Source organism: Neoarius graeffei, chromosome 19, assembly GCF_027579695.1.
Source record: "Neoarius graeffei isolate fNeoGra1 chromosome 19, fNeoGra1.pri, whole genome shotgun sequence".
NCBI lineage: Eukaryota > Metazoa > Chordata > Actinopteri > Siluriformes > Ariidae > Neoarius > Neoarius graeffei.
In genome coordinates this window covers 23,905,432-24,049,610 of record NC_083587.1, presented here as the reverse complement: position 1 = coordinate 24,049,610, position 144,179 = coordinate 23,905,432, and the positions used below count along the sequence as shown (strand labels likewise).

The 144,179-nt window shown below is 41.5% G+C and overlaps 3 protein-coding genes across 8 annotated transcripts; 2 read left to right on the top strand and 1 right to left on the bottom strand.

Moving 5' to 3' along the window:
• Positions 1–24,330: 24,330 nt before the first annotated feature.
• Positions 24,331–43,136, bottom strand: sec22c (SEC22 homolog C, vesicle trafficking protein). Of its 2 annotated transcripts, none has more exons than XM_060899908.1 (8): positions 42,945–43,136; positions 35,181–35,395; positions 34,872–35,035; positions 34,280–34,459; positions 32,667–32,785; positions 29,581–29,646; positions 29,236–29,491; positions 24,331–26,096 (listed from the first exon to the last, which is right to left on the bottom strand). In XM_060899908.1, the coding sequence occupies exons 2-7, from the start codon at positions 35,360–35,362 to the stop codon at positions 29,291–29,293; spliced, it is 912 nt and encodes a 303-aa protein (XP_060755891.1). In that variant the 5' UTR covers positions 35,363–35,395; positions 42,945–43,136; the 3' UTR covers positions 24,331–26,096; positions 29,236–29,290. The 2 variants fall into 2 exon arrangements, with proteins under 2 accessions (XP_060755891.1, XP_060755890.1); XM_060899907.1 differs by having other exon boundaries at positions 29,295–29,491.
• Positions 43,137–47,345: 4,209 nt separating this feature from the next.
• Positions 47,346–96,144, top strand: nktr (natural killer cell triggering receptor). Of its 3 annotated transcripts, none has more exons than XM_060899902.1 (17): positions 47,346–47,390; positions 58,977–59,063; positions 60,982–61,056; positions 63,291–63,398; positions 64,319–64,363; positions 66,950–67,037; positions 68,196–68,225; positions 68,328–68,473; positions 69,982–70,198; positions 70,358–70,516; positions 71,793–71,880; positions 72,139–72,287; positions 73,695–76,484; positions 76,702–76,785; positions 85,458–85,514; positions 93,829–93,921; positions 94,041–96,144. In XM_060899902.1, the coding sequence occupies exons 2-17, from the start codon at positions 59,006–59,008 to the stop codon at positions 94,102–94,104; spliced, it is 4,251 nt and encodes a 1,416-aa protein (XP_060755885.1). In that variant the 5' UTR covers positions 47,346–47,390; positions 58,977–59,005; the 3' UTR covers positions 94,105–96,144. The 3 variants fall into 3 exon arrangements, with proteins under 3 accessions (XP_060755885.1, XP_060755884.1, XP_060755886.1); XM_060899901.1 differs by having other exon boundaries at positions 47,350–47,390; positions 58,980–59,063; XM_060899903.1 differs by lacking the exons at positions 47,346–47,390; positions 58,977–59,063; positions 60,982–61,056; positions 63,291–63,398 and adding an exon at positions 64,706–64,733.
• Positions 96,145–100,187: 4,043 nt separating this feature from the next.
• Positions 100,188–142,756, top strand: zbtb47b (zinc finger and BTB domain containing 47b). 3 transcript variants are annotated; one of them, XM_060899905.1, is made up of 7 exons: positions 100,188–100,270; positions 100,610–100,825; positions 129,538–130,496; positions 136,087–136,234; positions 137,094–137,209; positions 140,060–140,204; positions 140,404–142,756. In XM_060899905.1, exons 3-7 carry the CDS (start codon positions 129,744–129,746, stop codon positions 140,727–140,729), a joined length of 1,488 nt encoding a protein of 495 aa, XP_060755888.1. In that variant the 5' UTR covers positions 100,188–100,270; positions 100,610–100,825; positions 129,538–129,743; the 3' UTR covers positions 140,730–142,756. The 3 variants fall into 3 exon arrangements, with proteins under 3 accessions (XP_060755888.1, XP_060755887.1, XP_060755889.1); XM_060899904.1 differs by lacking the exon at positions 100,610–100,825 and having other exon boundaries at positions 100,189–100,270; XM_060899906.1 differs by lacking the exons at positions 100,188–100,270; positions 100,610–100,825 and adding an exon at positions 113,613–113,670.
• Positions 142,757–144,179: the final 1,423 nt, after the last annotated feature.

The following is a 144,179-nucleotide window of genomic DNA, read 5'->3' as shown; positions in this document are numbered from 1 at the left end:
CCACTGATATGAATACTTTTTTTCTTAACATACTTCTGAATAGAGAAGTAGCACCTTCCTTTTTTCTCACTATTCCATTCGTTCTGCCATTCATTATCAGTTAGTTCTTTGACAATTTTGCAATACTCCGTTCTGCCAAGTAAAATACTTAACTCCTCTTCTGGTCTTGTTAGTGTAGATTTTGCCATTTTATCCACCATCTCATTGCCTTTTACCCTAACGTGTGCTGGCACCCATAGCAGACCCACTTTGCAACCTATTTTCTGTATCCTATATAGACATATTAATGCTTCAGGCCATGTTTCCGATGTCCCATGCTTCAAGGCCGTCAGAGCATATTACCACGTTTTCTGGTCTCACTTCCTCTATCCACCATAGAGCCCAAATTAGAGCTATTAACTCTGTTGTGAAGACAGATATCCTATTTGAGATCCGCTTTCCTTGCTGGACCTGAAGCATAGGCACATAGAACCAGAGGTGGAAAAACCCGGGTGCAGAAAGTAAAAACCCTGCCACATTTTTGCTCCAGCCAATTCAGTGAACCAGCTGATCCTAATTACCACATCCCCTAAGCCAGGTTGATGAGCTAATTGGTGAAATCACCTGTGTTGAGAGCACAGGCAGAAGGAAAACCTAAGCAGGACTTTTACTTTGTCAATCCAGTTTTTCCACCTCTGCATAGAACTCAAACCCAGCTCTTCCACTTTCAGGATCCTTGGATCCATCTGTGAAAACCTGCAGGTGTGAGTTCCATACCTGCTCAATATAGTTTTCTGCACCTTGGCTCACCTCCTCAATATTCCCCTCCCTCATTTTAAATTGTAAATTAAAATCAATTTCTGGCTCAGGGAGTAACCATAATGGCAGAGCTGACCAACATGGATGGGTCACCGTTTTTGATTCATCAATACCCACTTTTCCAGCCCATTCTTTTACCGTATGCAGGTAATTTCCTTTCTTTTCTTTGCCAGAAAATACACAAATGTCCCTCAGTAACCGTTTAGAGGAAAAGTTAGGTGGATATGCACAGAGCTTACACCAAAAGTGTAGGCCTAACTTAATTCTCCTCAATCTCAGAGGTATTTCTCCTGTTTCAACCAACAGCGCCGGTGTTGGAGTTGATCAGAAGGCACCACTGCATATTCTTAGAGTTTTTGTCTGTACTACATCTAGCTTACGTAAGATTGATGCGACTGTAGCCCCAAATACCATGCTACCGTAGTCTAAGACTGATCTGATCATAGCTTGATAAGTCATTATCATGGTCTGTCTTTCTGCTCCCCAGTCACTTCCAGCCAGGCAGCGAAGGATGTTAATGACTTTTTCACACTTATTGACCACTTTCTCTATGTGGACCCTCCAAGTAAGTTTTTCATCAAACCAAAGCCCCAAAAACTTAAATTCTTTAGCTCTTTCTAGCAAGGATCCATACATTTTTAATCCTATATCAGGGACCTTTCTTTTAAATCCAAATATCATGTATTTAGTTTTTGCTGCTGATATTTTAAAACCCCACCTTCCTGCCCTAAATTGAAAACCTTTGCCTATAGCCTTTATGTAAGTAGCATTGCTGATGATTATTAATGAGAGACAGCTGAAGTTAATAAGACAGAGGGGTGCTGTGAACCTTGGGCGTTGTAGTCTTCAGAAGTCATGTTTGTAGTTTGCTTTGCATTCTGACTCACAATGCCATTACTAACAGAACCCCCCCCCCAAAAGGAGCTCCCTCTGGGAGCTATATTCTTCTTGGAATGCCCTCTCCCTTTAGGTGCAGGTTTGTCAGGGTGCTGAGTGTGAAATTCTTGAGTTAGCAGGGGGTCGAGGATGTCCTTAGCCATTACCCAGCTCTGTTCCTCTGGTCCATAACCCTCCCATTCTACTAGGTACTCCACTTGACCTCTTCTTCTGGAGTTGAGAATTCTGTTTACCTGGTAGATAGGTTCTCCCTCGAGACTTAGGGGATGTTGTTCTGGGACGAGAGTATTTTCTGCCAGAGGACCTTGAATTGCTGGTTTCAGACATGACACACGGAAGGTCAGGGAAATGCAGCAGTGAGGTGGAAGCTCCAGTCTGTACCAGCCTCATTGATGTGACGTAAGATTTTGTACAGGCCGATGTAATGTGCCTGGAGTTTCTTGCAAGAATTAGTTTCCCTTAATCCACATGTGGAGACCCACACCCTGTTGCCAGGTGAAAACTCAGGGTTTTTTCCATGGTGCTTGTCTGCATATTCTTTATACTTGCCATTTACTACTTCAATTCTTTAATGAACCTCTTCCCATATTGCTTGGCTCCTAGAAAACTAGTCCTTGACCAACTGTCCCCGTGCTGGAGTGTCATCCCATGGGAACAGGGGTGGCTGGTAGCTGAGGTATGCACTGGAACAGTGTTAACTGGGTAGCTGAGTGCTTGAGTGAGTTTTGTGCATACTTGGCCCATGGCATGAAATGTGACCAGTCCCCCTGATTCCTCATGCAAAAGGAAACAGCCGATCTCCTGGTTGGCCCACTCCACCTGGCCGTTGGACTGAGGGTGATAACCTGATGTGAGGCTTACTGAGACACCCAGATGCTCCATAAAACAAGTCCATAACCGTGAAATGAACTGTGGACCACAGTCGCTGACAATATCCTCCAGGATACCAAAGTACCTAAACACATACTGGAACAGGAGTTCTGCTGTCTGAAATGCAGTGGGAATGCCTGGTAAGGGAATCAGCCTCAAAGCCTTGGAGAATCGGTCTACAGTCACCATGATGGTTGTGCTACCCTGGGATGGTGGTAAGTCAGTTATGAAGTCTATGGCCAGGTGGGACCAAGGTCTCTGAGGTATAGGGAGGGGACATAGCTTACCAGAGGGAGGGATTCATGGAACCTTTGCTTGGGCACATTCAGAGCAAGAGGCAATAAAGTGATTGATCTTGGTTCTCATGTTTTCCCACCAGTACTTACTTCTCAACATCTGATAAGTCCTTTGACTACTAGGATATTCCATAGCAGGAGATGCATGTGCCCATGTGATGAGTTTACCGCGAATGGGTTTTGGGGACATATAGCAGGTCTAGTGGACAGTCCTCTGGGTGCCTTCGGGGTTGAGAGTTTCTGATCTCTTTATCTAGGTCCCAAGTGATAGACTGCACAAAGTATTCTGGTGCAAGAACAGGATGTGGTTCAGTGTTGTGAGGAGCAGAACTAGAGGTTCGAGAGAGCATCAGTCTTTGTGTTCCTAGACCCCAGACAAAAAGAGATCGTGAAGTTGAATCCAGTGAAAAATAGGGCCCATCGGGCCTGAAGTGGGTTCAACCTCTTTGCTTTCTTTAGGTATTCTAAGTTCTTGTGCTCCGTCAAAATCACAAAGGGGTGTGTAGCTCCCTCTAGCCAGTGCCTCCATTCCTCAAGGGCAAGCTTAATGTCTAGAAACTCACGATTCCTGACATCATAGTTCCTCTCCACAGATGAGAGCTTCTTTGAGAAAAATGCGACTGGGTGAAGCTTTAGTTTCTTCCCAAAACATTGAGATAGCACCCCTCCAACTCCTGTTTCTGAGATATCCACCTCAACAGTGAATGGTTTGGTGGGGTCAGGATGTTGCAGGATTGGGGCTGACGTGAATGCAGTCTTAAGTTGGCTGAAGGCTTCCTCCACTGCTGGGTTCCAGAGGAGTTGTTTTGTACCTTTTTTAAGCAGGATGGTTAATGGAGCAGCAACGGTATTGAAACCTCTGATAAATCGTCTGTAGACATTTGCAAAACCTAGAAAGCATTGAAGTTCCTTAACGGATGTAGGTACAGGCCAAGATGTGACAGCAGATACTTTGGAGGATTCCATGCTGACTCCCTCTGCGCTGATGATGTAACCCAGGAAAGAGATCTGATGTAAATGGAACTCACATTCCTCAGCTTTGACATAGAGATGATTCTTGAGTAGGCATTTTAGCATGGATTGGACGTGTTCCAGGTGGCTTGATTCATTTGGGGAGTAGATCAGAATATTGTCAATGTAGGCGATAACAAACCAGCATGTCCTGGAGCACATCATTGATCAGGCACTGGAAGACGCTTGGAGCCAAAGAAAGCCCATAAGGCATGACCCAGTACTCAAAATGGCCGGCGGTGGTGCTAAACACTGTCTTCTATTCGTCACCTTCTCGAATTCTGATCAGGTTGTATGCACTGCGCAAGTCAAGTTTTGAGAATATCTTTGCTGAACATAGTTGTTCTAACACTGAAGGGACAAGTGGAAGTGGATATGGATATTTTACAGAGATCTGATTAAGTCCTCTAAAATCTATGCATGGACAAAGACCCCCTCCTTTCTCCTCCACAAAGAAGAAGGCTGTGGAAGCAGGTGATTTGGAGGGACTAATATAACCTTGCTTGAGAACCTCCTGAATGCACTCCTCCATTGCCACTTGTTCTTTCTGGGAAAGTGGGTAAATGCGGCTGTGAGGAGGTGATGTACCTGAGAAGGTCAATGGCACAATCGTAAGGGTGATGTGGAGGTAGGCCACAGGCCTTGCCCTTACTGAAGACCTCCTTCAGATCAGAATAGCACTCCAGCACATTGTCTAGGGAGTCAGGTTGAGGACTTTCTACTGAGGTCGAGGAGATGCATAGTTGAGGACGTAACAAACAGTTCTGGAAGCATGTGGGGGACTATTGGAGGATTTCTTTGTGTTGCCATGAAATCAGAGGGTCATGGAGCTGTAACCAGAGATAACCCAGGATGATGTCATAATTGACTGTAGAAGTCACAAACAGTAAAACGAGTTCAGAATGCAGAGCTCCTACTTGGATGCAAACTGGAGTGGTCCGAGTTGTGATGAGACCATGTCCTATGGGTCCTCCATCAATGGTCCTGAATGCTGAGTGGACTTTACAGAGGGGTTGTGGACAGGTTGAACTCCTGGATGATGGAGTTGTCAATGAAGTTCCCCTCCACCCCTGAGTCAACAAATGCAGACAGTACATGGGTCGAAGCTGGCAGTTTCAACAAGACAGGTACTTTGAATGTTTGTGAGTTAAATTTCCTTGTAGAACTCACCGCATCAGAAACAGGTTCAGGGTTATTGCAATTTCTAGTGGGACGGATGGGACACTGTGAAATGTGATGGTTGGAGTTCCCATAGTAAAAGCATAGACCCTCATGTCATCTTCTCTCTCATTCAGAGTGCCTCAGTCTGGTTTGGGAAACCTCCATGGGTGAGGACACATCCATAGACTGAGCTGGTCTGGTGTCCTCGTTGAGAGAGGGACGGCTGGAGAGTATGTGATCCAGGCAATTCACAAGATATATGAGGGAGTCCAATGTGAGATGTTCATCTCTGCAAGCCATTTCACTCTGAATCTCGGGACGTAAACGTTGACGGAACACTGCTTTCAGTGCTGGCTCATTCCATCTGCCAGCAGCTGCAAGAGTTCTGAAGTTGAGCACATATTCAGCTACTCTTCTTGCTCCTTGTGTGATGGTGAGCAGGCTCTCACCGACTTTGATCCCCTCAGGTTCATGATCGAATACTCACTTGAACAATTCTAGAAAATGTTCATATGAAGTGATGTGCTCCTCGCCACTCTTCCATACCGCACTAGCCCACTGTAGCACCTTACCAGTGAGAAAGGAGATAAATTTTGCAATTTTGCTTTCATCAGAAAGATTTGGCATACTAGCAAAGTACATGGAGCATTGAAGCAGAAAACCCTTGTAGTTGTGGGTATCCCCGGCATATTTTTCAGGAGTTGGGAGAAGTTGCACGGGAGTAGAGCTAGCTTCAGAGCATGTTAGGAGGGCCTGCAACATTACAGCAGTTAACTGTGCCATCCTGGTGTTGAGGTCGGCAAGCATCTGCTGATGTTCTCCTAAGAGGCATCCCTGAGCATTCAGAGCTGTTTGCTTCACCTCCTCTGCTACATCCATAATGAGGCAAAGTATCCTGTCAGATTGCAGGCACTCATGGATCTATGTGCAGGGGAGAGCAGGAATGCAAACAAGTGTAGTCAAATCGGTGAGCAAACTTGTAGTCAAAGCCAGGCAAGGGTCAGTCGATTGGCAAACAGAATGAGAAAGAGGACAGAGGCAGATAACGGGAAACTGTAGCAAAAATTCAATAACAGGAAAGCAGGTAGACTAGAAAGGCTTGGTACAACTGGAAAGACACAAACTGATACTTCACACTGAAGGAGAGTGAGGGGGAGGCTTAAGTAGCATTGCTGATGATTGTTAATGAGAGACAGCTGAAGTTAATAAGATGGAGACAGGAGGTGCTGTGAACCTTGGGCGTTGTAGGCTTGGGAAGTCATGTTTGTAGTTTGCTTTGTGTTCTGACTCACAGCGCCATTACTGACACTCCCTCTCAGCTGAATCCATTTTTCCACTATTTTTCTGCTCAGTTCAATACCAATGATTCATGAGATGTATGATAGCAGGATTTGTTTTTGACTTGCCCTCAGAGTTGGCCAGGTCTGGATTAGTTTGTGGCTATGGGGTGATATGTTCTGTGCACTGTTCTGGAGTCGATGTGATTGTTTTACACCTCCTATGGACAAGACTACCTTGTTGTTGCTCTAATGCACTTGGTTACAGTATTTCTATAATGTACGATGGCATATTAGGGCTATGGTATGTAAAAATAAAATTTTAAAAAATACAGAGCTGAGGGAGGGATTAATATTCTGTGAAAAATCTCAGATATTCTCTGAGATTATAAAGTCATAATTTTGCAAGACAAAAATCGGAAATTCTGAGAATAAAAAGTCACAAATTTATGAGAAAGAACTCAGAAATTGTCAAGAACTTGATATTGTCAAATTGTATGTGTGTGTGCTTATTGCTCACTTGTGTGTGTGCATGCATGTGTTCAATGCTTCAGGTGAATTAAATGCAGAGGACAAATTTCACTGTGCTTAAGTGTGCATGTGAAAAATAAAGGCTTCTTCTTCTTTTCTTCTAGAATTGTCAAGATTGCTTCAGATTGCAAGGGTGGATCAACGTCATCACACTATAGACACCATGGCTAAGCTGAGAGTTATAAGAAATGTAGTGTTTCCTCCTCGAATGTGCAATATAAAAGAATAGAGATTTTCAACTACATTTCCCAGCATGCATTGCAGCCTACAAGCTGGGAAGTATATGATTGTTGCACTTCCTGGATGCAACAGGATATGAAATGTCCAACCCACACATGATTGTGTACCTGTGTCCTTTTTTTTTTTTGTCTTAGCTGTTGATTTAATGTATAATTATTGTGCAGGAGCAGTTTCCTGTTACTTTCAGTACAAAGGTTCTTTGCATTTGCCCAAACCTCTGGTACTTTGAAACGGCTGGGCCAAGAGTTATAAGAAATTGAGACTTTCTTCCTCGATTGTGCAATATAAAAGAATAAAATGCTAAGAGATTTTCAACTCCACTTCCCAGAATGCACTGCAGGCACGAAGCATGTGATTGTTGTCTCAGACAATGTCTGGGGTTTTTTTTTCTTTTCTTGTATATTCGTGACTTTTGTGACCATACAGATCAGGAAGTTCCCCAACCAAAAGCCCTGGGTAAACAGTCAGGTACAACATATGCTGCATGCTCACTCTCTTGCATTTAGATCAGGAAATGAGATGGAGTACAAAGTGGCGAAATATGGACTGAGGAAAGCCATTACAGCAGCCAAGAGGCAGTACAGAGAGAAGCTGGATGGCTTCTATTCTACTCCTGACCCCGGGTGGATGTGGCAAGGCCTGCAGCACATTACAGACTACAGGACCACCACCAGCACCATCAGCTCCACAGACAGCCTGCTGGATGACCTCAACACTTTCTACACCCACTTTGAAACCTCCAGCTACAGCACAGAGAGGAGGCACACACACACACCTGGACCACCCTACCCCCCTCCCCAACAGTCTCATCAGGCCAGGTACACAAAGCTCTGAGGAAGATCAACCCCAGGAAGGCAGCAGGACCAGACAACATCCCTGGGCGGACCTTCAGAGTATGTGCCAATGAGCTGGCTGATGTTTTCACTGCTATCTTCAACCTTTCCCTCAGCCAGAGCACCGTTCCTTCCTGCTTCAAGACCACAACCATCGTCCCTCTTCCCAAGAAGAGCCCACCCACCTGCCTGAATGATTACAGGCCGATAGCACTCACTCCAATCATCTCAAAGTGCTTTGAGAGAGTGGTACTGGCCCACATTCAGAGCAGTATACCGGAAACCCTGGACCCCCTGCAGTATGCCTACAGGCCCAACAGGTCCATCTCAGATACCATCGCTGCTGCCCTCCATTATGCCCTCTCCCACCTGGAAAACAAAGAATCTTACATCAGGATGCTCTTTGTTGACTACAGCTCTGCCTTCAACATGGTCATCCCCCACAAACTCACCCATAAACTGTCCAAACTTGGTTTGCACCCCACTCTCTGTGACTGGCTCCTCGACTTCCTGACTGGCAGGCCCAGACTGGCAGGATTGGTAATAGGACTTCAACTAGCATCATCACAAACATTGGCACCCCACAGGGATGCGTCCTCAGCCCCATCCTCTACACCCTGTTCACCCATGACTGTGTCGCCTCCCACAAGGACAACATCATCCTGAAGTTTGCAGACGACACCGCAGTGATAGGACGTATCACTGGCGGAGACGAAACGGCCTACAGGAGGGAGGTGGCCAGTCTGGTGTCATGGTGTGAAGACAACAACCTCACCCTCAACACAGACAAGATGAAGGAGATGATAGTGGACATGAGGAAGGAGAGGAGACCTCATCGGCCACTGTTCATCCGGGAGCTTGAGGTGGAGAGGGTGAGCAGCTTCAAATACTTGAGTGTTCACATCAGTGAGGACCTCACATTGACACTTAACACCACACAGCTGGTTAGGAAGGCTCAACAGCAACTGTACTTTCTGAGGAGGCTGAGGAAGTTTGGTATGTCGCCCAAGATCCTCAGCAACTTCTACAGCTGCGTGATTGAGAGCGTCCTGACCAACTGCATCACTGTGTGGTATGGCAGCGCTATAGCTATGGACTGCAAACTCATGCAGAGGGTGGTGAAGACTGCTGAGAGGATCACCAAAACTCCACTGCCCTCTCTGCAGAGCATCTACCACCACAGAGTCCACAGGAGAGCTGCCTCCATCCTCAAAGACCCCACCCACCCCCAGCACAGACTGTTCACACTTCTACCCTCAGGCCGGAGGTACAGATGTGTGAAATGTAAGACTGTCAGACTAAAGAACTCTTTCTTTCCCTCCATCATCAGACTCCTGAACAGCTGACAGGAGTCTATAACCATGGACTACCTCCCTGTAAACTGTCCCTGACTGTTTACATCTGTTTACATTTGTTTGCACATGTTTGCACATTACTGCCCTTTTTGCTGCTGTTTCCTTGACTGTTTATATCTGGTTACATTGTTTGCACATTACTGCCCTTTTTGCCGCTACGTCCGATGATTGCCTTATTTTTGTTTTACACTACCTATTTTGAGCTACATTTACCTTTATTTTGTACTATACTGGGTGGTTTTTTGCTTTTTTTTGCTTTTATTTTGCACTATATTGCATTTACTTTGTATTATTTCTTCCACCTATTTATTTATTTGTAATTGGCATTCATGGTGGACAGCAAACTAAGAATTTCATTGTGCAAGAAGACATTTCCTTACTGAGTGTTCCCTAGAGTGTTTTGGTAAACTGGGATGTATGGATGCTGTCAGTCCCCACTCGCTTGCTCACTCGAGTTTGTTGACGGTGTAGTGGCTGGCTGCTTTATGTCCCAGGGCTCCCTCATGCCTGTGTTACCTTCTGGCTCTCCCCTTTTAGTTATGCTGTCATAGTTAGTTGCCGGAGTCCCTGCTTGTACTCAGTGCAATATGTATACTGTTCCTACTTATTCAGGTGACATTGGGCATACCTAACAACCTGTGTTTTCTCTCTCTTCCCCCCCCCATCTGTCCCTCTGAGTTACATGTCAGTCCTGGGATTGAGATGCTGGCCTCTTCTGCTCGTCAAATCCTGGTGCCCTGTGTCTGGTTGGAGTCTCATCGCATCGCTCCTGTGAAGGGAAGCCCCATGTGGACAGTTGGGGGTCGCGCCTGGAGGACGCTCTGGACACTTGCAGTGGTGTTTTTGTGGCTGGGGACTGCAGTTGACTTGCTGACTTTGGGACTGCGGTTGTCGTGAACGGTTTTGCACTCGGGTTTCTGTTGGTGGGGAGTTTATAGCATCAACGAAGCTGACTTTGTTAGGACTGTTAATGTTATAGTCATGTTGTCTGTTGTTGCCCAGATGGGGATGGGTTCCCTTTTGAGTCTGGTTCCTCTCAAGGTTTCTTCCTTGTGTCGTCTGAGGGAGTTTTTCCTTGCCACTGTCGCCACAGGCGTGCTCATTGGGGATAGATTGGGGATAAAATTAGCTCATATTTTAAGTCGTTCAAATTCTGTAAAGCTGCTTTGCGACAATGTTTATTGTTAAAAGCACTATACAAATAAACTTGACTTGACTTGGCTTGACTACTGTGCATATGACAATAAACACTTCGAACTTTTGAACTTTTAACTTTTTAACATCAGCATTTCTGAATTTTCTCTTCTCGCAAATTTATGGCTTTTCTTGGAATATTACCCTGTCCCTCAGCTCCATTTTTTATTTTCATTCATTCATTCATTCATTCATTCATTTATTTTACCTACAAAGGCCCTAATATGATGCCATAATGAGGAATATTATTGGTCAAGAACAACTTGAGAAATTTAAGAAACTGTAATTGCTTTGTTACTGTACAATTTTCAAGCATCTGTTCACTTCAAACCTCTCTAATTTCTGTTCACTACATTTCAAAACTCTATATAGTCAACTAAAGGTGGCACAGTAAGTAAGTAAGTAGCACTGCCAAATAACAAACGCATTTACGGAAGTCATAAGCTGACTTTTTTGCATCAGATAGCTTCAAGCAATTGAGTAAAATACTTTTAACAGAGGCGATAAAAATATGAAGAAAATGTATTATTACTCCAACTATAGTTTTTTTAAACATAAACCAGCATGGGTTCCAAGCCCATGCATCTATGTAAATTATTTATCTAAAGACAGCTCATCAGACCAGAGACTAGCTACAGGGCTAGAGACATTAGATCAGAAAGGGGAAGGATTTCAATGACTTTTGTTTATTTCTTTTCTTTTTTTTATTATCCCCTGTTCTATCTATAACTCTTAACTTTATAAGACTAGTGTTTGTAGCTCTCTTGAGCACTAACCTCAGAGCCTGGACAGCTTGAAATAACTGATGGCCCATTACATTATAGAATGTTATCTGTTTATATTTCAGACTCCAAAGAGGTTTGGTCATTCGTCGTGGCAATAATCGAAAATAAAACAGAGGAACATTTGTAATTTAGGATGTTCATGTCAGAATCTTCACCTCCATCTCATTGAATTGCTGAAGCTGGCAGTTCAAGCAAAACATCCTAAAATATATGAGCTTAAACTGTTTTGTGCATATACAGTAAGTGGGGCAAATAGGGCACACATACTTTTCCCATCAAATGACTTAAATTTGTTCAATAAAAAAAAGTGGCACTGGAAAATGTAATATTGCTAAGTATTAGATTATAGTTCATTTCCTGTTATGATTAGCATGAAGATCAGATCAAATTTTATAAGCAATTTATGCAGTAATCCAGATCTGTAATGTCTTTCTGCTACTGGCTATTTTAATCAGTTTCTTATGAATTCCATGTTTGATTAGTTTTAGTGAAGGCAATGCTCAAAACCTATTAAATTAGCTTTCATCATGTAAGAAAATGTTTCCATTTAAATTCAATCTGTTCAGACCAAAACCAGAACTGCTGCTTGGTTTAGTGCTTCACTGTGACAAATTTTGAAAAATTGCACTTCCCTACATGCAACTTTGATTCTAACTTATTTCACCTCTCCAAATTTAGAAATAAGGAAGTCACGCATACTCAATGATGGGGAGCGGCTTTACATTTCAACCAATCTACATATTTGGCACATTTTTTATTCAGCAGTGTGCAATGATGATAAATGGAGAAGGCTTCACAGCACAAATCCATCAAGGAAAGAACTCTGAATAAAGGAAGAAGCCTTCAACTCAGACTGCAAAATGCTAAAACAACAAACACCAAGAATTTTTAATTTCTGGAAAACAGAATAGAAATATTCTCTGAAGTTGTGTGATTAAAAATGGTAATAATTACAAGAAACAGTTTTCTTTACACTTTTCTTTTCTTTGCAGTTGTCAGTTTTTGGTAAATTAGCTACTAGATTGACTCTGGAGCCAATACACCTTGGAAGGGACACCAGTCCACTGCTGGACATCCAAAAATGTTCAATTTTATGCTAATGATACAATTATTCCACTCACAGTAAACCAGACTATTATGTCTCTCCAGCTCATTTTCACTTTTAAAACATGAAGTAGTGTTCAATTCTGGCAAAACTAAATTTATGATTTTTTTCCCCTGGGTTCAATTGTAGAGGCAAAGGCTGGTCCCACCAAATATAATAATAATAATAATAATAATAATAATAATAATAATAATAATAATAATAATAATAATAATTCTTCAGAGTGCATGCATTCATTCCTGACATCACACTTTATTTGAAGTTGAGTTCGGTTTCTTATCAGGATTATAAATTCTTTCCAAATGGTAACAGGTGAAGGAGTTGTTTGTAGCCTTGCCTATACTGAACCACTGATTCACCTATTATGAATTAATTAGCATAATCAATTCAGGAAAGATTAAAGACATCACTGTAGCGAGCAGACTAACACTTCTTCTCGGGCTTCAGGGCTTTTTGCATTCTGAGTTCTGCAGCTCCATCTCAGACAAGTCAATCTTCATTATACAGCACTAATCTATTGCCAGTTTGTACAGCCAGTAGTCTCTCTTCATTTATTTGTATAAAGCCTTATTTTCTGCTGTTGCTTCCTTAATCCAGTCCCACATTGTTGTTTTATCATGTAATTATTTTTCTGATTCTTTGTTTGCCTGTGGATTCACCTGGAATTACTTGACTGGTACTTAAATAGAAATTAGGCTCTGCATTTTTCCTGTCGACACCAATACAGTTAACATAGTTTTACCTTAAAATTGCTTAAACCATCAAGAAAATCTATGTACAATAATTATTATTTGAATTGTTTAATATGATTCTATTCTAAAATGGTCTCGGACCACTTTAACACTGCACCTTTATTTCATACTAGCAGGTTATCCGGTGTTGCCCGGGTTTTGCAAACTTCTGCATTGCCCCCAGACTTCCATATCAAATTTGTTGAAGATCCATTGAGAAATGGTGACGTTAACCCAAGACAAACAAAAATCCAAACATCCACCACCCAGGGGCCCACTGGGGACCCCCTGGAGCCCAAATATGGAATTTCTGAGTTCTGCCAAGTTGTGGTTATCTCCTGTACCTACGTGCCAAGTTTAGTGAAGACCTGTCGAGAGTTTGTGTTGATAAATGTAACGTGAAAGGCACTGAGGGAGGGGGTGGGTGGATGTTGTGCCCCCCAGGGACCTCCCTGGGCCCGTACATTAATTTTGCTTATATCTGCAAAATTCCGGGTCATCCCCGGACTTTCTTGCCAAATTTGGTGAAAATCTGTCGAGAAACGGCGACGTTAGCTCAAGACAAACAAACAAAAAAAACTTTGTCGCTTATTATATAGATACAATACATGAATGTGCTCTTTAAATATGTATAAATATGTTCATTTTAAACAACCCCATGTCCTCATGGCCAGTATAAAAAAATCATAAATGGCCATGTTGATTAACCTTTCTACAAAAAATGTAGCAGTCTGTCGAAATATGAGATTAAGTCACACATGCACAAAATAAATTATTCACTGTAGAATTTTCCATCCTGATTGGATTAGAAGTTGTTTAATGTTCTAAGGATTTTGTATATTATTGCACTAGGTCTAGTACACTGACATTTCTGTCCTAACAGTTCATTCACAGGGACTTGTGTAGCAGATGCCCTACATTACCTGTACTGAATAAAGAACTAATTTAAAAATGTGCTATTTAACAAAGAAAAACATGAAATCATTGAATATTACAAGAGCATTCACTTTGAAGAAAGTAGCTATGTTTCAGTCAAATTCAGTTATATAATATTTGTTTATGGAACATGAACTTAATTCAGTGAACCACTGAATTCATTAACAAAGCAATTAAAAATAGATTTGAAATGTCACTGGAGCAAGCAACTAGAGCATTACAGTCACAGAGGGTTTTGCTGCTTCATTCTGTCAGTCTTCACTGTACTCATCTTTAATCTGTGCTCTCATTACCGTCTCTTAGATTTTAGTCTTTCCAAAGCATCGTTTGTACTTGAGCATCATTGAGCCGTTGGGTTCTGTGCTCTCACTTGTTGTTCTTTGTTTCGTAGTCGTTGTGTCTGCTGGTACATGGAGTTTTCCTCCATGTTGTCAAAACGCCTGGGTGAACAATTTTAAAATCACTTTAGCATCCATTCAATTATCTCAGCTCAGTTAGCAGCCACAGGATAATGTCCACACTAGAGGTCTGCGCGGGTTGGATTTTTCAGTCCCGCTCCCGCCCGCGCCCGCATTGTGCAGTCCCACTCCCGCCCGCACCCGCAAAGAATTATGATTTTTCAGTCCCGCTCCCGCCCGCACCCACAAAAAATTATGATTTTCAGTCCCGCTCCCGCCCGCAAATCCCGCATGATGCAAACGTTCGCGTTATTTCTCAGGAAAGTTCTTGTCTTGACACAGCGTGATGGTGCCCCGCCCCCTACTGTGAGTGGATTTGAGCATAAATATCTACAGCTCACGTTCACATTTGTTATTATTTACCTTGTTTCTGAATTCAGCATGTAGTGTCTTTAATAATAATAATTAGTGCTGTCAAACGATTAAAATATTTAATCGCGAATCACACATTTTTGTCACGTGAGAAACCATTGTAATTCTCTGATCAGCATAAAAAAGTGAATGGGCTTGCTTTTACCATGAGTGAAGTGATTTACTGCTTGAGTTAGTCTACAACTCTAATCAGAGAGACAGGTTACACAGTGACGGTAGGCTTGACTCAATGCTATCCCAGAAATCCTTCCTGTAATATGCAAATTTGGACTCCACACCAAGAGAAGAAGAAGAAGAAACCTTTATTCATCACATGCACACTTCAAGCACAGTGAAATTCATCCTTTGCATTTAACCCATCTGAAGCAGTGAACACACACACACACACACACACCCAGAGCAGTGGGCAGCCACACCAGAGCGCCCGGGGATCAGTCAGGGGTTCAGTACCTTGCTCAACAGACGTCCTGATTCATTTTCCTGCATCTACAGTCATCCACTGTTGCATGTAATAAATCCTCGTGACTCCAATAATATTACAATTTTTAGATTGCTAATTTTGAGCTGTGAAGCTGAAAAGCTTGGCTTAGTCGACCTTGTCTCGACACTAATACCTTCTGTATTAGTGTTGAGACATACACATTGCAATTATTCAACTATCGTTTATGTTAAAATAACACCACCAGTCCAAATGTTAGTCAAGTCGTTATGACTCTGAGCTATAGTCTCTTTATTGTTCTGAAACTACACTGCACCAGAACAACTGCTTCCACCAGACTAAAGACTGAAGCTTCTAGAAAAATCATATCCAAAGAAGAGAAACTCTGTGGTGAGGAGTGGAAATGTTTTTAATGGGTTTATGTGCTGGATTTTTTCCAAGGTGGAGAATTTCACCCAGCTGAAGATCAAACACATGGGAAGCATATCGGTGATGGACTTTACCGCCACACTCATTAGGGAAGCATTCATCTTTCTCCCTGTACATATGATTGTAAAAAATTGCTTTTGCTTTGCAGGACATCTGGCTGTCTGCTAATCCTGATAGCATCCGCTAAAAGAATCTGACTGATGACAGGCCTGTGCTGTAAAACTTTAACTTGTCTGTTTTTCTCACGGTGCATCGAGCCTGCCTTGAGCTGAGCACTAGGGATAAATGATGTGCTTGGAATTCAGCTCAGCATAGCATTGGCATGAGCTGTGAACCAAAGCAAGAGATTAAATGCATAACCAGTGCATGACAGGTCCAGAGAGAGTCACTTTGATTAAATTGGGTGAATCACTTCGCCATATTAAACTTCCAGCAACACTACTCTTCAGAGGGGTATTTCCAGTACAATGATGACTGAAGATGGTTCTGTAATGTTAGGGCCAATATACTCAAATTACACTCATTCCACACACAGTCTTTCTGTAGTGAGAGGCCATTTTGGTGTCAGCGTGTGCCGATAAATGGTTATAGATATATTGCATTGGTTGTGCTCCTAAGATAAAATCTGTCCCAGTTTAAAAGGCAACAGTTATTTTGGACAAACTACAATAAAAAGCCAGCATTGCTTCGGTCTCTCTCAGCCAAAATAATTTTAGGTTACCAGAACATTTTCACAACATTACAGTCTATTTTTACACCAATATTTATCCCAATTTGAGTGATTGCTTTTCTGTTTCTGTGATTTTGCAAAGCACTGACACTCGAGACTCCTTTCGTAAAAGTTGAAATCTTCACCACATCAACAGTTACACACATTCCCTTGACTATTAGCCTTTGATTATATAAAGCATTCTCCATACAAATTCCCGTGTAAGTTGTTACAATAGAAAAGATAACTAATTCGAATAGGCGAATTAATTATTAATATAAACCAATGATTCAGAGCTGCTATTATAGAAAATTTACCACCTTCTGAAAAATCAGATTCAAGAATTCAAGAGTATTCATCTCATCTCATCTCATTATCTCAAGCCGCTTTATCCTTCTACAGGGTCGCAGGCAAGCTGGAGCCTATCCCAGCTGACTACGGGCGAAAGGCGGGGTACACCCTGGACAAGTCGCCAGGTCATCACAGGGCTGACACATAGACACAGACAACCATTCACATTCACACCTACGCTCAATTTAGAGTCACCAGTTAACCTAACCTGCATGTCTTTGGACTGTGGGGGAAACCGGAGCACTCAGAGGAAACCCACGCGGACACGGGGAGAACATGCAAACTCCACACAGAAAGGCCTTCACCGGCCACGGGGCTCGAACCCGGACCTTCTTGCTGTGAGGCGACAGCGCTAACCACTACACCACCGTGCCACCCCAAATAATAATTATAAACTTGAATTACAAACATTCTATTAACATTCTCTGATATCTGCGTTCTCAGTAAAGGGCTAATGTCCCATAAACCTGTTAATATGTCTCGAATGCTGGTCAAAATGACTTTTTCTTCAAAAATGATGTCTGGGTGTCTTTCTGCAATTATTGTGATGTGAACTGAACGGCACATGACTAGTGTCAAGAGGTCAGTATGAGGAAAAAGTGCTTTCCAGACAGGGCACTCACTGATCAAGTGTAATGAGAAATTTGATATAAAATGAGCAGTTCAGTGAACATCTCTTAAGAGGAAGTGAAGTGCTTACCAAAAGCCTCCCGTGAGAATCCACAATGAGAGAAGACCTATAAAGATTTGATTTGAATTATTTAGAGAAGTTATTCATAGCCACAAGATGACATTTCAGAAATAGAGCTGGTGTATACTGAGCACTGAGGTGGGGTGGGGTGAAGTGCATGAAGGGATAATTTAATATGAGAAGGAATAATCTTCCTTAGAAGCAGTTCACAAAACAGATCATTGACAAGAATACCCAAGGGCTCGTAAAAGCTAATCAGTATGGGACTGATGTTTGCATATGCTTTGAGTGTAATCCACATTTTCTGATTATAAAAGACCATTAAACATGATGCGCAGATGATGAAGTCAATAATGGTGTCATCGTAAATTTGCAAAATAATATCAGGTCTAAATATATATATATATATATATATATATATATATATATATATATATATATAAAATCACATCACTGACCTGTCTGATCCATCTTTCCTGATACCCTACATTTGGTTTAAGTTCTCATGAATCCTGAGATACCAATGACCCCTTCAGTTCTCTGGATCTACCTGATCCATCCTGATGCCCTACTTCTAGTTGGAGTTCTCATCACCTCGTTCCTGCTGAGGATGGCCCCATATGGACAGCCTTAGTTCAAGATCCACTTAGAAACCATGAAGATGGCTTTGGACTGCAATTGATAGCCTACAAGCAGTTTTGCTACGACAACTTAAGACTATGATTGCCATGATAACTTTAAGACTGCAATTGCAATTGTCTTGCACTTAAGTCTCCGTCAGTGAACAGTTGATAATGTCATCAAAATAGACTTCATGTTAAAACTATAATGAATTTCTTGGCTACACAATTGCACTTTTTGACGATATTAGACACAGTTACAGAAGCGAGTTATTTACACTACTGTTCAAAAGTTTGGGGTCACTTTGAAATGTCCTTATTTTTCAAAGAAAAGCACTGTTCTTTTCAATGATCACTTTAAACTAATCAGAAATCCACTCTATACATTGCTAATGTGGTAAATGACTATTCTAGCTGCAAATGTGTGGTTTTTGGTGCAATATCTCCATAGGTGTATAGAGGCCCATTTCCAGCAACTCTCACTCCAGTGTTCTAATGGTACAATGTGTTTGCTCATTGCCTCAGAAGGCTAACGGATGATTAGAAAACCCTTGTACAATCATGTTAGCACAGCTGAAAACAGTTGAGCTCTTTAGAGAAGCTATAAAACTGACCTTCCTTTGAGCAGATTGAGTTTCTGGAGCATCACATTTGTGGGGTCGATTAAATACTCAAAATGGCCAGAAAAATGTCTTGACTATATTTTCTATTCATTTTACAACTTATGGTGGGAAATAAAAGTGTGACTTTTCATGGAAAACACAAAATTGTCTGGGTGACCCCAAACTTTTGAACAGTAGTGTATAATCATGCTATCTGGTAGAGTTGTAGTACCTGAGATCGGTCTTGGTCTCAAAACCACCTTTTGAAGGTCTCATCTCAGAATCAACCGCATTTTTTACTTGGTCTTGTCTCCGTCTCGGACATAGAGGACTTGGGATTTTATTTCAAGACCGGTCAAGACCACAACTGTGGGGATTTCACTAAATTGCCTGCGCATTGTCTGATTTACACTACCATTCAAAAGTTTGGGGTCACCCAGACAATTTTGTGTTTTCCATGAAAAGTCACACTTTTATTTATCACCATAAGTTGTAAAATGAATAGAAAATATAGTCAAGACATTTTTCTGGCCATTTTGAGCATTTAATCGATATGCACCAAAAACCAGATATTGCACCAAAAACCAGACATTTAGTATAATTTAGCTAGAATAGTCATTTACCACATTAGCAATGTATAGAGTGGATTTCTGATTAGTTTAAAGTGATCTTCACTGAAAAGAACAGTGCTTTTCTTTCAAAAATAAGGAAATTTCAAAGTGACCCCAAACTTTTGAACGGTAGTGTATTTATTAACATCGTTACTGTGATTGGATGTAAAACTTCCTGCTTCAAATGCAAGAAATAATGTGACTCATTTTTAATTCAAAATTTTTCTTTCTGTTAACAGCCGTCACCTCTCCCTGCCCCCCTTCACACACACTGGTCTGGTTCTGGTCTTGACTCAGCCTCATCCTGCCTTGGTCTTGACTTGATCTCAAACCCTCAAAGTCTTGGTCTTGATACACTCTGGTCTTGGTCATAACTTGGTTTCAGTTTAGGTGGACTTGACTACAACACTACTATCCGATGTCACCCAGATGAAGATGGGTTCCCTTTTGAGTCTGGTTCCTCTCAAGGTTTCTTCTTTATGTTGTCTCAGGGAGCTTTTCCTTCCCATCGTCACCTTCTGGTTTGCTCATCCAGTCATTAGCTCATCCAGAATTTCTATATTTCTGTAAAGCTGTTTTGTGACAATATCAATTGTTAAAAGCACTATACAAATAAAATTCACTTGATTGGAATTGAATCGATATTAACAGACACATAAGGGAATTAATATAAAAAAATACACTTTGGGACAAAATGATCCATGCCTCACAATGAAGAAGAATACCGTCACAATGAGGGCATTTATCAATGGAAATAATTTTTTAAAGTGAATAACAGGCCACTATTTTAACTATTTAATATTATGTTATGGACAGAATAACATCTGCAAGACAAGCTAGTTTCTGCTGTCAGTAATATTATAGCAGGTATAAACAGCAGTTCCCTCACCCACCTCTTTTTCCCCTCTGTCTTGAAGTTAATAAGACAATAAAACACATCTTGTCATGTTGCTGAGAAACCAGAAAGTGCAAACATTCTAACTGTTAACTGACTGTTACAAAGCACGGACATTGGAGACTCCTTACATAAATGTTACCTAACTGTCTCCTCACAGAAAACTTCACCCTATATCAATGATTAAACCTTCTGACCAGTCAGAATCGAGAATTCAGTCGTGTTATAGTATAATTAGCATTACACTTTTCACCTTTGAGCCTTAATGAAAAATTATTAGTGCATAACATAACTAAGCGCTGTCTCATAAATAAAAACTGCCGTGTAGACGTGAATACAGTCCAGCAGGTTGTGTGTAAAGGCCCTGAACTACATGGATTAATCATCGCTTGCAGTCATTTTGCTACGTTTAATCCCACACTCTTCTAAATGCTGCTCTAAAATTAGCTGTTGGTCGTCAGAGTGTGTTTAGACTAGCCTCAGGACACGCTGTCTGACGTTAGCCAGTTGCACACTCCAGATTTAAAGGAAAGGTTTATGTCTTGGGTTGTTTCTTCTATGAGACCCTAATCATAGAGGTGAGGATTTATAAGATCATTCCAGCTCACAACGGGAGTTTAACGAGAGTTTATGAGGATGCAGCATGACTCAGTGTTGTGGACTTCTCACTTATGGGAATATCAAATGATCCACTGAGGTAGAATACAATTCAGTACAAAACTTTGTATCCCTTTTGGTTACAAACTGAGTTAGAAGTTCTCTTTATTAGCAAGTTCGTGTTTGAATACAATTTATTTAATTTACCTGAATATCCCCCACCAAAGTGTCTAATGACTTACAGCACTCGGCACACGTTTTCTTAAGTCCAAACTGGTTTGAAATATCCATCAGTTCACTGTGAACACTCGAGTTAAGAGTGACTGGGATCAGAAAACAGCTCTCATAAGACCTAAAACAGAAAATATTGACCTTTCAGACAGCTGGAGAAGACAATAAGACCATATAAAAGTGTTTAGGGAGACCGTTGGTGACAATGAAAGCCATCATTCAGAAACCAAAGGAAACACAAGACATTAAAAAAAAATGTCCAAAGATTTGTGGGGGGACAAAGAAAGAGACAGACTCAGGAATATCTTTAGTGTCAAGTGGAATAAAGGAATAGAAGTTCACATTTATGTACATCACTTGCAGAAACATTTTAGTGCCGTTGAATTCCAATTTGGGTAATTTTTAGTTTTTAGAAAAAAGTGTACAATCATTCACATACTGAAGCTTTTTATTGGGTTGGGTTCTTCATTTTAAGGCAAGTGAACAAAAATATTTATACTGTAATTATAACTTTAATTTTCAATTACACTGAATCAGGTTTATTCCCATTTAGAGCTGAGCAGTTGAAAGATCCAGTTGCCTATAAAGATCCAAAATCTATGAATATATAAATTGGAAACATCTCCAAATCTACACATAACAATTTCCTAGTAATCAGGTGTAATAACAAAACACATTTGCATACTGGTATATGAGTGGCTCTTATAATTTGTAATGCAGTAACATAGACAGTACCCAGATTTTAAGAAAACATGAATAAAACCTGATCTCACAGCTCGCATCACTGATGAAGAAATGCGTTTCGATTGTCATGGGGTATATTTCGACAGATAATTGGTTAATGTCAATGTTAAACTTCAGTGTTGTAAGACGTAAAGCTGTAAAGATGTTCTTAGCTGTAGAGATGTTTCAAAGGTTCTTTCAGGAAAGGTTTCCCGACTGTATAATGATCCAAAGTCCATGTTGTAGAAATACCTCACAACAATCCTATCTCTCTGACCACCAGAGTCCATCTTTTTCTCAGAGTAAGAGCAGAATGACCTGCAAGAGGTGAGAACTTCTGTATGACCTTCTCTTCTTCATCCCCAGAGTAATGCTCTGGTGTCTGCCTGACTTCTCTACTCCAAAACTTCTTCAACAAGCAGCACTGAGGGTTCAGCATGCTGAGGAGGTAAAGGCGGCTTGCAGTTATAGCATCAATCCCACCCACTAATCCCACCTCATCCCAGTGATAAAAGCATGCCTGTCCTAATCCTCATTCTGGATTAGACCAAGTGAGAGCTAAGTGTCAGAGGCTGGGTGTTTTAATCACACAGCATCATCTGAGTGGTTCCAGGTGGCAGGATGGAACACATCAAAATACCAAACTGTCAAATCAGCTACAAAGTGCATTTTTGTTTAAAAAAAAAAAATGCAAACTATATTTCGTGAAAGGAACCAGAACTCAGATTTGCATTAGTGTTAGTTTACATGATGTCGCCATGCCAAAATTGTTTCTGCATATCAAAATAAAAAAAAAAAAAGCTAAAATCACTAAAATGCTCGAGCATCAAGTACAAATTTCAAATAGATGAATAATACAAATATACAAATATAAATAATGAAAAGCAGACGTGCCCATACCTTGTTTAACTTAAAACAATAACAAATTGTGTGCTTTCATGCACTGGTGAATGCAGCTTTCTTCGATAATGCTCATCTAATTAGGTTTTATGTTGTGTGTGTGTGAGTGAGCGAGAGAGAGAGATTTTGCTTGGGTAAAAAGACCAAGGCAATTTTTTTTTTACAATCTTCAGCTGTCCAGTTTGGGGGAGTCTGTACCCATGATAGCTTTAGTAGTTCTTGGTTCACAGGAGTGGCACCCTGTATGGCGGCACGGTGGTGGAGCGGTTAGCACGGTCGCCTCACAGCAAGAAGGTTCTGGGTTTGTGGCCAGCGAAGGCCTTTCTGTGTGGAGTTTGCATGTTCTCCACATGTCACCGTGGGTTTCCTCCACAGTCCAAAGACATGCAGTTAGGTTAACATGGGGCGGCCTTGGGCTGAAGTGGCCTTGAGCAAAGTACTTAACCCCTGACTGCTCCCCGGGCGCTGTAGTATGGCTGCCCACTGCTCTGGGTGTGTGTGTGTGTGTGTGTGTGTGTGTGTGTGTGTGTGTGTGTGTGTGTTCAGTGCTTCAGATGGGTTAAATGCAGAGGATGAATCTCACTGTGCTTGAAGTGTGCATGTGACAAATAAAGGTTTCTTCTCAATGTGATTTTCTGCTGTTGTAGCCCATCCATCTGGTTTGACGTATTTTGTATTCTGAGATGCTTTTCTGCTCACCACAGTTGTAAAGAGTGGTGATCTGAGTTGTAGCCTCCCCGTCAGCTCAAACCAGCCGCTCACTGGATGTTTTTGGCACACTTGTGCGTGAAAACCCCAGGAGATCAGCAGTTTCTGAAATACTCAAACCAGTCCATCTGGCACGAACACCCATGCCACAGTGACAGTCACAGAGATCACAATTTTTCCAGTTCTGATGTGAACATTAAAGTTCTTAATCTGTATTTGCATGATTGTGCAGTTGCCACATGACTGGCTGGAGGGGGGAGAAGAAGAAGAAATACTAACACAGGCTCAGGCAGTGTTGCAGATCGAAACTGTGTGTTCAAGGCGCCCCCTAGCGTTCAAATGCAAATATTCCAGCTCAAATCTCCAAATCAATTGAAATTCACTTCAAGTTTACTACAATAGAGCTTGTCACAAAGCAGCTGTACGGAAACCCGAATGAGGATCTCAGTCCCTAATGAACAGTGGCAAGCAAAAACTCCCTGACACGGAACAAATCTTATTCAATTGGCGAGAGTAAAAGCTATTTTTATTCATTTATTTTTAAAAAATTATAAAACTACTGGGCAGCATGGTGGTGTAGTGGTTAGCGCTGTCGCCTCACAGCAAGAAGGTCCGGGTTCGAGCCCCGGGGCCGGCGAGGGCCTTTCTGTGTGGAGTTTGCATGTTCTCCCCGTGTCCGCGTGGGTTTCCTCCGGGTGCTCCGGTTTCCCCCACAGTCCAAAGACATGCAGGTTAGGTTAACTGGTGACTCTAAATTGACCGTAGGTGTGAATGTGAGTGTGAATGGTTGTCTGTGTCTATGTGTCAGCCCTGTGATGACCTGGCGACTTGTCCAGGGTGTACCCCGCCTTTCGCCCGTAGTCAGCTGGGATAGGCTCCAGCTTGCCTGCGACCCTGTAGAAGGATAAAACAGCTAGAGATAATGAGATGAGAATGAGATGAGACATGAAAGAAAGATACTGTGACACTTAACATTTAAAAAAACAAAAATTTATTCACAACCCATGATAAAGTCACTCACATAAACAAATCTTTCCTATATGCAAGCCTGTTCTTAGCTAATAGTAAAAATTGACAATGCAGTTATGGCAGCGAAAACAAACCATCGTTCATTTGGTCAGTATCGATCATGGACAAGTAGAAGAAGCACATTTCTTTAAGAACAAATCTGAGACGTAGAAATCATACTGAGAGCTACACATACAGGTACAAGCTGTATAACGGGAAAAGAGTGGAACAACCTTATTACTGCAGGTTTGTCCAGCACTCAACAGTACCATGGACCCTCATTTTCTGACTTTTGTATTATTGTGTCTGTAAAAGACATTTCCAATCATACAGTATTTTCCAACCAAAATCAAATGTTAGATATTTTTGTCTTGTAAAGAAAGTAAGACATCACCTAAGACTTTCCCACAGCACTGTAAATCATGTATTTAAACTTACACACATGGTTAAACACTCAAGAGCTGTAGTTACCGTGTATATGTTACCTACTGTACAATCCTAGAATTACTTCTGCCATACACCTTTTTCCTAACATGTTTTACAGAAATGTTCCTTTTCTTTATGTAGCTCAGTTCAGAGGATTTGAACTCACAACCTTTAAGTTTCCAACACAGAACCTACCACCAGCTAGAGAGTGAATCCATGTTTAATCCAGTGTGATCTACTGAACTCTATGAGCATCTATTTTATTTGGTTTCTCCAAATTCAAATATACGTACACTACCGTTCAAAAGTTTGGGGTCACCCAGACAATTTTGTGTTTTCCATGAAAAGTCACACTTTTATTTCCCACCATAAGTTGTAAAATGAATCGAAAATATAGTCAAGACATTTTTCTGGCCATTTTGAGCATTTAATCGACCCCACAAATGTGATGCTCCAGAAACTCAATCTGCTCAAAGGAAGGTCAGTTTTATAGCTTCTCTAAAGAGCTCAACTGTTTTCAGCTGCGCTAACATGATTGTACAAGGGTTTTCTAATCATCCATTAGCCTTCTGAGGCAATGAGCAAACACATTGTACCATTAGAACACTGGAGTGAGAGTTGCTGGAAATGGGCCTCTATACACCTATGGAGATATTGCACCAAAAACCACACATTTGCAGCTAGAATAGTCATTTACCACATTAGCAATGTATAGAGTGGATTTCTGATTAGTTTAAAGTGATCTTCATTGAAAAGAACAGTGCTTTTCTTTCAAAAATAAGGACATTTCAAAGCGACCCCAAACTTTTGAACAGTAGTGTACGGCATAAGAGCTCACAGGCGAGTTATAACCACGGGTACAATCTCATACAGTACAATCTCAGCTCTTTTTCAAACAAACCTTCATTCAAAAAATGTACATTAATTAAAATAATAAATAACTGATTTTGTACTTCATGTAAACCTGCAGGAATTTTTCTACATTTGCTGTCTACAAATCTGGGGGCGGAGGGGGGGACCTGATCAAAACGTTTGCAACAAACATTTGCTTCAAATATATTAATACGGGTAAACCTTCTACACTATACACTTCATCTCTAAACATTACAAATGTAAAAATATAAAAATAGGTTTTATTATTCCAACGTACACAGTAGTTTAAGAATTACAAACTTCGAGCGTGAGGATATGTGCATTTGTAACAATCACTGGCGCCTCAGTCTTCAGGCTGTTTATGAGCTTAACGTCAAAGCAAGACGACGATCAGCTCAGGATGATCAGGATAATCAGGATCTGTAGCTTTATGCTGAAAGATTTTTCATCGGTCAGTTTGTCAATAAAAATGGAGCCCTTGAAAATGTAGAGTTTATAAGCCTGCCATATACCGTAACAAGATGTTCAATCATTTTAAAATATATTGCATCATAAGTAATCACTACAAAATGGAACTCGTTATAGAAACACATGCCATGTGAAATATTGAAGCATGTAGCATTTAAATGCTAGTTATTACCACAACACATGGTCTCATCTCATCTCATTATCTGTAGCCGCTTTATCCTGTCCTACAGGGTCGCAGGCAAGCTGGAGCCTATCCCAGCTGACTACAGGCGAAAGGCGGGGTACACCCTGGACAAGTCGCCAGGTCATCACAGGGCTGACACATAGACACAGACAACCATTCACACTCACATTCACACCTACGCTCAATTTAGAGTCACCAGTTAACCTAACCTGCATGTCTTTGGACTGTGGGGGAAACCGGAGCACCCGGAGGAAACCCACGCGGACACGGGGAGAACATGCAAACTCCACACAGAAAGGCCCTCGCCGGTCACGGGGCTCGAACCCGGACCTTCTTGCTGTGAGGCGACAGCGCTAACCACTACACCACCATGCCGCCCGATGGTTTTCATATGCATGAAATATAGGCTTATTAGTTTCAAATTAATTCTGATAAATTAAGACTAAAACGAAGTAACTGGAAAGTGTTTGGCCTGGCAGACATGACAGTGGATGTAATATGTAATGTAATGTAATTAGCTTGCTAGTCTTATTTAGCTAGCCATGTTTGTTGGCTGGCACAGTGGTGTAGTGGTTAGTGCTGTCGCCTCACAGCAAGGTCTGGGTTCGAGCCCCGTGGCCAGCGAGAGCCTTTCTGTGCGGAGTTTGCATGTTCTCCTCGTGTCCGCGTGGGTTTCCTCCGGGTGCTCCGGTTTCCCCCACAGTCCAAAGACATGCAGGTTAGGTTAACTGGTGGCTCTAAATTGACCGTAGGTGTGAATGTGAGTGTGAATGGTTGTCTGTGTCTATGTGTCAGTCCTGTGATGACCTGGCGACTTGTCCAGGGTGTACCCCGCCTTTCGCCCGTAGTCAGCTGGGATAGGCTCCAGCTTGCCTGCGACCCTGTAGGACAGGATAAAGCGGCTAGAGATAATGAGATGAGACGAGATGTTTGTCGGCTTGGTCTATGCTACGACAGCTAACTGTGTAAAAACTTTACTTATGTTAGCTGAACAACTACCGAAAAAAATGTTCACACAGTTCTCCAATGAGAGCAAACGTAAAACATAAAAGCTGAACTGTGATTAAGAAAAAGTACTTGGACAACGTAACATCGTTATGTCGGCGCATGGCTAATTCTTCTTACTCCAAGAATACTCCATCAGTATTCTTCACAATGTTAACGTTACTGAGAAAATAAATAAATAAAAGACTGGCTGTTAATATTGTACCGTATTATCTGGAATGTAAATTCAGTTCATTGAAAAGAAAACATAAATGTCATTTCACTATAGTCATGAGTGTGTTCAATAAAAATGTCTGGTCCATACAAACGTACAACCAGTGTAGTTTTGAAAAAGTCCAGTATTTCATCTGGCTCAGGGGGCGTAGGCTTCGGCTGGCATCAGACTCCATGACAGTTTTGACTTTCACGATGGTTACAATGTCAGATTAGGCGAGCAAAGTGCGATAAATTCTTACTGTGTCTTGGTTGGGAGACTGGCAACACTACAGTACAACCCTGACATATCATCGTTTACGTCTTTGCGTGTCATCGGGGAGGAGGAGGGTCAAGAAACTGTCAATCATGGCTACAGAAGGAATGTCAAGGAACATGGCATAGGAGTCAAACTAGGCGAGAAACTGCAAAAAATTCTGACATGCTAGATTTTTCGTTGGGGTGTCATGGGGTTTCCAGACGCCAAATCGCTGGTCTTTGATTATGTCACACTACAAAGCCTGTTCATCATTCCTGATGTTCATATTCAGGATCAGATCAGATCCAGCTCCACCCCTTGGAGTTTGGTTCTGCAGCAAGGACTAGCATAATAATAATAATGCTATTGCCGGGCGGCACGGTGGTGTAGTGGTTAGCGCTGTCGCCTCACAGCAAGAAGGTCCGGGTTCGAGCCCCGTGGCCGGCGAGGGCCTTTCTGTGCGGAGTTTGCATGTTCTCCCCGTGTCCGCGTGGGTTTCCTCCGGGTGCTCCGGTTTCCCCCACAGTCCAAAGACATGCAGGTTAGGTTAACTGGTGACTCTAAATTGACCGTAGGTGTGAATGTGAGTGTGAATGGTTAGCTGTGTCTATGTGTCAGCCCTGTGATGACCTGGCGACTTGTCCAGGATGTACCCCCCCTTTCGCCCGTAGTCAGCTGGGATAGGCTCCAGCTTGCCTGCGACCCTGTAGAACAGGATAAAGCGGCTAGAGATAATGAGATGAGATGAATCCTATTGCCAGGATTATAGTGGTTTATACCTGTTTTAGGGACAGGATAGAAAAAAAAAAAAAAACTTGCCATAAACTCCAGAAAATACGGTACTCATCATCTATTAAACATACCAGATAATTCTGCCAGCTACAAAATGAGCATAGTTCTAAGCATAACACCTAGAAAATGACATTATTCAAATTTATTTGTAAACAATTAATTAGTGCAAATCATTTTTTTGACAAATATGCGAGCAAACCGTAATACATTACTGGGAATTTGTATACTGTGTGCTGACAGGGCTACTTAACGCAGCTCTTTAACAGAAATCAGAACTCAGAACTATGCAAATAAAAAAGGACAAATCTCCTGACGCAAAAGTAGATAAATACCTGATACAAAAATGACCATTTTTTGTGAAAATCGACTCTGATTATTTACCACAAACCCAACAACTTATTCAGGATTGTCCCTAAAGTCCCTTTATTAATCTCTCAACCTTATTACATTCAGAACGTGTCTTATAAAAGCATTACGATTCATGAAGAAAATTTTTAATGGCCTATTTGTTCGTGAGTTTAAAAAAAAAATACAATCGATGAATAGTATTATGCTCAAATAAACCACTCAAATATATAAAAATTCAGAACTTCAGTCCCACTGTTTGTTCTGTTCAGTTCTGGAATTTGGTCTTCTGTTGCTAGCCTGAGACCGTCATGTGTCGCGTCCTACCTTGTGTGTTTTCAGACGCAGCACCAGCAGACACCGCCAGAATGTGTGTATAAACTCACACTCCACAGTCCGAGCTCCTGTCCAGTAGTTTGCGGTTGAGGATTAGGAGGGTGGAGAGGAAGGCCACGGACATGTGGAAGGCCAGCTGCCAGACGTTCCTCAGGCCGAACAGGAAACCGTTACAGAGGACGATCACGGTGAGGAGTGTGAAGGACTTGATTTTCTTCCGGGCTGAGTGGAATAAATAAAGCTGGCACTGTGTGGTAGATAGAAAGAGTGTCAGAGTACAGAATCTGATGTGATGTTTAATTTTTTTTTTTTACAGAGAAATTGAAAGCGAGTTACCTGGCAAACACAGCACATGAACGCCACAAGAAATGCCACGACATTCCATAATCCATCATAATCATCCTGTTTAAAACAAACAAACAAACAAAAAAAAAACATCCAACATTTAGGGAAATGTGTTTTTATGTGAAGAGAGAGAAAATATGTCAATAATATACAGTATGTGTTTGCGCTCCAAAAAATGCAAGTGAAAATATATATTCTTGAATATAGTCATTGATCTGGTATTTCCGAGATAATTTAGATTAGTAAACCTAAAGGATTTGTTCTAATTTCAAGATTAAAATAGTCTTTTCTATTTTCCATTGCGGGCGGCACGGTGGTGTAGTGGTTAGCGCTGTCGCCTCACAGCAAGAAGGTCCGGGTTCGAGCCCCGTGGCTGGCGAGGGCCTTTCTGTGCGGAGTTTGCATGTTCTCCCCGTGTCCGCGTGGGTTTCCTCCGGGTGCTCCGGTTTCCCCCACAGTCCAAAGACATGCAGGTTAGGTTAACTGGTGACTCTAAATTGACCGTAGGTGTGAATGTGAGTGTGAATGGTTGTCTGTGTCTATGTGTCAGCCCTGTGATGACCTGGCGACTTGTCCAGGGTGTACCCTGCCTTTCGCCCGTAGTCAGCTGGGATAGGCTCCAGCTTGCCTGCGACCCTGTAGAACAGGATAAAGCGGCTACAGATAATGAGATGAGATGAGATGAGATTTTCCATTGCCTCATTTTAAGCATTTATTTCTACAAAGAAACAAAATCATCTTCCTTCTTGCTGGAGTTCAAAGCTTGAAATGAGCTACAACTATGAACTATATCTATATTTGGTTTATTTTAATATTATAACAGGAAATACTGCATAACTCTAACTATATTCAAGATACTTTCACTTGCTGTCGAGTCATAATTATTTGCAGCGTGGAGTTTTTGTACTGGAGCTACAGTGTTAACGGAGCTAACAGGTAATGAAGTTTATCTTACCTGAAACATTTATACATATTTTATACTTGCTTCAAACAGCATAATTAATCTATATAATTCTTATAATTAATTTTCATGGGATAAAACAACATGCACTCATCAGCCACTTTATTGGAAACACCTATGGTTTGATGCAGTTCTCTAATCAGCCGATCCCTTGACAGCAGCACAGTGCATCAAATCATGCAGATACAAATCAAGAGCTTCAGTTCATGTTCACTTCAAACATCAGAACGGGAAAAATTACTGTGATCTCAAAGTGCGACTTTCTTTCACTGTGGCATGAGCCAGATGGACTGGTTTGAGTATTTCAGAAACTGCTGATCTCCTGGGATTTTCACACACAACAGTCTCTAGAGTTTACACAGAATGGTGCGAAAAACAAAAAACACTGAGTGAGCGACAGTTCTGTGGGTGGAAACAAACGCCTTGTTGATAAGAGAGGTCAGAGGAAAATGGCCAGATTGGTTCGAGCTGCCAGGAGGGATATAGTAACTCATAGCAACTCTTTACAACCGTGGTGAGCAGAAAAGCATCTCGGCATAAAATAGCAGAAGAGTGCATTAGGTTCCACTCCTGCAGCCAAGAACAGGACTCTTAGGGCGTATTCACACCTACGTTGTTTGGTCCGGACCAAACGACCAAACGAACCAAATTTCCCTTGGTCCGGACCTTTTGGGTTGGTCTGAATACAAACCACCGAACTCTGGTCCGGACCAAACAAGCGGACCGAGACCGAGCTGCAAGGTCAGACTCAGTCCGGACCAAAGGAACCCTGGTGTGGATCTTTTGGAAGTGTGAAAGCAGACCGGACCTAATCCGACAGTTTTGCTTTTTTGTACCTCGGGAGCTTCCGTCATTTGTCGAGCATTATGGGAAACCGAGTCTTGACACTCCACCGCAAAGTGCAAACACTGTTTCGGTTGTCAAGGGAACCTTACAACAGTCGTTCAGTCATTCAGACCAGTGGTAGGCTAGACTACAGAGTACAAAAAATGAGTAGGGGGCAAACGTGGGCCGAGGAAGAAACGCGTACCCTTGTGGATATATGGGCAGATGTCCACATATCTGAGCTTCTGGAGAGAACACACAAAAATGCCGCCGTGTTTGCTGTATTCAGTGAGAAAATGAAGGAGAAGGGGTTCACGCGCTCCCCAGAACAATGTCGGCTAAAAGTGAAGAAACTCCGTCAGACCTACATTAAAATCAGGGACATTCTTTCAAAAAGTGGCGGTACTAGCAACGCAAAAAAGAAATTCATCTATTACGATGGATAAGGCGAATATCCCGACACATACCTCCTCCGTCTTGCGTGAAGAGCCAGAACTGTCACAACATGATGTGCGCTCATCAGCGCTATCCTCCGTAGCCGCCTTGCCCTTTGTCGTCGTCGTTGATAAATTACTTGTACAACAGCATAGTAATCGCACAATTGTGAAAACAGTAAAAACTGGAAAAAACATATAGCTTTGATGACATTAAAAAGAATAACAGCACGGAAAGCCTCCATGACTACTTTTGAACTTAACGCTTTGTGCGCGTGTCGTCTCTGACCAATAGCTGAACGACCTCAGGGCGCGTGGCTTTGTTGACAGATTTTGGTCCGCTTACTAAAATGTACAGTGTGAAAGCGAACCGCACCAAAATGAAAAAATAAAAAAAACATTTGGTTCGGACCAAAGCAAGTGAACTATCGAACTATCCTGGTCTGAATACACCCTTAGAATCAAGAACAAGTTCCTATTAAAGTGGCCGCTGAGTGTATGTATGTTACAGCTGACACTACCTCAAGTGTAAAACAAATCGACAGTAGCTTAGCTTTACATTAACCAAAGTTTCATCTAACAAATACACTCTTGCTTTTAATAAAGCTCTCATTTCAAGCCTTATTACAGTCTGAGAGTGGATGATGATGATGATGATGATGATGGTATTAAATGCAAAAGATTTCGAGATTCACTGGAACATTAACACATTCAATTTACTTCTTATTTGTTTGCTAACTGTAATGCAACCTGTTTAAAATCTTTTCACTGTCAGTGTATAAAATAAAATAAATAATTATTAAATCTAGTATTGAAAGCTCAATAAATTTAAAAAGTTGAACAGGTAAAAATGTTACCTGGAAGGTGTACTCGATGAGGTGGACGCCCCGGATCAGATTGAGAGCAGCACACATGATGTTGAGGATAAGCGACAGGATTCCAGGAGCGGATACGGGCTCCAGCCTCTGAGTCGGACCTACGGTGAAGTTATTACATTTCAAGCATGACGTAAAACGTTTGATTTAATTTCATTTACACCACAGTGCTACTGAATTCTTGTTGTTATATGATATCATTTCTGTAGTAACAGCTCATTCAGAGGGACTTGTACAGCAGACGTGCCACATAAACAGCTTTTAAAAACGTGTAACTGTCGATAGTATCCAGTGTCAGAGCTCTGTAACAGTCAGAAGTAAAACTGTAACTTTAAAGTGCATATCACGGGTAAATTCAGGAGCAAGATCAATGTAATTCTCCTATTTTATATTAAACTTTGGTCAAATATCTGTAACATTCTGCATTCTCTGCAATTTTTTTATCTTGCGCAATACCAGAAAAATTCAGTTGAAATCAAGCCATTTGAGGCAAATTGGTCCGCCTATGAAAAAACTTGGCATTTGGATTTCCCGGCAAACATTGATTTTCGTGACGTCGCGTGCGGGACGCCTCCCTCTGAATCCTACGTCAGCGCTGGTTTGTTTATGAGAAAACGACCTGGTGGTTTTCTGCAAATTTCTTCAACGTTATCGCGTAATTATTAAAATGGTTAACAGATGTATCGTAGGAGGGTGTACTCGTAGCAACACCAATCTTGATGGGATTAGTACTCATCGTTTCCCAAAAGACCGGACAATGAGAGAGAAATGGGAGCGCTTGGTCTACACAGGCTGTGCACTGAAACCGTGCAAAGCTCGCAGCCTGCTGGCGCTTCCGCAGGTGACGTCACGAATCTGCCTCCAGACTCCCTTGGGATTTTTCCAGACGCATTTTGTTATTTTATTTCTTTCTGCTGTAGACAGATGGCCTTGTGCAAAATTACCCTTCTGGATGAGTGTGTAAACGGACATACTTTCATATAAAAAAAACGAAATTGGTCCAGAATATGCCCTTTAATTTGTTTTCCAACATCTTTGGGACAAAAGGAGTTTACGCTGCTCCTTTTTTTGTGTGGTTTCTCAGGTACGAACATTCCGTGTAACCTATACACACACACAAATACATGTCTGTCCTTAATTAACAAAAATGGTCATCATTATTTTCCTATAGGGGCGGCACGGTGGTGTAGTGGTTAGCGCAGTCACCTCACAGCAAGAAGGTCCGGGTTCGAGCCCCGTGGCCGGCGAGGGCCTTTCTGTGCGGAGTTTGCATGTTCTCCCCATGTCCGCGTGGGTTTCCTCCGGGTGCTCCGGTTTCCCCCACAGTCCAAAGACATGCAGGTTAGGTTAACTGGTGACTCTAAATTGAGCGTAGGTGTGAATGTGAGTGTGAATGGTTGTCTGTGTCTATGTGTCGGCCCTGTGATGACCTGGTGACTTGTCCAGGGTGTACCCCGCCTTTCGCCCGTAGTCAGCTGGGATAGGCTCCAGCTTGCCTGCGACCCTGTAGAACAGGATAAAGCGGCTACAGATAATGAGATGAGATGAGATTATTTTCCTATAATTTCATTACTCCTTAGAACAGCAGGACAAACCTGACGAGGCCGTGTGCTCGGCGTGGCCGTTTGCGACTCCGTTACTGAGCTGAATCTCCTCCATGGTGAGGACGTGAGGAGGACTGAGGCTGAGCTCCTCCTGCACTGTGCTCAGAGTGACTCCAAGAGCAGGACCTCCGCTCTGGTTATAATGCTGCTGCAGTTTCCGGATCACGCCGTCTGAATAAGGAAAAAAACAAAACATTGCACTTTTACACAAACCTGAGCTACAGAGAGATTTAGGATATTCTACAGCAGGTTTAGGATGTGCAGCTAATAACAAGATATGAGGTAAGACTTGATCATGTAACATGCGACCCTATTTATTGTGTTTACAGCTTGAAACTGCAAATTTCATCCAGTACTGTGTTCAATAATAGATGCATGTGTTCTTGCTTTACAATACTATAATAATGCCTTTTTTTTCTTTTCAAAAAAAGATGTCTCTCTCTGTTTCTTTGACCAGTGAACAGAATTGTTATTACCTTCTGTGAGAGTTATGGTAATACTTTAAACTTTGCCTGAATGAGGGAACCTTAAACAACTTCAGATGGGACAGACTTTATCTCATAAGCGCACTCTGTACACTAACCGAAATCCAGGAACGGGTACGGCCGGCACGCCTGGGCCACCGCTGAGCTGTCAAAGCTGGCTGTGAACTCCCAGCGAAGATCTTCCAGGAAGCTGAAGGCCACGGCAGCAGACATACCGCACACACACACACTCAGGTAGGCCACGCCATCAGACGTGAAGAAACTACAACACACACGGACACAGTTTGAACACAAAGTCCAAGTGGATTTTTTTTTAGTCTCCCTAGCTTTAATTACTGTGCTTTTATTCTATTTTTTAAATATGTTTTATTATATATTCTACTAAAACTAGTGTGTTTTAAACTCACTAGATATTGAGCTCATGGCCCATGATGATCCCTCTCTCAGGAAGCGAGTTCAGTGATTTTGAAATGCTGCGGATCTGCTGCTTCCTCTTCTGCAGCTCTCGGCTGTGTTGGAAGTCAGTGGAGGCGGACAGAGGGAGTCCATCCCTGAGCCGAGCCACCAACACAAACACGATCAGCGACATGCTTGTTCACACACACCTGCAGCAAGACTCATCCTGAGAAAGCGAGACAGAGATAATGAGAAAAACATGACTATCACCAATTAGTGATATCATCAGACTTTTCTAAACATGTTGCAGTCAGCACTCTGTGCTATTATAGGGAAATAAGAGTTACTATTACCACTCGGAAGCAAATTATTTTCCTATAACAGCACATCCTGTAGTGCTTTATTCTGCTTACAGGGCTCAGCGTAAATGAGTGCACCCCCTTTGAAAAGTAACATTTTAAACAATATCTCAGTGAACACAAACAATTTCCAAAATGTTGACAAGACAAAGTTTAATATAACATCTGTTTAACTTACAACCCCGATTCCAAAAAAGTTGGGACGGGGCAATAAGAGGCTGGAAAAGTTAAAGGTGCAAAAAAAGGAATGGCTGGAGGACCAAACTGCAACTCATTAGGTCAATAGAGATCTTGCAGTCACGTGACCAGAAAGTACACAACCGCCATCTTGTCGGTCAAAAACACCGCTGAATACTGCTGCACTTGTGTACAGAATGGATCAATTTCAACCGACGGACTACACGGCTCATTTTTCTAATGAACCGATAACTAGATATATGTCTAAAATAAACGATCTACAGATTAGTGACCCTTATGGCTTACCGGACGGAGTTTTCACGACCAGATTTTGAACTGCCAGCGGAATACCCGGACGTGTATAATTACCTCATTAACTTTCCCTCGCTGTTCAGTGGTGAAGCACTGCATGCTTATAAATCTCTGGACAGTTATCTTTACAGAAATTCAGGATTTGTCAGCGACTCAGATATGGCATCTTGTAAACAAGAATCCTCATTGGATGGGTAAGTCACTTAAGTATTACTAGTACTGATACTAGATGCACTGACCAGCCGATTATAGAATAGAATAAGGTAATTCCAAATCGTCCGTGTTGTTTACATGGATCTGGCGTTGGAGAGATAGAGGCTTAGCAGTGGAGGTTTGAGTGGCTGTTTTCTGAGCTTAGTCAACAGGCCGGCTCTGCAGCCTCGCTTTTGCTTCCGCTCCCGGCGCCGCCTCCTTCGCTTTGCTTCCGATAACAATCCACGGAGACCCCGCTGGTCTCGCTATCTCATCCGGAATGTTTTTTTTTTCTCGTCCGGAATGTTGTGCATGCGATGGAAATCGCTACAAACCGTCATTTTCTGCTGGAAACCAATGTCCAGTAAGTCCATACGGTTGTAGTGGATATTGAAGTCCGGTACAGACGAACAACACGCAAAAATACACACAAAAAACATAAAAAACGTGCACAGGTAGGGAGAGCTTGTAGCCGCAGCCGTTGTAGTAGAATTGTATATAGTAGGGTTTTCCAGAAGAAAAGGTAGAAGTAAAAGCAGAAGTAGAACCAGAAGTAGAAGCAGAAGGCGGAATATGGCGTTTGACCGACAAGATGGCGTCTGTCACAATCTGGATCGGCTGTGAAGTCACATGCAAGTGCTCCATCAGCAATAGGTCATTAACATGACTGGGTATAAACAGAGCATCTTGGAGTGGCAGCGGCTCTCAGAAGTAAAGGTGGGAAGAGGATCACCAATCCCCCTAATTCTGTGCCGACAAATAGTGGAGCAATATCAGAAAGGAGTTCGACAGTGTAAAATTGCAAAGAGTTTGAGCATATCATCATCTACAGTGCATAATATCATCAAAAGATTCAGAGAATCTGGAAGAATCTCTGTGCGTAAGGGTCAAGGCCGGAAAACCATACTGGGTGCCCGTGATCTTCGGGCCCTTAGACGGCACTGCATCACATACAGGCATGCTTCTGTATTGGAAATCACAAAATGGGCTCAGGAATATTTCCAGAGGACATTATCTGTGAACACAATTCACCATGCCATCTGCCGCTGCCAGCTAAAACTCTATAGTTCAAAGAAGAAGCCGTATCTAAACATGATCCAGAAGCACAGACGTCTTCTCTGGGCCAAGGCTCATTTAAAATGGACTGTGGCAAAGTGGAAAACTGTTCTGTGGTCAGACGAATCAAAATTTGAAGTTCTTTATGGAAATCAGGGACGCCGTGTCATTCAGACTAAAGAGGAGAAGGACGACCCAAGTTGTTATCAGCGCTCAGTTCAGAAGCCTGCATCTCTGATGGTATGGGGTTGCATTAGTGCGTGTGGCATGGGCAGCTTACACATCTGGAAAGACACCATCGATGCTGAAAGGTATATCCAGGTAATAGAGCAACATATGCTCCCATCCAGATGACGTCTCTTTCAGGGAAGACCTTGCATTTTCCAACATGACAATGCCAAACCACATACTGCATCAATTACAGCATCATGGCTGCGTAGAAGAAGGGTCCGGGTACTGAACTGGCCAGCCTGCAGTCCAGATCTTTCACCCATAGAAAACATTTGGCGCATCATAAAACGGAAGATATGACAAAAAAGATCTAAGACAGTTGAGCACCTAGAATCCTACATTAGACAAGAATGGGTTAACATTCCCATCCCTAAACTTGAGCAACTTGTCTCCTCAGTCCCCAGACGTTTACAGACTGTTGTAAAGAGAAAAGGGGATGCCTCACAGTGGTAAACATGGCCTTGTCCCAACTTTTTTGAGATGTGTTGTCTCATCTCTAGCCGCTTTATCCTGTTCTACAGGGTCGCAGGCAAGCTGGAGCCTATCCCAGCTGACTACGGGCGAAAGGCGGGGTACACCCTGGACAAGTCGCCAGGTCATCACAGGGCTGACACATAGACACAGACAACCATTCACACTCACATTCACACCTACGCTCAATTTAGAGTCACCAGTTAACCTAACCTGCATGTCTTTGGACTGTGGGGGAAACCGGAGCACCCGGAGGAAACCCACGCGGACACGGGGAGAACATGCAAACTCCACACAGAAAGGCCCTCGCCGGCCACGGGGCTTGAACCCAGACCTTCTTGCTGTGAAGGCTCTTCCTCCGCCTTTCTGTGCGGAGTTTGCATGTTCTCCCCGTGTCCGCGTGGGTTTCCTCCGGGTGCTCCGGTTTCCCCCACAGTCCAAAGACATGCAGGTTAGGTTAACTGGTGACTCTAAATTGACCGTAGGTGTGAATGTGAGTGTGAATGGTTGTCTGTGTCTATGTGTCAGCCCTGTGATGACCTGGCGACTTGTCCAGGGTGTACCCCGCCTCTCGCCCGTAGTCAGCTGGGATAGGCTCCAGCTTGCCTGCGACCCTGTAGAAGGATAAAGCGGCTAGAGATAATGAGATGAGATGAGATGAGATAATGAGAATACTTTTTCTCTTTAAATGATACATTTTCTCAGTTTAAACATTTGATACGTCATCTATGTTCTATTCTGAATAAAATATGGAATTTTGAAACTTCCACATCATTGCATCCCGTTTTTATTTACAATTTGTACTTTGTCCCAACTTCTTTGGAATCGGGGTTGTATAACTTGAAAGTAAGGTTAATAATATAAACTTAGATTACACATTTTTTAGTTTTACTCAAATTAGGGTGGTGCAAAAATGAGTACACCCCACTGAAAATCTCTGGAGTAAAGCTAAACTGTAGACTACAAATGTCTAATTTAACAAGAATACAATCACAGATGAGTCTAATTAGTCATTACACAGGTGTCCAGCAGACAGCTGACTATAAAAGGGTGTTACTTAAAGAAAACCCCTTCCCATTTCATGCTGTCAGTAATGGCACCATATGGAAGAGAAATGACACAAGACCTGAGAAAGAAAATAATTTCTTTCCACCACAAAGGTGAAGGCTACAAGAAGATCAGCAAAGCTTTACTTATCAGTCAGAATACTGTAGCAAAAGTGGTACAAAAATTTAAGAAAGATGGAACTGCAACCATCTCACAGAGACGTCCAGGTCGTCCACAGAAGTTAACACCTCGACAGGAGCGTCTTCTGATGAGAAGGGTTGAAGAAAATCGGCATGCAAGTTCACTGCAGTTATCTAAAGAAGTAGAAAGCCAAACTGGGGTGACTATTTCCCGTGACACAATACGGCGTACACTGCAGAGGAATGGCATGCATGGATGCCGTCCACGAAAGAAGTCTCTCCTAAAGCCCAGGCACAAAAAACCCCACCTAGAGTTTGCCATGGCCCATGCTGACAAAGATGAAGACTACTGGGACTCTATACTCTGGAGTGATGAGACCAAGATAAATGTTTTTGGCTTCAAAACTGTATGGCGTCGCAAGGGTGAGGAATACAAAGAAAAATGCGTGGTGCCTACAGTGAAACATGGTGGTGGCAGTGTCCTTATGTGGGGCTGCATGAGTGCTGCTGATGTCGGGGAGCTGCATTTCATTGATGGCATCATGAATTCACAGATGTATTGCTCTATACTGAAAGAGAAGATGCTACCATCACTCCGTGCCCTTGGTCGTCGTGCACTTTTCCAACATGACAATGATCCTAAACACACATCTAAGGCCACTGTTGGATTTCTGAAGAAGAACAGGGTGAAAGTGATTCAGTGGCCGAGTCTGTCTCCTGATCTGAACCCAATCGAACACCTATGGGGAATTCTGAAGAGACAAATTGAGCATCACTCTCCATCCAGCATCCAGTCACTAAAAGAGGTCATTGTTGAAGAACGGGAAAAAGACTGATGTTGCAAAATGTCGCCAACTTGTTCATTCCATGCCTAGAAGACTTGGTGCGGTCATTAAAAATCATGGAGGCCACACAAAGTACTAGATGTAGTAGTTTTTGTTGTGGGGTGTACTCATTTTTGCACCACCCTAATTTAAGTAAAACTGAAAAATGTGTAATCTAAGTTATATTATTAACCTTACTTTCACGTTATAAGTTAAACAGATGTTATATTAAACTTTGTCTTTCCAACATTTTGTAAATTGTTTGTGTTCATTGAGATATTGTTTAAAATGTTACTTTTCAAAAGGGGTGCACTCATTTACGCTCAGCACTGTATATCACATATACAGTATGTGATAGTTACGTTTAATGTTATGGAGCATCCGCAAGACAGTTATTACATTGTAGCAGATATAAACAGTTGTTCCATCACCAGCCTCTCTTTTCTTTGTCTCTACTGAAGTTTACAAGACAGAAAACACAACTACTTGTGTAACTTAAAAAAAATAAAATTTAAATAAAATTTAAAAAATCCCGAACATGCTCTGTCCTGAAGACTTTCCCTTGGTGGAAAACTTACTGACTTTTTACAAAGTGTTCACACTGGAGACTCCTTCCATAAATGTTACACAAACATCTCCATACAGAAACCTTCACCATACTGGCAATTATTCATTCTTCCCATCTACCCTGTCATTCAAGTCCCTGTGAATAAGTTGTCACTATAGAAATGAATAGAATCATTAATATAAACTTGTGATTTGATTTAGAGCTGAAACTACTGTCAGAGCTGCTGCTGTAGTAAATTAATCAACACCTTCTGACCAATCGGAATGATTTATTTGCCTAACTGCTTACAGATTTGACCTAATAATTATTACTGAATTAAAAAAAAACTACTGGAATACATTTCTGGATTAAAAAAAAAAAAAAATCCTAATGTCATACTTGCCAACCCTCCTGATTTTGGCGGGAGGCTCCCGATTTTAGCCTCCGCCTCCCGCCTCCCGATCGTATTTGTTAAAAACTGGGTAATCTCCCGGTTTTGGGAAATCCCAACCGCCAAGTTAAAAATACTCCCGATTACGTCCAATCAGAATCGTATGAGAAACACTGCTGACATCAACTGATTTTTAACCAATCAACGAACAGAACGACAGTCACTTCCGTAATGTAGGATTCACCCAGGCTGTCCGACATTTTTTACAAGCAGTCATTCATCATGGCCACTAAACCCAATACCAAACGGCAAAAATATGAATGCAAATACCAGGTTGCATGGGAGAATGAATTTCCACGGATAAGCAAATGTTCTACCAGTCAGTTACACATTTTAAGGTAAAGATACCTTAAATCAGAATATAATGGACATTGAGTATGAAATTAAACTCGTCTTCCATACCATTTCAGAAACAAACTGTACAACTTCTAAAGTGTTTAGTGAAATTTTGCAGGACAGAGAATTATGTTTGGTGAGTGTATTTGAATAGTGTGCCAGTGTCTTAGTGCTATTTTGAATTTATGTTTGAAAGTTCTAAGTGAAAGTTTACAAGTGAATTATCTGACTGATTTTGATCGAGTTTTGAGGTTTTAAGTGAAAGATTATTAGTGAGTGTATTTTGGTCGGACTAAAATTTTGCATTCGAGTGAATTTCTTTGCGGAGTATATTTTGATAGTATGGTAGTATTTATAGTGCCATTTTTAAATTTTGTTTGAAAACGTTCAGTCAAAGTTTGCAAATGAGCATTTGATGCATTCTGATAGGATTTTGATAGGATTTCTAGTGCTTTTTAAAAATTCTGTTGGAAAGTGTTTAGTGACAGAGAGATGCATTTTAGTAGTACTAAGACAGTGCAGTATGTATTTAATTGAGTTGTTACTATTTTGGTGAAATCTTATTAAAATTTTATTTATATATGATATTATAGTTGGCGGCACGGTGGTGTAGTGGTTAGCGCTGTCGCCTCACAGCAAGAAGGTCCTGGGTTCGAGCCCCGGGGCCGGCGAGGGCCTTTCTGTGCGGAGTTTGCATGTTCTCCCCGTGTCCGCGTGGGTTTCCTCCGGGTGCTCCGGTTTCCCCCACAGTCCAAAGACATGCAGGTTAGGTTAACTGGTGACTCTAAATTGACCGTAGGTGTGAATGCGAGTGTGAATGGTTGTCCGTGTCTATGTGTCAGCCCTGTGATGACCTGGCGACTTGTCCAGGGTGTACCCCGCCTTTCACCCGTAGTCAGCTGGGATAGGCTCCAGCTTGCCTGCGACCCTGTAGAACAGGATAAAGCGGCTACAGATAATGAGATGAGATGAGTATTATTTCAGATTTTTCACTCTGAGCTCTCTCATGCCTGATACATGAATGCCATAACCTATAGTAATTGATAGAACAATATCAACAATTCCAAAACTCTTTAATTGTATAAATTTCAAATGGCTTGCAATTAATTGGGATCCACTGTTTTTATCATTTCAACCACACATCAGACCCTCGGCCAATTGAAAATGTCGTTCACGCACTTTTCTCCCCCATGAGGATTTTGGAAAGTTGGCGAGTATGGAATGTTTAATGATTTCTTCTGTTTCTTCTATTCAACTCAGGAGCTAAATGAAATATCGCGATACGTCCTGTGTCTCATTAAAAGTTGAAACATATCGCGATATTTTACACAAAGCGACACAAATGCTTGTGTAAAGCAGGACACCGGCAGCACCCTGTCTGACGGGTTCATTTCTGCATCTAAACATAAAAATAAATTGATTTGTCTAAAGGACAGTGCATGTCGATGTTAGAGACAGTCTGTTATGGCTAATAACGTCAAAATGCTGTCACTGTTTTGCTGCCTACGTGATTTCTGATGGCATTTTTATTGCACCAATTTATTATTCCTATTAATGAAACAGATTAACCTGCAAAAGTTATTTATACAGCTATCATTAGCAGGTGTTTAAATAAAGCTCACCGTCTCTTACCTTAGAGATTTATTGAACTCCTTTTGCATGATAATAATGAAAAGTTGCACAAAACACTTTTGTTATATGGGATTAGTTTCAGAATGCTGAGGACAAAAACATCTCAGTAAATCCGGATTATTTGTTGTTACACAGTATTAACATGTCTGCTGCTCGTTTACAACCAACAGCTTTTTGTATTTCTCTCTGCGTTGTCGGAAACGTCAGTGAAACTTGAACAAACCTTCTGCGCGTCCCAAATCGCTCCATGTTAAACTTAAAGTGCACTCCATAGTGTGCACGAGCCATTACGATACACACTATGTAGTGCACTTATCGAGGTATCAAGGAAGCGCTTGGGATTCAACACACATAACTTCCGTTTATGCCGGAAGTATGTGTCCATTTAAAAATAAAAGCCCTTAGAGTCATGAGAAATGTTTTTAATCATGATAATATCAGAGAGTTTAAGTTACAAATATCAAGATATATCAGACACATCAAGAAAAGCGTCATATTTATGTATTTATTTATTTTACTTTGACTGACCCCTGAATATTGGGTATATAAACATATATCCATAAAACACTACACTACATAAAACAAGGAGGGAAATAAAAAAAAAAATTTTGGATATGTGATGACTTTTGTTTTTGTTTTTTTTTATGTACAGTGGGTGGAGCTTAAAATATTAAGATTAAGAAGATTAATATTAAGAAATAATGTTTGACTGAAGTTAACATTTCCCCCTTTTTTCTTTTTTATGATTAAGCTTAGAAGATATTTTATCTCAGCAATTCATCATCAACAACAAAAAGAACCCAAAATTGTCATTTCAGCCTCAGTATCTTATCCTGAGACCTACAAAACTGCATAAATGACAGAATTTATTTATTTGCTTTATTTTTCATGAATTGTGTAGTTTGTTCTTGTTAAAAAAAAACAGCACTTGTTGAGTAGTTAAATATATTCAAATTTAAACCAGTGGCTGTTCCTGGATGGATGGATGGATGGATGGACTGTATGGATGTGACGTGACCCTCGTGATTACTGATAGGCTCTCAGTGTCACCTGCGAAAAAAACAATCACGTTTTCAAAAAGAAAAGAAAAAAACATCCACTTCCAAAGCTGCTTCATAGTAACGAGAACCTTGATAGAAATGTAGTGGAGTAAAAAGTACGATATTTGCCTTTCAAATGTAGTGAAGTTAAAGTCATAAGTTATCAAAAAAATACTCAAGTAAAGTACAGATACTCAAAAAGTGTACTTAAGTACAGTACTCAAGTAAATGTACTTCGTTACTGTCCACGTCTGTGGCTGTTCCTGGATGGATGGATGGATGGTGTGTATTATTTTGGATTGGAGTTTGGAAACAGTGCCCCCATGTGGCAATATGCGGTAGAACAGAGCAGTGAATTGTGTAGTTTGTTCTTAAAAAAAAAAACACTATTTGAGCAGTTAAATATATTCAAATTTAAACCAGTGGCTGTTCAGAGGTGGACAAAGTACCCAACTTCATTACTTAAGTGAAAGTACAGATCCCACTGGTCAAATGTTACTCCGATACAAATGAAACTTGTACGGTCAAATTTTTACTTAAGTTAAAGTACTGAAGTACTTGCTTTTAAAAATACTTCAGTATTAAAAGTACATTTTCTGTCAATGCATCGCTCTATTATTGCCACAATGCTTACATTACCAAAGACAGAACTGTGAATTCACAAAATGAATGCATGCTGTGCCATCATGGTGGTTTAACGTTAAGCTAGCTAATCAGTGAAACTCCACCTGACATGCTAGCAAACGCTTTTCAAACTTGAAATCATATTGGGTGTTAGCTACTAGAAAAGAAAGATTTCTACATTCTGTTTATTTGGCAAGATTATGCTAAACATATTTCTGAAAGGGCTTCAGATAAGTTAACTTTATTCATGTTAGTGTAACTCCATTTTTACGTGCTAACTAAGAGTGTCCAAGTTAATTAGCTGTGTGTTAACGTTAGCCGTGGGCAAGGTGATGGCAACTTGGTGGGAAAATCCATAGAAAGTCATTTGACTAACCAGACTGCATGGCTATTGCAACGTTATTGCTAGCTCTAAAAGCACAGACAACTTCATTGCAAGCTTTCTCTTGGAATAAAACATTTATATCCCTGAATATGCTTTCCGCAGGTCAGACGGCAAGTTTTTGTAGCCTGTGATGTGGTTCATTTTCAGCAAACAAAGCAAACATTACAAATGAAACAACTCTTTAATCCTTTCAGAAAACTGAAACATGGGTTCTAGCTATAGCCATGGGTACATGCGTTCCCCAGAACTGCCTCCTTCCATTCTGCCATCAACTGATCATGTTAAATAATGCTGCTGAGAAATCACCGAACTTGATTTTATTCAGTCTATGGACGTGATGTGACCCTACTGATTACTGATAGGCTGTCTTAGTGTCACCTGCGAATAAACCATCACGTTTTCGAAAAGAAAAAAAAGAAAAAACATCCACTTCCAAAGCTGCTTCATAGTAATGAGGACCTTGACAGAAATGTAGTGGAGTAAAAAGTATGATATTTGCCTTTCAAATGTAGTGAAGTTAAAGTTCAAGTCAACTTTATTATCAATAATGCCATATGTGCAGGGCATACAGAGAATTGAAATTGCGTTTCCCTCTTATCTGCGGTGCAAACAGTAATAAACATGAAATATAGGTAAGAGATATCTCATCTCATTATCTCTAGCTGCTTTATCCTGTTCTACAGGGTCGCAGGCAAGCTGGAGCCTATCCCAGCTGACTATGGGCGAGAGGCAGGGTACACCCTGGACAAGTCACCAGGTCATCACAGGGCTGACACATAGACACAGACAACCATTCACACTCACATTCACACCTACGGTCAATTTAGAGTCACCAGTTAACCTAACCTGCATGTCTTTGGACTGTGGGGGAAACTGGAGCACCCAGAGGAAACCCACGCGGACACGGGGAGAACATGCAAACTCTGCACAGAAAGGCCCTCGCCGGCCACTAGGCTCGAACCCGGACCTTCTTGCTGTGAGGCGACAGCGCTAATCACTATACCACCGTGCCGCCCCGGTAAGAGATATAAGCTTTACCAAAAAAAGGCATATATATATATATATATATATATATATATATATATATATACACACAAGCTAAAGCTATCTAAGAAAAGACAGTGGCAATCCATCTCATCTCATTATCTCTAGCCATTTTATCCTGTTCTACAGGGTCGCAGGCAAGCTGGAGCCTATCCCAGCTGACTACGGGCAAAAGGCAGGGTACACCCTGGACAAGTCGCCAGGTCATCACAGGGCTGACACATAGACAACCATTCACACTCACTTTAGAGTCACCAGTTAACCTAACCTGCATGTCTTTGGGGGAAAACAGAGCACCCAGAGGAAACCCATGCGGACAACATGCAAACTCTGCACAGAAAGGTCCTCGCTGGCCACGGGGCTCGAACCCGGACCCTCTTGCTGTGAGGCCACAGCGCTAACCACTACACCACCGTGCCACCCCGGTAAGAGATATAAACTTTACCAAAAAAAAAAAAGCTATATATATACACACACAAGCTAAAACTATATAAGAAAAGACAGTGGCAATCCAGAAAGTTTGTGTGTATGTATGGCAAATGTGGCAGTGTGAACAGAATTTTCATCTCATCTCATTATCTCTAGCCGCTTTATCCTTCTACAGGGTCACAGGCAAGCTGGAGCCTATCCCAGCTGACTATGGGCGAAAGGCAGGGTACACCCTGGACAAGTCGCCAGGTCATCACAGGGCTGACACATAGACACAGACAACCATTCACACTCACATTCACACCTACGGTCAATTTAGAGTCACCAGTTAACCTAACCTGCATGTCTTTGGACTGTGGGGGAAACCGGAGCACCCGGAGGAAACCCACGCAGACACGGGGAGAACATGCAAACTCCACACAGAAAGGCCCTCGCCGGCCCCGGGGCTCGAACCCGGACCTTCTTGCTGTGAGGCGACAGCGCTAACCACTACACCACCGTGCCGCCCGTGAACAGAATTAACGGTATAAATTTAAATGTGACGAATGACAATATAAACAGAATGAACAATGTAAACAGGAACAGCAGTCTGACAGTATAGTAGGGCAATATAGCACGATATAAACAGAATTATCAGTATAAATATAAATATGGCAGTATGAGCAGAATTTACAGTGTAAGTATAAAACGTTAGTCATAAGTTATCAAAAAACAATACTCAAGTAAAGTACAGATACTCAAAAAGCGTACTTAAGTACAGTACTCAAGTAAATGTACTTTATTACTGTCCACCTCTGTGGCTGTTCCTGGATGGATGGATTGTGTGTATGTATGATTTTGGATTGGAGTTTGGAAACAGTGCCCCCATGTGGCAATATGCGGTAGAACAGGGCAGTGCTGGTGGACGCGTCGTTCAAATATCAGGTAAGGAAGTCCGAGTTGTTTTTGGTGTTACATTATATACTCTTTTTTCTTATTAGCCAATTTATAATAAGAGAATTGTAATTGTTATAATTATTCAAAAATATTGCGTATAAAGTTATGCGCTTGGCAGAATGTGAAATTTCCGTGTTAGCGAGGTGAGCTATGCTAAAGGCAGCTAATCACAAAAACCAAACCATTTCACTGCAGCTAGCTCGGCTAATAATAATGTCTTCAGTTATGCTAATGCTTAATAAAAGTTTTTAAAGCGTATAAATATCTGTTTTTTGTTTACAAATAAAATGTTTTAACGCAGCATTTATCCGAAAGGTCAAATACCTATTACTGTCTAACAGCCAGCTAGCTCTGGTTAGCTAATTTAATACCGTCTTGCTAGCTGAGAGAACTCAGTCGAGTCACAGAATAAACTGAGATTTTATCATTTAAAAACTCCTTCCTATGACTATCAGGAGTATTATGTTGTAAATAACAGGGATAATTCTCATCTAAAACCCAAAAGAAGAGAAATAAGAGGCTCCTTAAATCACGTAGCACTGAATAACTGACTTCACCAACACCAGGAAATGAGGAAGATTAGATTAGATTAGATAGAACTTTATTGATCCCTTTGGGAGGGTTCCCTCAGAGAAATTAAAATTCCAGCAGCATCATTACAGATAAACAAACAGAGAATAGAAATGGAGAAAAACTTCTAAACAAAAACGGAATGCAATAATTTACAAATCTCAGAAACTGATATTGTATTCACAATAGAACATAGACAACATATCAGATGTCGAAAGTGAGACATTTTGAAATTTCATGCCAAATATTGGCTCATTTGAAATTTCATGACAGCAACACATCTCAAAAAAGTTGGGACAGGGGCAATAAGAGGCTGGAAAAGTTAAAGGTACAAAAAAGGAACAGCTGGAGGACCAAATTGCAACTCATTAGGTCAATTGGCAATAGGTCATTAACATGACTGGGTATAAAAAGAGCATCTTGGAGTGGCAGCGGCTCTCAGAAGTAAAGATGGGAAGAGGATCACCAATCCCCCTAATTCTGTACCGACAAATAGTGGAGCAATATCAGAAAGGAGTTCGACAGTGTAAAATTGCAAAGAGTTTGAGCATATCATCATCTACAGTGCATAATATCATCAAAAGATTCAGAGAATCTGGAAGAATCTCTGTGCGTAAGGGTCAAGGCCGGAAAACCATACTGGGTGCCCGTGATCTTCGGGCCCTTAGACGGCACTGCATCACATACAGGCATGCTTCTGTATTGGAAATCACAAAATGGGCTCAGGAATATTTCCAGAGAACATTATCTGTGAACACAATTCACCGTGCCATCCGCCGTTGCCAGCTAAAACTCTATAGTTCAAAGAAGAAGCCGTATCTAAACATGATCCAGAAGCGCAGACGTCTTCTCTGGGCCAAGGCTCATTTAAAATGGACTGTGGCAAAGTGGAAAACTGTTCTGTGGTCAGACGAATCAAAATTTGAAGTTCTTTATGGAAATCAGGGACGCCGTGTCATTCGGACTAAAGAGGAGAAGGACGACCCAAGTTGTTATCAGCGCTCGGTTCAGAAGCCTGCATCTCTGATGGTATGGGGTTGCATTAGTGCGTGTGGCATGGGCAGCTTACACATCTGGAAAGACACCATCAATGCTGAAAGGTATATCCAGGTTCTCGAGCAGCATATGCTCCCATCCAGACGACATCTCTTTCAGGGAAGACCTTGCATTTTCCAACATGACAATGCCAAACCACATACTGCATCAATTACAGCATCATGGCTGCGTAGAAGAAGGGTCCGGGTACTGAACTGGCCAGCCTGCAGTCCAGATCTTTCACCCATAGAAAACATTTGGCGCATCATAAAACGGAAGATACGACAAAAAAGACCTAAGACAGTTGAGCAACTAGAATCCTACAATAGACAAGAATGGGTTAACATTCCTATCCCTAAACTTGAGCAACTTGTCTCCTCAGTCCCCAGACATTTACAGACTGTTGTAAAGAGAAAAGGGGATGTCTCACAGTGGTAAACATGGCCTTGTCCCAACTTTTTTGAGATGTGGTGTTGTCATGAAATTTAAAATCACCTAATTTTTCTCTTTAAATGATACATTTTCTCAGTTTAAACATTTGATATGTCATCTATGTTCTATTCTGAATAAAATATGGAATTTTGAAACTTCCACATCATTGCATTCCGTTTTTATTAACAATTTGTACTTTGTCCCAACTTTTTTGGAATCGGGGTTGTACAAATATAAAAAAAGAATAAGATAAGCTATGGGGAAGGAGGGGGGGGGGAGTCCAACAGGAGAGGTATTGCACATTGTCCAGCATTGCTTTTTGTCAGGCTAGGCCAGCCTTTCTCAACCGGGGTGCCGTCAAAAAATTATATACAGGTATTATAACATTGAAATAAATAAAATGAATTAAAATTCCAAAAAAACGATAGTTACTCTAATGCAGGTCATCGCTGCCTCATGCATCATCAAAATTTGTCAACGTCGCTGCCGGGGTCAGCGTATGGTCAGCATGACTGTGTATATTTTATATGGGGGTGCCTTGAGAATTTGCATACTTCTGAAAGGTGCCGTGACTGAAAAAAGGTTGAGAAATGCTGGGCTAGGCTACTGCTCCTTCCCGTCCTCTGTCCTCCTGTTACCCTTCCTCCCCCCCAGAGAGGAGTTGTACAGTCTGATGGCGTGAGGGACAAAGGAGTTTCTAAGTCTGTTCGTCCTGCACTTGTGAAGGAGCATTCCGTCACTGAACAGGCTCCTCTGGTTGCTGATGACGGTGTGCAGAGGGTGACTGGCATCGTCCATGATGTTCAGTATTTTGTGCATAGTCCTCTTCTCTGCCACCGTCACCAGAGAGTCCAGCTTCATGTCGACCACAGAGCCTGATCAGTTTGTCCAGCCTGGATGTGTCCTTCTTGGATGTGCTGGGGGGGGGCAGCACACCACGGTGTAAAACAGGACACCGGCGACCACGGACTGATAGAACATCCACAGGAGTTTCCTGCAGATGTTAAAGGACCGCAGCCTACTCAGGAAGTATAGCCTGCTCTGTCCTGTCCTGTTCAGGTGGTTGGTGTTGCAAATCCAGTCCAGCTTGCTGTCCAGCCACAGCCCGAGGTACTTGTAGGAATCCACAGCCTCCACCTCGACTCCCTCGATCAAAACTGGTCGTGACCTTGGTCTGGACCTCCCAAAGTCAATGACCAGCTCCTTGGTCTTCGAGGTGTTGAGCTGCAGATGGTTCCTGTTGCACCAAATGGCAAAGTCCCTCGCCAGGCTCCTGTACTCCTCCTCTCTGTCGTCCCTGATACACCCAACGATGGCTGTGCCATCGGTGAACTTCTGAATGTGACACAGCTCCGAGTTGTAGCAGAAGTCCGCGGTGTACAGGGTGAAGAGAACAGTTATTGTTATAAAACAAGTCATTATTTTAGTTTTATTTCAGACATTGTGTTTTATTAAAGGGACTGATTTTGCACGCCATCTTAAAATTTTAGCAACTTAAAAGCAATTTAATTTTTAAAATTTGTTTGATTGTTAAATCACTGAGTCAGATATAAAGACAAAAAAAGGTGTAGCTTTTTTTCTTCTTTTTTCTTTTCATTTATTTAAAATTCAGTGTTACTTGGAGGTCACATTGAAATTTTCTTCAGGTCAGTGCCAAATTTCCCGAAAGCATCTTAGCACGAAGATCATTGTCGTTAAAGGGGAACGGAAGGCAAAATTTTATTATCAAAATTCTATTCATCTCATTTTATAAAATGTAGGAATGCATGTCTGACAGCTATTTTGTCACTGCTATAGCAAGTTATGAGTATTTGAAATATGCATAGGTAATCATATGGGGCCGAGTAAAATTAAGGATTAATTTCACAAGTGATTTCAAATTTCAAAACTTTGAAATCACGAGTGAAATTGATCCTTAATTTTACGAGGAACCATACGATTACTTGTTTATAACATATCGGGCCAAATTCATACTTCAGAAGCCATTTAAGTTCACAACATTTGTCATTCACGTTTTCTGAACCAATCAGGGCGCAAGACTATCTTGCACGTTTGAATCAGTTTCTAAAGCATCTTTCATCATGACACGGCGACACAACATGAGGATTTTGGACAGGGTTTTAACATCTTTCAGGATCGATCCCGGATATTTCTCTTGTCTCAGATGCCGATCCAATGCTGCCTGCATTACTTTAAGACAGTCTGGTTCGTAGTTTTCCCCATTTTCTTTCCTCACTTCTGCATAAAACTGCGATAGCACCTTGTCTAACTCACAGCATTCATATGCCACTAGAGAGGCGTTTATTTGTCTTTCTGCGGCCCATTTCTTAAATACGGAAAGCCAAAAATTCGTACTTTTTTTGGTATTTTTATTTTCGCTTGCAGCTTTCAATTGGTTTATAATTTCTTCGTCAAATACATTGAAACGCGGCATTGCTGAGTCAGCTATTTTGTTGACAAAATTTGCTAATTTTTGTAACTGTAACCAAGCAACGAACTAGCCAATAGCATTTCAGAAATACGGCCCCGTGTTAAGGAAAAAAGCCCTCCTTGATTGACCAATCAGAATTGAGTAATTTGGCCCTATGTATTATAAGCTATGTAATATATCGGTCCATTATCAAAGTAAAGGCCGTAAACAAGATTCACTGAGACCTGTGCAAGACATCGTAGGACGGAAGTAAAACGTACAGCGGAAATCAAATTGACCAACATCTGCCAACGTTGTCAAAAGACGCGCGCGCCCTCTTTCGAATGCTGACGTAATCAAGCTGGAAGTTTTCCCTGCGTTCGAAATCACTCCCTACTCACTATATAGTGGAGACACCATTTTGTAGTGCTGTCCGAAACCTTAGTGAGGATTATGTGGGAAATGCACTCAGTATAATATGTATTTATCACAAAAATACATGCATGTATTTATTATTTTGAAAACCCACCAGCTGCCTGATCTGGCACGTTTTAATTGTGCGACAGTAATAATGTAAATTTCCAACTCTTCTCTACTCCACGTTAGTTCGAAGTCGTATGGAATAATCTCCATGTCACGTATGCAAGGGAGGCGGATATATGTGCAGAAGTATACAGTTTAATAAAGTGCAGAATATATATACAGTGAGACAATATATACACAGGCAACCAATCCAAAATGGCAGGCTAGATCAAAAACGATAACACAGGCAAAAGGGTCGGTCGAGGTGCAAACAGTACATCAAAGGCTAAGCGAGGACAAGAACAAGAAACAGGCACAAGGATCATGAAACAGGAAATCAAGACAGCGGGTAGAAAGGCTCGGGAATGCGTATCGTAATACTTCGCGATGCAAATGTATCGGCAAACTCGCAGTTCTTTAATTGAGCTCAGGTGCACCTTGTTCATGGCACGCGCGCTGGAGTCCACTGGTGTGCGCGCAGCCCAAGGCGCACCTTCAGGTACACACGCCACAGCGCATAGGACTGACACTCCATCACTGATGAAGCTGGCAAATCTCGAAATTAATCTAAATTGGAATGATATGGCGATCTGGCCGCTGTGTAAACAGTTTTCAAAATAGCGGCGCTGACTACTTCACGTTTGTACAAGTCTTGTGAAGATCGCGTGGCTTAGTGACGCCTGCCGTGGACCATACAAACTATATTCAACATGGCTAAAAACCAGAAAGGCTGATAAGTGTAATATAATATGCCAATACAAGTCACGATATAAGGTTAATAAAACCGAAAATGTAATTAAATAACACGTTAATTAAGAAATAAAGCAAGTTTAAAAATGACTTCAGTTCCCCTTTAAATGGTAAAGTTAGCAGCACAACGAACGCTCTCTCTCCAAGTTAAGATGCTCTTAGTGTTAAGAGGCTTTTGAGGAAACCCACTACAGTTCTCTCACACACTATAAAACTATTTCATGAGCTGTTTAAAAGTGTAGAGTAATAGTTTGTACATTTATCAGCACTGTAGAGCTTTTTCCTTCCTGAATTTTTTGCCTGCAAATCACATCCGGTCCAAGATATTCGATAATATTTTTGCTATACAGTAATCTGATGTAATCGGACATGTTCTTGTGGTGTTGAGGTTTAGATTAAACCCATTTGATTCAAGGCTACAAACTGTAAGAGCTCAAGAGCAAATATAACAGCGTTGATGAGAGTGGTTGGTGATTTTCACCTCCGTAATTAACTGAAATAAATCACAGACTTGTTGCAGATGCTTGCAGAACCTCTTACCATAAGCACAAGGTTGAGATGACTTTATTTCTCAATACATTGGAAATCAATTTAAATGTTATTAGGTCGACTTTGGAGACAGCAGGGTTGAAACTTGGCGGTTGCACGGTCACCAGTGGCGACTCAAAACTGACCAGGGCGACTAAAATTTGAAGTACAAAAAAAAAAAATTACACTAAAAATTAAATAAAAGATTCCTTCCTTGGAGTACCTTTCTTTTCTTTACTTTCCCTTCCTCACTTCTGACTTTGTGGATTCTAATAAAAGTTTAGTTCTAAAGTGCAAAATTCAGAGCTATTCATGAGTTTTCAGATCGCGCCACGAGATCCACTGCTGTGTCGGAAATCACTCACTGCTCACTACACATGCCCCTTTTCCACCAAAGCAGTTCCAGGGTTGGTTCGGGACCAGTGCTTAGTTTGGAACCGGGTTTTCTGTTTCCACTGACAAAGAACTGGCTCTGGGGCCAGAAAAACCGGTTCCAGGGTAGCACCAACTCTTTGCTGGGCTAGAGGAAAGAACCACTTACGTCAGCGGGGGGGCGGAGTTGTTAAGACCAACAACAATAACAAGACCGCGAAAGGTCGCCATTTTTAAGTGATGAGAAGCAGCAGCTGTACAAACGCGAAGTCATCCATTGTTGTTGTTGTTGCTTCTTCTTCTTCTTCTCCGAGTTGTTGTTGCTTCGATGTTCGCGCCAAGGTTTATGCAAACGCAGCGACGTAATGACGTGGCTCCCCTTAGCACCCCGAGCTATGGGAAAGCAAACTGGTTCTCAGCTGGCTCGCAAGTTGAACAAGTTGTGAACCAGCACCAGCACCGGCCCCGAACCAGCCCTGGAACTGATTTGGTGGAAAAGGCGTAATAGTGGACTATGTAGTGAGGTTCGCCATTTTGTAGTGCTGTCCGAATGAAAAGTGGGAATTATTACACCCTCTATAGTGGACTCATAGTATCTCACAATGCATCGCGAAAAGTAGTGTACAACCGATGGTCACTAACCAAGCAATATATACCATCATGCATTGCATTCGCGCTCAAAGAAAAGCTGTTTCATAAGCACCGTTAAGTATTTTAGATTGAGTACAGCAGTAGTTTGTTTTTCCTTATGACAATGTGCACGAGACAAATGTATAAGTTGTGGCGTGAAAATGGCAATAATATTGTAATGTGTTGTGGGTGAATGGACAAATTTTGTTGGACGATATATTGTCTCAGAAATTATTGCGGTAAACAATATTGTTGACGTCTTTTCAAGACAATTTTATGCCACTAGTAAAATAATAATGATCATGCAAATACACCCTTTCAAAGAACAGTTAACTTTAATTAAGTCAACTTATTCAATTCAACAGTGGAACATAAATAAATAAATAACCTCAAGAAATAAAACAAACAAAACCACTCACAACCAAAACAGTAAATAAAATACAATTTATGGCTCTTGAAAATTGCACTTAAGTAAATATTAACTTGGCACAGGGTAATAAAAAGACATTCTTTTCTTCACAGGCAACATTCTGCCAATCCAGTTTCTCAGAGATTAGTACCCAGATAAACAAAAAGTGCAAAGTAACGACGTATTGCCAGCTGTCATTTGGATCAAAGTAACAATTTGAACGAGATAACATGTAGGCAAGGGCGTAGGTTTGGTATTAACACTGGTAGGGACATAAACCCAATGCCAACCCTCAGTGACGCCAACTTCAGGTCAACATCAGAGGGTCACAATATTTTGCTCCGTTGTGTTCCACCAAAAGAGATCCATCATCTCTCCAAAGTCCAGACTTTTAAAATTTGAAGTTCAGAACTGTAGTAATTCATGAATAATAATAATAATATACAATTCATTTGATTAATTGCAAATCTTGCATGTGATGATTAACTCATTCTACCAATTTGCAAATGTGTTTTAAGCGAATAACGCATTGACTGTCGGGAGGGTGTATGTTCTTTTCCCCTCATAAATGGAAGTAAAACACATCCGGAGCCTTAAACACTGCGTTCCATGAGGCTGGCAGGGGGAGTCGGCTCTCTTCTGTGGGATCTGCAACTAGTTTTAGAATGCTAGTTTACAACCCCGATTCCAAAAAAGTTGGGACAAAGTACAAATTGTAAATAAAAACGGAATGCAATAATTTACAAATCTCAAAAACTGATATTGTATTCACAATAGAACATGGACAACATATCAAATGTCGAAAGTGAGACATTTTGAAATTTCATGCCAAATATTGGCTCATTTGAAATTTCATGACAGCAACACATCTCAAAAAAGTTGGGACAGGGGCAATAAGAGGCTGGAAAAGTTAAAGGTACAAAAAAAGGAACAGCTGGAGGACCAAATTGCAACTCATTAGGTCAATTGGCAATAGGTCATTAACATGACTGGGTATAAAAAGAGCATCTTGGAGTGGCAGCGGCTCTCAGAAGTAAAGATGGGAAGAGGATCACCAATCCCCCTAATTCTGCACTGACAAATAGTGGAGCAATATCAGAAAGGAGTTCGACAGTGTAAAATTGCAAAGAGTTTGAGCATATCATCATCTACAGTGCATAATATCATCAAAAGATTCAGAGAATCTGGAAGAACCTCTGTGCGTAAGGGTCAAGGCCGGAAAACCATACTGGATACCCGTGATCTTCGGGCCCTTAGACGGCACTGCATCACATACAGGCATGCTTCTGTATTGGAAATCCCAAAATGGGCTCAGGAATATTTCCAGAGAACATTATCTGTGAACACAATTCACCGTGCCATCCGCCATTGCCAGCTAAAACTCTATAGCTCAAAGAAGAAGCTGTATCTAAACATGATCCAGAAGCGCAGACGTCTTCTCTGGGCCAAGGCTCATTTAAAATGGACTGTGGCAAAGTGGAAAACTGTTCTGTGGTCAGACGAATCAAAATTTGAAGTTCTTTATGGAAATCAGGGACGCCGTGTCATTCGGACTAAAGAGGAGAACGACGACCCAAGTTATCAGTGCTCAGTTCAGAAGCCTGCATCTCTGATGGTATGGGGTTGCATTAGTGCATGTGGTATGGGCAGCTTACACATCTGGAAAGACACCATCAATGCTGAAAGGTATATCCAGGTTCTAGAGCAACATATGCTCCCATTCATACGACGTCTCTTTCAGGAAAGACCTTGCATTTTCTACCATGACAATGCCAAACCACATACTGCATCAGTTACAGCATCATGGCTGCGTAGAAGAAGGGTCCGGGTACTGAACTGGCCAGGCTGCAGTCCAGATCTTTCACCCATAGAAAACATTTGGCGCATCATAAAACGGAAGATACGACAAAAAAGACCTAAGACAGTTGAGCAACTAGAATCCTACATTAGACAAGAATGGGTCAACATTCCTATCCCTAAACTTGAGCAACTTGTCTCCTCAGTCCCCAGACGTTTACCGACTGTTGTAAAGAGAAAAGGGGATGTCTCACTGTGGTAAATCAGTAAATCAGTAAGCTGCGCACGTAAAGCCAATTACGTAACTTACGTTGGACTGATGGAAATCCTTACACATGCAGTGAAGTGCAGCCAGCAGCAGATAATGGCGCGCAGCCAATTGGCTTTACGTGCGCAGCTTTCTGATTTACTGTTTTCTTCTCATACTACTTATACTTCCTATGTTTCATGGACTGTAACGGCATTTGCTTATTTAGTAATTTTAATACAGAATTTACTTTGATGAAATTATAATCAGACACTCCAACACCCTCCAAAAAAAAAAACCAACTCATCGGATCTGCACGATTCGCACAAGTCCCCCAGACAGCCGTGAAAAAGGCGGCATCCGCCAAAAGGCGCGCCGTTTGCATCCATGGTCTTTTCCCCATTCAGTGGATTCCCTGGCTGGATAACTGTTGCATGCTGGGAGGCCCCGCTTCTGACAGAGAGCGTGTTTTATTCAGTCAGTGGGTCAAGCTAATACTCTGGCGACTTCCCGATGTAGATGTCTCATCTCATTATCTCTAGCCACTTTATCCTGTTCTACAAGGTCGCAGGCAAGCTGGAGCCTATCCCAGCTGACTACGGGTGAAAGGCGGGGTACACCCTGGACAAGTCGCCAGGTCATCACAGGGCTGACACATAGACACAGACAACCATTCACACTCACATTCACACCTACGGTCAATTTAGAGTCACCAGTTAACCTAACCTGCATGTCTTTGGACTGTGGGGGAAACCGGAGCACCCGGAGGAAACCCACGCGGACACGGGGAGAACATGCAAACTCCGCACAGAAAGGCCCTCGCCGGCCACGGGGCTCAAACCTGGACCTTCTTGCTGTGAGGCGACAGCACTAACCACTACACCACCGTGCCACCCCAAAAACAAATCCCTCATCAAGAAATAATTTTCAACAAAAATACATATGTCACTATTATTGGCACCCCTGCATTTAATACTTTCTACATCCTCCTTTGCCAGTAAAACAGCACTGAGTCTTTTCCTATAATAGTTTATAAGTTTGGCGATACAGAGCAAGGCATCTGAGACCGTTCCTCTTTATACAATCTCTCCAGATCATCCAGGGTCCTCGGCTCTCTGTTGTGCTCTCTCCTCTTCAGCTCACTCCACAGCGTTTCACCAGGGTTCAGCTCAGGGGACTGAGATGGCCATGGTGTATAGTTTCTCGATTGAGCAAAAGTTTAGTGTCCCGTTTTTAAAAGTATTTAATGGAGTACATGTGAAATCCCATGCGTGCTCTCAGACCCCTGGTTGTCCCGGGGTGACATTTCTGTCTGACATTTGGTATTTGCCCAGGCGGACTTTATGTCCTGTTCACTGTAGCAGCTGGTGAACAGCCGAGATCCTATTTGGACAGAAACGCCGACATGAAAATCAGAAGTGCTGACGTGAAGGAAACACCTGCCATGTTATCTCTAATGATAGCTTTAGCATGCGCGCACACACACACACACACACACACACACAGAGTATGGATTGCTTGCATTTCTCATCGCTTTCTTCAGCTGGGCACTGAGAGTGTATAAGTTTGCGGTTGTGTTAAATGTATAAATACACGTGTTTGAATATATCCTCGCTGTGAGATTTAGGACACGATGCATTTTGTCTTGTCTACATTTAATCCATATATGAAAACCCAGCAAGCGTCTGTATTTTTCTGTACCAGGAAGCTTCCCTGATCTCAAACTTCCTTATTTCTGTTGCTACTGCAGCGCTCTCCACGCCTTGTTTTGCCTTTGGAAGATCAGACGCTTTAAACTCCACGGAAAGAATTTAACACCATCACTCTACTGTTTGTTTGTTTTTTTTGTTTTGTTTTTTCTTTTCTCCCCAGCAGCCTGACGACAGCCTGCTTTGTCCAGAATGGGGGTGAAAGATCGCCCTCAGTGCTACTTTGATGTGGAAATCAACAGAGAGCCAGGTAAGACGTAATCGTTACTCTTATTAACATTGATGGAAGACTTTTTAAAAAGCTGCAGTCCGGTTTTAACGTGCATAGATAGACTTTATTTCTTAAGCTGGATGCAAACAAATTTATTCATAAAATGGTGCACAGGAGCATTTAAAAATATACAGTTACAAAATTCACATCAGCAGCTTTCAGACTGATTTATCATCATTATTAATAAAAAGAATAATAAATAAAAATAGAATATCTCAGAACATGTTGTGACAATTTATCATGATACCGATATAATAATCGTAATATTGCCTGAGCTGTACTTGTATGCGTAAACAAGTTGTGTGTGTGTGTGTGAGAGAGAGAGAGAGAGAGAGAGAGAGAGAAACACTGCATTCACAGAAGTATTCGCTTTACCAAAAGACAATTGTGGTCGTTGTCAAAGGTTCCAACACCCTACGGGAAAAGGGATTTAGCGTTAGCTGATACACTTGGTTAAAATGGCAAGTAAATACCTAGACCTGTTTTTTGTTTGTTTGTTTTTTCCCCCCTGGAGAATACCTACATCAGATTTTTTTCCCCTCACCCCATTTCTAAACTATTAAAATACCTTTGAGTTCACATGTGCTGAACCATCGTGCACTAAATGCTGTCTAAACACACCACGGGTGAGCAGAGCTGAATTAACGTCTGTGCTCCACCACAAACACTGATTCATGTCGTAAAGTCAGGAGCATGCATTGTAACACCTTGTTCTGATCTAATAGTCTGTAATAACCAGTTTAATAACCGTTATGTCCACACAAACAATCGGTTCAGTTACCTGATTAGACGCCTGTGTGACTCATCGAATAGCAGGGTTTTTCACTGAGCTGCTGTTTCTGGTTGTTTTATTACATTATTGCTGTGTTCACACTTATACCGGTACGAAAGTGGTATAACTGTATCGATACAAAGTATACCGGTACAGTTTAGTGCATCTGTCCACACTAGCGAGAAATGTTTGCGGTTTTCTTTCACGGAAGTTGAAATGCGTGTGCGCGAAATGTTTCCGTGGTTACCGAGTAACTTCCTTCCGAGAATATGGCGGATGAAACAACGTGTGTGCGCTTTTTGTTGTCAATGTACAGTCTGTATTTCTGGTGGTCATTTATTCAGTCGAATCGTATAAAACGCGCGAGGCAGTTGAGAAAGAAACAAAGAAAACGAATCTCCGTTCTTCACTATTTTATTCAGCGAAGACATCGATTGAAGTGTGTGACTTTGCGCATGCGCATTATATTTGTATCGATACAGAGCCGCTTCATCTGTCCACACTACAGCGAAGCGCTACTGTACCGGTACGAAACCCATACATTTGTGGGTTTCGTACCGATACGGTTATACCGCTACAGTACCGGTATAGTTGCTAGTGTGGACAGGTGTTGCGGTACGAAAGTAGTTTCGTATCGGTACAAAATCCCTAGTGTGGACAGGGTATATATTTTTGTCACCTCAGGGAGATTATAGTATCATATGAAAGTGTTATTAGTAAGGTGTAAGACGTTTTTTTTTTTTTTTTAAACTGCGGTCTTTCTATTGGTCATATAGCACACAGCATGGGTCAGAATAACAGCATTGTTTTATATCCTCTGTAGTGCGCATACTGTATATAGTGAATGGGTAGCCATTTTCAATTTGGCTTAACAGTATTAAAGTTGGAAATGGATTTTTATGTCTGTGAATTGAGCTAAACATCAATGATGCATTAACAGTACTCTATAATATATATTGTCCTCATTAATGTTCAAATGCATTCAGATACCATGTCATTTAAAATATGTCAAATTCAAATGTACTTTTAATGGCGTTTGGTCCTGAGAATATTTTTCAAATGTATCATTTCTATAACAGATACGCGTTTCGTCTACCTGTAATGATCTCTGTTCTTTTGTTCTAGTTGGACGCATTGTCTTTCAACTGTTCTCCGATATTTGTCCCAAGACAAGCAAAAATTTCCTTTGTCTATGTACTGGTAAGTAAGCAATAACTAGGCTGTTAAGGGGTGTTCACACGGCAACTTTTACTCCGGTGTAGCACCGGGGCTGCCCCGGTAGAGCGTTCACACGGTACAAAGTTACACCGGTGTAGCCCCGAAAGCTGCTTAAACCGGTGCAAATCTAACCCTGCTCGGGAGGTGGTTTAAGAAATTTACTCCGGAGTAAATGCTAGTTTGCGGGGCAGCACCGATATAAAATGGGACGTCTGAACGCTACAGGGGTAGACTCGCTACGCGTGAGGAGAGTTGATTACATACGGGCATTGCATAATTTGCATCCTGGTATCTTGCGCTTCCAAAATGGCGAATATCAACAACAACAGAACTGCGTGTCTTCCAGTGTTGCCAGATTGGGCGGTTTTAAGTGCATTTTGGCGGATTTGAACATATTTTGGGCTGGAAAACGTCAGCAGTATCTGGCAACACTGGTGTCTTCATCCACGCTGTTTTCCCAGCGCTTGGTGATGCCATGACAACCGGGAAAAGGAAGTACATTTTCACGCATGCGCATATTTCAGTTCTGCATTATTACTATCGTATAGCACGGTCGCAAAAACTGCCGTGTGATCGCAAGTGGGGCTGCACCGGTATTAACACGCTTCTCTCTAGTAAGCAGGTTTGTGACGTGTGAACGCTCCACAAAATTTACACCGGTGTAAGATATATCGCAACAAAATACATCAGTGCAGCATCGATGCAAATATGTGCCGTGTGAACACCCCTTTAGACACGGAGTTCTTTTATTTCTAAATGTATAATAGTCACTAAAGGAAACCTTCCAAAAATGATTTTCTGAGGAACCAAGGACCCCCAAGATCAAGCTTTATACGACCCTGTTATTTCTTATAAGAACTGTAATGTCGTGTCACTCCTGCTCTCACTGCTGGAGTTTCATTATAACTGGATCACTGGCTTACAACAAGTTGCTTTGAAATATAAAAATCTTTTGTGTGCACATATAACTTGTTGATTCAGGCTTGCACAGCTGGATACGCAAACCACTGGAAGTTTCCTACTCTAAAACACACCAACAAAACCGTTTTAGGCAGACAGTGTGTTTCTAGAGCAATGTTCTGATGTTACTGTTTAATTATTGTCTACTTATCAGGTAACAAATAGGATTATGACTGGATAGTGTTTAGACTGGGTTGATGCGTGGGTGGGAATTCAAAATACAGCTGCAATTCTATACAAAGGTCATTTGTTTTCCTAGTAGAAGGGCGGGAATGTGACTTGTGGCCTAAAAATAGTCTGTGTGTATCTGCTGAACTGATCTGATCTGAGATTTCTTGCATATTGTCCGTTCAGTCAGGCTGCTTGAATAGATTTTACAGATACAATAATGTTCTTGAGCTGTCTGTTGGACGCTATGTATAAATAAAACAGCAAACGAGTAATCCTGTTTGAATGTAGTGTGTTTTGTTTTTTTAAAGTGCATATCACGGGTAAATTCAGGAGCAAGATCAATGTAATTCTCCTATTTTATATTAAACTTTGGTCAAAGATCTGTAACATTCTGCATTCTCTGCAATTTTTTTATCTTGCGCAATACCAGAAAAATTCAGTTGAAATCAAGCCATTTGAGGCGAATTGGTCCGCCTCTGAAAAACTTGGCATTTGGATTTCCCGGGAAACATTGATTTTCGTGACGTCGCGTGCAGGACGCCTCCTTCTGAATCCTACATCAGCGCTGGTTTGTTTGAGAAAACGACCTGCTGGTTTTCTGCAAATTTCTTCAACGTTATCGCGTAATTATTAAAATGGTTAACAGATGTATCGTAGGAGGGTGTACTCGTAGCAACACCAATCTTGATGGGATTAGTACTCATCGTTTCCCAAAAGACCGGACAATGAGAGAGAAATGGGAGCGCTTGGTCTACACAGGCTGTGCACTGAAACCGTGCAAAGCTCTCGCAGCCTGCTGGCGCTTCCGCAGGTGACGTCACGAATCTGGCTCCAGACTCCCTCGGGATTTTTCCAGATGCGTTTTGTTATTTTATTTTTTTCTGCTGTAGACAGATGGCCTTGTGCAAAATTGCCCTTCTGGATGAGTGTGTAAAGGGACATACTTTCATATATAAAATGAAATTGGTCCAGAATATGCCCTTTAAGAGATTAAGTTTTAATCTAAACCTTAATCTGAGCACATCTTAATATCGAAGCGCTGTCCTTTTTAAGAATGTACAGTAATTGCTTTGTTTTGGTTACAGGTGAAAAGGGCACTGGTAAAACTACAGGGAAAAAATTGTGCTATAAAGGTTCTGTATTCCATCGAGTAGTTAAGAACTTCATGATTCAAGGGGGAGATTTCACTGAAGGTATGTTGCATTATTCATATTTTTACAGTAATTTACAGTTTGTTGCATAAGTATTCACCCCCCTCAAACTAAAACCATCAGTGCTCATTCCTACACTAATCCCTTCTTTACATGGTCATTGACTTTTTGTGAACAGCCTCCTCTAGAATCAGATTTGTGGACAAACCCCCACCACCACCACCTTTAAATTTATTTATTTATTTATTTAATATTTAAAATGATTGATCTACGGGATGTCCAGGTTTTGAATGTTTTTCAGAACTTTGTCCTGGACTCATGAACTTGATGGTTCATTTACATATGTTCCCTAAAGCTTAGGTCACAACCGGATGTGCGATTTTTTTTTTGGCCGTGTGATTTTTGACGTTTCCCAAATCACTGCAGTTTTTTTGTTCGTGGAGAAAGACGCACGTTGGCCGTAAGTTTGTCTTGCAACCTGAAAAAAACGTGAGCGCCCGTAGAGTTTGTTTGACATGACAAAGAACCTCTGCGGCCAGTCTACGGCTTGAAAATCAGCACGTTACACGCGTGCCCTCCGTGAGTTTTTTGCACGTAGACCGGCCGTAGGAGCACGTACTGTACGGCCGGTTGTGACCGAGGCTTAACCAAACTCTTGGTTCTTCCAGGAGCAGGTGGCTTTATACCAAGATCACATGACACTTTTTAATTTCCCACAGGTGTTTCACTTCACAGCGTGGTCTGTCCCTCACTTCTGTTATCATGAGCCATTTTGTATAGATCCACGACATATAATCCCAGTTAAGTCCATTTTAGTTCCAGGTTGCATCACTACAAATTGTGGAAAAGTTCAAAAAGGGGTGAATACTTATGCAATGCTTTTTATCTTTGTGTTCGTTTGTTCATTCATTCATTCATACTCAATGGATTTTTTTTAAGTAAGCTCACGTTTGTTTACACAGGCAATGGAAGAGGAGGAGAGTCCATATACGGTGGCTACTTTGAAGGTAAACAGCTACAAAGCCTTAAACCCTTCAAAATACTAATCATTTTACTTGTCATGAGTATTTTGTGTCTACTTTTTTATTTTTAAGTACTACATTACCAAGAGGTTGCATGGGCAGTTCACGCATGGATAATTAGGCAGTACTTATTATTTCTACTCCTCTATAGTTTTATTGTCCTTTTACAGACTACTTTACTTTGTTTGTTTGGGTTTTTTTCTGTAATTTTTTTTTTTTTTTTGGGGGGGGGTCTTTCTGACTCAGCATGGAGGTTAGGGATATTTCTTTACTGAACATCCCAGAATCTACTTGCCTAAATATTTCAACGTATTCTTTTATTTATAGAGATTGTGGTCTTTTGCAAAATGAAAAGGTAAGAGATGTGCACAGTGCAGTAACACAAATCTAAACACTGTTCCCTCCTTGTCTGTATAATATGACCGAGTGTTTTAGTGTCTGCAGTGTGCTCATTGTTCGTTTTGCCTTCTCATTTCTGAACATAAGTACACTTCTATTACGAACAAATCTCAATTTACAGTACATTCTCCTGCTTATTCCACCCTTGAAACATATCATGCAACTTATTTTCATGTTGTCTGTATTGTTTGGACAGTAAATCACTACACAGTGAGCTACACTTCTCTCAGCTGTTTCTTGTTGGAGAAATAATCTCTTTGATTTATGGTACAAGTTAATGTACCAGACACTTTTATTCCATATATGTAACCTGCCCTTTAAAGCAGCACTCCAAAGCTTAGTATTGATATTGTCTACCTTTAATTGTTGTCCCTTTAGTCTTGCCATAGTTCATCTCTGTATTGTTTCCAGAACTAAAACATTTGCTACAGTCATGATTTTAGTCCTTCATCATAAGATCATCTTTACAGAAATAATTCTATGCAGTGGTTCATGTTGAAATGTTATGTTTCACTTAAGAAATTGCTGTTTGTTTGTTTGTTTTTTAAAAAGCTTTTGTTTGGCTGATATTGCAGCACCGTACCATGTACAATCTCATCGGCAGGTCGAAATTTCTGGTAGAGCTTGTCTACCATAAAATCTAATAAATTACCTGATTACAATTATGCTCATTTAAAATTCTAACATTTACAACACTTTTTAATGCACACCATATAGCCAAAAGTTTGTGGTCACCTGACCATTACTATCATGTGCTTGTGGAACATCCCATTCCAGATTTCATCCCATTTTTGCTGCTATAACAACCTCCACTCTTCTGACAAGGCTTTCTGATAGATTTTTGGATGTGGCTATGGGGATTTGTTCTTTCAGTTTTTCCACACTAACGTTGGCAGAATATGCCTTTACAGAAATCACTTTGTGCACAGGAGCATTCTTGTGCTGGAACAGGTTTGGGCCTTTGAAGATAAATGGTAACGCTACAGCATACAAAGACATTCTGTACAATTGTGTGCTTCCAGCTTTGTGACAACAGTTTGGTGAAGAACCACGTGTAAGAGAGATGGTCAGGTGTCCACAAACTTTTGGCCATATAATGTACTCTGTGGGCGGCACAGTGGTGTAGTGGTTAGCGCTGTCGCCTCACAGCAAGAAGGTCCGGGTTCGAGCCCCGTGGCCGGCGAGGGCCTTTCTGTGTGGAGTTTGCATGTTCTCCCCGTGTCCGCGTGGGTTTCCTCCGGGTGCTCCGGTTTCCCCCACAGTCCAAAGACATGCAGGTTAGGTTAACTGGTGACTCTAAATTGACCGTAGGTGTGAATGTGAGTGTGAATGGTTGTCTGTGTCTATGTGTCAGCCCTGTGATGACCTGGCGACTTGTCCAGGGTGTACCCCGCCTTTCGCCCGTAGTCAGCTGGGATAGGCTCCAGCTTGCCTGCGACCCTGTAGAACAGGATAAAGCGGCTACAGATAATGAGATGAGATGTATTCTGTTACAGAAGCCATATGCGTTTTGTGTAGGGTCTCTGCACTTTAACATTCGACTACTATAGTACGTCTATGGCTCCATTTTTTTTTTCTTTCAATAAAATGGCAAATTTGGCCAATTGACATTTGACTCTAGAAAGATTTGACAGTTGTTTTGAACTGATATTAACTGACTCCCTGGAAGCCCTGCCCCATTTCCAACTGTCTTCCTTCATTAGGACTCTCCCCTTTTTTTTTTTTTTTTCCTGTTTATTTTCCTTCCTAAAAGATGCATTGATATAGAGCCTTCACGTTTTTCTTGAGGAAAATGGAGAACGTTGAGGTTTTAATCCCCCCACTGCGGATGGTTTCTGTCTAACCCCTTAAATACATACACTACAGTTTCTCCCTCATGTAAGTGATTTGCAAAAGGACTACATCCAGCCATACTGGCACTCCTCGCTGTTCTTCAGGGGTTGGCAGGTCTGCATATACCATCACATAAGTCTGGTAAATTATATTTCAGGACTCAAAACTAGCCCTTGGACACTCTCGTACTGATGCAGATAAATATGCTGTAATGCTGATCCTTAGCCAGTGATTGAAATGGGGACCTTTTTTTTTTTAAATCCCTTTCCTCACCATGCCATTTCATGTAACAGATGGGCATCACTCAGTCTGTTCTGTTTCCGTGTCTCTTTCCAACAGATGAGAACTTTATTCTCAAACACGACAGAGCCTTTCTTTTGTCGATGGCCAACCGAGGCAAGGACACTAACGGCTCCCAGTTTTTCATGTGAGTACGATGTATTCTTTTGGGGGGAGAGTGTGTGTGTGTGAGGTTCAAACATCATTCTTATGAATGAGCATCACCAGGTTGTCTGCTTGTCATTTAACGTCACTGGTCAACATTAAATGGCACATTTTTGTACGCATCAATTATTTTTTTAACACCCTCCGATTATGGAAAACTCCATATTTACTCACTTTTACTGGCTTAAAGTGTAGCGTTGTGTAGCATTTTTCTAATTACATGACCACACCATTATCTCACACATGGCTTCATCAAACTATTTCCACTTTTTTTTTTTTAAATATATATAAAGTCAGCATAACAGGACAGCTTTAAGAAGCTGTTTGAAGTTTTCAGTTGGTTAGTTTCTTAATTCTGCATCCCTCAAGCATCACTGTAGCCAAATATCCCGTCCTTCTGCCCTGCTTTTCTCCCCATCATTTATATTGGAGACACTGCATACAGTATTTGTGTGATGCAGGTGCCTCAACACGCTCATCTCTTCTTTCCCTTCTCAGTGTACATGTAGAAATATATTACAAAGAAAACTTGGACTCCTTTTTTGCCTACAAATGTATTACAATTTTTCTCTTGCCGTTTTTGTGTAAAATTTGCAGAAACTCTAGCATCCTGCTCTACCAAGGTAATGTGTCTCTCCAAGGCTGTGCTTCTCTCTCCTGACTATTTCTGATTGTTGTAGCTAGACTTTGCGCTCTGTTCATTTCTTTTAAACTGATCTTTGTGAACTGTATATTTGTGAGAGCTGGTCTTTTTAAACTTTAATTAGCTCAGTATTTTAAGAGACCTCTGATAGCAGTGATGGTATTAATCTGTTAAGATTGAGATCACTGGAACTGATTGATTTCTGATGTGAGTATGTTGAAGGAGGCTTGGATAGTCGTTTTTGCTTCAACCAGTGTGCATTTATTTATTCGTGCTATTGTTTATAAATTAAAACAGTTTTATACTATGTGCTCATTGTGGATGTTTTTTTGAATAAAGATATTATGATGCCTGTTTGTGTGTGTGGAGCCAGTTTTCCACTTGATTGACTGCATGTGAAATTTTGCATGTTTAAATCGCCCTCCGTTTTCTCTCTCTTTCTTTACATGTGTCGGCTGATCTGCTGTGGCTATTGTACCATCATTGTACCTGAAACAGAACTACGAAGACAGCACCACATCTGGATGGGTAGGTTTACATTCACTAATGGAGTAGGCTTTGCGTGACATGCTCTGTGATGACGTGTAGTTCAGGATGCAGTCTGATGTCGATTCACATGTTTGAATGCAGAGTTCACGTGGTCTTCGGGTTGGTCATCTCCGGGTTTGAAGTAATAAAAAAAATCGAGGGGCTGAAGACCGACACTGCCAGCAGACCCTACGCTGACGTCAGAGTGATTGACTGCGGACAATTGATTACAAAATCGGCTAATGATGGTAAGCTTGTCCCTCAAACACAGCGTACTACTTCAAGCATGTTTTCTTTGAGGGGAGGAAAAAAGGATTATGACTGTAGCCAGTTAAATGGAATTTACAGTGGTGCTTGAAAGTTTGTGAACCCTTTAGAATTTTCTATATTTCTGCATAAATATGACCTAAAACATCATCAGATTTTCACACAAGTCCTAAAAGTAGATAAAGAGAAGCCAGTTAAACAAATGAGACAAAAATATTATACTTGGTCATTTATTTATTGAGGAAAATGATCCAATGTTACGTATCTGTGAGTGGCAAAAGTATGTGAACCTCTAGGATTAGCAGTTAATTTGAAGGTGAAATTAGAGTCAGGTGTTTTCAATCAATGGGACGACAATCAGGTGTGAGTGGGCACCCTGTTTTATTTAAAGAACAGGGATCTATCAAAGTCTGATCTTCACAACACATGTTTGTGGAAGTGCATCATGGCACGAACAAAGGAGATTTCTGAGGAGCTCAAAAAAAGCGTTGTTGATGCTCATCAGGCTGGAAAAGGTTACAAAACCATCTCTAAAGAGTTTGGACTCCACCAATCTACAGTCAGACAGATTGTGTACAAATGGAGGAAATTCAACACCATTGTTACCCTCCCCAGGAGTGGTCAACCAACAAAGATCACTCCAAGAGCAAGGCGAGGTCACAAAGGACCCCAGGGTAACTTCTAAGCAACTGAAGGCCTCTCTCACATTGGCTAATGTTAATGTTCATGAGTCCACCATCAGGATAACACTGAACAACAATGGTGTGCATGGCAGGGTTGCAAGGAGAAAACCACTGCTCTCCAAAAAGAATATTCTGAATCATACCAGCGAATTCTAAAGGAAAATGTCAGGACATCTGTCCATGAACTGAATCTCAAGAGAAGGTGGGTCATGCAGCAAGACAACGACCCTAAGCACACAAGTCGTTCTACCAAAGAATGGTTAAAGAAGAATAAAGTTAATGTTTGGAATGGCCAAGTCAAAGTCCTGACCTTAATCCAATCGAAATGTTGTGGAAAGACCTGAAGCGAGCAGTTCATGTGAGGAGACCCACCAACATCCCAGAGTTGAAGCTGTTCTGTACGGAGGAACGGGCTAAAATTCCTCCAAGCCGGCGTGCAGGACTGATCAACAGTTACCGGAAACGTTTAGTCGCAATTATTGCTGCACAAGAGGGTCACACCAGATACTGAAAGCAGAGGTTCACATACTTTTGCCACTCACAGGTATGTAATATTGGATCATTTTCCTGAATAAATAAATGACCAAGTATAATATTTTTGTCTCATGGGTTCTCTTTGTCTACTTTTAGGACTTGTGTGAAAATCTGATGATGTTTTAGGTCATATTTATGCAGAAATATAGAAAAATCTAAAGGGTTCACAAACTTTCAAGCACCACTGTAAATATTTGTTTGTGTGGGGTTTTTTTTTCTTTTGCCCCTGCCCCCAACCAAATTAAACCTGGCTGTTTCTTGCTGTTTTGAAGTACTTGAAGGTAGGAAGAGGAAAGCTTTCTATTCTGAAGATGACTCTCGGAGTTCTTCAGAGTCACGGTACTCCTCCGTGGAGTCTGGAGAAGAATCTGATGAACGGTATTCACGGCGAAATAAGAAGAGCTCTGTCAAGAGCAAGCATTCAAAGAGGAGAAGGAAAGAAGTCGGGAGGAAAGAGAGACGGCGCGAGAAATCTGTTGATGAAGGGAGGTGAGTGTTCAGCTCCAGTATTTTGTAATAAGTGATTAATAATATCGCAAATTTCTTTGCGCACGCACACTAGGCCATTTTCTTTAGTTTCAGTTATGTTCAAAATGTAGTGTTTTTCTATCAGTGCTAAGTGGTGACTAATGCTTGGCTCTTCTGCAGCCCTTCTGAGCGAGAGATGGTAGAGGAAGAGGCTGGACACAAAGAATATAATGTAAAGAGGGAGAAGCCTATGGTGCGCCCAGAGGAGATCCCTCCTGTGCCAGAGAACCGCTTCCTGCTCCGCCGGGACATGCCAGCGCAGGAAGAGACGACAAATGTGTACGTCTGTTCAAGATAATTTCAAACTCTCAGGAGGCGATAAGGAGACAGAGTGAGCTGTGAACATTGCTAGGCGTTTTTGCGATATGGTAAAACAATCAGTGTTTTAATGACCATAAAATACACAAGCAGATATTGAAAACGAACCAAAAGGAGAAAAAAGGGTTGCCATTAGTGTGAGATTTAAAATCACACATTTAAGGTAACAAAAATAAAATCTCACATAGAATAATCCCACACAACTCATTTAGTCCAGTTCGTTTCATTTTGGTTCCAAGCCACTGCTATTTTATTACTAATATTGTAAATGCCAGTGTAGCCTAATAGTGAGAATCTGTAACAGCAATTAAGGTGGAGTAGCAGAGTATATGGTAATTTTCTTAATTTCTGAATTAATGTCAAAACGAATGCTGATTGATATTTAAGCGTTTTGCTTTCATTTGCTCCTTTTCCACCAAAGCAGTTCCAGGGCTGGTTCGGGGCCAGTGCTTAGTTTGGAACCGGGTTTTCTGTTTCCACTGACAAAGAACTGGCTCTGGGGCCAGAAAAACCGGTTCCAGGCTAGCACCAACTCTCTGCTGGGCCAGAGGAAAGAACCGCTTACGTCAGTGGGGGGGCGGAGTTGTTAAGACCAACAACAATAAGAAGACCGCGAAAGGTCGCCATTTTTAAGCGACGAGAAGCAGCAGCTGTACAAACACGAAGTCATCCATTATTATTATTATTTGTTGTTGTTGTTGCTGCTGCTTCTTCCGTGTTGTTTTTGCTTCGATATTCGCACCAAAGTTTATGCAAACGTAGCGACGTAACTGACGTATACAGCGACGTAACTGACGTACACAGCGATGTAATAACGTGGCTTCCCTTAGCACCGCGAGCTATGGAAAAGCAAACTGGTTCTCAACTGGCTCGCAAGTTGAACGAGTTGTGAACCAGCACCAGCACTGGCCCAGAACCAGCCCTGGAACTGATTTGGTGGAAAAGGGGTAATTGATACCACCTCACAACTTTAACCAGCCAAAATTATAAGCACCATGTATGGTTTTAATTTGCTGTGTTCTGGCAGTGCAAATTGTTTGTAAAATCCTAAAAGATTAGAATCACTAATGTTTAATACTGTTACTGTGTACATAGTCTGCATGAGAAGAAAATGTATTTTAATCAGTATTTAATTAATGACACCTTAACAAGCCAAATGATAAATGTTTAGATTCTTAGATTTGAGCTTTCTGTCGCTTTCACACCCTTTAATGTTTTTTCTCTTGTCTCTTTTTAGTGCTGTACAGGACACCGCTAAAGTGCCAAATGACACCAAGCCAGCTGTTACAAAATCTGGTCGGAAACTCAAAGGTCGTGGCACAATGGTAATGAACTCTCATGTAAAGCATTTCTGTGTGGAACATACAACTGAAGAAGTGGGGAAAAATGAGGAATTTGCATTATTGAGTTTCTATTAATACGTGGATACTGTCTTATTCTCTTCTGTGTACATTTTCTGGCTAATTTTTTCAACTGTTAGATTTTATGTTAAACAAAAACATTTTCCATTGACCCGAGTTACAGTGATCAAAGCCGTTCCAGCTTTAGTGAGAGAATAAAGCTAGTATGATTTCTTACTGCAGAGATACCATACCCCGACTCGGTCAATATCCCGATCTGAATCTGAGGAGGAGAGAGGGAGCAGTGAGACTCCTCCACACTGGAAAGAGGAGATGCAGAGAACAAAAACTTATCAGCCTCCCAGTGTAGAGAAATGGAGCAAAGGAGAAAGGTAAGACTTTATTGTATAGAAAACTAGTGCAAGATCAAGGAAAAATGATTGTATCTTTTCTTCCTTGGCACGTAAATGTGTTTATGGTGTCTGTCATTAGTATACCTGATTTTATTCAGGTGGCAAGTAGTTCATTTTTCTCATATGAGTTTATATACAAGTCATAAATCTGTTAGCAAGTTCACTGGGCAAGTGAGAGCTCCTTTGCCCAGATACCATCTTGACTATATGTGGTAGCTCCAGACTTGTAGTACTCAAGTCCTTAAAATTAGGACACAGGTCGGACTCGAGTCCAGGACTCGGGCTCAAATATGACTCGTGCCCTAATTTTAAGGACTCGTGATTTGACTTGGACTTGAGCACTGATGACTCAGACTCGGACTCGTGCATTAACTGCATTCGGACTCATAAATTGGAGATGAGGATTCGGATTTTTTCTTTATTTTTTGTAACATGCCATAATAATTTGGCATAAGATATTTATATCTACTTTAATTTTTTGTAGTAATTTCATGCAAGAGTGTCACACGTGTGCGCATTGGCATGTGCATCAGATAGACTCTCGGGTGCAGTCCGAACAGCGCGCGCGCCAAGCGGACTCTCGTGCGCGCCGTAAACGACTCGCACCTGCACAGGATTAAGGCGCAATCAGCATGCCAATATAAAAACTGTGAAAACACACTTACTTTGCGAAGTATTGAGTTACATTGCTGACACGTAACCAAGCCTTGTTTCCTTGTTTGGTTTCCTGATCCCTGATTTCCTGTTTCTCGTCTTTGATTCTGCCGAGTCTACAATAGCCTGTTTGTGCCTCGCTCAACCTATTGCCTGTTTCACTGTTTTACGATTTTGCCTGCCGTTCTGGATTGTTTACCGTCTTCACTCTTATTAATAAACACACCTTCTGCACTTACATCCATCTCCCAACCATCTCTGACAGAATACTTTGCACTCCCTGACGAAGAGAAGCACATTCACCTGTTCATACGTCATGTTCAGGAACAAACTAATGTTAATGGCGCTAAAACAGCCACCGTCAAATGGTGCAGTTGGAGTCTTGTTCTCAGACTCGACTCGGCTCAATTTTTATTAATGACTTGGACTTGACTCAGGCTTGAATACTGGGGACTCGAGACTGGACTCAGACTCAAGGTTTAATGACTTGACTGCAACACTGGGTAGCTCATGTAATATAGTAGTAGTTGCATTAAACAAACAAGTATATGAATAAGTAGTGCATTTTGTGTGCACCCTCAACAAAAAGTCCAAGTTATTGGCCAACGTTTTTCTGTGAAACGCAGCTAGCGATCTCCCCCCCCCCCCCCCCCAACCCCCGATTTGACACACTTGAACTGTATAATGGAAGAATAGACACTGATGATGAAACAATATTGAATGAATTCACAGATGGGATGACAGAAGTGGCACCCCTTGGTCAAGGTCACGGTCCCGAGAATACTCTTCAGACCAGGCTTCTGATAACTCTAGTCAGCATCACCATCACAGGAGAGAAAAAAAAGCCAAACGTAAGAAGAAAGCAAAGAAACGGAAACATTCAAAGAAGCATAAGAAAAACAAATTCAAAGAGGCCTCTCTTTCAGAGGGAGAGATGTCGGGGTCATCTGGCAGAAGGTCAAAAGTCTCCAACCATCCTGACAGGAGATCTTATTCATGCTCTCGCTCCCCTTCTACTTCACGCCACTCTCGCAGGTCATATAGATCAAGGTCAAACAGGAGACGCTCCTCATCCTTTTCGTCTAGAGACTCAAGAACTTACTCTAGGTCAAGAGACGGATCCTATTCCAGAAGTCACTCTAGATCCAAGAGTAGGTTTAGATCCTACTCCAGGTCAAGGTCAGGAAGTCGGACAGGACGTTCTATTACACGATCTAGGTCTGATTCCCGTTCCAGATCTAGATACAGGACAAGGTCCCGAACCAGATCTAGGTCCAGGTATAGGTCACAGTCCCCATATTACAGAAAAAGGAATGCATCAAAGCATCCTGAGGGCAGTACACAGAAGGTTAAGAATCCATTACCCACTGCTGCACAAGCTGTAGAACCCAAAGCTCTTCCATCTGCATCTGCTGAGAGTGTCCCAGTGCTGCCTTTAAGTGACAGCCCACCACCTTCTCGATGGAAACCAGGACAAAAGCCTTGGAAACCATCTTATGTTCGCATCCAAGAGATAAAGGCAAAAAAAGATTCACCCTCCCAGGCCCTTATGAGCCGGACTTCAGGTATGCCACTGGAGAGGGAACCGCTATTGAATGTTCAGAGTCAGTTTGAGAAATCTACATCTCATAAGGGCCTCAGTAGTAGCAGCCAGTACAGTGGAAAAGCCAAACAACCTGAAGGTCTCCTTCGAAGAGGATCATCCAGGAGTCGGTCCTCCAGCCATTCAAGGAGTAGAAGTCACTCGAGTTATCAATCTGTGTCACCTGGTCAGTACAGCAGGTCTTCTTCATCTTCCTCTTCTAGCAGATCCGACTCTTATTGTTCATATAGAAGAACATCTTCAGAAAGAAGAGAGAAATGCCATAGTTCTCACAGGAGGGACCATAAGAGAACCAAGAATGTGATGCATAGCCCTGTCAAAGAAGATGCATCTCCCTCCCATTCAGACGGTGGAACTGATGGCACACACTGTCCCATTCAGAGACATGGTAGTTCAGGGGCACAGGAAGATGCACTTATGCCAGATGTTCACATTAAGACAGAAAACGAACTCAAACCAAACAATGCCTCAGCAGTGGCTTCCGCCAACTGTAAATCTGGATCTGGTTGGGAAAGTGACAACGAACACTTGAGCAAGCTGGCTTCTGCTGATGAGAGTAAACCATCTCAGAGTTCTGTTAAAGAGGAGAGTGGACTTTCTGAAAAGATGAAGATGTGGGCTCATTGCTGGGACTCTGAAAGTGAGTCTGACATGCCAAACAATGTGGGTAGTCAAAATAAACCTTCATCAGAAAAGGAAGAGGGGGAAGCCAGTTCAGAATCTGAAAGTGAAGAACCTTTTGGGCTCCCCAAGGTTTCAGAAGAATTCAAAAACAATGAGGAACATTCTGATGATAATATAAAAACCGAAAAGCCCAAAAACAAGAAAGCTAAGCGCAAACACAAGCACAAGAGGAGAAATTCTGACCGGTCTGGCTCACAAAGAGGGAAAACAAAAACAAAAAGGTCTAAGAAGAAACACCAAAAACCAAAGGAGACATTTCACTGGCAGCCTCCACTTGAGTTTGGTGATGAAGGGGAGGAGGATGATTCACTTGCTCAGGGCAAAAATATTGACCCTGCACAGCACATTGCTAACAATGAAGAACTTATAGAGCTGGCAAAGAGCAAGCAACTGAAATCTCAATATGTTGAAAGCAAGGACTATTCCAAGATGATTCATGATTCATCAAAAGAAAGCTGCTCAACTGCAGAGATGGCTAAAAGTGACGAGTTTGCAAACTTGACAAAAAGCCAGCAATTAAAACTAAATATTGAGGCAGCAAAAAGTCCAGCACAAAACAAACATCCACAAATTGCTTCCAGTCAGTCAAGTGTTAATGCAACACATGCCCAAGAGCAAACAAAAGATCAAGATGATATGGAAATCTGTACCCCAGAGCACAGTGCAGACACCAACACAGAACCATCTGAACCTATTGTAGTCGACACGTCAGCAAGAAAAGATATTGTTAAAAACGGTAATCAACTTCAGCTACCTCAGACAGATAAAAAGACCTCTGGTTCAAGTCCTGTTTTAACTCCTGCCAACCAAGCTGGAGAAACCACATCTGGCAGCATTGGGCAACCAGTCGATCCCAAATGGAAACCTTTAAAGGGTATGGCTGTCGTACCAGCGGTCACTGCAGCACCTCTAGCCATGAAAATGGCCATGCCACAAGAGCAAGGGGAGGGCAAGACTCAGGGCCTCAAGATTGAGATCAAAAGCAAAAACCGAGTTCGACCAGGATCCCTGTTCGACGAGGTACGGAAGACAGCTCGGCTAAACCAGCGTCCCAGAAATCAAGACAGTTCCAGTGAAGAGGGTTCACCTGTTGCCACAGGAGAGCAGACTGGATCCCAGAAGCACTCACGGAGCAAGTCCCGCTCGGTATCCAGCTCCAGGCCTCGACGTAGAGACAGGTCTCGGTCATACACCCACTCCAGGAGCAGGTCCAGGAGCTCCAGCTATTCTTCCAGGTACATGCATCTAGCAGCTTTTAATGTTTTGTATTTTTAAACCAGACATAGCTCTGTAAAGAATCACTGATTGATTTGACATGCTTCACTGGTCTCGATATTTACAATATGACTGTGCTGAATCAAAGGAGACATTCAGTCCCAGTAAATGAGTTATGTTTTTCCACTTCACATCATTCTTGGAAAATAAGATTTTTTAAAAACTCTCTGTCCGCAGGAGTTACAGTAGAAGTAGAAGCAGACGGAGATACAGTAGAGAACGTTCCAGATCTCGAAGTAGTAGCTACCATAGCTATCGTAGGTGAGTGTGAATGACGTTGTCTGTCTACTTTGGAAGTTCAAATTCTCACTTGTTTTTCCAGTCCATGACATTTATTATACAGTAAGTGTATAGTTAATGTAAAATGGTTGTGGGTCTGTCTCAGAAGCTGGGTGCTGTGGGGGTCCCCCACTAAATATACTCAGTCAATAAACTATACGGTTTTGAATGGTGATGTTGGTTTTAATTTGAAATAAAATTATGAAAGAAATAATACAGATAAAACTAAATCTTTGATGTGAATACTCTTCAGAATTTGGCAAAAATTCTGCAAATTTGTGAAAAAATGGCGGCTTGATCTGGGACATGATAAATGGTTGACTACATCGCATTCCCTTAAAAAGGTTGTAGTCCACTGAAAAGTCTACAGTTATCACTAATTGTATTTTAAGTTGTAACTTTATCCACCTAAAGATTGGTGCGCTCGCAGAATAATCATAACCGTAATAAAGCATCATGCAAAATATTTGATCACCGTAGTAACTCCATTTTCCGCAAACCCAAAACCAATACGATCGTGTGTTTTGATCTAAATGGAAAGCCTCAGGGTCAAGGTCACTACCTCACCGAAAGTAATAACTTAAAATCACTACGCCATATAAACATTTTGTTATAAATCTGTGATTTTGTTTTTTAAAACGAAAGCTGAAAGTTAGGTATAGAATATGTTTCTTACAGAATATGTTACGATGGTAGCTGGTCTTGTATGAATTTCTGAGCTATAAAATGAGTTGTGGTCTATTTTTTACCGTAGCGTGTTATTTGTGTGCGGGGAAGGACACACATTAACAATTTGCATGTGTAGAATGGAATTTTCCACTCCAACAGTTAGAAGTTGATCGTGCTTCCATTTGCGGTCTCTCTGTTACGCGAGTGATCTGTTCGGACGTTATCACTGAAAAGGTGAGTTTCAACAGATTTTGTTTTAGTCTTGCAGTATAAGGCAATAGAATGTTTTCTTTTTCATCTTACTTTCATATTTGGTAGTGTTTGCGTATTTTTGGCCAATATTTTGCAACCATGTAGCCTGGCAAGCCAGACTAAATGTGAATATTTAGTCTGGCCTCGATCCATAGACATTTCCGACGGGGGTGGGAGGAACAAACCGCTGTCTTTCAAACTGTCTCTGTGCGTATAGACCAACGCTCTGACCAATCAGCGCAACAGTGACTGTGACGTAGTCAGAGCAACAGAAAGCAGTGGGGGAGGCCTTGAAATAAATAATTTTTCAAAATGCGTATTAATTAATAAACAGGTTCTAGATATTAAGAAGTTTGGAGATAATGACCACAAGTTTGGAGTCTGTACCACATACACTCTTTTTTTTTTTTTTTTTTTTTTTTTTCCAAGGGTTTGCTTAAACTGTTTTTGAGAGTTTTTATTTAGTGGCGTTTGGTGAAATAATTTCCCTTAAATTTAAAATAACGGGAAAATAAGAAACAATCAAAAAGTAATGTTTCAAAGCTGTTTATTAATTCTTCGTACTGCACAAACTAGCCCCATCCTTTTGGCTACGAGCGGAGCCAGCTGGTAGATCAGACTTTTGCCATAGCCGGTCGGCAAAACGGCGAAAACGCCCTTCTTGAAAAGGAATGAGCGGAGAGCCTCTTCCTGCTCGTGTTTCAACGAAAACTCCAAGTCTAATTCTTCTAAAACTGATTCCAAAGCGGAGTCAAACGCATGCTGTTCTCTAGCGGTAGCCATCTTTCCTGCTGTGCTTTCTCCAGCGTCGCGCAGCTTTGTCGTCACTCCTGCAAAAGCCCGCCCAAAGAATCCAAACAAAAACCTTGCGTTGTGATTGGCGGGCACGATTTGATGCCCGGGGTGTTTTTGTTTATATGGTGCGAGGCTAGACCCATTCGCTAGGCAAAAATATTTTTGGCCGCTAGGCGGGTGGGTCTAGTTTACTAGGCTAGCAACCATGGTCAATTTAGATCGGACTTTTGATAGAATCTATGGCCAGTCATTTTGCCCCGCCCCCGCCTCGCGCTCCGTCTGGTGCGGTAGTGATGTCCCGTTGCTCGTGCGCCACAGCAGAGACCCGCGCGACCTTCAGCCGGTACAGTCGCTGTTTTTTTTTTACCAGCGCCATTATTCTCATCTTTCCGGTGCGTTTTTTCCATTGTGTCCTATTTCACCATATCAAATACCCAAACTGTATCATATTATTCATATTTAAGTGAATAATCAATTCAGTCATCATAACTTGGCATTTTTAACCCAAGCAATCAAAAAGAGGAAATTTATTCAATATTTTCACTCATCTGTGAAGGAGGGGCTTTAATTCTTCATGATGATGTTATTTTATATGTAAATCAATTTTACAAAAGCATTTGAATTGTAATAAAAAAAAATGTCCACAGTGGAGGCCAGATAAAGCGAGATGTTATCTTTATTCTTATATAAACATGACAAAAGAAACATTTGAGTTTTGGATAAATGCAAAAAAAAAAAGGAAAATTAGAAAATGTATTTTTTGACCATAATGTCGCAAATGAGAGACCAGTTTCCGAGACGGACCCTTGTACTAATATTGCGTTATATAATGTTTGAATTTAGGAGGTCATTATTTGATACAGTGGCAGGACAGGAAAGGTCTGTTACATTGTAGCTGAATTTATTATTGAACCGTTGAATTCATTATAGACATTTGAAACATATCCAGGCAAAAATATGTGCATGTTATTTGATCATGTACCTGACATCCTGGTGTACAAAGAGATAACACAGGATCCACAAACAGAATTTCTGTTGTTATATTCCTATTATATTGACTGGTAAGACCTGAAATGTTGTATATAATGACACTTTATTTCTTCAAGGCATAATGAATCATTTAGGCATTCGGGTCATTCCATGTCAATTCAACCAGAGCCTCACGCCTTACATCATCAATTTTGCTTAAAAAATCAGGATTGCACCTTTAATGTCTTTGGAGAGCACTGGCAAAATATTTTGCCCAGTTTTGCTTCTGTTACTAAAATATAGCCACTTGGGGGGGGGGTGTTTAATTTTTATTTTTATTATTTATTTTTTTTCATTAAAAAATTTTTTTTCCAATTTTTCTTCATTCTGGAGGCTTTTTGGGGGCTATCCTAGAGCTATATTAACATAGCCCTGACAGCCCAATTTTTTTTTCCTGGGTCCTCAGGCACCCCTACTTTTTGAAAAATGTCCAATAGCTTTCTTCATTCTGACTTCTTTCTTTCTAAAATGAAAAAAATCACAATGACACGAATTTGCAAGTGTTTTTCACTGGTTTTAAAGAGCTGTTTTCTAGAAAACTAAGCAAGTCTCAGACATGCCACTTGGTGACCAAAGTCTCAGTAAACTTTTCAGGCCAGGGCTATGTTAATATAGCTCTAGGATAGCATATGGCTGATATTCAGGTGCCCAAAGTTGGCCCCAGCTAGAAAATTAACAAATTTGCCTTATTTCATGGGGGGTCCAGCTCAGAAGGTTCACAACTTAGCAATTTAGAAAGTTGGGTACATTCAGAGTAGGGGTTAAGGCCTAACATATGTGAAAACTGGAAATGGAAAAATGTTCCCTGTGGTTATATGAAGCATTGCTTCTACGTATATATGTACAGTGTGAAATACACTAAATTGCATGTTCAGGCATGTTTGTGGTATTGTAATAGAGCCCACAAGATAGCTGCATCCCCTAATATATTATTCTCTGTTTGTAATTTTACTTGGGGAACAATATCATTTCTGAAAAATGTCGTCTTGGACCATAAATATCTGACGCTGGGCTTTAAAAAAGCTTGTTGATAACTATATAATGTGACTTGGATTTGGCCGTTACAGCGGCTGCTGATAAAATGTGTACAATAATCACATACTTGTACATTCTTCTTCTTCTTCTTCTAATAGTATTATTACTAATATATAAAACATTAATTCTTATATGCTGCTTGTAATTCCCTCTGAAATGCCTATGTAATGTGTCTATGTTGTTCCAGTACCACAATATTTCCAGGCATTTCACTGGTTTTTTTTTTTTAATTTTAAATTTTTTATTTTTACATGGTGTAAACACTGCATTACACACATGAGTTTACTGATAATTTATCTCTTACAAACACTGTTGTATCATCAGATAATGAGCTGATTTTCACTCTTTGGCCACTAATTTCAATGCTTTTAATATCATGTGAAAATCCAATAACCGTACCATGACAAACCATCCAATAAAACAAAAAGGAAACATTTTCCATTGCCAGTTTTCAAATACGTGAGGCATTAACCCCTACTCTAAAGATACTCAACTTTTTTAAATTGCTAAGTTGTGAACTTTCTGAGCTGGACCCCCCATGAAATACGGCAAATTTGTTAATTTTCTAGCTGGGGCCAACTTTGGGCACCTGAATATCAGCCATATGCTATCCTAGAGCTATATTAACATAGCCCTGGCCTGAAAAGTTTTTTTTTTTTTTAAGATTTTTTGGGGGGCTTTTTCCACCTTTATTGGATAGGACAGTGTAGAGACAGGAAATGAGCAGGAGAGACGGGGAGGGATCGGGAAATGAGCTCGGGTCGGAATCGAACCCGGGTCCCCGGATTTATAGTATGGCGCCTTAGCCACCTGAGCCACGACGCCCCCTGGCCTGAAAAGTTTACTGATGCCCCTTTTCCACCAAATCAGTTCCAGGGCTGGTTCAGTGCTGGTGCTGGTTCACAACTCGTTCAACTTGCGAGCCAGCTGAGAACCAGTTTGTTTTTCCATAGCTCGAGGTGCTAAGGGAAGCCACGTCATTACGTCGCTGTATATGTCAGTTACGTCGTTTTATACGTCAGTTACGTCGCTACGTTTGCATAAACCTTGGCGCGAATATCAAAGCAAAAACAACACGGAAGAAGCAGCAGCAGCAACAACAACAATAATAATAATAATGGATGACTTCGCGTTTGTACAGCTGCTGCTTCTTGTCGCTTAAAAATGGCGATCTTTCGCGGTCTTGTTATTGTTGTTGGTCTTAACAACTCTGCCCCCCCCCCCCCCCCCCCCCCCGCTGACGTAAGCGGTTCTTTCCTCTGGCCCAGCAGAGAGTTGGTGCTAGCCTGGAACCGGTTTTTCTGGCCCCAGAGCCAGTTCTTTGTCAGTGGAAACAGAAAACCCGGTTCCAAACTAAGCACTGGCCCCGAACCAGCCCTGGAACTGCTTTGGTGGAAAAGGGGCATGAGACTTTGGTCACCAAGTGGCATGTCTGAGACTTGCTTAGTTTTCTAGAAAACAGCTCTTTAAAGATCATAGGCAACGGTTTTCAATGTATGCACATTTGAAACTTTTGTATGTTAAGAAACCCTCTGTAATTTTCTTCTGGTCCCAAAAAGACGCTGTCCGATTCTGAGGCTGCACGGTCAAACCAGTGAGCCACATTCACCGATTGCTTTGCAACAGCCATAGGTTCATAGACATATGGTTTCACCTCTCGATATTCAATTTGGAGAGTTCCTACTTCAAAATCGCTATCGCTTTCAGACATGTTACACAACCTCTCACGACCAAAGTCCGTACATGTGTGCTCGGTTCGCAAGTAAACACAGAGCTGCTCCCGGTCTGTTTGCCTTGAATGACGTCACAACGATGGTCCCCTGGCGGTAAAAGTGCGCATAAGTGAGATGTAAACAAACCTTCAGAACTTGCACAAACCAGTATATTTTAACCGTTTTATTCCGTTTTAGGGTGCAAATTAGACACCAGGAAGATTGAATTCGCTTTTTGGGTCGTTCTTCTAGAAAATAAAGGTGATATTCTAGGTTCCACCTCCGACCCTTGCCTATAACCTTTAAAACTAGTAAAAAAAAAAAAACACTCGCGAATTTGCGTCATGTAATTTATTTATTTATTTAATTTTTATTTCTGACCTAAATAGTTGGAAGGTGGTGACAATAAAGAAAGTTCAAACTATATATTTCAGAAGTGTATGTACTATAGGGCTAGAGGGGAAAAAATAGTTCACCTGAATAGTCTATAAGTGAGCATACAGAGTCCTCCAAATGGCTCCAGAAATAGGTTTGATTTCTTAAAATTGACCCCCTGACACCAAACCAGTAGTTTATCTCTGCTAATAGTAACATTTCAGCTTTAAAACTTGGCAGTTGGGCTCAGGATTAGGGATGTTAACCGATGACCGTTTGACCGGTGGTTGACCGAATCAACGTCAACCGGTTAAATTTTTTTTTTGGTTGTCAGTTAAAAAAAAATCAATCGTTTTGAAGCTGCCGATTTTGGAGCGGAGAACCTGGAATTCTGTGTTGTAAACACTTGGGGCATGCCATGCGGTGTAAGGACGACAGCTGACAAATCAGAAACACCCATTCAGTCATGTCCAGCCCTCCCGCCCCAGTTGAAGACAGCTGACAAATCAGAAACCCCATTCAGTCATGTCCCACCCTCCCGCCCCAGTTGAAGACAGCTGACAAATCAGAAACCCCCATTCAGTCATGTCCCGCCCCAGTTGAAAACAGCTGCCACTCGGCGAAAGAAAAAAGTGTAGACACAGGCTTTTTAGCTTACAAATTACTATTCTGTTTTTTTTTTTTTAATTATTATTAGAAGGCACATGGAGTTTAGTCCTGCCTTGGCCAGTGCATTCTGAAAGTATGTTTCGGTCTGTAGCCAACAATGCATGTTATTGCAGATCATATCTCTCCACACAAACTAAAGGCGCAGATGCCGACTTTTTCATGGCTGAATCGTGCAGATCGGATTTTTTTTTTTAGGGGGGGCGTTGGAGTGTCTGAATAATTTCATCAGAGTAAATTCTGTATTAAAATTACTAAATAAGCACATGCCGTTGAAATTATTCAGACACTCCAACGCCCCCCCCCCCCCCCCCCCCAAAAATCGGATCTGCACGATTCAGCCGTGAAAAAGGCGGCATCCGCTAAAAGGCGCGCCGTTTGCATCCCTGTTAAACTCATAGGTTAACCGACTTTAACCGGCTAATGAGGCTCGGTGGTCGGTCAAGATTTTTTTTTAGTTTTCGCCATCCCTACTCAGGATTAGGGATCGACCGATATGTTTTTTTCAGGGCCGATACCGATTATTATGGAATTGGGATGCCGATAACCGATATGTGCAACCGATAAATGTAAACATTATAATTCACATGAAATTAAACATAGCACACACTGACACAGACCTTCATATCCATGAAATGTATGTTTAATTGTAAAATTGAACATGAAATTTTGTGCAGGGAGATGCCAGCAACATTTGTACAATAAAGTCAAACATTAGTTAGAATAAAATGAGAAATAAAATAAATATTCACCAATAAAAAAATAAATCCCTCCCTACTATATTACAGCTCACCATTTTCAGTGGAAAATAAATGAAAATACACTCTGGATTCTTTTACACTAAGAACTAAGTAAGACTTACCAACTTCAAGTAGTTTTTAAATAACAAATCAAGTGTAGGGAGCTGCCTGCAGCATTTTTTAAAAAGTAAAATCAAACATACAGTAAAGTAGGCTATCACTCCCTATTAGGAGCGGCTGCTCCTTTAAGAGTACATCGCTTTCCGAATCAGAAGCGCTAGCGAGGAGAATCACTTGCGCAAGAATTATAAATACTAGTCACACCTGGCTTGTTTAAATGTTCAAATAGCGCTTTATAAAGTTACCTAACATATACAAGTGCAATGCGCTTTTTGAGCACGAGTCACGTCGTGAAGTTTACTCATCACCATAACAAATAGCCAGTAGGCTTGCGCTAGCCTACAGAACACAAACACTACGTTTTATTTCGTCTTCCCTTGACCACCTCTCTGTATGGCTGTCATTCTACTGTTCGAGTAGAACTACTGACACATTCACAACGTTTCCAGACGGGGATTTAAAAGTGACTGCAGCCTACGTTATGCTGTTTCAGCGAGACTAGTTGGTTGTAGGCTAATTCAAGTGCTTCCTTCCATAAGCTAAGTTTGCCTGGCTACACAGATGCAAATGGACAATTTTAACGAGTAGTAGATGAAGAATGTAAACATATAATGATGTTGTGCTTTTGCAACTTGTGTGTTTGTGACTTATTGCGGGAAAAGCAGCGTGTCCTTACCTTGATACGGGCGCCTTGAAACAGTTCAGAGTGTTTAGCTGCGCGTGTCGATTGGCTATATCTCTTGTGCCAAACAAATCAGATGTTGTGGTGGGCGGGACCGTGTTCTTGAACTCAGAGAGGCGAGTGCAGGAAAGGTCGTGCAGTGACAGTCGCGTTAGGAACGAAATGGCTGCAAAAAGGCATGTTATCGGCATATCAGTGGAAATTATGGCCGATACCGATAACCCTAAAAATGCAGAATATCGGCCCGATATATCGGCCAGGCCAATTATCGGTCGACCCCTACTCAGGATATATGTCCCCTTCATCCAAAGAAGTTTAAATAAAATTAAAATTTTTAAGCGTTGAAGTTAAAAAAATTTTGGTTCATTTGATATGGAATGACCCATTCATCCTGTAAAGCATTCATAAAATTCTGTAAAGTATGCAGGATTTTTCCCAATGGCCATCAACTCCTGCAGTTCAGTGGTTGTAACACACAGCTGTATGGTCTCAACTATTGGTATGGACACTGGTGCGGACATTTTCAGTTGGCTTTTTGGTTTATCATGTGGTTTTTTTTGTTTTGTTTTTGTTCCCCAGTCATACATACAGTCGAAGTCGTTCCAGAAGTTGGTCCAGAGGACGCCGTAGATCAAGGTTCGTAAAATGTTTCTTTTCATTTTATTTGATGTTTCTTTATTTTAAATAGCATAGGGTGCGATTCTCCTGCGAGTCCTTTTTTGTGTGCGCGTCCAGTTGAACACATTTTACTTGCACGCTTTTCTCCCCCATATATGCAAGCCCTGCCAAAATGAAGGTGATCTCGTGAATGAAGCAATAATGAAATTAATCATTTTATTTAAAATGGAAGTAGTCTGAATCACACCGTTGTGTAAGTTTTCCTGTTGGGAAAACAAGGAACACGGACTTCTGCATTTACCATGTGAATATCATGAAATCCATTCATGCCATAAACCAGACTCTGATTTTGAAAATAAATGCAGAGAGCGAGCTTTCATATATTACAAATTGCCTCAAAGTAAGGCTTTAGTTTCTATGTATAGCATGACACTAAACTAAAATAATAAATAAATTAATCTAAACTAAACCAGGGGTTCTCAACCTTTTCTGCTTTGAGGCGCATCTATTCATACTTGTAACAAATCAGGGCCCATTAAAAAAAGATCCCCAATTATTTTGGCTCATCTATTCTATTAGAATCTAATAATGTATTATAAAGTATATTAACGTGATGCAACATCACTCCCTGTTACAGATGGGAGCCCAGGAATTAAATAAATGAAATAAAAACAAACTGTTTTTAATTGTAGGTATTGTATTTAAAACTGTATGGATGTGCCAGAAACCAACATAAAACCATGCATGCAGGGCATTCTCACTCAAAAGGGATTAATGATCCAAAAGTGGAGTCTGGTCCATTAACACAAGAACTTATTGCCATGTTTGTGTTCAGCAAACAAGCAAGTTATTAAAGCCAAGAAGTTCACTCAAAAGAAGTGGATATAGAAACCACTCAGTGGGATTAGATCCTTACACACAAACAAAGAAGGATTTTTCCTATGAGTTGGAAAATTATCCATCCATTGAGTTCATCGACATCTCAAACTACCTGGTGCTGCAGACATCATTCTACACGGACACACCGATGAAAACCTGGAAGAGCATGGAGGCGTACAACTATTTATATGTGGCTGGTTTAAAGATTTGGGGATCAGGACACTACAAAATAGATGGCAGTAGACAGATCTAAGTGCAAGAAGAGTGTTTATTAGCATGTGTGATATTTACAAAAACGAAAGCAAAGCAGAATCATAAAGCGGAGTATTTAAACAGCATTATAAACATGACGGTCGTGGTGATGTTTTGTAAAGCCTCTGTGAAAACAGCATCCGTATCTGCACGTGCTGATTGCGCTCAAATCAGTATCAGGCGTTTCCCATAACGACTAGGTCCCAAGAGCGTGCACAACGCGTTCCATGAGTGTGCGTGGCCGCTCAAGGTGCGCCACAGTTAAGTGCGCAAAAGCGCGACAGTCAAATGTTCACCTGCTGTGTGACCACAACTTTTAGCTCACGTGTATATCTCCATACATCGCCACCAAAATGCCTCATTTTCATCGATGACCCATCGCAAGTTGTAGTGTGACCGTAGCTTAATGAGGTGGATGCAACCCAGCAATTGTACCCTACTACGAGTTAAAATTAGCTTCAACTTGGAAAAAAAATTGCGGCCCACTGTACTACAACCCCGATTCCAAAAAAGTTGGGACAAAGTACAAATTGTAAATAAAAATGGAATGCAATAATTTACAAATCTCAAAAACTGATATTGTATTCACAGTAGAACATAGACAACATATCAAATGTCGAAAGTGAGACATTTTGAAATTTCATGACAGCAACACATCTCAAAAAAGTTGGGACAGGGGCAATAAGAGGCTGGAAAAGTTAAAGGTACAAAAAAGGGAACAGCTGGAGGACCAAATTGCAACTCATTAGGTCAATTGGCAATAGGTCATTAACATGACTGGGTATAAAAAGAGCATCTTGGAGTGGCAGCGGCTCTCAGAAGTAAAGATGGGAAGAGGATCACCAATCCCCCTAATTCTGCGCCGACAAATAGTGGAGCAATATCAGAAAGGAGTTCGACAGTGTAAAATTGCAAAGGGTTTGAACATATCATCATCTACAGTGCATAATATCATCAAAAGATTCAGAGAATCTGGAAGAATCTCTGTGCGTAAGGGTCAAGGCCGGAAAACCATACTGGGTGCCCATGATCTTTGGGCCCTTAGACGGCACTGCATCACATACAGGCATGCTTCTGTATTGGAAATCACAAAATGGGCTCAGGAATATTTCCAGAGAACATTATCTGTGAACACAATTCACCGTGCCATCCGCCGTTGCCAGCTAAAACTCTATAGTTCAAAGAAGAAGCCGTATCTAAACATGATCCAGAAGCGCAGACGTCTTCTCTGGGCCAAGGCTCATTTAAAATGGACTGTGGCAAAGTGGAAAACTGTTCTGTGGTCAGACGAATCAAAATTTGAAGTTCTTTATGGAAATCAGGGACGCCGTGTCATTCAGACTAAAGAGGAGAAGGACGACCCAAGTTGTTATCAGCGCTCAGTTCAGAAGCCTGCATCTCTGATGGTATGGGGTTGCATTAGTGCATGTGGCATGGGCAGCTTACACATCTGGAAAGACACCATCAATGCTGAAAGGTATATCCAGGTTCTAGAGCAACATATGCTCCCATCCAGACGACGTCTCTTTCAGGGAAGACCTTGAATTTTCCAACATGACAATGCCAAACCACATACTGCATCAATTACAGCATCATGGCTGTGTAGAAGAAGGGTCCGGGTACTGAACTGGCCAGCCTGCAGTCCAGATCTTTCACCCATAGAAAACATTTGGCGCATCATAAAACGGAAGATACGACAAAAAAGACCTAAGACAGTTGAGCAACTAGAATCCTACATTAGACAAGAATGGGTTAACATTCCTATCCCTAAACTTGAGCAACTTGTCTCCTCAGTCCCCAGATGTTTACAGATGTTTACAGTGTAAAGAGAAAAGGGGATGTCTCACAGTGGTAAACATGGCCTTGTCCCAACTTTTTTGAGATGTGGTGTTAAACATTTGATATGTCATCTATGTTCTATTCTGAATAAAATATGGAATTTTGAAACTTCCACATCATTGCATTCCGTTTTTATTTACAATTTGTACTTTGTCCCAACTTTTTTGGAATCGGGGTTGTAAACAATCCGTGTGCTGGGCCAGTGTATAAAGACATGTTTGACATGGAGATTCATTTCATGAAAATGCACTATTGAGGAAAGTGCAGTAAAATGCATGTTCCAATGTCCATGCTCGAACTCATGACAAGTAGCTTATTATTATTATTATTATTATTATTATTATTATTAATAATTATTTTTTTCGCGGTCCAAATCCTGCGCTCTGATTGGCTGGCGAGCGGGTCCATATCCTATCGTACTGACCACGGTTACGGACCTCTGGCGACTCGCTCATTCACAACAACAACAAACGTAGTAGCATTTTTTGTCAACATTTATCTTTTTTTTTTATAAGATTTATTCATAAGATTATCAAAAATCTTATAAATTTTTTCCAGCATTTCTCAGGAGAATAGCATTAATTTTACAGCATAGATCAGGGGTTCCCAAACTTTTCCATGCCAAGGCCCCCCAAACAGCATTAGCTTCTGGCCGGGGACCCCCTTTGTAAACCCACAGACAATGCTACAAAATATGTAAAGAAACATCAACTTTTAGAATGTTTTCTCTTACTTTTATTCAATATTCAATAATTGTTACATTTGTTTAGCATAAGAATATTATTAACTAACATGTTTTCAACACAAATATTTTCGCACTGAACAATAAACTGTATAACCTCCTGTAGTACCTGATTCAACTCGTTATCCATCCTTTTTGCGACCAGTGCCTCGCGATGGAGCATGCAGTGTGTGGCCACTACATGCGGGGCCTTCTGCTTAATGAGAGCGGTCACTCCACTGATCTTCCCGGTCATTGCCGCGGCTCCGTCCGAACACACCCCCACACAACGGGTCCAGTCCAATCCGTTAGACTCGATGTAATCGTCCAAAACTTGAAAAATGTCTTTCCCAGTAGTTCTTCTTTCAAGTGCTTTACAAAATAGTATTTCCTCCACAAATCTTTCCTGTGAAATAAATCTGATGTGCACAAGCAGTTGGGCCTCATTGGATAAATCTGTGCTCTCATCCAGCTGAAGTGCGAAGTATTCGCTGGCTCTCACCTGCTCCAACAGCTGAGCAGATACGTCTTGAGCCATGTCACCAATCCGTCGGCTCACGGTGTTATCAGAGAGTGGGACAGCATTGATTTTTTTGGCAGCATCCTCACCAAGCAATTCTCGGACAATGTCATTGGTGGCTGGTAAAATCAAATCTTCTCCAATTGAGTGAGGTTTTTTAGCACGAGCAATGTGGTACGAGGCTAAAAATGATGCCTTCAGGGCCCACTCGGGGACAGTAGCTTGCTGGGTGAATGCAGCAGATTGCCTGACCAAATGCTCTTCTTTGCGTCTGAAGAAATCTACTGTTTTTTCGGCATCTGTCGGATGTTTTTGTACCAAGTGACGCTGAAGTTTCGAAGATTTTAAGCACTCGTTTGACAGGGTCTCCAGACAGAGGACGCATTTCGGGCAATCATGGCCATTTTTCTGTATGGCCGTAAAGCGATACTTAATGTATGCTGCCTCATATTTTCAGATTTTAGTTGGCCAGGACTTCTTAGTTTTTTCGCAGCAGTGTCGTCCACAGCAGGGCTGTTGGTTTGTTCCTTCGGTCTCTTCTTCAAAAACCTGTCCATTTTGCGCTAGCAATACGCTAGCTTGAGGAGCAAAGCAGCTTGATAAATGGCGCAAACCGCAACGTCACAGGCAATCGGAGAGATGAGCATGGCAAACAACGTTTCGATATGATGTATTATTATTAATAATTATATTTTATAATGATTACAAAATTAATTACAATATATTTAATAATAATTATTTTAAAAAAGTATATATTCTTTTTCGCAATTTTTTTATCATCCCTCCAACTTTCTGAGGCCCCCCTAGCGCTCCCTGGCGGCCCCCACTTTGAAAACCACTGGCATAGATAGCGATCACGACAGTGTTCACAGCGAAAGCAAGTTTTACTACCCTGAGGAAGAAGAAATAAAAGAAAACATTTCAAGAGAAAGCTAAAACCTGTAATTTAACACTGAGCAAAAACATGGCTGAATCCTGAATGACTCAATTTTGTATAAATAGGGGACTACATAGGCTGCAAAATGTAGTGTTTTTCCTGCCATGGAAGTGCACTTGTATACCGAGGAGGAAGCCATTTGCATTACAGCCGTGAACGAGGATTCAAAATGGCGGCTCGGCTCAGTTTTCCCTTTCGGGCGCTCTCGTTTTCTGTTAGAATTTGGTAAAGAAAAAAATTAATAGATTATTTACCAGCTTAAGGTCGGTCCGTATGGTGAAATACCGTGACCTTGAATACTGATCTCGGCCCAGAGGGCCTGGCTCAGTACTTTCAAGACCTCGGTCACGCTATTTCACCATACAGACCTCCCAGCTGGTAAATAACACATATATGCATTCATAATCCGTAGTGGCTGGTGGCTAATTTTACTGAGGACACAGTCTTCTTGTAAATACAGCCCACTACAGGATCAAAATGAGTGAAGGCAGTCAGCTGACCTAAGGAAAAGGGCCTGCTTGTTCAAAGCAACACTTACACACAGACTGAACAAAAATATCATCTGGCCTCTGCACCTAGAATGCCATCGCAATTAAAGCCAAAAATAGCTGACATGCAAAGACAAGCGTAAGGCATCATAATGAAAGCATCAGCCAATAAACCCTGTGTTGCAGTCTAAAGATAAGGATACAGAGAATCTCAGACTAAGTGGTATTGTCATCACATATATGTACTAGTGCATCTCAAAAAATTAGAATACCATGAAAAAGTTCCTTTTTTCATAATTTAATTCAAAAAGGTAAACTTTCATATATTCTATATTCATTACATGTAAAGTGAAATATATTTAAAGCCTTTTTTGTTTTAATTTTGATGATTATGGCTTATAGCTCATGAAAATCAGAAATCCAGTATCTCAAATTATTAGAATATTTCCTAAGATCAATCAAAAAAAGGATTTACAATACAGAAATGTCCAGCTTCTGAAAAGTATATTAATTTATACACTCAATACTTGGTTGGGGCTCCTTTACCATGAATTACTGTATCAATGCGGTGTGGCATGGAGGTGATCAGTCTGTGGCACTGCTGAGGTGTTATTGAAGCCCAGGTTGCTTTGATAGTGGCCTTCAGCGTATCTGTATTTTTGGGTCGGGTGTTTCTCATCTTCCTCTTGACAATACCCCATAGATTCTCTATGGGGTTCAGGTCAGGCAAGTTGGCTGGCCAATCAAACACAGTAATATCATGGTCAGCAAACCATTTGGTAGTAGTTTTGGCACTGTAGGTAGGTGCTAAGTCCTGCTGGAAAAGGAAATCAGCATCTCCAAAAAGCTCGTCAGCAGATGGAAGCATGAAGTGCTCTAAAATCTCCTGGTAGATGGCTGTGTTGATTTTGGAATTGATAAAATACAGTGGACCAACACCAGCAGATGACATGGCACCCCAAATCATCACAGACTGTGGAAACTTCACACTGGGCTTCAAACACCTTGGATTTTGTGCCTCTCCACTCTTCCTCCAGACTCTAGAACCGTGATTTCCAAATTAAATGCAAAATGTACTTTCATCTGAAAAGAGGACTTTGGACCACTGAGCAACAGTCCATTTCTTTCTCTCCTTAGCCCAGATAAGACACTTCTGACATTGTCTCTGGCTCAAGAGTAGCTTGATATTAGGAATGCGAAAGTTGTATCCCCTTTCTTGAAGACGTCTGTTCTGTGATGGGTCGATGCACTGACACCAGCCTCAGTCCACTCCTTGTGAAGCTCTCCCAAGTTCTTGAATCAACTTTTCTTGACAATCCTCTCAAGACTGCGGCCATCCCTGTTGCTTGTGCACCTTTTCCAGCCACCCTTTTCAGCAATGACCTTTTGTGGCTTACCCTCCTTGTGGACGGCATCAGTGATCATCTTCTGGACAACAGTCAAGTCAGCAGTCTTCCCCATGATTGTGGTTGTGTGTACTGAACTAGACCGAGAGATACACTGTGTTCATACTGTTTTACTCAAACTCCAAATGAAATATTCTAATATTTTGAGATGGCTTTTTTTTATGTTTTTGTACTGTATGCCATACTGATTAAAATAGAAAAATGCTTGAAACATTTTAGTTTATGTGTAATGAGTCTATAATATATAACATTTTCACTTTCTTAAATAACTGATGGAAAATATTGAACTTTTTCACAATATTCTAATTTTTTGAGATGCACTAGTGTGTATGTGTGTATATAAAATATATATATATATATATATATATATATATATATATTTCCTTCTCAAATTTCAGAAGCGGCACTGTCTCCCTTGCCTCCTCTGAGGAGATGCTGCTGTATAGTAATCACTTATCACTCTTCCTCTATTAACTGAACTGATTAATGAATGGGTAATGTGCTGCTTTTGGTCGATGTAGGCCTCAAGTTCAAGTACAAATGACGCACATTTGTCAAGGGAAAATGACAGTTATGAAGGTTCAGTCATCCAGGTCATCGTAAACCGTAGGTGCTAAAGAAGACATCTGGACTTACTTGAAATTCTTGAAGACATTTCACCTCTCATCTGAAAGGCTTCTTCAGTTCTGTCTGACTAGTGGGGAGTTCCAGGTATTTTCTGGAAGTCCTCTCATACTCCCTCACCAGTCGAAGGGTTCTCATCCCAAAGTGTGTGGAAATATGTCTGTAAAGGTTTCGTCATGTGATGCACTTCGTTTGCTACAGCCTTCAGAAACGCATAGAAGAAAAGGCAGAAAATGGTGCCTAAATTTCATTTACATAAGACATGCCCAGATTTGGGTTTTGCTGCACCCAAGATGCGTAACTGCCTTCGTGGCACATAAGAGATGGACTTCAGTCAAAGAGAGAATCTGTGTAGCTTGTATTATGAAATACGAAGTTTCACTGTTAGACTTTGATGTGCAAATACTTTTTGGTAAAGATGGGTTTACAGGCAGAGGGATTAAAATCATCTCTGCAACAAAGGCTTCAGCTCAAGCAACAGTACAGTGCTTCATTACAACAACAATAATGGCACAAACTCAAAAATACAAGATTAGGGTTCTCTCAAGTACCCTTTTAGAAGCGGGACTATGGTACATAAAGCGAATGTCATTTCTCTAATCAGACAGAATTTCGGTAGGTGCAAATAATCTGAAAAACCTGTTAATTTGCGCCACCCCTCCCCAGATCATACACTTATGACAGCTACTCAAGCCGTAGCCGCAGTCGTAGCAGAAGGTGGCGACACAGGCGAAGTGAAAGCTCTGATCGCAGATCCAGGTGAGGAGGTTGAACATAATTCATGCTTTTGTTTCTTTGGTCTTTGTAATATGATGATGAATTAACATTTTCTAATATAAACTGCTATTGTATATCATTTTCCCCCCCCTCTCCTTCAGATCATATCATTCCTACAGCCGCAGCTCATCAAGGCACGGAAGTCATAGCAGTCGATATAGCTGAGAGAACTTTCGGGAGATTTTTTGTTTGTTTGTTTGTTTGTTTGTTTGTTTGTTTGTTTGTTTGTTTGTTTCATTGGTTACGGAACCTAAACCAGAGCCTCACTGATCTTCCTTTGTTTTCCATAAAGATTGTTCAGGTAATATGAGCCACTTTGACCTGTATATACATATCTGTGGCACTGTTCAATTATATACTGTTGTTTGTGTGGGCGGGTGGGTTTTTTTTGTTTTGTTTTCTTCTTCTCCTTTCAAAACTAGGACATATGAATGTACGAGAACAATTTTATGCTGCCCTGTTTTTGTTTTCTTTGTAATCTGTATTAATCTCTAACAAGAGCATCATGCCTATTCAGGTTTGATGTAAACACATTCATCAGTGACAAAACCTCAGATACAGTAAACTGAGTTTTAAGGTATTTTTGAATCCAAATTTTTTTCTTTCTTTGTTTTCATAAGTGAAAAAAAAAAGTTGCAGGTGTCCATTTTGCTGGAGGGGAAATCGGGATGGGTTCAGCCAGTCAAAACAACAAAACCTAAAAAAAAAAACCCACCTATTATTTAATATTTACGGAATAAAGCATTGTAGGGTGTGCTGTTATAAGAAAATCTTCAACTCTTACCACCTTAACGCTGATTATTTTTCTGTTTCACAGTCATCGTGTTTCAGTTCTCTTGTACTAGATCAGTTTGCCAATGATTACAGTTTATTTATTAAACAACATATTTCATATACTTGTTTATAGTGACGTTACTGTTGTAGAACATCAGTGAAAGAAGTTGGTTCCTGCGATCATTTTTATAGCAGCTTGAACAGTCATTCCCTCACCAGCATGTCTCAAAAGATTATATTCATCACTTGAAACCTCAAACTACAAACTCATCCTTCCTGAAGACTTTCTTGCGCCGGAAAGCCTGAAGTTGTAGCTTTACTTCTGACTGTTACAGTCCTAAATGTCTCCTCAGTGAAAACGTCACTAGATCAGTGATTTACATGTTTTGTTTTGGGTTGGGTTTTTTTTTTGTTTTTTTTAATATTTCTATGGCACGTTTGCTGGACAAGTCCCTGTGTGTGCTGTTTATTATAGAAAGCATAACATTAAAACAAGCGCATTTAATATAAACCTTGCAGATGAAACTATTGTCAAAGCTGACATTGTTATACTAAAAGGAGTGTGTTTTTAATCTACTGCCTTTTTCAACCTTTTTACAGAAATTTTGTCTGATAAGAATCATGAGATTGCCGTCTATCTATAATACTCCATCAAATTTGTCCAAATTTAAAAACAATAGTCTTTTTATTTCTGTTCTATTTAGAAGGCAACGTGATCTCAGTGCAAACAGTAACATAAAATACACTACCGTTCAAAAGTTTGGGGTCACCCAGACAATTTTGTGTTTTCCATGAAAAGTCACACTTTTATTTCCCACCATAAGTTGTAAAATGAATAGAAAATATAGTCAAGACATTTTTCTGGCCATTTTGAGCATTTAATCGACCCCACAAATGTGATGCTCCAGAAACTCAATCTGCTCAAAGGAAGGTCAGTTTTATAGCTTCTCTAAAGAGCTCAACTGTTTTCAGCTGTGCTAACATGATTGTACAAGGGTTTTCTAATCATCCATTAGCCTTCTGAGGCAATGAGCAAACACATTGTACCATTAGAACACTGGAGTGAGAGTTGCTGGAAATGGGCCTCTATACACCTATGGAGATATTGCACCAAAAACCAGACATTTGCAGCTAGAATAGTCATTTACCACATTAGCAATGTATAGAGTGCATTTCTGATTAGTTTAAAGTGATCTTCATTGAAAAGAACAGTGCTTTTCTTTCAAAAATAAGGACATTTCAAAGCGACCCCAAACTTTTGAACGGTAGTGTACAGCTGACTTGGGGAGCATCTCCAAAAGTAGGAAAGTGTCCACAGTTTAAATAAAATATATACTGTGTGTATTCAATTATCAGCAAATAGCTCATCTTTGTTCAGTGACTCCTGCTTTTTTTTCTTTTCTTTTTTTATTAAAAAAATAATAAACCTCACTTCATTTCCTTGTTACATGTTCCTTGTCTAAGCTACACTCGAGCTGAGAATCTCTGGTTTAAATTTTATTCACTGATATTTGCATATCCTTGAAATGAGACTAGTTAGTCTTTAATGTGTTATACTGGGGGATGCTTATTTATTAAGAGATATTGAAAGCTATTTTTTTAAATATTTAAATATCTTTTAATAAGTCAGGTCTCTTTAAAATCCATGGCCAAGAAAGCCCATCTGATCCCCGAGCTCCAATCACCTCTTCCCCCTGCAGAGGCAGCCTCCAATGCTCCCTCCGGGGTTGCCAGATTGATGGTGCTCAGATCAGAAAGGGTTATATTTAATCAGATTGAATTAGAGGATAATATTGTTGGGCAGGTAGATGCAATTTCACTCTGTTCTGACAACTGGGATGGTGAATCTAAACTGGAAATTCTGAAAAACTTGTGTAGAATGTGGAGTAAGATTTGGATATTTTTGGTTTATTTATAATTACATTGGCCTGGTACAGTAGATACACAATATAGCCTAATGTTTGTGGACACCTGACCATCACTATGTGGTTCTTCCTCAAACTGTTGCCACAAAGATGGAAGCACACAATTGGATAGAAAGTCTATACTGTAAGTAAGAGCCCCAAGCCTGTCCCAGTATGACAATGCCCCTGTGCACAAAGCTAGCTCCATAAAGATATAGAGTGGAAGAACTCCAGTGTCCTGCATAAAGTACTGACCTCAGTACCACTGAAGACCTTTGGGATGAACTGGAACACTGACTGCACCCCAGATATCCTCACCCTACATCAGTGCCTTACCTCATTTAACGCTCTTGTAGCTGGATGAACACACATCCCCACAGCCACGCCCCAAAGTCTAGTGGAAAGTCTTCCCAGAAGAGTAGCGTTTATAATAACAGCAAAGGGAGGACTAAATCTGGAATGGGAGGTGTCCATAAACATTTGGCTATATAGTGTAGTAAAGGTGTAACGACTGGATGACTTGGCTTGATGCACTGGTTTTGTAGATACGTTCATGAACAGAGGTAATAATCATAAATGTATTATCTCATTATTTCTAGCCGCTTTATCCTGTCCTACAGGGTTGCAGGCAAGCTGGAGCCTATCCCAGCTGACTACGGGCGAAAGGCGGGGTACACCCTGGACAAGTCGCCAGGTCATCACAGGGCTGACACATAGACACAGACAACCATTCACACTCACATTCACACCTACGGTCAATTTAGAGTCACCAGTTAACCTAACCTGCATGTCTTTGGACTGTGGGGGAAACCGGAGCACCCGGAGGAAACCCATGCCAACACGGGGAGAACATGCAAACTCCACACAGAAAGGCCCTCGCTGGCCACGGGGCTCGAACCCGGACCTTCTTGCTGTGAGGCGACAGTGCTAACCGCTACACCACTGTGCCGCCCAATAATAATAATAAATTATTATTCCTCCAAATAATGGCATAATTAATAGGACTGTCAACCTCAGTCTTCCACATGATACACATTCTTAAGGCAACGATTCAATATTCAGCGATATGACTGATTTTTCTGATACATTATGACTTGATTCAGTCGCCTCCCATAGTAGCCTGTTTGACCAACTTTGATCAGAATCTGGATTAGGCCTACTGTTCATCTGCAAATCATGCAATTTGCAGTCCTTCTCTACAAAGGACTATTTTAAAGTATCAGAATTATAAGCAAATCACCTTGCAATCCTATTAACACATCAGTTTAAATGGTTTTTTTTTTTAGACATCAGTTGTCTGTCTTTTTTTGAATACTTGAACCAAAACTTGGTCAGGTCTTTATCTGCTTTAGGGCGAGTCTACCTGCTCACTACAGGTCAGGTCATGTTTGATGATCGAGATGAGCTGTCTCGATGGCACACAACTCCCAGCCTGGAGGACCAGTAATGTTGAGGGTTTTGTTTTTCTTTTTGGGGTTGTCTCCCCTAGATCTGCTGTGTTTTGCATTGCATGGAGGTACAACGGATGCTCTTCACCATGTGAGGGGCTCGATGGTGTGGCCACTTGATTTTAATTGGCCGTATGTTGTGCTTCACATGACACTGGATATGGGGAGACCAGTCTGGGATGCCAGGATGTAATAATGTTTAATAAGACTGACTAGAAAGGTGCTACTCCTCCAGTGAATATCTAGATAGCTACTTGGCTGGGTGCCTGCCCACGGACATCGGGGTGTTGGTCACCCTCAGAGAAATCTGATGCAAACTCTACAATCAGACGTGGTACTATCTTTGGGAGAGTGGTGCGACTTGGAGCTAGGCGTTACGCTGAGGACAGGGAAAGATGAAGACAGCTCATCTCGATCATCAAACATGACCTGACCTGTAGTGAGCAGGTAGACTCGCCCTAAAGCAGATAAAGACCTGACCAAGTTTTGGTTCAAGTATTCAAAAAAGACAGACAACTGATGTCTAAAAAAACCATTTAAACTGATGTGTTAATAGGATTGCAAGGTGATTTGCTTATAATTCTGATACTTTAAAATAGTCCTTTGTAGAGAAGGACTGCAAATTGCATGATTTGCAGATGAACAGTAGGCCTAATCCAGATTCTGATCAAAGTTGGTCAAACAGGCTACTATGGGAGGCGACTGAATCAAGTCATAATGTATCAGAAAAATCAGTCATATCGCTGAATATTGAATCGTTGCCTTAAGAATGTGTATCGTGGAAGACTGAGGTTCACAGTCCTATTAATTATGCCATTATTTGGAGGAATTATTATTATTATTATTGGGCAGCACAGTGGTGTAGCGGTTAGCACTGTCGCCTCACAGCAAGAAGGTCCGGGTTAGAGCCCAGTGGCCGACGAGGGCCTTTCTGTGTGGAGTTTGCATGTTCTCCCCGTGTCCGCGTGGGTTTCCTCCGGGTGCTCCAGTTTCCCCCACAGTCCAAAGACATGCAGGTTAGGTTAACTGGTGACTCTAAATTGACCGTAGGTGTGAATGGTTGTCTGTGTCTATGTGTCGGCCCTGCGATAACTTGGTGACTTGTCCAGGGTGTACCCCGCCTTTCGCCCGTAGTCAGCTGGGATAGGCTCCAGCTTGCCTGTGACCCTGTAGAACAGGATAAAGCGGCTAGAGATAATGAGATGAGATTATTGGGTGGTGTAGTGGTTAGCGCTGTCGCCTCACAGCAAGAAGGTCCAGGTTCGAGCCCCGGGGCCGGCGAGGGCCTTTCTGTGTGGAGTTTGCATGTTCTCCCTGTGTCTGTGTGGGTTTCCTCCAGGTGCTCCGGTTTCCCCCACAGTCCAAAGACATGCAGGTTAGGTTAACTGGTGACTCTAAATTGACCGTAGGTGTGAATGGGAGTGTGAATGGTTGTCTGTGTCTATGTGTCAGCCCTGTGATGACCTGGCGACTTGTCCAGGGTGTACCCCGCCTTTCGCCCGTAGTCAGCTGGGATAGGCTCCAGCTTGCCTGCGACCCTGCACAGGGTAAGCGGTTACAGATAATGGATGGATGGAGGAATAATAATAATAATAATAGGATGGCACGGTGGTGTAGTGGTTAACACTGTCGCCTCACAGCAAGAAGGTTCTGGGTTTGAGCCCAGTGGCCGACGAAGGCCTTTCTGTGTGGCGTTTGCATGTTCTCCCGGTGTCTGTTTGGGTTTCCTCCGGGTGCTCTGGTTTCCCCCACAGTCCAAAGACATGTGGTTAGGTTAACTGGTGACTCTAAATTGACCGTAGGTGTGAATGTGAGTGTGAATGGTTGTTTGTCTCCGTATTGACCCTGCGATAACCTGGCGACTTATCGCAGGGTCCAGGGTGTACCCCACCTCTCGCCCATAGTTAGCTGGGATAGGCTCCTGCTTGCCTGCGACCCTGTAGGACAGGATAAGCGGCTACGGATGGATGGACTTCTAAATCTACAGACTGGACCTTCTGAGGAAGGAGTTTTAAACAGGGATTGGCGTGAAATCAGTTGCTCCAATCTGGCAACCCGTGTGGAGAGAGGGAGAGAGAGAGGGAGGGAGGGAGTGAGTGAGTGTCAGAGAGAGAGAGAGCAGGGGAAATGTGAAAAATCCGTGTGTGTGTGTTTGATGGCGCGCGGAGGCCTGAGAGCTGCAGAGTGAAGCGGATCAACAGCATGGTAAACAAACCGCGCTCTTTCTTCCTGCTCGTCACAGCCTTTATTCACATCCGCTCTTCTCAACACGGACATCAAGCGTCTACAGTTTGTGTTCTCAGGTTGATCATTTCTCCGGAAGGTTTTGCGCTTTAACTAAAGTTTTAGTCCTGAAAGAAAGAGAGAGGGAGGTTTTGATGATCCTCAGTTCTGCACCGAAAGAGTTAAATCTCCTTCAGGTCGTGACTGGAGCCTTTTGGTGTGCATGGGCACATTTACTGCAAATAACATGTTATTCTAAGTGCCTGCAAGGCGAGTGTTTGTTATTGCAGGATATTTAGTATCTTTCTTTTTCCCTTCTAGGCACAGATTGAGGATTGCGTTTTAGTGAACAAGTGCAGTGGACATGAGTCTGCCTTTGAACTTGATGGCCTTGAACCAGACTTGCTGTGTTTCTCCTTCTGCATGTATAGAGAAAAGTTTTAAACTTTGCATGCTTTATGAATACCAGACTGCAGGACTGTGGCACTTCTCTTCCATGGTTTGCACTTGCAGAAAAAAGAAGACGACTTTGTATTTGTATGTAATCTGTTTCACTGCTTCAGCATCCTCCTACCTCACAAGCATGATTCATATAAACGCAACCGCATATTCATGTGGTTCATTATCCATCCCTGAGTTTTGACCCCTAAGGCAACATCCTTCAACTTTTCAGACAGTGTGTGTGTATATACACACACACTTCCTGCTCGTTGTTCATCTTTATTGTGATTCTGTATCAAACAAGGCTCTTATGCAGTCTCATCACTCATTTCTGTATTACCTACTGTGATCCTCCTGATTCAATATCACATGTGCCAGATGTTTCACAGAATTAATCATGTCATTCTGGTGAACCAAAAAAAACCAAACATACATACAATTTGGATCAAAATATTTCATTCATGCCATTATTTAATCATTAACATCAAAGCTTAGCCAGTTGTTTTAACATGGTCTAAGGAACAGCGTGACATTTTTCAGTCTTAATAGGTTAATTTTGTACTCCTTAGTACCAGTGAAGGAGGTGTGGGTTCTATAGCTATTGTACTTTTCGACCAACAGGGAACAGGTTCTTGAACCAGTTCCGTTCAGGATTCTTGGGTGTCAGCTCGAGAACCGGCCCACGTTTTCACCAGTTTTGAACAGAACCGTTGTAATCAAGGCTGCGTCATGATCGGAGAGCGTAAACAGCATTATTCTATCCACATTCACTGGATATGAGCAATCGCATGCTCTGATTGATTGGCTACTCTACTACAAGGATATCAGCTCATATACCATGGGTAGAGAAAAACAAAATGGCGGAGCGTGTTGCTGAACCAATCAAGGACGAAATAAAAACTTGAAAACAAAACCCCCAAAAATACAAAAAAAGCAACAACATATGGAATAAAAGTATTTAATGGTAAGAATGTTTTGGGTTTTTTTTCCCCCCCAAGAATTATTATTGATATTATAGTAGCAATTTGTGAAAAATGCTGTCATTTCGCTGGTTTATTTACATTCTAAGCAGAAATTATTTTGTCGGACGTTTTGGACAAAGTTTTTATTTATCGGGTTTGCAAAAAATAAAAATGCTCTTTCTCAAAATCCAGTGAACGTGAATAGAATAAAACCATTATTCCACTCAATCTCATCGTACATGGCTTATAACCAACTCGGTGCTACGCGCCTCATCAGCTATTCGCTCATATACGACTTGATTTCATGGAATAAATGTTAAGTAGCAAGATGGCGATGCGTATTGATTACCTGTGAACTTCTGTTATTGCAGATATTTTGTTTTCAGTTCATTTTTTTCTCGAGATGTATCCTTTTCCTTTGCATTCTCCATCACTGTGCTCTGCTTCTTCTCCAAACTAGTGACACGCCCACTGATGTCTCGGTTCATGCTGGAAAAACCAGCTATGTTTTGGTTCCAGCTGGGAACCAACTTTATTGAACCAATTTATTTTTGGTCAAAATGCTCTGAACGGTTCAAAATTGGTACACGAACCAGAGCAGAACCTGTTGGTGGAAAAACGGGGTTGTGTTGGTCAGTCCATGTGAAGCAGACTTGGCCTTATGTTTGTCTGTTCCCAGTGAGGAAGGTGTGGCCTTCTGTGTCTGTCATTTTCTGTGAAGGAGGTGTGGCCTCTGTCAATCTCTATGCAGGAGGTGTGGCATCTCTGGGTTTCAGTTCCTGTGAAGGAGGCGTGGCCTCTGTGTTTGTCAGTTCTATTGAAGGAGGTGTGGCTTCCCATGCCTTAAAATTAAAACTTTTTTCAGCTGAACTGGAAATGCTGCCACAATACTAACTCCTTTTTTAATTGATGTATAGAAGTGTGTGATGCACACAGTCAGTTACAATGGACACAAAGAATAACTGTTACAAACAATTCAACTCACCAGTCTGAGAAATTTGTGCTTGATTGTGAGCAAACTGTCACTCGAAAGTGACGTGTGATGAATTTACAGATACAACCCCCATTCCAAAAAAGTTGGGACAAAGTACAAATTGTAAATAAAAACGGAATGCAATAATTTACAAATCTCAAAAACTGATATTGTATTCACAATAGAACATAGACAACATATCAAATGTCAAAAGTGAGACATTTTGAAATTTCATGCCAGCAACACATCTCAAAAAAGTTGGGACAGGGGCAATAAGAGGCTGGAATTCACCGTGCATTTGTGCACCGCACAATTCACCGTGCCATCCGCCGTTGCCAGCTAAAACTCTATAGTTCAAAGAAGAAGCCGTATCTAAACATGATCCAGAAGCGCAGACGTCTTCTCTGGGCCAAGGCTCATTTAAAATGGACTGTGGCAAAGTGGAAAACTGTTCTGTGGTCAGACAAATCAAAATTTGAAGTTCTTTATGGAAATCAGGGACGCCGTGTCATTCGGACTAAAGAGGAGAAGGACGACCCAAGTTGTTATCAGCGCTCAGTTCAGAAGCCTGCATCTCTGATGGTATGGGGTTGCATTAGTGCGTGTGGCATGGGCAGCTTACACATCTGGAAAGACACCATCAATGCTGAAAGGTATATCCAGGTTCTAGAGCAAAATATGCTCCCGTCCAGACGACGTCTCTTTCAGGGAAGGCCTTGCATTTTCCAACATGACAATGCCAAACCACATACTGCATCAATTACAGCATCATGGCTGCGTAGAAGAAGGGTCCGGGTACTGAACTGGCCAGCCTGCAGTCCAGATCTTTCACCCATAGAAAACATTTGCCGCATCATAAAACGGAAGGTACGACAAAAAAGACCTAAGACAGTTGAGCAACTAGAATCCTACATTAGACAAGAATGGGTTAACATTCCTATCCCTAAACTTGAGCAACTTGTCTCCTCAGTCCCCAGACATTTACAGACTGTTGTAAAGAGAAAAGGGGATGTCTCACAGTGGGAAACATGGCCTTGTCCCAACTTTTTTGAGATGTGTTGCTGTCATGAAATTTAAAATCACCTAATTTTTCTCTTTAAATGATACATTTTCTCAGTTTAAACATTTGATATGTCATCTATGTTCTATTCTGAATAAAATATGGAATTTTGAAACTTCCACGTCATTATTGCATTCCGTTTTTATTTACAATTTGTACTTTGTCCCAACTTTTTTGGAATCGGGGTTGTAAATGCATTACCTACAGATAAAAAGCTGCACAAGAATACCGTTTAACATGGTACAAGATTAAGATAAACTGTGATGAAATGGGATGGCCACTTTAATTAAAATCGGTGCGTGCCGAATGGATTGTAGAATATTTATCGGATCATGTAATCAGTATCATTTTTCACTTATGAGGCAGGGCTCATCTGAGGGGCTTTTTGGCTTTGGGGTCGATTCAGGATCCTGCTCATTAGAAGTGGTGCAGTAATCCTGCCTTCAGCTCACATCTGGATGTTGGGGTTAATATCTGGGTCGGGTCAGTTCTGCAGCAGTCAGAGTCCACGGTCTGTAGCTTCTGGTTGGGAGCCTGTGTGTTTCCTGAGTGGGTGTTCTGAACATCTGGGACTCTGAAGCAGGCGTTGCAATCCTTTTTCAGCATATTGGAATGGGACTGAACAGAGTTTCAGGTTTCTGGAAGCTTTTTGCAGAAAAGCATGCCATAAAAGGTTTTGAATAGTCTTTCAACAAAGTAATTGTTAGAGACATAAATCATTAAATTTGAATAAAAAGAAATCATTACTTCATCTTGAAAAGCAGTTGATTTTATGATTCTGATTTTTTTTTCCCAGAAAATATATACACTTGCATAAGATCTTGTAAAACCCACCAGGTTCCTCAGCAGGTTAATCTGCACTGAAATTCTTTTAATTTTTAAGTGCGATTCATGTAAAGTCTGTGAAAGCTGGGTTTTTGTTAATTTCCTAATCACTGTTGTCATGAAATGTAGTGTATACAGTTAAACTATACCTTGAAGATATGCTTTCAGGGTGTTGTGGAGGATTGTATAGAAATCTTTTTTTTAGGTGGAAGCTGCGATATGTTTTGTTCTTCTGATACCACAGCAGGAATATTCAAAATGCATTAGTTCCTGTTATCACTGACATTATAACAGCTATAAAGAGTAGTCACAGCTTTAGCACTGAATGTTGCAAAGCTTTTACACAGGAGACCCTTTACATAAAAGTTAAATAAACTTCTCTTTACTGTAAACCTCACAATATGAAAATTATGCATATTTTAATCAGAAATACAACCCAGTTAAACAAATGAGACAAAAATATTATACTTGGTCATTTATTTATTGAGGAAAATGATCCAATGTTACATATCTGTCAGTGGCAAAAGTATGTGGACCTTTGCTTTCAGTATCTGGTGTGACCCCCTTGTGCAGCAATCACTGCAACTAAATGTTTCCGGTAACTGTTGATCAGTCCTGCACACCGGCTTGGAGGAATTTTAGCCCATTTCTCCGTACAGAACAGCTTCAACTCTGGGATGTTGCTGGGTTTCCTCACATGAACTGCTCGCTTCAGGTCCTTCCACAACATTTAAATTGGATTAAGGTCAGGACTTTGACTTGGCCATTCTAAACATTAACTTTATTCTTCTTTAACCGTTCTTTGGTAGAACGACTTGTGTGCTTAGGGTCGTTGTCTTGCTGCATGACCCACCTTCTCTTGAGATTCAGTTCATGGACAGATGTCCTGACATTTTCCTTTAGAATTTGCTGGTATAATTCAGAATTCATTGTTCCATCAATGATGGCAAGCCGTCCTGGCCCAGATGCAGCAAAACAGGCCCAAACCATGATACTACCACCACCATGTTTCACAGATGGGATAAGGTTCTTATGTTGGAATGTAGTGTTTTCCTTTCTCCAAACATAACGCTTCTCATTTAAACCAAAAAGTTCTATTTTGGTCTCATCCGTCCACAAAACATTTTTCCAATAGCCTTCTGGCTTGTCCATGTGATCTTTAGCCAACTGCAGATGAGCAGCAGTGTTCTTTTTGGAGAGCAGTGGCTTTCTCTTTGCAACCCTGCCATGCACACCATTGTTGTTCAGTGTTCTCCTGATGGTGGACTCATGAACATTGGCTAATGTTAATGTGAGAGAAGCCTTCAGTTGCTTAGAAGTTACCCTGGGGTCCTTTGTGACCTCGCCGACTATTACACGCCTTGCTCTTGGAGTGATCTTTGTTGGTCGACCAGTCCTGGGGAGGGTAACAATGGTGTTGAATTTCCTCCATTTGTACACAATCTGTCTGACTGTGGATTGGTGGAGTCCAAACTCTTTAGAGATGGTTTTGTAACCTTTTCCAGCCTGATGAGCATCAACAACACTTTTTCTGAGGTCCTCAGAAATCTCCTTTGTTCGTGCCATGATACACTTCCACAAACATGTGTTGTGAAGATCAGACTTTGATAGATCCCTGTTCTTTAAATAAAACAGGGCGCCCACTCACACCTGATTGTCATCCCATTGATTGAAAACACCTGACTCTAAAAATTCACCTTCAAATGAACTGCTAATCCTAGAGGTTCACATACTTTTGCCACTCACAGATATGTAATATTGGATCATTTTCCTTAATAAATAAATGACCAAGTATAATATTTTTGTCTCATTTGTTTAACTGGGTTCTCTTTATCTACTTTTAGGACTTGTGTGAAAATCTCATGATGTTTTAGGTCATATTTACCCAGAAATATAGAAAATTCTAAAGGGTTCACAAACTTTCAAGCACCACTGTATCTGACAGTAATAAAGAATTCAACTTTGAGTTGTGCAGTGTTGTAATAGTGGAGTATCTCAGGTATGCATCAGTTTATGATCCAGAGATGTAATTGAGAGTTTGTTTTCTTATTGGTCAACTTTTGAGTGTTTGTAAAAGTGGTTCTGAGGTTCAGTTCCTCACACAGCTGTTTTGTGAAATCAGAGTCTCTGCTTGAGGATCATGTTGGCATGCAGAGTAACTGGGCGGCGTTTGTGATCTTTGTGTGTGTGTGTGTGTGTGTGTCCGTCCCCGGAAGGTGCCAGCTTCATAGACTCGCCTTCTGGCAAGAAGTCCTGACTCAGCTCCTGTTTGTTGAGGACACTGTAACCTCTCTCTTTCTCTCTCTCTCTTTCTCTCTCACACTCACACACATACACATAGTCAGTCCAGATTGACTGGAGGTCACGATGATTATTAAGCGCCAGAGAGGACTCTTTATAGCCAGGAAGATAGGACATGGATGGGCAGGTCGTTATATAATTTCAAAACTTTATGCTCTTGTGAAAGGAAGTCTCATTTATACAGCTAAATAGAAAAAGTGTTTAACTAGAACATACTTTTTAAAGCTAGACTGCCTTTCAGATTTTTCAAGTGTAGGTTATTTTCCTTGACACCCAGTTATTTTTGTTTAGTGGACCGAAAGCTACTGAATTCGAATCACAGACTTCCAATTTTATTAGGTTTTTGTTTGTTTGTTTGTTTGTTTGTTTGTTTGTTTGTTTGTTTGTTTAATAGAACAATTAATGAATTTAGGGCCACGTGGCCCTAAATTATCCGCTATGTTTTCCTGCTTCACCATGATGCAATTCAAGATACTATGTCATGCGTCACGTGGTGGGCTTTCCCCGTTTGCGCACAGCATTGTGGGATACAAATTTGAAACAGGAGAGAAAAATGGAGGACACGTATGAAACGTGAAAGACCAAGTACAGTAACGGAAAGTAAGAAGAAAAGACACTATGTTGTGAAGGAAAGGAAACGCAGGCCCAAACTAATAAATATCGGCGGTCAGCAAGCACCTCGGTGTGATCAGCTGTTCGTTTAGTGACAGAATGATGGAACTGTCAGTGCACGGTCAAAGGTAAACCTGTAGACAACAGTAACGCAACACTGTGGATGCCAACTGCCTTAAAACCCAAAAGAAGAAGAAGCCAAAGGTAGAGCGTGCGCATGCGCACACGGACTTCGTCTGTCTGCTTGACTGCATGAAGCAAGCAATTTCATGCACGTTATTTGTTCGGGAATCCCTCAAATTAAATAACTTCCCAGCCACAGAACGGCCTGAAAAAAATTATATATATATATACAACCCCGATTCCAAAAAAGTTGGGACAAAGTACAAATTGTAAATAAAAACGGAATGCAATAATTTACAAATCTCAAAAACTGATATTGTATTCACAATAGAACATAGACAACATATCAGATGTCGAAAGTGAGACATTTTGGAATTTCATGCCAAATATTGGCTCATTTGAAATTTCATGACAGCAACACATCTCAAAAAAGTTGGGACAGGGGCAATAAGAGGCTGGAAAAGTTAAAGGCACAAAAAAGGGAACAGCTGGAGGACCAAATTGCAACTCATTAGGTCAATTGGCAATAGGTCATTAACATGACTGGGTATAAAAAGAGCATCTTGGAGTGGCAGCGGCTCTCAGAAGTAAAGATGGGAAGAGGATCACCAATCCCCCTAATTCTGCGCCGACAAATAGTGGAGCAATATCAGAAAGGAGTTTGACAGTGTAAAATTGCAAAGAGTTTGAACATATCATCATCTACAGTGCATAATTTCATCAAAAGATTCAGAGAATCTGGAAGAATCTCTGTGCGTAAGGGTCAAGGCCAGAAAACCATACTGGGTGCCCGTGATCTTTGGGCCCTTAGATGGCACTGCATCACATACAGGCATGCTTCTGTATTGGAAATCCCAAAATGGGCTCAGGAATATTTCCAGAGAACATTATCTGTGAACACAATTCACCGTGCCATCCGCCGTTGCCAGCTAAAACTCTATAGTTCAAAGAAGAAGCCGTATCTAAACATGATCCAGAAGCGCAGGCGTCTTCTCTGGGCCAAGGCTCATTTAAAATGGACTGTGGCAAAGTGGAAAACTGTTCTGTGGTCAGACGAATCAAAATTTGAAGTTCTTTATGGAAATCAGGGACGCCGTGTCATTCGGACTAAAGAGGAGAAGGACGACCCAAGTTGTTATCAGCGCTCAGTTCAGAAGCCTGCATCTCTGATGGTATGGGGTTGCATTAGTGCGTGTGGCATGGGCAGCTTACACATCTGGAAAGACACCATCAATGCTGAAAGGTATATCCAGGTTCTAGAGCAACATATGCTCCCATCCAGACGACGTCTCTTTCAGGGAAGACCTTGCATTTTCCAACATGACAATGCCAAACCACATACTGCATCAATTACAGCATCATGGCTGCGTAGAAGAAGGGTCCGGGTACTGAACTGGCCAGCCTGCAGTCCAGATCTTTCACCCATAGAAAACATTTGGTGCCTCATAAAACGGAAGATACGACAAAAAAGACCTAAGACAGTTGAGCAACTAGAATCCTACATTAGACAAGAATGGGTCAACATTCCTATCCCTAAACTTGAGCAACTTGTCTCCTCAGTCCCCAGACGTTTACAGACTGTTGTAAAGAGAAAAGGGGATGTCTCACAGTGGTAAACATGGCCTTGTCCCAACATTTTTGAGATGTGTTGTTGTCATGAAATTTAAAATCACCTAATTTTTCTCTTTAAATGATACATTTTCTCAGTTTAAACATTTGATATGTCATCTATTTTCTATTCTGAATAAAATATGGACTTTTGAAACTTCCACATCATTGCATTCCGTTTTTATTTACAATTTGTACTTTGTCCCAACTTTTTTGGAATCGGAGTTGTATATTTTTTGAGATATTACAGAAATAAACATATATCACAATGACCAAATTTCAGAGAGAGCTAAATTTCACCGATTTTATGAAATTGAAAGGCCGTCTAGCTTTAAGAAAACTGATCGAACTTCTGACATGCTGCATATTACAACTTAAATTATTACAAAGTGAATGTGAGTGAAATCCTCCAACACAAACCCCAGAATTATTGCAGTGAAAATGGGCAAAAATGAATATCCACTCAGCGGCCACTTTAATAGGAACTTGCTCTTGATTCTAAGTTTCCTGTTCTTGGCTGCAGGAGTGGAACCCAATGTGTTCTTCTGCTGTTGCATGCCGAGATGCTTTTCTGCTCACCACGGTTGTAAAGAGTTGCTATGAGTTACTATATCCTTCTTGGCAGCTCGAACCAATCTGGCCATTTTCCTCTGACCTCTCTTATCAACAAGACGTTTGTTTCCACCCACAGAACTGTCGCTCATTCAGTGTTTTTTGTTTTTTGCACCATTCTGTGTAAGCTCTAGAGACTGTTGTGTGTGAAAATCCCAGGAGATCAGCAGTTTCTGAAATACTCAAACCTGTCCATCTGGCTCAAACCAACACCCATACCACAGTGAAAGAAAGTCACACTTTGAGATCACAGTAATTTTTCCCGTTCTGATGTTTGAAGTGAACATGAACTGGGGCTCTTGATTCGTATCTGCATGATTTGATGCACTGTGCTGCTGTCAAGGGATCGGCTGATTAGAGAACTGCATCAAACAGACAGCAGGTGGATGGGTGTTCCTAATAAAGTGGCTGGTGAGTGTATACTTTGAATAGTTTTTGTTGTTGTTGTTTAAACATGTATGGATACTGTTTAGACTTTGTGCAATTATTTAAAGCTGGTTTTTAAAATAATCTGCACCCCTACATTTCTCATTGTTTGTTTAAGCCTGTCCTGAAGATAACATCACTGAGACGAGCATTAAATCTCCTCCTTTGATGGCTAACATGGTGAGAGATACTTCCAGAAAATTCAGGACCCTCCTACCTGCAAAACATTTGAAGTTCCAAAGATGATTTTTTTTTTTCGTGCATGCATTTTTGTGTTCATTTGGATATTTGATGCAATCAGGTTTTAGATCAAGCGGAAATCATGATGATGTTCGTCATCACTCTGGATATCTGGCAGCGTAATGCACAGTGACGTAGTTCCCATTATTTTAAAACTTCAAGAATAAACACCTTCGATAATAAACTAAATTTCAGTTATGGAAATTGCTTCCCTCTCCATCTTCCTCGTTCTGCATTATGCTAATAGGTACAGTTCCTGTCAGAGTTTCAGCTGTTCTGCACTTTTTATTTTGGTCCTGTTTGTGCTTTAAACGAGACGGCCTTTTGATTTCATAAAATCGGTGAAATTTAGTTCCCTCTGAAATGTGGTCATTGTGATGTGTTTATTTCTGTAATATCTCACAAAATATCAGGCCATTCTGTGGCTGGGAAGTGATTTAATTTGAGGGGATTCCCGAACCAATAATGGGCATGAAATCGCTTGCTTTGCGGAGTCAAGAAGACAGAAGTCGTCTGTGTGCGCATGTGCACGCTTACCTTCGTCGTCTTCTTTTTCTTCTTCTTCTTTTGGGTTTTACGGCAGCTGGCATCCAGTGTTGCATTACTACCATCTACAGGTTTACCTTTGACGTTTCCATCATTCCGTCGCTAAAAGAACAGCTGATCACACCGAGGTGCTCGCTGACCGCTGATATTTATTAGTTTGGTCCTGCGTTTCCTTTCCTTTGCAACATAACATCTTTTATTCTTGTTTTCTGTTACTGTAGTCAGTCTTTCATGTTTCATTCACATCCTCCATTTTTCTCTCCTGTTTCAAATTTATATCTCACAATGTCTTGCGCGAACAGGGAAATCCCACCATGTGATGCATGATGTAGTATCTTGTATTGCATCATGGTGAAGCAGGAAAAAATAGCAGAGAATTTAGGGCCATGTGGCCCTAAATTCATTAATTGTTCTATTTAAAAAAAAAAAACTAATAAAATTGGAAGTCTGTGATTCGAATTCAGTAGCTTTTGTTCCACTAAACAAAAATAACTGGGTGTCAGGGAAAATTCTTTTTATGACCTACACTTGAAAAATCTGAAAGGCAGTCTATATTTCATGGTTTTTGTTTTGTTTTATCCATTAGCAGGTGAACAATCTTCTGTATAATCTGGTTTTCCCAGTGGTAATGAATGATAAAGGGAGTTTTTGTGTGTGCAATCTCGTGTATATACAACCCCGATTCCAAAAAAGTTGGGACAAAGTACAAATTGTAAATAAAAACAGAATGCAATGATGTGAAAGTTTCAAAATTCCATATTTTATTCAGAATAGAACATAGATGACATATCAAATGTTTAAACTGAGAAAATGTATCATTTAAAGAGAAAAATTAGGTGATTTTAAATTTCATGACAACAACACATCTCAAAAAAGTTGGGACGAGGCCTTGTTTACCACTGTGAGACATCCCCTTTTCTCTTTACAACAGTCTGTAAATGTCTGGGGACTGAGGAGACAAGTTGCTCAAGTTTAGGGATAGGAATGTTAACCCATTCTTGTCTAATGTAGGATTCTAGTTGCTCAACTGTCTTAGGTCTTTTTTGTCGTACCTTCCGTTTTATGATGCGGCAAATGTTTTCTATGGGTGAAAGATCTGGACTGCAGGCTGGCCAGTTCAGTACCCGGACCCTTCTTCTGCCCAGCCGTGATGCTGTAATTGATGCAGTATGTGGTTTGGCATTGTCATGTTGGAAAATGCAAGGTCTTCCCTGAAAGAGACGTTGTCTGGATGGGAGCATATGTTTCTCTAGAACCTGGATATACCTTTCAGCATTGATGGTGTCTTTCCAGATGTGTAAGCTGCCCATGCCACACGCACTAATGCAACCCCATACCATCAGAGATGCAGGCTTCTGAACTGAGCGCTGATAACAACTTGGGTCGTCCTTCTCCTCTTTAGTCCAAATGACACGGCGTCCCTGATTTCCATAAAGAACTTCAAATTTTGATTCGTCTGACCACAGAACAGTTTTCCACTTTGCCACAGTTCATTTTAAATGAGCCTTGGCCCAGAGAAGACGTCTGCGCTTCTGGATCATGTTTAGATACGGCTTCTTCTTTGAACTATAGAGTTTTAGCTGGCAACGGCGGATGGCACGGTGAATTGTGTTCACAGATAATGTTCTCTGGAAATATTCCTGAGCCCATTTTGTGATTTCCAATACAGAAGCATGCCTGTATGTGATGCAGTGCCGTCTAAGGGCCCGAAGATCACGGGCACCCAGTATGGTTTTCCGGCCTTGACCCTTATGCACAGAGATTCTTCCAGATTCTCTGAATCTTTTGATGATATTATGCACTGTAGATGATATGTTCAAACTCTTTGCAATTTTACACTGTCGAACTCCTTTCTGATATTGCTCCACTATTTGTCGGTACAGAATTAGGGGGATTGGTGATCCTCTTCCCATCTTTACTTCTGAGAGCCGCTGCCACTCCAAGATGCTCTTTTTATACCCAGTCATGTTAATGACCTATTGCCAATTGACCTAATGAGTTGCAATTTGGTCCTCCAGCTGTTCCTTTTTTGTACCTTTAACTTTTCCAGCCTCTTATTGCCCCTGTCCCAACTTTTTTGAGATGTGTTGCTGTCATGAAATTTCAAATGAGCCAATATTTGGCATGAAATTCCAAAATGTCTCACTTTCGACATTTGATGTGTTGTCTATGTTCTATTGTGAATACAATATCAGTTTTTAAGATTTGTAAATTATTGCATTCCGTTTTTATTTACAATTTATACTTTGTCCCAACTTTTTTGGAATCAGGGTTGTATACCCCAGGGAAACAAGATATGGTAAAAGGCGACATTAGAGTTCCTAGAGTTAAAAGTCATTTGTTAAAATTTGTTTGAATTATTATTTATTTTTGCCCAGATTTTGAATGAGCTAATTGTATATTCAGGCAGTACTGCAAAATTTCACCTAAATAATTATCTTTTCAAAATTCCATATTGGTTTAATCAATTACTTTATACTCATAGTTTTCATATGTAATCGAGCTGCTCAGTTCCACCAAGATTTCCTGTGAAGTTTTATTTCTCAGTCGAAGTTTGCGAGGACTCTCCTGAGTAGGCTTTTTACACGGACGGAGAGAAATTCTAACATTAACTCGCCCCACGTTCTGCTGCTTTGCTAAATCCGCTAGAAAGGTGAGTCATCGCATGTTTCATTTCTGCTTGACCAAAATATTAATCTGCACTGCACAGCTTTTAAGTCTCTAGAGATGTTGCTAGCATTTGCACATTTACAGAGCTTTATGATTAAAGTTCAAGTTCAAATCCAAGCATGGCTGAGAGCAACGTTAGTGTGATCATTCATGGACAGGAATTGGTGTATTTCTCTAGATTGTCTTTTCTAAAATGACGACAGAATTTTGGGATGGATCGTCCCTCCAATCCCCAGAAAAGTCCTCTAGGTAACTCCTCTCCATCTTGACCATAAATCTGGAATATCTCTGGATGTTAGATTGTAGTAATTTGATCATGTAATGCTGAGGAACCAGAGACAATTGGATGTATTTGTAGACCTTATTAAGGATTTTGCACTAATCCTGCTCATAATCCACGCCAGAGGCCAGAGTGAACACAGTCAGCATTCGTGTAAGCAGATCTGTAATACATCAGTGCTATTCAAAACCAGAAAGAAATACACGATTCCAATGGACAGCAGGATCAAGTTGAGGACTTGAGGACAAATAGGAAATAAAACAGGAAGTCTTTTGTGAAAGGGCTATTACTCGTACAAATATTTGGTACTTGATTTCTTTATAAGTAGCATGTGATCTTCACTGATGTCCAAGTTTCACCAAAATATTAGTCTATTTTCGCTTTTGGTTAACCGCTTCCTACATTACCCACTATGCTGATAGTGGTGCAGTAGGATTTTAACCTTTATTTCATCTCTACTCAAAGAGGGCAGTGCAGCAGTTATGTCTTTTAGTCTGTTCAGCTTTCTTACCTCCTCGTCTACACAATCTGCTCAAACAGATCAGCTTCCAAAGCTTCAGCTTTCATCAGTGCCATTGCTCTCGTCTTCTTATAGATCTAGCTGAACTGAGTCTCTATGTAACCTGGAGCTGCATTGTTTTATAGCGCTTTGAGTCCAACCATTGGTATCTCCCCTACTTCTACACTGAATTTCTCATTAATATGACCTTTCAAAGTGGCAAGTATGAAAAGAAGTTCTTGCTCTTTTGTTTTGAGGAGCTAACCACAAAACTTAACCGTTATCCCTTATGTTTGAGAGAGAGAGTTGATTTTTTTTCTTTTCAACTCCAGTTAAAAATCATTGTAACTGTGTTAGCAATAACAATATCTCCCTGTGACTTCATCGCAACATAACTGTTAACACCAGAATTGTTAAACCCGTCACAAATATTTCAGTATGCATACGTTTGGGTTTCAAGGTGGACTTTTCCTTTAATTTATCACCCTCCCAGGAAATAAAGATGCACTTATTTAGAGGATTTCAGGGGCTCTATTAGCAGAACTAGAATACAGTATTCAAAAATATTTTCATTAGTGTATAATTACCTGTAACTAAAATAATTGTTTTTATCATAAGCTTAGAATGAGCCCTTCATATTTCCATATGGAGCAGGTCATCTTCCACGGAGCTCGCCATGTTGCACCACCATGTTTCTACAGCAGCCCATAACAGACAAACCTTGAGAGTGCGCTTGTCGCGCTTCACACTTTTTTCTTTTTTTTTTTTTTTACAAGGGGAAGCATGAATCCAGAAGGAAGCACCAGAAAGAAGAAAGATGAGCAATCAGTGTTCACTGATGTTGGCTGACAAGTCCTCCCTCTCATTCTAACCTCATTACTTGGTGGTATTTGACTCGTGGGCGGCACAGTGGTGTAGTGGTTAGCACAGTCGCCTCACAGCAAGAAGGTTCTGGGTTCGAGCCCAGCGGCTGGTGAGGGCCTTTCTGTGTGGAGTTTTCATGTTCTCCCCGTGTTTGCGTGGGTTTGCTCCAGTTTCCCCCACAGTCCAAAGACGTGCAGTTAGGTTAACGTGGGGCGGCCTTGGGCTGAAGTGCCCTTGAGCAAGGTACTTAACCCCTGACTGCTCCCCGGGTGCTCTAGTGTGGCTGTTCACTGCTTCAGATGGGTTAAATGCAGAGGATGAATTTCACTGTGCTTGAAGTGTGCATGTGACAAATAAAGGCTTCTTCTTCTTTAAATGGAGGAAAAAATGTATCCTGCTAACCTTCGCAATAAAACGCCACCACAATACAGAGCAAGTAACAATAACATTTACTATCCTACACAGAAGTTATGACCTATAGTTTTATGGACTTCATAATGTTACATTTATATAGTGCCTTTCTCAAACTCAAGGTCGCTTTACATAGGTCAAAGAAAACAACACACACAAAAAAGGAGTTGCTGAAGAGTGGTGAGTTTATACACTGGTGGAGAAATGTTCATGAAACAAAGGTTTTGAGATGAGATTTGAAGAGAGGAAGAGAAGAGCAGTCATAGAGGGGTTGAGGAAGGGAATTCCAGAGCTTGGGGGCCATGACAGTGAAGGACCTGCCACCCAGGGTAGAGAGTCTAGTGCGAGGAACAGCGAGGAGATTATAGCTAGAGGATCTGAGAGGGCGGGATGGAGTATAAGGGGTCAGAAGATCACAGACGTAAGAAGGAGCAAGGTTATAGAAAGCTTTGAAGGTGAGTTGTATGATTTTTGTATTTAATTCTGGACAAAACAGGTAGCCAGTGAAGCTGGGGGTGATATGAGCAGATGGTTTGGTATGAGTGAGGAGTCTCACAGCAGAGTTCTGAATGTATTGTAGTCTTTGAAGGGATTTAGTTGGGAGGCCAATGAGAAGGGAGTTACAATAATCTAAGCGGGATATAATGAAGGAGTGGACCGAAGTTTGAGTTTTAAATAACTAAATCCAGTATCTAAATATTTATCACCTCATCAGTTTGCAGGCTAGTCCGTGCAGTCGTAGATGACGTAGTTGTGGAAGAACTTGGAAGTACACTACAGGCACCCGATGGCCACTGTATGTTCTAATACACACTTGGAAAGGCAGGGGCATTCAGTTGGTTGCAATCTGCAACCTCGCAGCTAGATCCTACAAGGTGCACCTTTTGAACTCCTCACAAGTGTCTATAGTACAGATCTCAAAACCTCACAATAGATAAAATGGGATGACGTTCATAAGTCTAATGTTCGGCACATGGCTGTTAAAGGCACACTATAATTTACGCTGAAAAGAAAGGTTTACATTGTGTGGCATTATTAACCAGGAATAACTATAGCTGTAATTGCTGTATATAGTAACTCAGCTTTTGTGTTTTCAGCCATAATATCTCCGCTGTGTGTCTTTGTGACTACTTCGAATTGTCAGCTGTATTTGCTTGAAAGATGAGAGTACAAACTCTGTGTGACCTCAGCACCAGGATAGAAGGGTTTAGATTTTGTTATTAGCATTTTTGTTGTTGTAGAGTATATAATAGCGCCTTTGTGGCGTCTGAAGTGTTTATGGCTGCCTGCTGGTCCTCACACTCGTCTGCACTGTTCGCAAAATTTTTAAGAGCTCAAAATTACAGCCCTCTCTCTGTGTTTCCATCTCTACCTTTCTCTCAGAGCACACACACACACAAACATTTGCAGAGTAATAACTGCTGTGTAATTTTTATATCACCTGAAATGGCCTCTTTGGGGAGGGAAAGGGAGAGGGGTGTGAGCAATGTCTACCAAGATCAGGACAAAATGTCTCTGGAATGTATTCAAAAAGGTGTATTGAACAGGACTACACACACATACGCATCTATTTTCTCCCTGCACTGTCACTCCTCTTTCTTTCTGCTCCCTCACCTTGGACATAGGACACAGGAGTGCACTGAGACTCTTAGAAAGACACATACACTTGCTTACCTTGGGTAAAATCCTCATTGCAAGCCACACTGAATTAAAGGTGTATGCACATCACTATCTACTTTACTTTATATTTGAATTACCTTACCATGAACCTGCACACTGGTGACAAATTAAAGGAAAATACAAAGTCAGGGTGGGCGGCTCAGTGGTTAGCGCTGTTGCCTCACAGCAAGAAGGTCCGGGTTCGAGCCCCGGGGCCGGCGAGGGCCTTTCTGTGCGGAGTTTGCATGTTCTTCCCGTGGGTTTCCTCCGGGTGCTCCGGTTTCCCCCACAGTCCAAAGACATGCAGGTTAGGTTAACTGGTGACTCTAAATTGAGCGTAGGTGTGAATGTGAGTGTGAATGGTTGTCTATGTGTCAGCCCTGTGATGACCTGGCGACTTGTCCAGGGTGTACCCCGCCTTTCGCCCGTAGTCAGCTGGGATAGGCTCCAGCTTGCCTGCGACCCTGTAGAACAGGATAAAGCAGCTAGAGATAATGAGATGAGACAAAGTTGGGGTATTTATTAATTTTGTTGGTATGATTTGGTTGCGCGTAGATCACCTTTATATACCTTCTGTAATGTAGACTGGCTCACTGTTTTGTTTATCATGTCTTGTCATGGACATGTTGCATTAATTATCTGTTTCATTTCATGTAACATTCACCAGAACCATCTGGACTGAAGCACATGCATTGGATTATTGGCACTAGGACATCCAGCCATTGTCTATACTGCTGGACCTAGTCCCTGCTGGTGGGGTACACCCTGGGCAAGTCACCAAATCATCGCAGGGCTAAAACACAGACAAACAGCCATTCGCCATAGGCCATCTAGAGTAGGTAAATAGCCTAATCCGCATATTTTTGGACTGTGTGAGGAAACCTACCAGGCATGGGGGAGAATATGCACACTCCACACAGAAAAGCCCCAGTTGGCCACGAGATTCAAACCCAGAACCTCCTTGCTGTGAGGTGACTGTGCTAACCACTGTACCCTGCTCATTGTTTGCTTAATCGGTTCTCAGTTTACTGACAACAGCAGTGTGAAGCATGCTCTTAGCCCTCAGATCCTGCTAGGTCATTCTTTCAGCTTGTGTGGCTGGCAACAGAGACGGAGGAAGAGGGCAGAAGGATGGGGATTACACACATCATTCTTGCTGAAAATCTGAGCAGAAACCCAGGATCTTGAGGGTTATTATTACTACAGGCAGATCTTTCAACCTTAGTGTCTCCTGTTATGCTCTGGCCAGACAGTAAGTTACAGGAAGTTTAGCCATCTTAGCATGTTGTTAAGGTTATTCCATATCTTTCATTTCATTGTTGGTTTGGAGAGTGCGTTTAACAAAAAGCTGCAGCTCTTTCAGGTTGTTTGTTTGTTTGTTTGTTTGTTTGTTTGTTTGTTTGTTTTTGGGGGGTTCTTTTGTTGACGTTTGTTTTGCTTCAGTCTTTAAAATACTGAATTATATTTTCTAAGATGTTATCATAAATCTTGGCCTCTAAGAGGAGCTTTTTTCATAATAATACACTTTCTGAAGTGATCTACATGATCTACATTTCACAGCTGTAGGACAGTAGGACTGCACTGTTCATACTTGTGGTACTCAAGTCTTGTCTTGGACTCGAGACATTTTTTTGATTGTTTCGGTCTTGGGCATTGGTCTCGCAAAATAATAGTTGATCTCAATTGAGTCCAGCTGCCTTTAAAAATATATGTTGGTTTTTATTCTCAAAAAACACCCCCTTCAAACAAAATCACTGATTTTAAGTGAGCTTGTTCAGAAAATGGGCATTAGTTGAATTAATTCAAAATCCATCTAGAACAGGCATTGATATTGACCACTTGGTAACCAATCGTATACCTGCCAGAAATCATTCTCTCTCTTATTTGGACTTGGTCTTGACTTGGACTCGAACGTATTTAGACTCGGTCATGACTCAGTCTCGACTAGTTCTGGTCTTGAACTTGGCATTGGTGGAAGGTGGTCTTGACTACAGCTCTGGTAGTGTTTATATTTTATAAAAGAAGAAGAACATTGTTCATCACACGTACACTTGTGAAATTCCTCTCTGCATTTAACCCATCTGAAGCCGTGTACACACACATGCGCGCACGCGCACACACACGTGAGCAATGAGTGCACACACATACCCAGAGCAGTGGGCAGTCATGCTAATGGCGCCCAAGGAGTAGTTGGGAGTTAGGTGCCTCGCTCAAGGGCACCTCAGCCTAAGGCTGCCCCATGTTAACCTAACCACATGTCTTTGAACTGTTGGGGAAACCAGAGCACCTGGAGGAAACCCACGCAGACACGGGGAGAACATGCAAACTCCACACAGAAAGGCTCACATCGGCTGCTGGGCTTGAATCCAGAACCTTCTTGCTGTGAGGCAACAGTGCTGACCACTACACCACCGTGACACCCCATAATAAGTAGAGGATGCGGGCAAAAAAACCAAATGATATTATTGTTTAATATTCTGTAGTTTGGGCGGCACAGTGGTGTAGTGGTTAGCGCTGTCACCTCACAGCAAGAAGGTCCGGGTTCGAGCCCCGTGGCCGGCGAGGGCCTTTCTGTGTGGAGTTTGCATGTTCTCCTCGTGTCCACGTGGGTTTCCTCCGGGTGCTCCGGTTTCCCCCACAGTCCAAAGACATGCAGGTTAGGTTAACTGGTGACTCTAAATTGACCGTAGGTGTGAATGGTTGTCTGTGTCTATGTGTCAGCCCTGTGATGACCTGGCGACTTGTCCAGGGTGTACCCCGCCTTTCGCCCGTAGTCAGCTGGGATAGGCTCCAGCTTGCCTGCGACCCTGTAGAACAGGATAAAGTGGCTAGAGATAATGAGATGAGAGATGAGATTCTGTAGTTTATTTACCCACAGCAGTACCGCAGCATTGGTATTAGTTCACTTTGGATCCATCTAAAATTCACCATCTTTAATTCATTTTTATATAGTTTTTATTCCCACAAATACACAGTTAGCCAGATCCCAAATGTCTTCCGATTCCCTTTACATGCCCAGGTCTGTCAAATTTAACCACAGAAAAAAATAAATTTTTCATATCTCTTTTATGATTTTTCTTCTTGCATTAGAAATTTTAAAAATTGTAAAAATACTATTTCATAACTAACACGCATTTATTCAGAACACGTTCCTAAATGTAGAGTGTGTTTTTTTTTCCTGTAAACATTAATATAATATTCAAAAATAAAATTTCTTCTAAAATGACATACTGTAGCTAATTGATTTTAGCTGATCATTTACAGTTCAACTTGTTATAAGGAAACTTATAAAATCTCATTCTTTCACCAGAATTCCAACATCACCACCACACTAAACACCCACAATACCACCATAAACATTTCTCAGAGTCTTTGATTATACTGTTTTCAGAGATTGTGTGAAAGACGTACACACTCTCTCTCTCTCTCTCTCTCTCTCTCTCTCTCTCTCTCTCTCTCTCATGTGTGTAGTGCTAGCAGTGTGTGTGTGTTTTGGATCAGTCACCTTGTCTGCTGAGGGAGTTCACGTCTGATTCTTTGCCCAGTCCAGTTATTCAGGTTGTCACTCAAGTCCTCCAACTCCCAGACCTTGTAATAAGTACAGAAAGTGGAGCACTAAGTTAGCACTTTTTTGCTAGCACTATTTTTAGCACCAAGTTAGCACAGCGTGGCATTCCTCAAAGTGAGCTTGAGTAAATATATTTGGTTGATTAGTATATTTCATTTGTTAGGTTTTGCCATTGCCACTGTTTGTACCGGTCCCGTAAGCATCACGTCGTCCTGTTCCGTCCTCCTGTTGGTGAATTTATTTGGTCGGTGGTTGCTCCCATATTTGCACTCATTTTCTATAAAATTAATGCTGTTTTAAGTAACAATGCCAGTGAGTACGGCATGTTACACGTTCTAAGACGATTAACAAATTTTACTTTCACGACCATTTTTTTCTGAGCAAAAAAATCATACAGTCTTTATATTTAAATAAATTAATTAAAAAAACTTATGCCCAGCAGGCAGATTAAGAAATAAAATTAAGTAAAACATTGTATTGGTTTTTGCTAAATATTACTTGTGTACAAAAGGACAAATTGATATATAACAACTTTGTATGAGAAAAGGACTGCGAGCACGTGTTTCTTAAAAATTAAATCTGACGGCATGCTAACACAACCGTCAGAGGAATAATTTGCCTGCATGCTAACAGGGCTGGGTGTGAGGGGATGGGTTTGGTTACTTGCTAACAGGGTTGTGTGTGAGAGGATAACACTGTTAGCCTGTAGCTAAATTTGTGTGTGAGGGGATGAAAGTGACCACATCATGCTAACAGGGTTAGCATGCGAGGATAATTTGGCTACATGCTAACAGGGGGGGACAAACGGGTATGTTGTCCCGGGCCCAGGAATGGGGGGGGGCTAGAACTGGGCTCTCATGAAGTTGCGATTAAATTATTTTATTTCATTTCAAAATGTGTTGATTTGGGGGAGAAATGTGCTATATTTGCATTCAATAAATGATTTCTAGATCTTTTGCCTTTATTGTCTTTGAAAAAGGCGTCAAGAACCCCCTATCACTCCTAATGCAAAAATGGTTTGGTCTGACTCTTTGATTAAGGGGAAAAAAACGACATGGTTCGATCATAGCACTTCGACAATCAGCGTGCGTGCCATTTGCCAACATGCACAAGTCAGGAGCACAGAAAAGAAAAGAGAAAAAGAGATGAAGAAACCAAGAGACTCAGGTGCTCACTGCATAAATATTTAAAAAAAGATTCGGATGATGCGGCAGGTACTAGCAAAGGCAGTGGGGCAGCTGAGCCAGGTAAGACACAGCCAACTTTTTCCAGCCCCGTAAAGTAACCCCAACCAAGGCACGCGCGGCATGCAATTCATGTTACAAACGAGGGGAGAGCAAGTCACACTGAACACCATATCAAACGCACAGGGCATTGAATCATTTCATAACCACAACGGCTTAATAACATTGTGTTTCATATATCTGATTGAAGCTAAGAATATTCACATTAGCCCGCAATCATATCCCGCCGTTTCTCGAGCGGTGTGTTCTTCTCTGCTTTTCACACTGGACAGTACGCACGCACAGTATACTATGTTCGCCCCCAGCCCTGCCCGAAATCCCCCGTCCATCGCTGCTCCTTCAAGAGCACCCCAATCGCGTGATTATAGTAGACTATCCACGAGTTTAGGAATACCTTTTTGAATACCTGTCATTTAAGGGTTGGAGTGAGTAGAGACTGTGATAAGAGAGGTGGGTGTGTGTGTGGGTTGGCCCGGGGGGGGGGGAGGTTGTTGGGGGGGCCCATTCAGAGCATTTTGTCCCGGGCCCAGCCAAAGCTGTCAGCGGCCCTGCTAACAGGGTTGTGTGTGCGAGGATGAAATTGACCTCATGCTAACACAACTGTTAGTCAGAGGAATAATTTGGCTACATGCCAACAGGGTTGTTTGTGAGATTATGAATTTGACCTGCTATCAGAGTGTCTCTCTTTTTGCCAAATACGAATACTACAAATTATAATAATAATTAGTTCAATTTGTATAATGCCTTTCTCACACCCAAGGTTGCTTTACAATTGGGGGGGAAGAGTCCACCAAAAAAGGATCAGTATGTAATTCCAGTGGCGTAGCTACCCACAGTCCCACCAAAAGGTGCACAAAGATAAATCTCACACAGCCACCACGCCATGGATCCACAAAGCGAGCACAGAAGCACCGCCGCACAGAGCGCAGGTATATCCCAATCCACTGCACAGCCACCGCGATGCCACCGAGCAACATCGCTCAGAGCACCACACCAAGCACAGAAGCACTGCCACACAGAGCGCTGGACAGCCCTGATGCCAAAAGCTCAACAAGCTCACTGCAGTCCATACCGAGTCTCCACAGAAATTATCCACGGAATTAACAGCTAAAGTCAGATAGTGGGAGCTACAGTGTTGGTATTTTTGAGCAAAAACATGCTTAAACTCCTCTGCAATACTATAGCAGAAGTAAAAATGGTGGCTTCAGTCAGGAATGCTTGTTTTTAACCTTTCAAACACAATGTGCAGGCTCCCTATCGGCACAGCCACAGGACCAAAGCTTTAAACCGAGGAACCGTGGCCTTTACAGCAGCGTGAATGTGAACAGCTTTTGGGCATGCCATGGGAGTAGATGCTTTCACATGAGCAAAAGTCATTCAATAAGGGGAGATCTCATTCCCTCTTTCTATTGCACTGGTTGACATTCCTCTGCTTGGCATCGAGGTGCACGGCGTTGGCCAAGTGCATTCCAGCCTGGAGGAGACTCGCAATACAATACGCTTAAGCCTTGAGCCTGATATTGTAATGTTTCATTTTGGCAATAAAAAAGCACACTTGGATCAGAGGTGCTATGTCCAATAAATCTCTTTAAGCTTTTTGTTAATGCGTAGTATTTTATAACAACTCTCCCAGACTTTTTACAGAAAATAAAGTAGCCTGTGTTAGCAAAGGAGTCTAGAGAGGATTTGATGTATTTTACTGTCTGGCATGTCTGAGGCTGTTGTGTCCTGGTTTACAAATGCTCTGTTATAAATAATGCAGGCAGAAATAATGAGTCTTGATTGGGCTTGTGGTTGGAGTGACATTTTGTGTGTGTGAATGTGAAGTCACATTGCAGCTGAAAACAAATGATGAGAGGACAGTGGCAGGACATTGTGTCATGCTTATGAATCTCTCTTCCCATTTCCAAATAGTACAAAATAGCAAAAATTATATGAAAATTTGATGGGACTGGTTGCAAAATTGCCACATACAATGGTTTGTGTAAGTATTTATCTTGAAATTGTACATAATTACGATTAATTTATGATTTAAAATGTACAACTAATTTCGTAGTGCTACAAGCTGGCACGGAAATGGATTTTATTGGGATTCTACATCGTGAATCTCGTCTCATTATCTCTAGCCGCTTTATCCTTCTACAGGGTCGCAGGCAAGCTGGAGCCTATCCCAGCTGACTACGGGCGAAAGGCGGGGTACACCCTGGACAAGTCGCCAGGTCATCACAGGGCTGACACATAGACACAACCATTCACACTCACATTCACACCTACGCTCAATTTAGAGTCACCAGTTAACCTAACCTGCATGTCTTTGGACTGTGGGGGAAACCGGAGCACCCGGAGGAAACCCACACGGACACGGGGAGAACATGCAAACTCTGCACAGAAAGGCCCTCGCCGGCCATGGGGCTCGAACCCGGACCTTCTTGCTGTGAGGCGACAGCGCTAACCACTACACCACCATGCCGCCCCATCATGAATCTAAAATCCAAAATCAGTCATTGTATGTGTGTTTGGTTGGAGCTATCAAAACAAGTTAGACAAACTCCTGGAAAAGTGTTAATCAGATTTTGGTTATTTTAAAAAAAAATTCACCATCCTTCAGAGCTCCATTATAAATGAAAAGAACATGACACAATTGCGACTCTGCCTAGAGTAGGGTGACCAGACGTCCCGGTTTTACCGGGACAGTCCCGATTTGGGGTTGTGTGTCCCGAGTCCCGACAAAAGTCTGTCGGGACACGGATATGTCCCGGTTTTCGCCACTCACGATGTTTGCAACTAAGCAGCATGGGAATCATTAGCGGAGAAATGTCTGCATTTACTATTTTGATGAATTGACAGGAATCGCAAACTTTCCTGGTTACTGCCCCCTGGCCCTGTGGCATGGGTGTTTATTTAGCCACATTATTCCAGACAACAGAACGTGTTGCCATGCAACAATAAAATAAACATTAACTGGCGCGAATGTTCTTTGTCTAGCAGCTAGCAGCAGTAATGCCGCAGCAATTATGCCGAAAAGAAAATGTACCTTTTCCAAAGATTTACAGGGCACCTACCCCTTCCTCCGAGAGGTGCAGAACAATGCGCACGAAGCCTACTGCACACACTGTAAGTGTTCCTTCTCCGTAGCCCACGGTGGTAACGCCGATATACAGGATCACATTAAAACTCTTCTTGTAAATATGCGTAGGCTAATGCATTTTGTTTAGGGTGGGTGGATTGACAGTCGCCTTAGCTTTGTTCCTGTGCTTTGTTCTTGGACTGAGTTGGGTAGCCTATGCTGCAAATGCTGTGCGCTCCTGTGGGGGCTTTCCTCAGGCTGTCGCCCCTCTCCTCCTTTACTGCTGTTTTGTTTGAGTGTATATTCTCAAATCACTTCTCTTTTTTGTTTCTGTTTAACATACCATTCTGACAGTTTGGCCATATTGCTGTGTTGAACAGCTTGTTGCACCTTCCATTAAAGTGTTCACTTTTGTACACATCTTCTTGCTTTATTCATTCAGTTGTGTGGAATGGTTAGTAAGGTTGATTCTGACCTAGGCTATGTTGAGGTCACTTATCTACTTTTTAAGTTCATGCTATAGTGAATACAATTTTAGAGATATAGCCTACATGTGCATATGCATTCTTCTTGGTGTTCTCACAAACAGGTGAAATAAATCAGTTTAAATTTGGCCTATGGACATAGCCTGGCCTATTCTCAGCCATTACAAAATCTGTTGTCTGACCATAATTTAACTGATCTGTATACCACTATGCTACTAGATAACAAAATGCCTGTTTGTTTTATTTCATGTGAGATGTTGATAAATGTGAGCTTCAACAAAATGATAAGAGCACCTCTCTGAGTGTCACGTTTACGTAAAAAAAGGTGTGCATGCACGAGCATGGTCGCGCGCAAAAGTGTCCCGGTTTCAGACTAGGGAAATCTGGTCACCCTAGCCTAGAGAGGGTCGTCCTCCAAAATTCAGCCCCCATGTAAGGAGGACATTAGTTAGAGAAGCCACTAAAAGGTCAAGGGTAACTTAAGATGATTCTATCACCACCATGCTTTACCGTGGAGATGGGGTTACTGTAGAGAAGGCCAAAAAATTCATTTGTAGTCTCATCAGCACTTTTTTTTGGTCTCGAAGGACTTTTTCCACATTCATGAAGTGTCCAGAATGTTTTTTGGCAAATTTCAAACAGAATTTCATCTGTCTTTCCGCTATGTGTTCCATAAAGCTATAGTTATTCTGTGAACATGTTCTTCCAACTGAGCTGTGGCTCTCTCCAGGTCTTTCTATCTTTGGCTTCATGGTTTTTATTTATTTTAATTATATAGTGTGGTGTTTTGTTAAAAAATTAACACGTATCACAAAAGTCAAATTTTTTTTTCATTTTCAGCCAGAGATTTTCTCAGTATGTGTGGAGGGGGGAAAAAAAGTTACTGAATCTCACTTTTTTTTTTTACCAAGGGTTTTACTTGAACATTCATAGAAATCACTTGATCATTTTTTTAAAAAAATGTAATTATTCTATATGGGAAATTTACAACCCCGATTTCAAAAAAGTTGGGACAAAGTACAAATTGTAAATAAAAACAGAATGCAATGATGTGGAAGTTTCAAAATTCCATATTTTATTCGGAATAGAACATAGATGACATATCAAATGTTTAAACTGAGAAAATGTATCATTTAAAGAGAAAAATTAGGTGATTTTAAATTTCATGACAGCAACACATCTCAAAAAAGTTGGGACAAGGCCATGTTTTTACCACTGTGAGACATCCCCTTTTCTCTTTACCTGTAAAGTCTGTAAACGTCTGGGGACTGAGGAGACAAGTTGCTCAAGTTTAGGGATAGGAATGTTAACCCATTCTTGTCTAATGTAGGATTCTAGTTGCTCAACTGTCTTAGGTATTTTTTTGTCGTATCTTCCGTTTTATGATGCGCCAAATGTTTTCTATGGGTGAAAGATCTGGACTGCAGGCTGGCCAGTTCAGTACCCGGACCCTTCTTCTACGCAGCCATGATGCTGTAATTGATGCAGTATGTGGTTTGGCATTGTCATGTTGGAAAATGCAAGGTCTTCCCTGAAAGAGATGTCGTCTGGATGGGAGCATATGTTGCTCTAGAACCTGGATATACCTTTCAGCATCGATGGTGTCTTTCCAGATGTGTAAGCTGCCCATGCCACACACACTAATGCAATCCCATACCATCAGAGATGCAGGCTTCTGAACTGAGCACTGATAACAACTTGGGTCGTCCTTCTCCTCTTTAGTCCAAATGACATGGCGTCCCTGATTTCCATAAAGAACTTCAAATTTTGATTCGTCTGACCACAGAACAGTTTTCCACTTTGCCACAGTCCATTTTAAATGAGTCTTGGCCCAGAGAAGACGCCTGCGCTTCTGGATCATGTTTAGATACGGCTTCTTCTTTGAACTATAGAGTTTTAGCTGGCAACGGCGGATGGCACGGTGAATTGTGTTCACAGATAATGTTCTCTGGAAATATTCCTGAGCCCATTTTGGGATTTCCAATACAGAAGCATGCCTGTATGTGATGCAGTGCCGTCTAAGGGCCCGAAGATCACGGGCACCCAGTATGGTTTTCCGGCCTTGACCCTTACGCACAGAGATTCTTCCAGATTCTCTGAATCTTTTGATGATATTATGCACTGTAGATGATGATATGTTCAAAGTCTTTGCAATTTTACACTGTCGAACTCCTTTCTGATATTGCTCCACTATTTGTCGGCGCAGAATTAGGGGGATTGGTGATCCTCTTCCCATCTTTACTTCTGAGAGCCGCTGCCACTCCAAGATGCTCTTTTTATACCCAGTCATGTTAATGACCTATTGCCAATTGACCTAACGAGTTACAATTTAGTCCTCCAGCTGTTCCTTTTTTTGTACCTTTAACTTTTCCAGCCTTTTATTGCCCCTGTCCCAACTTTTTTGAGATGTGTTGCTGTCATGAAATTTCAGAATGTCTCACTTTCGACATTTGATATGTTGTCCATGTTCTATTGTGAATACAATATCAGTTTTTGAGATTTGTAAATTATTGCATTCCGTTTTTATTTACAATTTGTACTTTGTCCCAACTTTTTTGGAATCAGGGTTGTACAATGGTTGTTCATCTCATCTCATTATCTCTAGCCGCTTTATCCTGTCCTACAGGGTCGCAGGCAAGCTGGAGCCTATCCCAGCTGACTACGGGCGAAAGGCGGGGTACACCCTGGACAAGTCGCCAGGTCATCACAGGGCTGACACATAGACACAGACAACCATTCACACTCACATTCACACCTACGGTCAATTTAGAGTCACCAGTTAACATAACCTGCATGTCTTTGGACTGTGGGGGAAACCGGAGCACCCGGAGGAAACCCACGCAGACATGGGGAGAACATGCAAACTCCACACAGAAAGGCCTTCGTCGGCCCCGGGGCTCGAACCCAGACCTTCTTGCTGTGAGGCGACAGCGCTAACCACTATACCACCGTGCCGCCCATGGTTGTTTATTATTATTATTGTTAAAATTAAATTTGTAATATTTTTATCTTTAGATATCATTTAGGAACTCAAAAGATATCCAAGTGTCCTCCTCTCCCCTAGTTTGGGCCTGCTTGACATTTTAAACAGCCTACCATGTTTCTTCATCTCTGAAAATTAAAGGGCCCCCAGTGACAACTGACATTATAACAAGTGCTTTTGCATTAATTCCTGTGGCAATTAATCGCAGTCAAAGTCTGCTTAATGAATCTGGATAATTGTTTGGAAAGGCTGGTATTTACTCTCACGACTCTGCCTAATTGGTTATTGGCCTGTGTATGTCTTCTGCATCATGATGACTCTGGCGAGACAGGATGGAGAAGTAGAGGAGGGGAGCTGATGGGTCGAGTGTGGATCTGAATATCAATGTAGCTTTCAGACATCCCTCGTTTACATTGTCCTCTGCTCCTATTTTGTTTGTTTGGAGTTGTGAAAGACAAGGAGTGCATATCGAAACCTGGTGTAGAATAAGCTCCGTGGGAATGGCATGTGGCTGTTGGTTCCTCTGATACCTCTGTTTGGTGGACTTAGGCAGGTTCATATTGTACACATGGAATCAATCATTCTTTTTTTTTCCATGGGACTCAAATTTCATTTTGATTGATAAAGCATTCTCTAAAATATAATATAATATGCACTATACGGTGCTTTAATGCATATGTTATTGGAATAATTCAATAATTTATAAAAAAGATGATTTCCTTATTGTAGTCCTGATTTATGGATATTTTTCAAAGTAATCTGTACTCTCCTCTTCCTGTCTGTGAACCAGCTCTAGCTTATATCTGAGAAGACTGGCGATTACACCACAGGATGTGGTGCTACACCTCACCCGTTTGATGGGCACGCCTCACAAAGAGCAGCACCTTTACAGCCCAGCGTGTTTGATGTTGACTTTGCTGGATACCAACAAGGTGGGCAATCAAGAAGAGTACAGATACGCCACTTTACACCAAAACCAAGGAGGAAGAGTGCAAAATGGATGCCTTTTCCATTCAGGTGATAGACAACACAACGGGCAGGCTAGAACATCACGCTAGCTCTCAGGCCCAGGCCAAGCACTTCTACAAAAAGGATGATGGTGGAGGAAGTGGAAGGGGGTTATGCAAAACAGAGGGAAGCACCAGCCCTGAAGACGCAGCACCTCAAGAAAGCTCTGCCTCGTTTAACAGAGAGCAAATCATTGTTGAAGTGAACCTTAACAACCAGACCCTGAATGTTTCCAAGGGGTCAGAGGGCAAGACCAGAGAGCAAGATCAGAGTCGTCAGTGCAAAATTAGTGATGAAGATAAAGGCTATGAACAGAGGCAGGAAGAGATGGAAGTCAGCACAGAGGAGGAGGAGGAGGATGACGATGATGATGATGACGACGATGATGATGATGAAGAGGAGAATGATCTTAGCATTCCAGAGGTTCCACAGGCTATCCTGGAGAGACCACGGCGTGGTACGAGAGCAAGTGCCGTTTCTTTGTGCCGGGGCCTGGGCAGTGGTACGCTGGCACAGGGAAAGAAGGAGCAGGAGAGTCTGGGCCAGAAAGTAAAACTGGAGGAGAAGCAACACTTTGCCTGCAAGAAATGTCCACGTGTATTTAACAACCGCTGGTACCTGGAGAAGCACACGAACGTCACACATAATCGCATGCAGATCTGCAACAAGTGCGGCAAACGCTTCCTTCTGGACAGTGAGCTGCTGCTACACCATCAGACCAGCTGTGAGAAGAGCATACAGGTAAACACACACACTCATGTCATCTCAAGTTTTTTTTTAACTTGTTCTCTATCCATTGGATCTGTCGTCTATGAGTGTTGACTACCACAAACCTAGAATTTTTATGTACTGAGCAAAGAGCATCACAGAGTCACAAGGCAATGTAAAGCGCTATCTGCCCTCTTCCACATACAGGAGCACACAGAGGCCCATGATTGACTAGTGTAGCTGTGATTGACAAGAGAGAGAGTAATCCCATCTCTCCCACAGCCAGTTTTGCTCTCTAGACTCCCGGCTACGGCTGGCTGTAGTACTCTTGGGTTTCTTGTGATCAAAAATGACTTCTAATGAGGTGTCAATAAATTAAAATTACGTGACTGTACTGCAAATCACAAGTATAAATCTACCATAATTAACAATAAATCTTCGCGTGTTTTAGGATGAAAAAGCAACACAGTAAAGATGAATTCCACTTACTTTCAGATTGCCGAAGGTTTTGTAGTATTCATGTGTGTATCACAACAAGATAATATCTCTGAAAAGGAAGTCCCATCTCTGCCAGAATGAATTGTGCAGATTTGGAGCATATACAAAACCTTTTCTTTAAGCTTGGACAAAAATATTTGTCACAAAAATGTTCATTCAATTCAGTACTAGCCATGGACTTAGAGTTGTGATCAGAAGTTTACATACACTTATCATGGACATAAATGTCTTGGTAATATCGGGCTTCCAATGATTAATAATAAAAAATAAAAAAGAATCTGGTGCACAAGTTTTAATTTATTTGTTTTCCAAAATCCCAAATTTCAGGTTTTCAGGGCCTGAATTGTACATACAGGGTAAAAATATACATGCAGTGGGGAAAATAAGTATTTGATACACTGCCGATTTTGCAAGTTTTCCCACTTACAAGGAATGGAGAGGTCTGTAATTTTTATCGTAGGTACACTTCAACTGTGAGAGACAGAATCTAAAAATAAATCCAGAAAATCACATTGTATGATTTTTAAATAATTAATTTGCATTTTATTGCATGAAATAAGTATTTCATCACCTACAGTACCAACCAGCAAGAATTCTGGCTCTCACAGACCTGTTAGTTTTTCTTTAAGAAGCCTTCCGATTCTCCACTCATTACCTGTATTAATTGCACCTGTTTGAACTCGTTACCTGTATAAAAGACACTTGTCCACACACTCAATCAATCAGACTCCAACCTCTCCACCATGGGCAAGACCAAAGAGCTGTCTAAGGACACCAGGGACAAAATTGTAGACCTGCACAAGGCTGTGATGGGCTACAAGACAATAGGCAAGCAGCTTGGTGAGAAGGCAGCAACTGTTAGTGCAATTATTAGAAAATGGAAGAAACTCAAGATGACTGTCAATCTCCCTCGGTCTGGGGCTCCATGCAAGATCTCGCCTCGTGAGGTATCAATGATCACGAGAAAGGTGAGGGATCAGCCCAGAACTACATGGGAGGACCTGGTCAGTGACCTGAAGAGAGCTGGGACCATAGTCTCGAAGATAACCATTAGTAACACACTACGCCGTCATGGATTAAAATCCTGCAGCGCGCGCAAGGTCCCCCTGCTCAAGCCAGCACATGTCCAGGCCTGTCTGAAGTTTGCCAATGACCATCTGGATGATCTAGGTGAGGCATGGGAGAAGGTCATGTGGTCAGATGAGACCAAAATAGAGCTTTTTGGTATAAATTCCACTCGCCGTGTTTGGAGGAAGAAGAAGGATGAGTACAACCCTAAGAACACCATCCCAACCGTGAAGCATGGGGGTGGAAACATCATACTTTGGGGGTGATTTTCTGCAAAGGGGACAGGACGACTGCACCGTATTGAGGGGAGGATGGATGAGGCCATGTATCGCGAGATTTTGGGCAACAACCTCCTTCCCTCAGTATGAGCATTGAAGATGGGTCGTGGCTGGGTCTTCCAGCATGACAATGACCCGAAACACACAGCCAGGGCAACTAAGGAGTGACTCCGTAAGAAGCATTTCAAGGTCCTGGAGTGGCCTAGCCAGTCTCCAGACCTGAACCCAATAGAAAATCTTTGGAGGGAGCTGAAACTCCGTGTTGCCCAGCGACAGCTCCGAAACCTGAAAGATCTGGAGAAGATCTGTATGGAGGAGGGGGCCAAAATCCCTGCTGCAGTGTGTGCAAACCTGGTCAAGAACTACAGGAAACGTCTGACCTCTGTAATTGTAAACAAAGGTTTCTGTACCGGGCGGCACGATGGTGTAGTGGTTAGCACTGTCTCCTCACAGCAAGAAGGTCCTGGGCTTGAGCCCAGCGGCCGGCGAGGGCCTTTCTGTGTGGAGTTTGCACATTGTCCGCGTGGGTTTCCTCCAGGTGCTCCGGTTTCCCCCACAGTGCAAATACATGCAGGTTAGGTTAATTGGTGGCTCTAAATTGACCGTAGGTGTGAATGTGAATGGTTGTCTGTGTCTATGTGTCAGCCCTGCTATGATCTGGTGACTTGTCCAGGGTGTACCCCGCCTTTCACCCATAGTCAGCTGGGATAGGCTCCAGCTTGCCTGTGACCCTGTAGGATACAGATGATGGATGGATGGTTTCTGCACCAAATACAATATTAAGTTCTGTTTTTCTATTGTATCAAATACTTATTTCATGCAATAAAATTCAAATTAATTATTTAAAAATCATACAATGTGATTTTCTGGACTTTTTTTTTTTTTTAGATTCTGTCTCTCACAGTTGAAGTGTACCTACGATAAAAATTCCAGACCCCTCCATTCTTTGTAAGTGAGAAAACTTGCAAAATCAGCAGTGTATCAAATACTTATTTTCCCCACTGTATGCCCACATAGATTATTAATTCAGTGGGGCTGAATGTTCCCAAAATGTCTTTGAATTTGCCAAGGTCTCTTAACTTCCTGTTAGTGATCATGATTGACTACAGCTGGTAGCTTCTCTGTGGCAACAAAGAAAGGGTTTGTTTGACAAGAACAAGTTATTGTAGGTATAGCCGTATTACCAAGGCCCAGAAGAAGACCCAAACTGTCTCCCTCGGCTGAGAGAAAATTAGTTTCGGTCGAAAACAACCCAGGAACCACTAAGGCACACATCTCCCATCAACTGGAAGTTTCTGGAACACCAGTGGATTTCTTTTTTTTTTTCCCCTAACCCTTATCTTTCCATGTTGATGGATGACAAAGGGAATTTGGTCTTTGTATCACCTCATATTTGTCCCTCAGTTAATCAGGAAGTCATGGACTACAGATTGAAAGTTCCTACACACTCCAATCAACTCAAAAATGTACGATTTAAATGGAAAACATGCCTCGGTTACATTGTGTTTACTATAATTTCCAGGGGTGCCAATAATAGTGATGCATGTGTTTTTGTTGAAAATAATTATTTCCTGATGAAGAATTTGTTTTTCTCTGAATAAATTTATTTCAATTAAAGGTTGGATTTTTCTCATTTTTTCAGCATGAGATGAAGCAACTTCACGAAAAGGTGGATTTTTTTCCTAGCCCTTTTTATTAACCTTTACAAGGGGTGCCAATAATTGTGGAGGGTACTGTGGTGGTTTTTTTTTTTGTTGTTGTTGTTGTATATAATCCCTTCAGACACAAGATAAAATGCTATTGAACTTCATGTGTACAATTATACACATTATGTCCAAAGGAGATGTGTCTAGAAATACAGTATCCTCATTATCTCATCTCATTATCTGTAGCCGCTTTATCCTGTTCTACAGGGTCGCAGGCAAGCTGGAGCCTATCCCAGCTGACTACGGGCGAAAGGCGGGGTACACCCTGGACAAGTCGCCAGGTCATCACAGGGCTGACACATAGAGGCCCTCGCCGGCCACGGGGCTCGAACCCGGACCTTCTTGCTGTGAGGCGACAGCGCTAACCACTACTGTACACCACCATGCTGCCCATACAGTAGCCTATCTAATCTAATGTTTTCATACTTTATCGTTTGTGAGCACTAGAATAAACTGCTAAACTAACTGACAAAATTCGATAATAATCAGCTTATTAGTCTGCACGTAAAAACAAGCTCACTCTTTAAAAACAGATCTGTAAACACACAATCTTCTCACAGTCTCTTGGGAAAAGGCTTTCAGCAATTCTGGTGTGCTTTACTTACTGCGTCTCTCTCTTTCCACTGGTACATCACACTCTGTCTGTCGGTATGGCAGAATCGCACTCATGCCTGTGTGTGAAGTGGGATGAGATGTGGGTGATCTGTATGCATGAGTTGGCTCTGGGATGGAGGGAACAGCTGGATGATGCCATTAATGCCAGAGCTTCAAGTCATTTCCTGTTTGAACTCCTCTGTGGAAATGCTTAGACAGCATGTTGTGGCCCATATATTATTCCTCTCTTGCTTCTCTGGTGCCATTTAGAAAATTGCGTCCTTTGAATTTCAAATTCTGAATTTGATGTCCTTTAATGTGCATTCGTTAGTGATTGATTGGCACTGATTTATTTTCATTACAGCGAAGGTGCCTTTGATGAATGGATGAATATAGCCTGAAGGTTGTGTGTATAAAAAAATATATATATGGGCGGCACGGTGGTGTAGTGGTTAGCGCTGTCGCCTCATAGCAAGAAGGTCCGGGTTTGAGCCCCGTGGCCGGCGAGGGCCTTTCTGTGTGGAGTTTGCATGTTCTCCCCGTGTCCATGTGGGTTTCCTCCGGGTGCTCCGGTTTCCCCCACAGTCCAAAGACATGCAGGTTAGGTTAACTGGTGACTCTAAATTGACCGTAGGTGTGAATGTGAGTGTGAATGGTTGTCTGTGTCTATGTGTCAGCCCTGTGATGACCTGGCGACTTGTCCAGGGTGTACCCTGCCTTTCGCCTGTAGTCAGCTGGGATAGGCTCCAGCTTGCCTGCGACCCTGTAGAAGGATAAAGCGGCTAGAGATAATGAGATGAGATGAGATATCCCTGCTCCGGGGGGAAGATACTGGGGTTTTTTTGGTTTTTTTTTACACCTCTGTCCGTCTGTCCGTATCTCTGTATTTCCTTCCATGAGAAACACCCTTTTTCTCAGCAACCACAAATCATAGGCAATTGGTACTTGGTACCAAACTTCAGCTTGGGGTTCTATACCATATATACGTGTATCTATCCTGTTTACCGACTGAATGTATTTACGAAACCTATAGCGTGGATTTACAAAATTTTCGTAACACTTTTCTCAGCAACTACAAATCACAACTGCTTGATATTTGGTACCAAGCTTCAGCTTGGGGTTCTATACCGTGTATACCGTTTTCAGGTCTGTCCCACATCGACTTCCTGTTTACCGACTGAATGTATTTACGAAACACACAGGGTGGATTTTGACGCTATTTCAAGAAGCAGAATGCTATGTCAAAAAGACAGTTTACCAGGATGCTGTTTGAAATCCCTGGGGAGAGACACTGCTCTTTACTTACTTGTTTTAGGGTTCATTATTTGTTGAAGTCAACATTCATAATAAGTGTCCTATTCCTTCGATTACTTGCATTCTGATATAAGTGAGAGTGGGGGGATACAATACATAAGTGGGCAGTAGCTCACAGTTGATCTTGGGGTTTTTTTTGTTGTTGTTTTTTTTTACAATCTGCAGTGTGTGACCTGTGGGAAGGCGTTTAAGAAGTTATGGTCCCTCCACGAGCACAACAAGGTCGTTCATGGCTACGCTGAGAAGAAGTTCTCCTGCGAGGTGTGTGAGAAGAAGTTCTACACGATGGCACATGTCAGGAAGCACATGGTGGGTGAGTATCCTGGCGTGCGGAGGGTTAATTAAAGGGGCAGTATTTCATTTTACATGCTTCTGTTGAGACGATAAGCTGCTTTTTAAAAGAAAATCCACTGAGCTTGGGGGCGGAGCTCATTTCTGGGCCAGAAAAATTAAATAGAAGCTTTAATTGAAGAAACTAGGCATATTTATTGCATAGCAGCATAGTGAATCATAGTTTTATAAGATATAACAGAAAATTATATCTTTTTATTCTTGATTCTTAAGTCTAGAAACAATGTTAATAATTATAAACATCATCTCTGATGCATAACAAGCCCTCTGGACACAGCTAGGTGGCAGCGAACGCTCCACATGCAAGGACGCATGATCTAAAGCAGTGTAATTACTGCAAATACTATAGTGCCTGGGTCATGTACAGTGAGTTCCTTTCATCTCCTGAAGCCTGATCTGTATTCGACTGGAGCGTCCCACTGGGGGGGGGGGAGAGTCACACTGACCTTGTCTCTGCCCCATACAGCACACGCAGCAGAAAATCCAGGCTGTGTTATTTTAATCTTTCCTATCAAGCAGGAAAAAAAAAATCTTTCCTCCAGAAGTGCTCTCATTCTCTATAACGTTCATCTTGTAGAATAGTATAATTATAACGTGGTACAATAATGATCAAATTTATTTGATGGGAAATCTCAAACATTTAAGTTATTTATGTTACACTGTGCACTGTACGCAGCAGTTTTTATATTTATATGTGGCACTGTACGCTTTAAAAGCGCCAAGATCTTTCATCTGATTTTTGTTATACACTGTATGCTCTGTAAACACGGGTGTGCATTAGACATGTGTAAGAGTGCAGAGGTGTGTGTCCTTGCTCGCAGCCCATACGAAGGACATGCCGTTTACGTGTGAGACGTGTGGGAAGTCGTTTAAGCGCAGCATGTCTCTGAAGGTGCACTCTCTACAACACTCGGGAGAAAAACCCTTCAGGTGTGAGGTGAGTTTTAGATGCACACACTGCTGTTTACTGTATACTAAATATTGTATCATTTAAGATGAGTTCTGATGCATGAATTTGCACAGGGGTCATTTGAAAATGAATGAAATGTTAGTCCTAATTTTTATGGGGGTTAAAGAGATTTATCAGACTTTTGTTTTACTACCATCCATCCATCCATCCTTCCATTATCTGTAGCCGCTTATCCTGTCCTACAGGGTCGCAGGCAAGCTGGAGCCTATCCCAGCTGACTACGGGCGAAAGGCGGGGTACACCCTGGACAAGTCGCCAGGTCATCACAGGGCTGACACATAGACACAGACAACCATTCACACTCACATTCACACCTACGCTCAATTTAGAGTCACCAGTTAACCTAACCTGCATGTCTTTGGACTGTGGGGGAAACCGGAGCACCCGGAGGAAACCCACGCGGACACGGGGAGAACATGCAAACTCCGCACAGAAAGGCCCTCACCGGCCCCGGGGCTCGAACCCGGACCTTCTTGCTGTGAGGCGACAGTGCTAACCACTACACCACCGTGCCGCCCGTTTTGCTACCATTGTGCTCCGTATTACTTGGGCGTGTGTGTGCGCGCGTTGTAAAGATGCCACAAAGCTGTAACCTTTTAAACTTTCAACCCAGAAATGAACTTATTGCTTGGTACTACCCAATAACATGATACACAAAAGGGTAGTGATGGGACCACTCTTTATAGTGGCTATAACATAAGTGGTGATAAAAATTTGCTTCACCGAGGTTCCACATCATTAAACGTAATGAGAAATGGGTAAATAGGTATGTATTGTTCTTTAATAAATAGCAAATTGTTAGCATTAACAAGTTGCTGTTTTATAAGGAATAAAAACACTTGAGCTTGTCTGTGATCGTTTTCCTATAACACCACACCTCCAGCAGCTTTATTCCTTCCATAAATATTGCTTGTGACGTGTGTGTGTGTGTAAGAAGATTTAAAGGGCATATTCTGGACCAATTTCTTTTTTATATGAAAGTATGTCCGTTTACACACTCCTCCAGAAGGGTAATTTTGCACAAGGCCATCTGTCTACAGCAGAAAAAAATAAAATAACAAAACGCGTCTGGAAAAATCCCAAGGGAGTCTGGAGCCAGATTCGTGACGTCACCTGCGGAAGCGCCAGCAGGCTGCGAGAGCTTTGCACGGTTTCAGTGCACAGCCTGTGTAGACCAAGCGCTCCCATTTCTCTCTCATTGTCCGGTCTTTTGGGAAACGATGAGTACTAATCCCATCAAGATTGGTGTTGCTACACCCTCCTACAATACATCTGTTCACCATTTTAATAATTACGCGATAACGTTGAAGAAATTTGCAGAAAACCAGCAGGTCGTTTTCTCATAAACAAACCAGCGCTGACGTAGGATTCAGAAGGAGGCGTCCCGCACGTGACGTCACGAAAATCAATGTTTCCCGGGAAATCCAAATGCCGAGTTTTTTCAGAGGCGGACCAATTCGCCTCAAACGGCCTGATTTCAACTGAATTTTTCTGGCATTGCGCAAGGTAAAAAAAACTGCACAAAATGTGACAGATATTTGACCAAAGTTTAAAATAAAATAGGAGAATTACATTGATCTTGCTCCTGAATTTACCCGTGATATGCACTTTAAGGGTGTTTTCTATGTGAAGTCCCTGCATGAGATGTGGAATTCTTTAAAAAGGTCAAGACTTGAGGAAATTTTGTGTTTATTTATTATTATTATGGCTGGGTTCTTGCCCAAACTGATAATTGCATCATCAGTTTTTCTTTGGCTAGTCATACACAAGGTACGGCACTACACTTCCTGGAGCGGTTGGGGGTTAGGTGGCTTGCTTAAGGGCACTTGAGGCAATCCTGCTGGTTCAGGGAATTGAACCAGCGACCACCAGCTGTTTCTCTAACCATTTGGCCATGTAGGATTATCGGACACAAGACCTGAGGTCCGAGTCCACTTGCACAAGGCAGTCATTGGCTGCTTGCAGGTGAACCCAAGTGCGGCTTGATTTGCAGTGATTGAACTCTGATTGATCCAGTTCCAGGAATTAATAAATGATTATTATGTTTCAGTCCCAGTTTCACCCCATCCTATCCCATCCCATCCCATCCCATCCCATCCCATCCCATCCCATCCCATCCCATCCCATCCCATATACTCGAATTGTTTTTCTGATTCACTGATATCCATTTTCGATCAACAGGGAACGGCTTTTTGAACTGGTTCTGTTTAGGATTATTTGAACCTTGGTGCCAGCTCGCGAACCGGCCCACATTTTCACCAGTTTTGAGCAGAACCATTGTAATCAAGGATGTGTCATGAACAGAGGGCGTTGCGCAAGGCATAACGGGAGTAAACAGTAGTAGCAAGATGGCGGTGCACATTGATTACCTGTGAGTTTTTGCAGATATTCGTTTTTGGTCGATTTTATTCTGAAGATGTTTAATTTTCCATTGCGCTCTCCATTGCTGTGCTCTGCTTCCTCTCCACACGCCCACTGCTGTCATCACAGTTTGCGCTGGAAAAACCAGCTGTATTTTAGTTCCAGCTGGCAACCAACTTTTTCAGGTTCTGAACCAATCTATTTTTGGTCGAAATGTTCTGAATGTTTCAAAATTTGGTGTGTGAACCAGAGCGTAACCCGTTCTCTGTTGGTCAGAAAGGGTTATTAGTGTGAAGAGTTCAGTGTATAACCAAATAGAAATGGAACAAATACCAAACATATTGGTTTCACTCTTATTTGGGCTTGGCGCTAGGTTGAGAAAGCACCCTTAGAGGTTTTTTTTTTATCTCCAATTGTTTACTAACCTGACTAATATATCTGCCTTTTCTGATGCAGAACTGCAGTGAACGGTTCCAGTATAAGTACCAGCTTCGCTCTCACATGAGCATCCACATCGGCCACAAGCAGTTCATGTGCCAGTGGTGCGGTAAAGACTTCAACATGAAGCAATACTTCGACGAGCACATGAAGACCCACACTGGTAACTAGTCATGCTAATACACAACTCTTTTTAATGTGTGTAATTTGTTTAATTAATAGAGAAGGTTTAAAAATGAAAACATTCTGACTATAAAGCAGATATCGTAAACCTTTTCATCCCTAAGAAGCCCACTAACTGCACTGACAAAATGAAAGATATTGCAATAACTCTTCTTCTCAAGTTGTTTTCTTCTTTCCAGGCGAGAAGCCGTATATCTGCGAGATCTGCGGGAAGAGCTTCACGAGCCGACCCAACATGAAGCGCCACCGGCGTACACACACAGGCGAGAAGCCGTACCCTTGTGACGTGTGCGGCCAGCGCTTCCGCTTCTCCAACATGCTCAAGGCGCACAAGGAGAAGTGCTTCAGGCTCAGCAGCTCTTTAGGAGACGACAGTAGCATGACCTCGAGGGGTGAAGGGTCACGCCCTTCCTCACTTCCTCTCCTCCACTCCATTAGCGGCCTTCCTCCTCCTCCATCTCCTCCTCCACCTCCTCCTCTATTCTCCACCTCAAGTAATGACTAATGGCTTTCAGTGGAAACCTGGAACCTTTTTTTTTTTTTGGTGGGGTGAACCAAAAGCAGTAGGTCATTCGACTCTGTGGGTGATGTCCTGCGCAGAGGACTCTGAATGAAGTAGCAGGTTTTTGTAAACAGTGTTTGACACTGTGTGAACTCGATCTCAAAAGATATTTTATACATAAAGAAGATTTGGCTCCTTGTACTACTCAAAAATTTTGCTCGTCATTGTGGTGAAGTTCTCATGCGCAACTGATTGCGCAGATAACATTGGTTTCATTTAGAATGTCTTTACAGGCCATACGTCCTGTCCGTTCCGTGTGTGTGTGTGTGTAGATACTGGAATCAGGCTCTGTTCTCTGCTGTTAGAGGAATCACCAATCTTGTATGTTGTGTATGCAGCCAGCAGAGGGATCCGTGTGATCGAGCAGCAATGCAAAAGAGCTTTTTCACAAGAAGCTACAATGCCGATAACCAAATCTCTGCGTCCCTGCAGTAACCAAACCCTGTGTGCTTATTAATGAGGTATGATGTGTTTATAATCACTCCTGCACCTTATTTCTAACTTTAACCATACGTACACTGATGTTGTATTGGTTAATGTTGTCTGATGTGATGCCCTGTCTCTGGCACATGAGAAAGGGGCGGGGTTATACAGAAAGTTACAGTGCCCTCCACAATTATTGGCACCCCTCATTAAGATATGTTCTTAGGCTTCTAATAAATTCTTTTTTTTTTTAATAATATAGGACAACAGTGCAAAAAAAGAGAAAAATTCAAGTGGGAAAAAAATCCCACATTAAGAAATCTTTTTTTTTTTTAACATGAAATCATGTGTGCCACAATTATTGGCACCCCTGATGTTAATACTTTGTACAACCCCCTTTTGCCAACAAGACAGCACTTAATATTCTCTTATAACATTTCACAAGATGGGAGGATACAGAGAGAGGGATCTTCGACCATTCTTCTTTGCACAATCTCTCTAAATCATCCAGAGTCCTGGGTCGTCTCCTATGCACTCTCCTCTTCAGCTCACCCCACAGGTTTTCAATTGGGTTGAGGTCTGGGGACTGAGATGGCCACTGGAGGAGCTTGATTTTGTGTCTAGTGAAACATTTTTGTGTAGATTTGGCCACATGTTTAGGGTCATTATCTTGCTGAAAGACCCAGTGACGACCCATCTTCAGCTTTCGGGCAGAGGCCACCAGATTTTGATTTAAAATGTCCTGGTATTTCAAAGAGTTCATGATGCCGTGCACCCTAACAAGGTTCCCGGGGCCTTTGGAAGAGAAACAGGCCCACAGCATCACCAATCCTCCCCCATACTTCACAGTGGGCATGAGGTGCTTTTCCGCATACTCATCTTTTGTGATGTATTAGAGTGTTTGTTGCCCAAAAGCACTGTCTTGGTCCCAGTTGAAGTCCCAGTACCGCTTAGCGAACTCCAGACATTTACGTTTATGCTTGTAAGTGAGAAAAGGCTTTTTCCATGCATGCCTCCCAAACAGCTTGTTGGCATGTAGATAGCGCCTGATGGTTGTTATGGAGACTTTGTGACCCCCAAGATGCTACTCTTTGATGCAATTCTCTAACAGTGAGCTTTGGAGAACTTTTTACTTCTCTTACCATCCTCCTCACTGTGCATGGTGGCAAGATAAACTTGCATCCTTGTCCAGGCTTGTTTGCCACTGTTCCAGTTGTTTTAAACTTCTTGATTCCTCTGACTGTAGATATGGGCAGGTGTAGGCGAGTGACTATTTTCTTGTAGCCATTGCCTGACTTATGAAGGTCGACACACATCTGCCTTACTTGAATGGTGTGTTCTCTTGTCTTTCCCATGTTGAAGAGTGGATAAGAGAAATGGGCCTCTGTGTCACATCATATTTATACCCCAGGGAAACAGGATGTGATGATTTATTAATTAAAGATTCCTAGATACTCTGATCAATTTTATAAACTCCAGTAGAAATGATAGAAATGCTTCAATTACATTTATTTTCTAGGAATTATAGGTGCCAATAATTGTGGAACAGGTGATTTTATGAAAAATAATTATTTCTTAGTCAGGGATTTTTTTAATTCACTTGAGTTAATGGTTACATTTTTCTACAATTTTCAGTGTGAGATTATGCTTCTGCAATAACAATTGAATTTATTTTAAGGCTTTTAACACATCTTAACCAGGGGTGCCAATAATTGTGGAGGGCGCTGTATATAAGAAAATCTGCAGATGTCAAATATTTAAACCTTTTTTGTTTTATTTTTAAATGTAGAATTGCACTTTATTAAAATCAGTCTGCATATCAGCCATAAACAGTACTGAAATATCAGTATCAGAAGCCTCTGATTCTGTAGATATAGCATTATAGCAATATATTCAGCTAAAGAAGTTTGCAGTTTTGTACATTTGTCTGTACCTGTAATAATTTATGGTACATTCATGTTTCGGAAAATGCAGCTTTTTATGAATTTACTCATTCTAACATTATACATGAGTTTCACTTTATAAAAATCATCATCATCATCATCATCATCATCATCAATATAATTTTTTTTTTAATTGGGATTTTGCTAGAAAATATTTTTTAATTTAGTGCAAATTTGCCCATGTATACTCTCAAAGTATCAGCAGCTGTTACTCAAAATTATTCGTTTTTACTAAGATAAGTTTTCATCACCTGAGATATTTTCATTAATATATGTCCATTATAATAGAATACAGTATAATTAAAAAGCTTCAAAGAAATAGATCTAGGATGTTATGTGTTAGTGAGTAAAGGCTTGTGGCTGTATCTATTTCTGGTACAAATCTCTCAGAACATCTCAAAATCTGAACTAATATTTGACTTTGAATTTTGTAAATCTGACTATATTTTGAATTCATATTTACGAGGGTACTTCAAAAAGTTCTCGGCCTCACCCGGAAACAAGGGGAGTAACTCCCATTTTAGGGCGTAACTGTACACTATAAAGTCTTATCACTATAAGTCCACAAAAACTCAAATGAAAGAAGTAATCAAAGAAAAAAGGAGAGGAAAGAAAGCTTCGAGCTGGCGTGCTGTTGCTCCAGGACGATGCGCCCGTCCACACAGCACAGGCGGCAGGGGCAGAAGCAGCCAAATGTGGCTTTGAACTGTTGCCCCGTGCACCTTAAATCACCCACCCTGGCACCGTCTGACTTCTATCTGTTCCCCAAATTGAAATCCCACTTGTGTGGTCACCATTTTCACAGTGATGAAGAAGTCATCCGTGCTGTTGAGGATCTGGAGGCTCAAGATGTGACCACCTTCTCTGAAGGAATAGCGAAGCTTGAACATCAGTGGACCGAGTGCATTGAAGTTAAAGGAGACTATGTTGAAAAATAACACAAGACCATTCCTTCTCCTGTGATGTTTTCTGGGTGAGGCCGAGAACTTTCTGAAGTACCCTCGTAATTAAATAAAATTTTATCATG

Coding starts and splice junctions, on each gene's coding strand:
- sec22c (XM_060899907.1), bottom strand. CDS start 35,362: ATGTCGCTGATCGTGTTTGTGTTGGTGGCTCGGCTCAGGGATGGACTC. Junction 35,036..35,180: donor GGCCATGAGCTCAATATCTA/GTGAGTTTAAAA, acceptor TGTGTGTTGTAG/TTTCTTCACGTCTGATGGCG. Junction 29,647..32,666: donor TCATCGAGTACACCTTCCAG/GTAACATTTTTA, acceptor TGTTTTAAACAG/GATGATTATGATGGATTATG.
- nktr (XM_060899902.1), top strand. CDS start 59,006: ATGGGGGTGAAAGATCGCCCTCAGTGCTACTTTGATGTGGAAATCAAC. Junction 85,515..93,828: donor AGAGGACGCCGTAGATCAAG/GTTCGTAAAATG, acceptor ACCCCTCCCCAG/ATCATACACTTATGACAGCT. Junction 93,922..94,040: donor AGCTCTGATCGCAGATCCAG/GTGAGGAGGTTG, acceptor CCTCTCCTTCAG/ATCATATCATTCCTACAGCC.
- zbtb47b (XM_060899905.1), top strand. CDS start 129,744: ATGGATGCCTTTTCCATTCAGGTGATAGACAACACAACGGGCAGGCTA. Junction 136,235..137,093: donor TGTCAGGAAGCACATGGTGG/GTGAGTATCCTG, acceptor CCTTGCTCGCAG/CCCATACGAAGGACATGCCG. Junction 140,205..140,403: donor GCACATGAAGACCCACACTG/GTAACTAGTCAT, acceptor TCTTCTTTCCAG/GCGAGAAGCCGTATATCTGC.